Source organism: Triturus cristatus, chromosome 1_2, assembly GCF_964204655.1.
Source record: "Triturus cristatus chromosome 1_2, aTriCri1.1, whole genome shotgun sequence".
Lineage (NCBI taxonomy): Eukaryota > Metazoa > Chordata > Amphibia > Caudata > Salamandridae > Triturus > Triturus cristatus.
In genome coordinates this window covers 982,798,200-982,942,378 of record NC_140580.1, presented here as the reverse complement: position 1 = coordinate 982,942,378, position 144,179 = coordinate 982,798,200, and the positions used below count along the sequence as shown (strand labels likewise).

The window sequence follows — 144,179 nt, the reverse complement described above, 5'->3', positions numbered from 1 at the left end:
AATTAGGAATTTTCATTCTGGAGAGTCTGGAGTTTGTAAAACAGGCGTTGTTGGATGCCAACATAAAGAGCACTGCAGTAGCTGATCCTTTAGATGACTAGAGAAATTATTACCGTCTTTTGGAGCTCCAGTGGGATGAAGGGAAAGGTCTTCTTCAGAAATCTTAGCAAGAAAAAACAAGACAAAGTGACCTTGTTGATTTGGTCAGAAAATGTGAGCTTTCCATCAAAAAGAACAGCCAGGTTCTTGATGTTTTTTACTGGAGAGGGTGGTGTGTCTGGGTCTTGAGGCCACCAGGTGGCAGTCCAGACGGACGTGTTATTGCTGAATAAGAGTACCTCGGTCTTGCCAGAGTTTAAATTAAGGCAATTATTCTTCATCCATCCAACAATTTACTCCATGAAATGTATTAAACCATTTGGTAACCTCTTCGATGTCACATGAAATTAAGACTGCAATCTGAGTGTCGTCAGCGTAAGAAATCACAGAGAAACCACAAGAGTGGATCAGGTTTGCCAGACAAGTGACACAAATGGTGAAGAGTGTAGGACTTTATGAAGATCCTTGTGGGACCCCACCCAGAAGGGAGAATGGTTCAGATGCATAGTCCCCCACAGACACTACTTGTTCTTTGTAGGCCAAGATTGAACTTTAAAGGGAAAGGGCTGAGTCTCTGATACCAATGCATATCAACCAGTCAATTAGTAGTGAGTAGTTAACAGTTTCAAACACGGCCGATAAGTCCAAAAAAATCTATATTGCCTTACCCCACTTATCATGAGATCAGTATTCATGGCTTTCTCAAGGATCTTGGCTGGAAAAGGCAGGGGTGAGATTGGCCGGTAGTTTTTCACATTTTGGGGGTCAAGAGAGGTTAGTCATTCTCAGCTGGAAATAGTTTGACAAATATTCACCTCTATCTAAGCATCTGGATTAATTACAAAACTTGACAATTAATTCTGCTGTGGATGCAGCACTTTCATTTTAGCAAGAATTTCCTCAGCAGTGAGATTTGGCTGCCATGATAAGGATATTGCAGTACTTGCCCCCTGAACACCTCCAGTTACTCATGATTCTCTTTTGTTTCAAAAGTATCTAACACTTGCCATTCAGTGGCCAAATTCCTTCCTAGGCCTGTCCAAGCCTGGAACACTTCTCCATTTGATAATCGTTGGTCTCAGGAGAAAGATTTCACTTGTACATAGGTTCTACCTTTTTGCACAAAATATCAACTACTGGGGTCACATCAGCCTTTTTCATATCTTCTGAATCTTGTAACACAGTTTGAGCTTGTGCTGTCAAATTTAATTAAGTTCTCTCTATAGATCTTTTAATACCACATTAACTTCAAATCCTCTCTTGTTTTAGCACAAACCAGAGTATTCCCAGCACAAATATTTTGTCAATAGGCTGGTAATCACCCTTTCTCCTGGAATAACTGTTAATGGGGGCATCAGCCATTTTAGTGGGTGGAGGGGATTTTTATCCGATTACAAAATCACAGGGAATAAAAAAAAAAGGGGGAATTGATTCTGGTGCATAAATTCAAAGATATCTTTCTCTATTTCTAGGCAAATTTTCACACCAGCATTTTATCTTCTTTTGACAGACAAAATGCCTGGTACAGAAATCCAGGCCACTGGGGTCCATAAACGTTTTGAAACCCAACAGGAATGGTTACTCGTGTTACTGCCCACTTGCAATGAGGCCAAAAATATCTGCCAAAATTCTTTGACCCTCCTGCTCTAGAAGTCAAATGAAGCTAGGTTATGCTTCAAAGTAGGAAACAAGGAAACCGTGGAAGTCGGACGGGACAAAGAGTAGACATATATTTTAAGGAACAATGGTCCCATTCCAACAAGGTAGAAAAAATACCAAAATTGATACAATGAGAAATTGGGTTTATATACGTAGTCAATGCAAAGAATAATAATAAATGTAATTAAATTGTGTATCACAACCTAATAATAAGCAAAACGGTTAGCGAGCTAACTGTGACAGGGTAAAGGGGGAAATCAGCCGATTTCCTAAACCCAGGCAGGTGACTTAAAAGCTGACTTTTTAGTGCATGAAAATAGGCAGTAACAAAAAAAGTCAGATCGGCATCTCCTACTCAAACATATGAATAACAAATAATATAGAGTTTAGAGATGGAAGTCGACGACGTTTCGATCCCCTTGGAAATAGTGGGATCTCTTCAGGACAAATTGATAACAGAAATGCCTGGGAAGTTAGCAAGTTGTCTAGCGGAAGCGACGCGTGGTCGTGACCGGCAAGTACGTGAAGGCACGGTGACCAATTGGGGTCAGGATGGAGAAGTGCAGGTAGCCATGTTGCGAATACGTCGTAGGTCGTGCGGCCGTAGAAGAAGGCAGCGCGCGGAACGATCAGGGGAATATCAGGCGGGTCCCGACCGGGACCGGAATCCGCAAGGGGAGTGCGCTTTGAGTGCGCTATGTCCCTGAGTAATTGTACAGGGCGGTAAACACATGGCGCCGAGCACTCGAGTGAGCCGGAGGCAGAGGCTCAAAGAGGAATCGCAAGCAGGTAGAGGCTCGAAGAATGCTTTAAGGCATCCTACTAAAGTATTATGATCATAGTTTACTTACTCATTTTTCCCTCACTGGATTAGGAGTCTTGAGAACCTCGACTGATGAGCCACAGACCTTGAAGGGCCAGATCTATGTCTACCTCTGCTGTCTTTGGCCCTAGCCAAAAAGATCTTGGCTTTCTATTCTTTTATGGCTTCAGGGTGCATACTCTAACATGACTTAGAATTGTGGCCAGAACCCCCCGGGCACCACAGACAAATGGTGTGGGGGCCAGTGATCAACATTTGCCCCTCACAGTCATGACAAGGTTTAAACTCTGACTATTTGGGAGGAGAAGTCATTGCACTAGGTGTGGTAATGTTCTGATTAAAATCGAGCGTCAGAACCACGTCGAAAGACATGTAAAAAAGGGAACTGATACTTTATGGAGCTGGCACCTACCATGAGGGAAGAGTAATGGAGAAAGGTTTTCCTGACTAGTCTGGTGCCTGGGGCGGTTCAAGAGGTGAGGATTCTTCAGGTAGAAGTAACCATCAGAGTATTTTGTTTTACCCAAGAGGGTTAAAAAAAAGTATACTAATATTTGAGAGCTTGTGCAGTAGGCATATGATGCAATATATAAGCTGTTGATAAACATATTGCTGCTTCCAATATAATTAAGCCGCTATCAATTAATCTATTAATGTTGGCAAAAAGATGATGGCTGAGGGTCCAAAACTCAACAATGCCAGTTCTGTCTTTCTGCATTGGCATGACTCTCAGGTGTTGTCTCTTACATAATTTCAGGTTATTATCAGCAGAAGGGTGTGACCAAATGAATTGCTGTTGATAGCTGATAGCCAATATTTACCGGCTTTATTTAATGATATTACTGCAAAGGTAAGTAGAGACGTTCCAAGACAACACCTACTCGTATTCCACTTTTGCCACCGAAATGAGATGAGATAAGAACACCAATTATTCCCTCAGTGAAATTAAGCATGCAAGACTGTTTTTTAAATCTTTCAAATAAATATTTACCAGCTTTGACTCTCCACACTTAATCTACATATCTAAAAAGAACTATGTGTATTGACTGTGACATCAGCATATCCCATACCAAAATTCAAATAAATATTCGTTGTCCTTGAGGACTTGACAATAAATGGCATGGGCCAGATATAATACAGAAATGCAGAAAGCATTGCAGAGATCTGATCTTTACGTAGTCTTTATACAGATAGATGAGACGACAGTAGACTATTGCTGAACAACCCTGATGATATGACTCCACTAACTTCTGTAGGTCAAGATTTGAAAACTTATTATAGACTTTCATATACTTTTCAAAGTTTCCTGCTTTCCCTTTTCCTGTGCCCAAGTGTACTTTTTCCCAGCACTTGAATCCATATTTTACGTACATTCTCTCTCTTCGCAATAAATGATGCCCCAAACAACAAAATAATGTTTCTTTCGTTTTCTCTCTTGCAAATGTATTCTCACAATATTTAAATGAAAGCTTGAAAGTCAATTTGAAGGCCAGTAGGGCAATGCATCTGCATCTGGCATTTGTACACCATGAATTAAATGGGGCCCATAGTCTTCTCCTCCCTCCAGAGATTTTCAAATTGTGAACCAGAGAATTAGGGTTCCTTAAGTGTAAGTAATGTAGCTATGTTGCAGACACTGCGTAATTTGCTTGCAACCTATCTTAGAGGAAATAGAACCGGGGTGTTATGATCAAAATTTTTAGTACAAGTGACATCTCAAGCATACTGGTGTAAACTGGCTTTTAAGGGTGAAAGGCAAATATTTCGGAATCTGGTTAGTAGGGTGTGTTCACATTATCTATGGTAGATGCCTATGGCCTTTAGGAGGAAAACTAGTTTTCATGTGGGTCTGGAATTCTCTCTAGCAAATATTTTTAACATAAATAAAATAAAAAACAACCATATATTAGTCTTCTCGAGAGCAAGAAAATGCAAGATTAGAGTCACCGGAGTAATCAAACTACAGGAAAATAGCAGGACTTATACAGAATTTGAAACTCTTTTTACTTGTATTTTGTAATTCTTTGGAACTGTGCAATTTAGCGCTTGATCCAACCACAACCGCGCATTTATGGTCACTGGAATGTCACATTCTAAGAGTCTATGAGTCAGGAAGCAACACGTTTGCATCATTGCTGCCAAAGACAAACCTGCCTGACATGGAACAGGAAGGGGGTGACCAGGCTGGTCCTTCCTCATTGAGTATAAACATTTCTATTACATCCAGGGAACTTTGGAATCTCAGGAAATCTTTTGAAAGTCAAATGTTTATTTCTGGGCCTTTATTATTTGGATCAATGATTAGAAATTCTAAATGTTGTTGGCCAACTTTCTTCTTGAACATGGTGTTGAGTCACCAATATTTTTAAATTATTGTCTAAAAATGTATCCACATTTCTCATTGTGTGCCCACTTTTAGTTCTGTTCCCTATGCTTTAGTCGTGTTCTTGATTTACAGACCTCTCCCTCCATGGCACTCCTTTACAGATAGCTTGCCTAATGAAGCTGTCATACTTACCATTCGCTATTTAGGTACTTCAAGAGGGCGTGAGCATCTTAGTTGATGGCCTCGTGATTCCAGCTGCCTGTCTTTCTAACTAATCTTTAAATTTCAATTTGACAAAAATGAGACACGTTCTACCCAAAAGAAAGAGCATATGAAGGACTTCATCTGTGCATTACAACTACATTAAAGTTCACCTTCTTTTCTAGTTTCATGGGCTCACCACTGTGGAATCTATTAGCCCACCTAGTAGCTGCAGCGAATACAAAATATGGCAGAATTGTAAAGAAGCTGAAATAATTTAACCATATACTAGAGGACAGAAATAGGTTAGGGTGCTTGACAGTGCGCAAAAGAGTTACTCTTAAAGTAGCCTGTGTGGCACACAGGACCTCCATAAAGTACAGATTCGATATGGCTGTGCCCAAACTGGGGTGGTGTGGTGGGCAAAAGAATAATGGATTTAACCCAGATCTCTTGACTGGGGGAGAATGTTTGAATAATTCAGCATTCCGTCCTTCATTTGTTGCAGTTACACTTTTTGTCCTAAGTGGGACGGGTGTGCCCTGACGTGGGTCTCTTTCTCACTGTGCCACTGGATTCAAGCTAGCCTGGCTGATGAAGGGTGACATACCGTGAAACCGGTCCCAGGATGCCTATTTCCGGTCCAGGGAGGACCTGGCTTGGCAGTTTGGTCTGGACTGTTCCCAAGAGGCACAGGGTCAAGACTGATTTGCATATGGCCATGTCTGAACTGGGGTGGCGTAGTGGGCAAAAGAACAATGAATTTAACCCAGATCTCTTGACTGGGGAGAATGTTCGAATCATTCACCATTCAGTCCATCATTTAGCACAGCAGCAATTACACAAGTTATAAAAGTACATAGTAGCGGTATAAAAAGGATTGCACGATAGACACTAGTATATGTAAACAACATAGCAGCAACTACACAAGACATATAAGATGTAAATAAAAATACACAGTAACAGTATGTAAACGAAGTATACAGTAGGCAGTAGGATACGAAAACGATATGGATCTGAAGTAGTTATTGTAAGGAGTTGCGATGGTGAGAAGAGCAGAGGCACAGTTTTTCCCCGAGGTAGCAATGCTCAGATTTGAATGGAGGGTGTGGAGTAGGAGCAACAGGCCAATCAGATGGTTTGGGGGTGTTTAATTATTTATTGAGAAGCACAAGTTTAATTATTTTTTTTAAATGAAGGAAGGAGTGATTGTCATGAAAATCCTGAGACAGCCAGTTCCAGATTTCAAGGGCCTTACTGTAGATGGAGCGGGTGCGAGGTTTTTCTTTATTAAATTTGGGTAGAATCATAGCTAGACGGTTAGAGCTTCAAAGAGGTCTCTTTTGAATGGCCTTTGATTGTTTTTTTGCAAGGCAGACTAGTTTTTCCATGTAGAGAGATTTGTGGGTTATGCAGGCAGCTATGAATATACATCGTGTCTCGATTCATAGCCAGTTCTGTTTCTTGAGAGTGGGAGTGATGTGGTCAAAGCGACTTTCCCCTAACTGTAGTCTGGCCACTGCATGGAGTGTAGCTTTCTAAGGGCCTAAGTATGTTTTTTGGCTCCTGTGATCATTGCCCTACCGTATTCCAGCTTGGAGAGGACTAGGGATTGCTCCACAGTCGTTACGTCTTCGAAAGGGAACCTTTAAGCAGGTTGTTATAAGATGTATGCCTTGATCCCTGAAGTTAACGTGATATGCAAGCTTAGACGCACCCCCCCTCAAATTGTACCTCATACTTTGCAATTTCTTAGGTATAAAATCTTTGGGCTTCTTTGGGGAACAAGGAGTATTCTCTATGGGAGCTTTTCCTAATCTATCCTTTGAATCAATGCAGCAGTGCCTCTCTGTGCCTCTTGTGGGCAGTTCCATGTTCTTCTTCACTGAGTTGTGGCAAACACACCCCAAATAAATTACCGGAGTGGTTTGTGTCTCTGCATGAAATAGAAAGGTTGAAGAGCCTGACCCAGTAGATAGTGGAAAATCCTGGATGTCTGTCATGTACTCAAAGTCCAGGGTGTGTTTTTATCTCCACTTTGTGCTGTTCACTCAACTTCCTAGCTCTCCTTGTTCAATGTGTCCCCCACTACTTGCTTCTCTCTGCATGGAAGGGTGGGAGTTCAAAGCAGCATCCCTCCTAGAACCCCTGCCTCCAGTTCCAGACTTCCAGTGAACGTCCCAGTGAAAGTCTGCTCGAATGCCACACCCTCCAGTAGGGACAGAGCTCCAAAGACACCAAAACCCTCAGGAGTGGGATCCGTGTGCGTCCAAAAAAGAAGAAACATCTGATTCTCTTTTTATTGGGGGTGAGACTGCTATTTTTCACACATCTCGTGGTCCTTGAAGCTAAGAAGAGAAATGTGAGACAAAAAGCAATCCTGGCACTCAATGCAAGACAGTTCCTTACTGCCTCACCTTGTACAACTTGCATAATAAAGGAATTCCTGAAAGCTAAACATAAAGAGAATGCTCTTGCTGACTTATTTACACTTGCAAATCTATCTAGGTTAAAATACCTACCTTAAGCTCTCATGTGAAAGATAAATGTAGTTTCTACTTGATTCCAATAAACTGAAAACATATGCAATATCATTACCATTTTGGGCTTTTCATAGTCACAAAACTTTAGTTACATGCTGGAATTCTAATACATTATACACTGTATACCGTAATATTTGTATTATTCATATAGTTTCAGATCTATTCTATCACAGAGACCTTTAGTAGGACATATAACATCTGTATTCAGAGTTCAAACGCATGCTTAAAACAGCTTAATGTTACAAAAGGAATTGCTCACTGCATTGCAACATCTCAAACTCAATAAGGCTCCCGGCCCTGACGGTTTTACCGTTGAATTTTACCTTCACTTTTCTAAGTTGTTGATTCCACGATTGCATTCCCTTCTTCATACCTTTATTGCCCAAGGTGCTTCCTCGGGGACGTTTTCAGATGCTCATATTTGTTTAATACCTAAACCAGGGAAGGACGTACAATATTGCAAAAATTATAGGCCCATATCCTTAATCAATATTGACTATAAACTTTTCGCTAAAACATTGGCGGTACGACTGGATCACCTTCTCCCCGATCTTCTAGGTGAAGAGCAATCCGGGTTTGTTAAGGGCCGTCATATTACGGACAACACTAGACTTTTATTTAACATCTTGTCAAAGTCCTCCCGTTGTCAGCACTCACTTGCAGCGATTGCCCTTGATGCCGAAAAGGCGTTTGATCGGGTTGAGTGGCACTATCTTTTTCACACCCTTACTTGGTTTGGTTTTGGTCCTAGATTTATTTCTTTAGTTTCCCTGTTATACTCACACCCCAGAGCTGCAGTATTTGCAAATGGTCAAATTTCTTCTTATTTTGATTTAGGCAGAGGCGTTCGCCAGGGTTGCCCTCTTTCCCCCTTTCTCTTCAACCTTGCTTTAGAACCTTTTCTGTCCAGATTGCGTCAGAATCCCGCCATTCATGGTTTCCAGGTTGCAGACTTTCATATTAAACTCGCTGCCTATGCAGATGATATTTTACTTTTTCTTTCCAACCCCGCAGAATCTATCCCTGCTTTTTTGGACGAAGTCCAAAATTATTCCTCAATTTCTGGGTATAAGCTTAATCATGATAAATGTGAGATCCTACCCCTGACCAAATTCACATTCAAACAAGAATTTAGTGACTCTCAGTTTACTTGGTGTCCCTCTCACATTAAATATCTGGGATTATATATCACCTCCTCCATTCCAGACACTGTCTCTTTATATATGTCCAAATGCGCACAAAAAATTGCGGACCTCACTGCAAGATGGCATCCTTTATACCTATCCTGGTGGGGTCGTCTTGATACTATTATAATGATGATCTCTCCCATTATTCTCTATACGTTATCCAATATCCCAGTCTCCATCCCAACGAAGTTCTTTAAAAAGATTAACTCAATGTTATCCTCATTTTTGTGGAGCTCTAAAAAATCCAGAATGTCTCTTGCCACACTTATCCGTCCTGCTTCTGAGGATGGTGTCAACTTTCCTGACTTCCCTGCATATCAGAAGGCCTTTTTGTTACGTCAAGCTTCCCTCTGGCTGCAAGATCCCACTTCCCCTTGCCCTTTGTGGATTAAGGTTGAACGTACTCTCCTTTCTCCGTTTTCCTTTGCAGAATATCTTGCTTTTTCCCGTAAACCCTCTTCGATCCCTACTCCAATCCACAAGTACACCCTTAAGCTCTTATTATCTGCTGCCCCTGGTCCCCCTACGACTGTCGCTGATTTCCTCTCTTCCACCATTTGGCATAATAAATATCTCTTAATTGGTCGTAAGCCCTTTTACTGGAAATCTTGGAGAATCTGAGGTTTGATTTGGATCTCACAGCTCTTCTCTGGCTCCACCTTTTTCTCTTTTCCTGATCTCCGTTCTTCTTTTGGCTTACCCCTATCCTTTCTCCCCAAATATCTTTTACTTAAAGCTGCTGTCCTGGAGGTTTATAAGCAGCTCTCCGGTTCTCCTCCTTCTCCTGTTCCGCACGTCCCTATTTTTCAACTTCATTCTCTCCTGCGTGATACCTCCAGAGCGTCTCTCATCTATACATACCTTCACACACATGAGTTGCTCAGACCTAAATCCAAAGTTGAACATCAGTGGGAAATTGATCTCGGAACAGATTTGCCGATATCTCTATGGGATAAGATTTGGGCAAAACTTCGTAAAACTTCCAGAGCGGCCTCCCTGACGCAATCCTTATTTTTGATCTACAACAGATTACTTCACACTCCTTCTACACTAAACAAGCGATTTCCTAATACCCCAGACACCTGCTGGTCGTGTGGATCCCCTAATGCTACCTTACTTCACAAATATATTTCTTTGTAAGCATGTGCATGATTTTTGGTTACAGGTGTGGGCTCAAGTCAATGTTATTTTTCATACTTGTATTCCTTTTTCTCTTACTCACCTTTTCTTAGGTAGTTTATCCCCTAGCTGGGATAATATAGATATGTATGTTCGCATTGTTGATTTGTTACTGGCTGTAGCCTTTCAGCAGATTACTGTTAATTGGAAAAATGCGTCCAATATTTCTTTCAAAGCGTGGTGGTACAATGTCTGTCACAATCATAGACTTGATAATGCCTTTGTTTTTCCTGTTCAATTAGCAACTAGACGTGCAGACCTATGGCTCCCCATTACGCTATATTTAGATAATTGTGTTGCTCGATCCTATCGTCCAACGCCTGCTCAACAAGAAGTTCCTAAACCCCCATGATACCCTTTCCACATTTAAGATTTTCTGACATACTGTTTTGTTTTTATTCTTCTTACGATTAGCTGTTTTGCTGTTGATTGATGTACCTTTTATGCTTCTTTTCAAATGCCCATGATCATTGTTTTGTTGTATATTCTCTCTTACATATTGCATTTTGTTATCCCCCTTTTTCTTCCTTTCCCCCCTCTTCCTTCTCCCCTCCCCTTCTCCCTTCCCTTTCCTAGCTGATATTATGTATGACTCTCCCTTTTTCATTACCTAATAAAAATTTTCTTGAACTTAAAAAAAAAACAGCTTAATGTTCATTTAGAATTACAAACGAGCCAATTATGCAATGCCACGGTCGAGAGTTTTACTTAAGGGTGTGAGCTCGGAGATTTTTCACCTGGCGAGCGGAACCAGACAAGAATGTCCCCTCTCCTAGCTCCTATTGCATTAAGTATAGAACCCCAGTCTGCCACGATACAATCCCCCCCCATCATTAAAAGCATTATTTTTTTTAAAGAGTTTTATATAGCGCGAACTAGACCCAAAGATATCAGGTATCAGAACGCTTTACATGAGCACCAGTTTCGTTACACAAGGACACATTCATTTTCTGTTAGGCACGGGGAGATTAAGTTATTTGCCCAGAATCACAGGATGTTGAGCGTCGTTGCTGAGACTCGAACCCGGTTCCCCAGCTTCGTGGGCGACTGCTCTCTCCTATTTATGTTTGGTTCATAGAACATAACATTTCTCTATTTGCTGAGGATGTATTCTTGACGTTGACATCCCCTCAGTATTCTTTACAAACCCTACAGAAAAAGTTACACCTCTTTGAAGGTGTGGCTGGCTTCTGTATCAATCTGACTAAGTCCTTTTTTAATTACCCTGACTGATATATACATGGAGACGTTGGTAGCCCCGCTACCCCCTTCCATTGGGAGAAATAAGACATCACTTATCTGGGCATTAAACAAATCCCTAAACAGTCAGCTCTGTACCAGCCCAACTACCCTCCATTCAGACAACAGCTAAAAACTGGTCTCAAATGCTTGACCTATGTATAGGTCATATACGCAGTGCTTTAAATGAGGAAAAATAGTGCAGGTACTCATTTAAATGTGGTGAGTGGGTGGGGCTAGGGGTGGGGCTAAAGGCAAGACATGCTGATGCTTTTTGACTTCTATACTAGTTGAAAGATATACCATGAGAAATGAGTTTCTATACCCAAAACAGGTTAATTCGTTATATAAACCGAAAGCCAAACACAGTGATATTTTAACATTTCCTTGTGTTACAATATTTCTCTCGCATTTCTCTCACACAAAACACGCACAGACAAGCAGGTATACAGACAGACATAAGCAGACACTCACAAAAAAGAATCAGATGGGATTAAAGCCATTTTAGCCTCCTTACCTCCCATGGCTTTCATCATGGCCTGTCACTGGGTTGCCTCGATTCCTTGCAACATAGCGTGATGGTGAACACCCGGATTATCATGCAAATGAGCCCATGCCAATAGTTCAGCGGGGGCTCCGCACTGCAGAAGTGCCAGAGAGTCAGGCTACCACCCCTAGCAGCCAAGGCTCCTACCCTTTCATGAGTACCGATACTCTCCTCGGCAGTAGAGAAGTGCCAGAACTCAGAGTGATAAAAATAAGAAGGGCTGGGACTCAGTACCTGTGAGTACTGGCCCATTTAAAGCACTGCATATACATATCGAAAGTGCTTAATTTATTTCAAGGCCTCCCTATTGAACTAGATCTGGAGTTCCTTCCAACTTTGCCATCCTTGATCATCCACTTTATCTGCCAAAATAGGATAAACCATGTGTCTCTTAAATTGCTTAAGCTGACAAAAGATGCAGGAGAAGTAGCTCTCCCAGATTTCCATCTTTATTATAAAGCGGCCCAGCTGTAGGCTCTCTCTCAGTGGCAACCGCGGGAGTCAGACAAACACTGGCTGCACATGGATCAGGCAATAGTGGGGAGAGTTATCTGGGATGTGCTATGGAAACCAAAAGCAATACACCCACCAAATGCCTACTTGAGCACCCCACGAAAACGACTCTTAAAATATGGGATGAGGTGAATGGATTGGCTTCTTGGAACACCTTCCCGTCTCCTTATACACCAATACATTACAATCCGGCATTTCCTCCGGCTTCGCGACCGGGTCCATTTGTTGCCTGAAAAGAAGGGTTCTGTCTTAGGCTCTCAGTCCTTTTTCATAACTTGTATATTTTGACTTTTGAACATTGCCAGCACGACTTTCACTTTCCAGACTCCAAACACTTACACTATACACAATTGAAACACTGGGCATTGCACTTTCTCAAATCGAGTTTTTAAAAAACCCACATAATGCCACTGTTATAGGCAGATATTTAGACAGCATTTTTGTTAATATATGTTCTGTTTCAGTACTATTCAGAAACAACCATGGATTAAGATTGGTTCTGGGCATAAAGCTAAACTAGACATTAAAATAACTTGCCCTCAACTGTGTGAATATTGCGGAAAACTCCGCCTCTGTCAAAAGAAGTTTCAAGTCACCCAAATGTATGTACCCAGGAAGACAGAGAACCTGCTGCTGACAGTATTAATATGCCAGATTCAAAGAGAAACTATTTGTCACTATTAACTAGAGATAGGCATTCGTTTATCCTATATATTACTGGCAACAATGTCTAGGTCTGCCTTTTATATTTGATGTTCAGTTCATATTTAAGTATTATTTTCTTATTCCAATGTATGTTATTTATTTTATAATCTCGATTAAAAAAATTGTCAAACAAAACTATATATTTTAGAAGCGTTGTGCTTATATTTTAGGCTTTTGCTGTTACAGCACCACCTCAATATGTTCTGCGAAATATACATTCTACGACTTTAGGAGAATTCATCTTGGAAGCACGCTGTTGTTGCATCCGCATCCACTACCCTCAAATGCTGGATTCCTCACCCATAGCTAGATTATGAATGTCCCCATGTGAGATGATAAAACTAGTGCACCTGATGAAATCCGACTCCAAGGTGTTCCGAATTTATCAGGTGCGATAATTTTCGCATATTCCGCGTTCTGTCCCGGAAATGGTGAATACCATGAGGATTTTCGATGCTTACCACTCAGAAAGCCACAGTTTCTAGTTTTTTCACTGAATTAAATTCTAGCAGGTTTAAATAGTCAAAATTTAATGACGTTGTCGATTTTATCGCACTCTGTAATTACTGGGTGTGAAAAGCCCTGCACCACTTATAACTGTGATCACTGCGCAAACAGGTGTTTGTGGTTATATATTATTTGAAATGTTTCCCTATGCAGGTTGCCCTTTGTTACCCTGCCTTATCAAGTCTCCACCCCCGTCACATACCCACTCAGTCAGCCCTCCCTCTCCGCTTCTATGTTCAGTCCCTGCCTTTCCAATACTACCACGTTGAGTTGGCGGTTGCTGTCACCCCTGTGCATGTATGAAGTGCCACTCAATTTCTCTAAAACTTTGGAGTCTCCAAAGAGGGTGTGCTAGGGTGCTTTTTGAGGGTGAACCCATGAAAATCAACAGAGAGGAACATTTTTTTTTTGGGAATGATGAAGGTTTTTGATCCTCTTGAAGTCTACGGAAGGTAGTGTGCGTTTTTTGATGGGTTACGAGTCCAAGGAAGATCACATCTTCTAAAAGAGGCTGAGTGAAGAATCATGCCATTACCTCTCCCTTATTTGAGAAGTTTCCCTCCTTCATGTGTGATGGAGGTGATGGTGCTAACTATCATTGAGCAATTGCCTGTACAATATGTGTCAATGCAAAAGGTCTGCAGATGAATAGTACTGCTCAATACCACCTTGTATGCCTTTTTAGTCCCACCAGTCCTTAGCTAAATGAGACGAGGCCTCACCTTGAGGCAGATAAGCTCATATTCCATGCAGGGAAGAAGGCTGTCTCCCTTAGTCCACAGCTTAAGTAGACGTTTTTACCTTTCAATACTCTGGATTTTAGTGGTGGGCGCATGCATAGTCATGTTTTAAGCCATGACTTGCCTGGAAGCGATGTTGTAACCGGTGGTCCTCACTGGAGCAGGCAGGCTGGAACAATCATGTCTGCGAGCCAGCTTCTGAAATCACTCATGCAGAAAACAGGATCTTTTAAGGATAGTGAGCCCATGGTTCCAAAACTTAAGCTAGTGTTATCAGCGTGAGTATCAGATTACTAACAGTACGAAAAGTCTCCAGCACATGAAGCCCTCTCTTGTTCTCCTGTGATGCAATGAGTTACATAAACATACCTGGCAGCACATGTACTTCCTGCTTTACTTCCTTCAGAGAGTATAAATGTGCATCCTGCTGACCAGCAGTCAACAGTCCCCTAAGAGGCAGAGTCCAGAACCGAGAACCCCGAAACAGCCCCGCTCCCAAGAGATTCACCAAGGCCAACACCAAGTAAACCATAATGTTTGTGCTGTGGGTAAGCCTGGGCCTGGCCCTGACAAGCCTTCTTCAGGTTGAGGCGATGGATGTCCCAGTGGTGAAAGACTTTGAAACTGACAAGGTAAGGATACCAACACTCTGCTCATCAGCTACACATATCAAAATTTAGAAACTTGGGGGCTTATTTACAAGCCCCTTGAGCTGCCGGTGCATCACATTTTGTGACACATAGGGGGCGCATTTTGCTGCCCCATATTTACAAGGACACGAAAAGCCGCCCTGCCTGGTTTTCCTGTCCTTGTAAATACGGCCCTTTACATGCAGCACTTTGCATGAAAAGGGCGTTCTATCGGTGTTGCTGTGGGCGGTCCCCTGGAACCTGACACATTCCAAGATTTACGGAAAATCATACATCTGGGAATGCGTCTGAATGCTACGTCTCCTAAAGGGAGGCGTAGGGAGGTGCAACAAGGAAAATAGTTTTCATTCCGCCTCGTTTTTTTCCTCTTTCTATGTGTGCTGCATTCTGGTATTTCAGAAGGGGCCGCAGACGCATGCGCTGCCCTTTTTTTAATACAGATAGTGTTGGCGGACATATAGCGCCAGTGCTATCACCAGAGAGAGTTCTCTTGTTTGCATGGGAGCGTGGCCCCATGCAAATGAGGGAATCTCTTTGCCTCTGTGCCTGCGCGGTGTTATAGACGTGGGCACAGAGGCAAAGACACTGTCAGGAGGTGCACTGACAGTGTGTAATCTAAAAGGTGAAGCACTGTCAGTGCGCCCCCTGATGGCAACCCTCTGGAGGGTGGAAAGGCCTCCCACAGTCATCCCCTTGCAGACAGGTGCAGTCACTCACTGCACCCGCCTGCAAGGGGATCGGTAAATCCCCTTAACAGTGCAGGCGGGTTGCACCTGCACAGTGAAACACAGAGCAGCTGCTTCAAAGCCGCTCCGTTTTTCATTTTGATACCCTGGGGGCAGCGCAAGTTCGCAGCTGCCCGAGGGGCAGTGCATTCAATATAATTGTGTACAATTTCCCTGTTTGCACCCTGTACACCTTTTTTAAGGTGCGCTGTGGCGCAAGCAGGGTAAGTGCACCCTATACATAATATGGCCCCAGTTGAGTGGTTCTTGAAAAGGTGATTGTATATCAACATACTAGTGCACAACAGACCCTCCTCAACAAAGAATAGAGGTGGGTGTACCGTTTAAAGACACACATTGAAGGCTTAAATAATGGCATACCTTGGTTACAGGCTACACCCAGATGACTTACAACCACTAGCAGGCTATATACATTGGACATTAATGACAGATATGTGGTACTTCCAGTTCCCCCTACAGAAACAATAGGATCACCACAAATATTGCCTGCTCACATTACATGCACATGAATGCAGGCATGAATGCAGGCATGACAGATAAAGGTTTATGCACTTACAATTGCCTATAAACACACCCTAAATGGAGATTGGTTTATTTTTTCCTTGACTGCAGGCTTACTGGAATATATATTAGGTGAATCAAGTTCCCTAGACAATTTAATTTACAAATACCTGAGCAATACACATTGGCCCCTTGCAGCACGAGCCTTTATTCTAAGTGTGTGACTTCAAACATACATTTCCCAGAAGCCCGACATGTCAACATCATGACATGGATCACGGAATGTAGCACGATACTGACACACCCTGATGCTTGTCCCTGATGCGCTCTTACACGGGTACCGCGGAAGGAAAAAACATGCAGAAGGTCTGTTGTGATTGTTGTAACCACAATTACTTCTGCGTGCCGTTTGCAATCGCGGTTACTGCCGTGTGCCAGGCCCATGGCACGGGACAGTGGCTGACTGCAGCTTACCTGCACGCGACATGTCTTACGCTGCCTTATCTCCTATCCTCATTGGTTCCCCCATCATTCCACATTCTAAGGTACACCGTTTTTACCATTTTGCTAACGTTATCTTGTCAGTTGAACTGATCAGCGCTGCTGCTCAGACGTGTATGGGGCTTTTTCATTAAACTTAACTTGAACCCTGCCGTTCCTGCTTCGCTATTACAAGTGGCGACGAGGATGGGATTCGAACCCATGCGTGCAAAGCACAATGGATTAGTGTAAAATGTCTGTCAAGCCGCTAGATTACAACTATAGGGTTGAATACTGGCCGGGTGACAAGAACAAAGTTGCAGACTTTTTAAGTAGACTACACCTACCCAATGTGGAGAACAGTGAAGATCAAGAAGACATTAGGAATGTACCTTTTCTAGGTGAAGATGAGTTTGATGGCATTACCAAAACTGAATGGACAGAACACATGTTAAAAGATATTACCTTGCAAAATGTCTGCAAATACATCAACAGCCAGTGGCCTTACAAAAGACATCTTGACAAAGTCCACAGAATCTATTGGGAACTGAGAAGTGAATTAAGTTTTGAAAATGATATTCTAATCAGAATGGGAAAAGCTGTTCCTCCCGATTCGCTAAAAAAGAAAATTCTAAAACGTTGTCATGTTGGTCACCTGGGTGCATCCAAGACCAAACTAAGAGTGAGAAACAACTATTGGTGGCCTGGAGTTGACAAACAAGTTGAGATCCTTATCAGAAACTGTGTGAGTTGCAATGACTCTGACAAAAGTCTTAAGGTTTCCAGTGTCCCCCTAAATCCAATTGTATCCCCGAGCATGCCATGGGAAAGAGTTGGCCTGGACATTGCTGGGCCCATCGAAGCCATGATGGTGAAATCAAATACATTCTTGTAGCCATGGATCATTTCTCCAAAATGCCTGAAATTAAAATTGTTTTGCTTGCTGACAGTACATGTGTAATTTCATTGCTTATCAAAATTTTCTTGAGTGAAGAGCTACCAAAGAGCATTCTAAGCGACAATGGACCCCAATTCTCATCTGAAGCCTTTGAATCATTCCACAAGAGGAATTGCATAACTCGCAATACCACCTCACTCTATCATCCTGAAGGAAATGGCCCTGTTGAACGATTCAACAGGGTCATAAAAGGCAACATACAACTGTCCAGAAACAGCAATCTTAACTGGGAGAAAGAAAGTTTTAAATTCATATGGGCTTACAGAATAACACCCTGTACTAGTACCAACAGATCACCTTTTGTTCTCATGAGAAGTAGACAACCCATCAGCATGGACTTAGGATGGATGTCAACTTCTAGACAGATTGAGTGATCAACCAACACCATTAGAAGTAACATTGAAAAAGCACAGATGTGCTCTAAGCGTGGTATGACAATAAGCATGGTGTCAAGATTCACACATTCAATGTTGATGATCTGGTCAAAGTTCGTCTTGAAAAAAAAGTCAGGAAGGGTGAAAGTAGATTCACTAACCCCCTTTGCATATGAAAATTGTACAATAATTCTGTCAAACTCAGTGATGGCAAAGTATGGCATATGAACAGATTAGCTAAATGCTGCACTGAGGACAAACAATTTGGCAAGCCTGGTGGTAGCAATAACAACAAGGATTTATGAGTTGATTATGATGAACCAGTCAATGGGAACGGCAGTAACGGAATGCATGTTAGTAACAGTGACCTCCGTGTTGTTGACGTGCCGTCTTCTCCTGCACCAACTGATCACCACACACCAGATCCCAGTGATGAAGATGAATCTCACTCTGACTCTGATGTTGTTGGTGACAGTCATGGATCCACTGGAAGATTTGGCAGACGCATCAACAAACCAAAAATTTATGACGACTTTGTATGTGACTAATTTGCTGTGTTCAGCAATGTTCAGAGAGGAAGATGTGTTGTAACCACAATTACTTCTGCGTGCCATTTGCAACCGCGGTTACTGCCGCGTGCCATGCCCATGGCACGTGACAGTGGCTGACTGCAGCTTACCTGCACGCGACATGTCTTGTGCTGCCTTATCTCCTATCCCCATTGGTTCCCCATCATTCCACATTCTAATGTACACTGTTTTTACCATTATGCTAACGTTATCTTGTCAGTTGAACAGATGAGCGCTGCTGCTCAGACGGGTATGGGGCTTTTGCATTAAACTTAACTTGAACCCTACCGTTCCTGCTTCGTTATTACAGTGATTTCTAAATAAAATGGAGGGAAACACCTTTGATGAAGTAACTGCACGGGGGTAAGTTGGGCCCCACTAAAGACCCATTAGGCCTCAGTGGGCTCTTAACCCAATTCTAAATTATTGACTCATAGAGTATAACTACAAGGGTTTCCCCACGAACTCCTCCATGGGGCCCTTTCTAGTTTAGTTTAGAGAAATTGGCTGCTGATTTGGTATTACTTTTACATTCTTGATTTTCATTTTGCATGCCCAGTGTTCAGTACTGTCTCACTGCACTTTTGATGTTCATATTTTATGTTTAAATAAAGGCCCACCTAAAACTCGTAGATTCAGTGAAGGTTGTCCACTATACTAATAGGTTCTGTTTGGTTGCATGCTGGTGGACATATGAAAGTGGCAACAGAGTAGAGTTAGGAGAGTAAGTATCTTGGTCCTGATGAAAGCCAGGGACCAAGTTCTGGGGTTTTCACACAGGCTGAAACTTGTCGACCCACCAGATGCGGGGGTATCAGTTACTTCCATGAATTGTATTAATTTTAAACTATGTCTTTGGCCCACCGTGAATAAATGGGAATACATTAGGTAATGTGTCTTATTGATTTTTATGTCTACATACTAGAACCGTTTTCTAGGGACTCTTATGTCCATGTTTTGTCTCAAAGTTAGACAGGACCCCACAGAGTGATAGAGAATTCAAAACATTTGTAAGGCCTGGCCTCACACACCCCCCTGTGTGATGCTTCATCATCACCCAGCTACTTTTACCAGGGCACAATGTAGTGGTGAATGGGCTCCCTGTGGTTGAGGGCAGCGACAGCTCCTCCGCTATGGTGGAGTAGTGTTGCCCCCCCCCCCAAAACAACAGGAAAGGAAAAATAAAACAATAATTAACACTCTTTTTTTTTTTCCTTTCCTGCCGAGTGCCACGTCTTGGTGGCGGGACCTGGGAGTGACAGGCACTGAGACGAGTGGTAGGGCATTCCCATCACTGTGCATGAGAGTTTGGCCGGCCGTCTCTTTTGAGGTGTTAGGAGAGGCAACAAGGTGAAATACTTTTACACCCATAGAAGTACACCTTGAATGTACGCATATTTTCTGATTTTTAGAATTCACAAAAATATGTAGTGGTAGACTTTGAAAGCTACTCCAGTCTCAGGTGTGTGCAGGCATACTACTGGAAATCAAACACCCAAAAAGTTATGGGACGACTGCTTGCAAATAGGCTAACCCCATCCAATCCCGCAGAGTAGCATTCCAAACCAATGAGCCCTGCGTTTAAGAAGTGGCGGAGCATGGCTTTAAGCCAAGGAGGCTAACGCCATGCTCCGCCACTTCTCTAGTAAATATGCCCCTCTATGATCAAGTGTAGACCAGATGCACACACCTACTACTGGGGCAGAGGCAATCGGTATCACCATTGTAGATATTTACAGGATGTCTACAGGAGTTGCTCCTTCGACCTTTGTGTACAACTATAGGCTGGCAATCGTATGTTTCATGCATTTGTGTGAAGTTTGTGCATTCTTCTCTTATTTTTGAGGACACTCGAACCAATTGTGTTTACAGACATAAGAATAGGATCAAGGAAGGCTGATAAAAATTAAATGTAATTAGATAATTTATTGGTAATCCGATGACTCCAATTCTCCCATCCATATTTTCTCCATCCCTGCTTTTTGGATCAGCATCCTTCTATCTGGCCTCTCTAAGGGGGTTTATGAAAAAAGCTAAATCTGCATTAGAGATTGTCCTGAAGGTGAAGCCTCAGCTTATATTAGGCCTGGCATGAGGAAAAATTAATCGGACTAATGGGATTATGGGTAAGTAATCTAGGCAGTTCTGCAAACCCAGATTTGAAATCATTTAACCCTAAAACAGGATGTTTCATGAAAATGAGTACAGTGCCAGAACTTTTTTTAATCAATACAAGCATCAAACATCTGGCAGCATGAAAGGTCCAGATGACATGTGGCCTTCTCTAATTCTCTTGTAGTGCAGCGTGTTACATAAGAAATATGTTGCAGCACATGCCATTCCAGACAATAGCAAGAGGAATTAATGAGCGGCGTGCTCACCAGAAGTTACCAGTGCCCCAAAAGACAGAATGAAACTGAGAACCCAGAAGTATCCGAGACCCCACAGAGAGGACCATCATGACCATTCTCTGGGTAAGCCTTGGCCACGCCATGACAAAGCCTTCATGTGCAAGCGATGGAGGTGCCAGACTTTCAAACTGACAACGTAAGGACATCATCTCTCATCAGATATATTCACATGAAACCTTGGAAACATGGCGGGCTTGGACAAAAAGGAAGAAGAAAGCAAAGACTACTAATGAAAGGATCTTATTATATCCAATGAACCCCAACCCTAACCTGCCCATCTCTCATATTCTAGGATGGAGGCTTCATAATTTGCTTCCAATTTGCTTTGATTGTAACCACATCACTCCTTAAAAGCCATTTTTTCACAGACCAATTTCAATGACCCTTCCTCCTGGCACGTGCCACTTTCTGATTTTCGATCACAAGGAACCCACCCGCAACCCCAGTGGACATCGAACTTGGCCCGTTCCAGCTGTGCGATTACAATATATTATACTATATCAACATGTGTTATGCAGTGCAAAGCCAATCATTTTCAACTGCCCTTGATGCTGTTCAGAGTGCATAAGCCTGGTGGTTGTGAGGATAAATGCTTATTGCAACCATCACCCTCACTACGTGTGTGTGTTTGTAGCACTAATTCAGTTTTGTTGTGCGTTCTGTATTAATCCAGCTTGCTTTACTTGCTCTTACTGATTGAGATGTCGTTGGGTGTCATGTATTTTCACATTCCATGAGCTCCCAGGTCCTCCGCATGCTATCTTATGATTGAGGAATATGTGGTGGCAGTGGGTATATGGTTGAGATATGGTTTGCATGGCAGTTTCTTTGGATCCTTTGTCTGTTACTGAGACTGTGTGGTATTGAGATTGTGGTGCCTGTCTCTTCCCTCGTGGCCTCTCAGAGAGTGGTCCCATCCATTGACCTGAACCTGGCCCAAGTGATGATCACCACTGGCCAGTTTCATATGCCCTGGAAGGATCTTTCCCTCCTCTTAGTCCGCTTTACCTCTACAAGCATCAATGGTCAGACCTCCAGTCACTCTGATCTTCTAGCCCAATGAGTACGGGTTCCATCACATGTCCTACTGCTGCAGGAAACACAAGGCCTCTCAAGAGGGAGATAACGCATTCTCAGCAGATGGCATCCCAAATTGAAAACCATTAATAGTCAACGAATGTGTTTTCTGTGGATGCACAGAACATCATTCGATCAGTGCTGCCCTTCTAATGCCCAGAGATTATTGGCTTTATTTAGGCCCTGGCCCATCAAGCGGGCAGAGGTCATGAACTGCACAAGTCTAGCAGAGGGATGTCTGCTTTATTTAGAGATCCCAAGCGTCTGGCCGGTATCTCTATGCTGTCAAGGGTGCTGCCGCTTTGGCAGGCCCCCTTCAGAGAAGTGAAGTTTGTGAAACAGGCACCGTGTTTAAAGTGCCCATTGAGCAAACTTTTTGGTTCAGTGGAAACAAACTCTCAATGAGGGATTTTTTTTCTCTGAGCATAAAATTCATAAAAGATGTTTTACTGAGCATGATGACCATGCTGGCATAGAGGGCACCAGCAGGACAATGAGTGACAGTGCGTCATCCTCAATGCCACTGTGACCCAGCAGTGGCAGACGGACTATGGTTTATGAAAAACAAAAGCTCCAGAATGGATTGTCCTGTAGGGGAAGACTCTGCAGACACGAAACCTGGCATTAGGAAGGAAGAATCAGATTAATGGGATTACCAGTAAGGAATCCCTGGGCACTTCCGTGAGCTAGTATTAGAAATCATTCAACAATAAAACAAGGTATGTAAGGCTAATGAGCTCCCGGTGTCAGAACTGAATCCATCATTATCTGTACAACCATCACATCTCTGACAGCTTGAAGGGTCCACAGAGATGCGGCCTTCTGTTATTTTCCTGTTAGTGATTGTGTTACGTAAGAAACCCTTGATAGCGCATGCCCTTACAGACTACAGCGAACTGAATAAAAGAGGAACATGCTCCCCAGAAGTTACCAGTGCCCCAAAAGACAGGGCGAAACTGAGAACCCAGAAGTAACCTAGGCCCCCAAGAGACACGCAAAGGCCGACACAGAAATGGCAATCATGTCCATACTCTGGGTCAGCCTTGGCCCTAACAAGCCTTCTTCAGGTTCAGACGATGAAGGTTACATCATCTCCAACGAATCTCAGTCCTAACACGGACCGTGTCCTCAAATTTCATGATGGTGACTTCATAATTCTCTTGCTATTTGCTTCGAGTTGGACCCACATCACTCCTTACCTACCATTTTCTTATGGATCACTTGCAATGTATCTCAATCCTGGCATGTACCACTTCCTGATATTAGACCACAAGGACCCAACATTTACCCCCAAAACACTGCAAACCGCACCTGTTCCAACCATAATATTTTGATTTATTATGCCATCACACTCTACTTTACACGATGAAAAATCCAAACTTCTCACCTGCCCCTTGATGCTGTTCAGAGTGCATCAACCTAGTGGTTGTGTTAGGAACTGCATCTTGCAACCATCACCTTCATTGTGTGTGTGTGTTTGTTTGCATAACTTATTCAATTTTTTTACTTTCTCTTATTGTTTGAAATTTTGTAGGTGGTCATTTTTTTATTTACACTCCAGGTGCTCCCAGTTCCTCCACATGCTGTCTTCTGATTGAAGAATGTGTTGTGCTATTGGCTATTGCATTGAGATATGGTTTGCATGACAGTTTCTTTGGATTCTTTGGCTGTAGTCTCACTGGTATTGTGTGGTGTTGAGATAGGACTGCCTTCCGCTTCCCTTGTGCGCTGTCAGTGAGCGGTCCATTTATTGCCCTAACCCTGGCCCGGTGACCAAATTCACATGCCATGGAAGGTTCTTTCCCTCCTTCCAGTCCTGCCAGCAGCAATGGTCGGGTCTCCAGCCGGTCTGATCTTGTAGGGCACATGTGTATGGGAACCATGACATGTCCTATTGCTCTAGGAAACAGAAGAGGGAGAGATAACACATGTTCAGCTCATTGCATCCAAATGTAAATAACTAATGGTTAATAATTACTTTTTCTGTGGATGTACAACATCGTTTATCAGTGCCGCCCTTCTACTGCCCAGAGACTGCGGACCTTATTCAGCCCATGGCCCACGAGGGAGGCGGGGCTCGTGGCCTTCACGACCCTGACAGAGAACCGCCGCCATATTTAGCAATCCCCACGTGCCTGGCGGGCTCTCTCTGCTGTGAAGGGAGCTGCCGCCACGGCAGTGAAGTTTGCAAAGCCATGTTCAAAGCACCTGTTAGAAAAGCGTGTGTGTTCCGAGGAAACAAATTCCTAAAGTACAAGCGTTTCTTTCTCTAAGTAAAATATAAAAAATTCAGGAAAGTGTAAAGGCCAAGCAACATTTTTCTTGTCCCTTTCAGCCATGCCTTGCATGGCGGACACCTGCAAGAAACATGAATGACAGCAGCCCACCTTCAAAGGGGCGGGACGACCCTCACTGTAACACGGCAGCGGCGGACGGGCTGTGGAGGCTCCGCTCCCCCGATTGTAACCGAGCGGCTCACCTGACTCTGAATCGAGCAGAGAGACCACAGGCAGGGCGTTAAGTGGGAATGATGAAAAGACTGGGGGATCTCTCACAGAGGTGAGCCCGATGTCATTAAGGGCGTGGCTTAAAGACTCGTAAACTAAAAATCTATGGTTAGTATAGTGTGCCGCCTGACTGGTATGTTGTTGTTTCTATCATTGCATCCAGATATATAATCAACAAGTAACATACCTAAAACAAGACAGGACTATTGGCTTTGTCAATGTCTGTTAGTTGCATATGATAAGCAACAACTATACCTTCGTTGCATATAATATTGAAAAGGATTCAGCTCTGAAATGATGAGACTGTGAAAGAACTAAAGCGAGTCTTTGAAGGTGCCTCACAGGTGGTGGAGAGTGCTGCTGCTGCAGAGTTCATATTTTTATTTACACCCTGAGGGTGAGGGCAAAAGCGGAGAGCCCTAGAAACCCGTCTCTGAACCTGCTTTTAGAACTGCCGGTGCTGAGCACAGGCAGGACCCGGCCCACTGAAAGCCCTGACCACAGGATTGGAGAGGGGGAGTGCTGAGTTGCTGCATTCCTCGTCCTTTGTCAAGTGCTAAAAAATGAAGAACTTCTCTGTGCACTACCCTTCGTGACATGCTATGATTTGGACATTTTGGCGAGATGAGTTGTATGGTGTTATACGGAGTGATGTGGTTAAGTGATGTGTGCAGTAGCGTGGCATATAGGAGTTGTAAAGTGAGATGTACTGTGTGCCTGGTGCGGTATGATATGATTGATATGTGCGGGAGCAGTGCTGCACCTCAGTAGTGTGGAAAATCGGCCCTGTAACAAAATCGGCCGAAAACCGACCCTGATAAAGAGCTCGGCGGCACCCCCAACGGGGGGGGAAGGGGGTCTGCCGAGCACTTTGCCAGGGTCGGTTTTGGTTCCCAGTCCGGCCCTGCTTTCAGTATCCATGTTACACATTAAACACGGCGTTTGACAACTCCCTGCAGGCAATCATCGCAGGCAGTAAGTAGCAGTGGCGTTTGCTTCGCACTCCTACCGGCAGAATCCTACAAACAAAGCAAGCACCCGTGAGCAGAGTGCCCGGCCTTCAGCCATGGCCTTTGGTGAATCCCTTTGTCTTCGATGCTTTTTGGCATGAAATGTGGCTCTGCTTCGCAAAAACGTGCAGAGTGTATGCCCACAGGACATACTCAAAATCAGGGGTGCACAGCTACCAAGGTTTCAGATTGCTTATGTGTGACATTTTCATAATTTCAGAGTAATTATGAGTGACATTCAACGATTATGAGTGACACTTTCTCACGAACAGTATAATGCCACCCACACTTAGTAGAAGCATGGCACAGCCCACAGCCTAGGCTGGACACCGGTTGCCGAGCGGGACTGCAGAGAAGCAATAAATGAAACCGAGATGTCCTGCCTTCGCCAGCCTGCCCCACCCTGGCTGGCAACTAATCAAATTAATGCCCGGTTCAGATCATGATCAACTGACAAAGTCTGTCCAGGCTCTCTGCCACGTGGGACCTGAGGCCGAGTACAGTTTTTGAGAGGGGCCACTGGGGGGATCTTCTCTTTGTACAGTTCTCCCATTAGGCCCCTCTTTTACTGCAGTTTCGACTGATCCAGTTTTTGGTATGTATTTAGAAGCTTCGTTTTGTGGCTAGACATTCACATCCATTTGATACTATGGTTTGAGCAGGGGGGGTGTTTTTTACATTAATTAGGCAGGTTTGTGGTTTTGTGTTTTGGTCTTCTAATCTCTGAAGTTCATTTGGCTTACTCTGATAGCAGGATATTTAAATGTCATAATATTTTGAGAATCCGATATCTCACGTTGTACACTAGCGCCATCTCGTGGCTTTTGAAAAACAGCACTCAAGCTCAGCTTTCATGAATTTGCACAGCAAAGCGATAACCTGGAACTATCCCACTTAAGGACACGGTTCATTTGCGTGAAAAACTCAGGCATTGCGGTATTGTTGGAAATTACAGGAAATACGTTTTTCTAATGCTGGGTATGGGTGGCAAACTACGTCAACCGCTGGCAGGGCAGAGTTTTTTGGCGCGCTAACACCTAAATTGACAACACCATTAAAACAGAAAAAAGACATGCTGTGACTGACCCTTGCTGCAAGCGACACAGGAAGAATGCGCTTTCAGATTCAACGAATGAAGTAATGACCTTGTAAGTGACCCCTTGTCCTGCAGAAGCTGGCCATAAAAAAAAATCAGGCTTAACCCGTGGGCTCCAGCTGGCCTTAGACGCTCCGGCTGGCTTGGCAGTGATTTTTATTTAATGCACTTTTATATAGCGCGGACTTTACCCAAAGGTGTCAGAGCGCTTCACAGTTAAACCAATTACGTTACATGAGGAGAATATTACATATTTACGTTACAGAAACACACAAGAAAGAAGAAAAAGTAGAATAAAACAAAAGATGTCAGTCACAAATAAAATAAAAACACATTAGGAAGTTAAGACAAAACAAGCCACTGAATGGAGAACGGATTTAAGAGGGGAAAGGTGAGATTTGGGGAGACATGCAATAAGAGAATTGCAATAATCTAATCTAGAGAGAACCAGAGATTGGACCAAGGTTTGTAGGTCTTGCTCCGGAAAGAAACATTGAATCCCATTGAATCCCCCAGAGAAGGCGCAGTTGTTACTGTGCATTCTTTGCAATGGAATTGATGTGGGAGAGTAGATGGAGCCTTTTGTCAAGTATGACACCAAGAGATCTTGTGCTGTCAACAATGATAGGTTTATTGTTGAATAAATTCAGCTGATCCATCCAAGATTGAACAGGAGGAGGAGAGAGTGAGGTAGAGAAGAGGAGGAATTACGTTTTTGAGGGATTCATAATGAGTTGATGAGCTAACATCCAGTTTTCAATAGAGTTGAGAGTAGAGTTGAGGATTGAGATATCATGGGCGGAAGACACCTTAAGGTATATTTGAGTGTCGTCCACATAGAGATGGTAAAGATTTACTTAGGAGATTTCCCAATGGTTCCAAATAAAGATTGAACAAAGTAGGTGCAAGGATAGAACCTTGAGGGACGCCTTGTCCTACTGCCAATGAAGACGAAAGACTGTTCGCTATTTTGATAATTTGGGATCTGTCCGAGAGGAATGAGGTAAACCCTTTAAGCACTGTGCCTTCCAAACCCACTCTCTGTTGAAGAGTGTTAAGGAAAGTGTTATGATTAACAGTGTCAAAGGCTGCAGAAAGGTCTGGAGAAATCAGAAGACAAGACTCCCCCAAATCGAGTACACGCAGCACATCATCAATCACTTGCAGCAGGGCTGTTTCAGTGCTGCAGTTTTTAATGAAACCAGACTGGAAATTATCAAGAAGATTATTAAACTTGATATGTAGGAAAAGTTATTTTGTTACACATCTTTCTGTGATTTTGCAAGAAAAGGGAGATTAGTGATGGGGCGAAAGTTGTTGAGGTCAATCGCATCAGCGGTGGGTTTTTTAAGAAGTGGGGTAACCTGTCCTGGTTTAAGGGCAACAGGAAGGTAGCCTTGTCTAAAGAAGAGGTTAACCAGACTGGTCCAATAGGAAAGAGTGTGGGTGTAGAACTTAATGTTAAACAAATCGAGGGAGGAGAGGGCTTGAAAACATAACAATAAATTTTACTGTTATCAAGGTCCAGCATACATGCCCAAGCAATAGTGAAAACAGAAAGTATGCAGTTCCTAACGTTAACGCAAGGTGTGACAGAATAACAAGTGGGTAACACAGTGGTGACAGGGAACTATAGTGAGAAGCAGGAGTAAGGGTTACTCCTTATTTGGAAAAGAAGACCCTCACACACCCAACAAGTGGGTGTCTTGCTTCATCACCGGGTCTTTGCTCCTTATCGGGCCGGCGAGTGCAATGCCCGATCAGGCACCTAATAGGGCCTTCCTAGCGGAGATCTTTTATTCCAACGCCGGTGAGTGATGTGTGTGTGGGGTTGAAAAAACAGTATTAAGACATAGGTGAGTGTAGGTGCAAATGGGATTAAAGTGAACCAATTAAAACAGGGGCAGGTGATCCACTAATTAATTTTAATACAGTGTGGTCACCATCCTGGTTAAAAAATATATACAGTCTGCACATGTGACACCAATAGTTAAGCGAGTGTATGTGCTGACGTGATCAAGAGGTCAACATGTTTCTTGCCTTTGTATATAATAAATGGCAATTCATCAGGACCAGGGATTTAATGCGGCTACCTACACCTCTTTGGTGGTGCCCAATGTCTATAAGAGACTGAGTAGTGAGCACGCATACAGCACCCTAAAAAAGTGTGGTACCGTAGTTAAAAAGCACACCTGCGGAGAAGGAAAATAACAACAAATGCATAAACAACAAATAAAGTTAAAACAACGTAAGCATTGCGACAGCAGTTACTTGGGGACAAATGGTGGTGTCAAGCCAACCGTGGCATGCAAAGCTAATGAGCAATGTATGGAGGACTTGTAAAAGAACCAAACATAAGCATACAGGGGAGGCACAATATCCAATAACTGGTACCAGAGCCCATCAAATTATGATAGAGGAACCAACCAAAAAGAACTCACCCTCCTGGGTTGTGCTGCATACAAGGCTGGGAGGAGTACACACTAAATTATAGTGTCCTGCGCTGAGGGAAAAAAGAGAATATAGAACACTCACAGGATGTAGAGCAATTGCATCCAACATCATTGGGAGCAGTCCGTGAAGCAGAATTGCCAATGTCACCCCCGTTTGCTGCTCGCACAACACGCGGCAACAAACTCCATGGCGACCGCTTCGACACCATGAAGAGGAGCTATGATAATGAGGCTTCCAAATTGCCGGGTGTTAAGCGGGGAGAAATAGTCAAATCACTAATTAAACAAGGATGTTACCAGCATCGTGCGAGCTATAATGAATAAACACGCCAGTAATCGGGGGAACAAGAGGAAGTGGGTCTGATCATTCAATGTCTTGTGGACCAACAACACATTCATGGGGACAGCGTGGTGCGCTAATTGCAAATTGAATGTGCACGCTGAAACCATAAACCAAAGGAAGGTAAAACGGAAGCGTTGCCATCGATGTCGACGCTCACAGAGTCACTAATTCAGTACTCACGGTTCCGTTACTCAACAAACACCGTCCACCTAGTGACGCGCCAGCCGCTGTAGACTGGTGGTGTCTGAACGCGCCTTGCCTGTATAACACCCCCCACCGGCAAGGTCACGCGAGAGGCAGGTGGCGTCGGAAGGGGGGCGTACTGACGCCGAGTTAACTGGAACGCTAACAGCCAAGAACGTGCGGGGCTGCGCGTCCTGCTCGTTGTCATGGAAATATGACACAGCGCGAACGCAAACCACCGTCAATATTAGACTAAACGCGTCAGAACCGGAAAACGTGGCAAAGAGTAGGAGGCACTCGGGTTTAATAAAGGACTCCATAGGGGTCAGAGTGGCCCGCTAGGAAGTTATATAAAGCAACTGAGGAGTTCATATTTACAATGCCACACCACACACCAAGGTACTCATATTTACTGGCAATAATACAAGTATTATTTTATGAGGGTGACAGACAAAAGGATGCAGCAACTCGAAAAGAGAAAATTGGTGAGGTCAGGTCAGCATGCTCCACGGAATATCCTCATTAAGGCCCGTGGTGTCCGCAGCCAATCTCAGGACCCAACGTTGTTCAAGTCTAAAGAGGCTTCTCTTTGACATTTGAGGGTGTGATTCAAGGACAATCCATTTGAAAGAGTCTGGAGCATGACGTTCAAGGTGATAATGCGTAGTCATTTTGGTGTTGGTTTTCGCGCATCGAAAGCTACTCTTATGTTCTAACATACGAGTCTTCACTGGGCGCGTCGTCATGCCTATATAGGGAAGCCCACATGGGCATTGCATCATATAAACACAGTTCGAAGAATTACAGTTTGTGTGTTTGGAAATGTTCCATGTTAGACCATTAGGCAATGACACTTCTTTGCTGGTGAGAGTTTGGGCACACATGGAGCATGACCCACAGGGATAGTGCCCTTTGACTGGGGGAAGATTCCATAGCATTCTTTGCGAACTGTGAATAGGTTTTCTAGGTCTAGTATGGACCAGTAGATCCTTAAGGTTGCTTGTGCGCTTAAATGCAAATCTGGGGGTCTGTAGATCCAAATCGCCGGTGTTAAGAATTCCCCAGTGTTTTTTTATGATGGATTTGATCCTGTTGGAGTCCGGGGTGAAGGTAGTGACACATGTGATAGACTTATCAGGTGCCTTGATGTTAGTGTCCAACAAGCTCTCCCTGTTGTTGTTTCTGGCTCGTTTGCGAGCCTTTGCTACCACATGACGCGGATAGTCTCGTTTAAGCAGATCTTCCATGAGCGTGCCTGATTCTTTCTGGTAATCCGTCACAGAACTGCAATTTCTCCTGATGCGCAAGAATTGCCCAAATGGCAGATTTTCCCTCAATGCTTTAGGATGAAAGCTGCTAAAGAGGAGCAGGCTATTCCTGTCGGTGGGTTTGCGGTAAAGACTCGTGGTGACCTTATTGTCATTGAGGCGGATACAAAGATCCAAGAAAGGAACTTCTGAGTCAGAAATGGTATGTGAAAATCGCAAATAAGGGTTCAATGTGTTCATCCAGGTGCAGAATGCTATGCACTCGGTGTATTCTCCTTTCCAAAGGATAAGGATATCATCAATGAACCTTTTCCAGAGCAGTACATTCGCGGCGTAGGGGTTGGAGGGGTGATGTATGTCCCTCGCTTCGAAGGCCGACATGTACATACATGCTAGACTCAGCGCGAATGTACTGCCCATGGAAGTCCCCTGAATTTGATGATATAACTGGGTATTGTATTCAAAGAAATTTTGTGTGAGGGCAAGACTAGCACACTCCATAATGAATGGCACAGGAGTGTCAGATGAATGAGCGCTGTTCATCAAGGCATCCTCAATGACCTCAAGAGTCGCTTGTTGTGGTATATTTGTGTAAAGCGACTCAACGTCAAGAGTCACCAAGAGATTTATTTCTTGTGGGTTCTGAAACCCCTCAAGAAGGCGCAAAACATCGGTCGTGTCGCGAATGTAAGAGGGTGTCCTGGTCACTAAGGGTTGAATGAAATGGTCAACAAATTGTGACAGTGGTTCCAGGATGGACCCTATGCCTGACACAATGGGTCGGCCGGGCACCGGTGTAGTCCCTTTGTGTATTTTGGGGAGACAATAGAAAAAGGGGGTCACTGGTTCTTTTGCTGTCAGAAAAATGGCCTCCTTTTTCGAAATCCAACCTTCTAGTTCAGCAGTCGAGACCATAGCACAAATGGTCCTAGTCAACCTCGGGGTAGGATCGTCTTTGATAGGGACATAGTATCTAGTATTGTTAAGTTGCCTCCGACATTCAATATCATATTCATCTGAGGACCAAATAACAGTGGCTCCCCCTTTATCCGCTTGTTTGATAACGATAGATTTATCATTGGCCAAGGTTTTAATGGCCAATGACTCAATCTTGGACAAGTTGTTGAAGGGGACGCACTTGGTCTCAGTGTTCAAGTCCTTGAGGACTGCCTGTTCAAAAGTTAGTACTTCAGGAGGGACCATGCTGCGAGTCGGTGTGAAGGTCGATGGTCTATGAAGCCCTGAGTCATCATTGGTTGGCGGGGGGCTATCCTGGAAGAAAGCTTGAAGTCTCACTTTGCGGAAAAGGTTCTGAACCTCGCAAGTATCTCGAAACCTATCAATTTTGGGTGTAGGAACATAGCCCAGTCCTTTTTGGAGTACTAATTCTTCCACAGGAGTGATAACTCGGGAGGAGAGATTGAAAATCAATCTCTCATGTCCCTGGTTTGACTCCTGGTTTCTATTGTCCTGGGTGGGAGTTCCTGCCACTGGACTCTTTTTTGTTGTCGACCTCTTCTGCGCCCTCTTCCTCTGCCCCAGCCTCTGTCTAAAAAAGGTTGTTGCATACCAGATGGAAAAGGTTGTTGCATGCCAGGTGGAAAAAATGGTGGTGGGGGGCCTTGATGGTACATAGGATATTGCCGCATAGGTGGTCCCTGGTACGGGGGTATGTTAAATGCCGGGAATCTTGGTGCCTGGAATGGTCTAGCTTTTCTATTGTTGCCGTTCCAACTCCCTGTGCTAGAATCACTGTTTGTTGAGGAATTCCGTCTAGAGGGTCCTGAACCTTCATCTGACGAATACCCTGTGACTGTTGAGGTATAATCTGCTTGGAGATAGGGGTAAACCTTTTCAGCAGAAAACTTCTTGATATCTTTTTGAAGCTTGGATATCTTTTGCTTCATCAGGTACTCCCTATTCTCTGCAAGTTCAGCATTAATTTCTGCTAACTTGGTTTTGTATGTCGTGGTTTGAATGATGACCTTAATGGCACCCTCCGCTGTCTGGATCTTGATAAGCAAGGCATCCGCTATTCTCTTTGCGGTGTTAATAATGAGAATGAGCCAGTCCCTGGTGCATTTCCATGCTACCAGGGACCACTCTTTTTTGAATAGAGCATCCTCTAGGAATAACCGGGGAAAGTTATTCACGATAAGCCCGTTGGGTGCTATATTTGCTCTTAAATATTCAGTCATCATGGCCCCATGGAGTGTCACTTTAAGCCACTCGTGTTTAAGGTTGCTTAGGGACGTCCAATCTTCTCCGTGGCTCCCAGAGGCCACAGAGCCATCAGCGGACAGCAGTGAAGGTGTTCTGAGTATTGCTGCTGCTGCTTCATCATCGAAGCTTAGTCCTTGGAAGTCCTCCATAGAAGTAAAGGGGGGGGGGTGGGGCGGGTTATGTTGTATGTTACACGGAGTACATGAATTGGAACAAGTAGGAGTAAGTCAAAATTTGTGAGGGGACAGGGAGAGTTGGGGATTTGGGGGGGTATTGGGGTGCAAAGACATTGAATGATCAGACCCACTTCCTCTTGTTCCCCCGATTACTGGCGTGTTTATTCATTATAGCTCGCACGATGCTGGTAACATCCTTGTTTAATTAGTGATTTGACTATTTCTCCCCGCTTAACACGCGGCAATTTGGAAGCCTCATTATCATAGCTCCTCTTCATGGTGTCGAAGCGGTCGCCATGGAGTTTGTTGCCGCGTGTTGTGCGAGCAGCAAACGGGGGTGACATTGGCAATTCCGCTTCACGGACTGCTCCCAATGATGTTGGATGCAATTGCTCTACATCCTGTGAGTGTTCTATATTCTCTTTTTTCCCTCAGCGCAGGACACTATAATTTAGTGTGTACTCCTCCCAGCCTTGTATGCAGCACAACCCAGGAGGGTGAGTTCTTTTTGGTTGGTTCCTCTATCATAATTTGATGGGCTCTGGTACCAGTTATTGGATATTGTGCCTCCCCTGTATGCTTATGTTTGGTTCTTTTACAAGTCCTCCATACATTGCTCATTAGCTTTGCATGCCACGGTTGGCTTGACACCCCCATTTGTCCCCAAGTAACTGCTGTCACAACGCTTACGTTGTTTTAACTTTATTTGTTGTTTATGCATTTGTTGTTATTTTCCTTCTCCGCAGGTGTGCTTTTTAACTACGGTACCACACTTTTTTAGGGTGCTGTATGCGTGCTCACTACTCAGTCTCTTATAGACATTGGGCACCACCAAAGAGGTGTAGGTAGCCGCATTAAATCCCTGGTCCTGATGAATTGCCATTCATTATATACAAAGGCAAGAAACATGTTGACCTCTTGATCACGTCAGCACATACACTCGCTTAACTATTGGTGTCACATGTGCAGACTGTATATATTTTTTAACCAGGATGGTGACCACACTGTATTAAAATTAATTAGTGGATCACCTGCCCCTGTTTTAATTGGTTCACTTTAATCCCATTTGCACCTACACTCACCTATGTCTTAATACTGTTTTTTCAACCCCACACACACATCACTCACCGGCGTTGGAATAAAAGATCTCCGCTAGGAAGGCCCTATTAGGTGCCTGATCGGGCATTGCACTCGCCGGCCCGATAAGGAGCAAAGACCCGGTGATGAAGCAAGACACCCGCTTGTTGGGTGTGTGAGGGTCTTCTTTTCCAAATAAGGAGTAACCCTTACTCCTGCTTCTCACTATAGTTCCCTGTCACCACTGTGTTACCCACTTGTTATTCTGTCACACCTTGCGTTAACGTTAGGAACTGCATACTTTCTGTTTTCACTGTAGAACTTAATGACAATGTCACTAGGGATAGGGTCAAACGAATGGTTAGAGGGTTTATTTTCAAGGATGAATTTGAGGAGGGCATCTACAGAGATTACGTCAAAGTTCTGCCAAATGACTAAAAATTTGCGCTCCTCTAGGGGGTAGGATGAATGACCTAATCTACCAGTGATTTCACTTGTTCATCAAAGAATATGGTGAAATCAGCTGCATTCTTTGGAGAATCGTCCGGCTTGGTGGTTGAGGGAAAGCAGTTTGGATTTTTGATGAGGTCAAATCGTTTTTTGGGTCTGTTTTTGGCTGAGTCGAGGAGGGTTCTGAAGTGTGATGCTTTTTCATGGAAGATGTGTTTGTGGTATTTTGATCTTGCTGAACGTAAAATAGAAAGATTAGTGGTGGATGGAGGTTGTCTCCATTGTTTCTCCAGGATTCTCAGGTTCTTCCTTTCTTCATAGAGGGATTTATTGAACCATGGTGCTGACAGAATAGGCCTTTTCCTTTAGATTTGAAGTGGAGCAACATTATCAATTTAGACAGCAATGACTGAGAGGCATTGGGAGGTAAGATCGTTGACATCCAAGTTAGGGTCTAACCTCGAAAGTGATAGCATAGCAGAATCACAAAGAGTGACGAGGTCAATGTTTTCGGTGTTACGGAACCAGGTAGTAGTCCTTTTAGGTTGGCCAAGAGTTATAGAGTGTGCTAGGTGAAGAGAGAAGGGGATGAGGAAGTGATCAGACAAGTCTACTTGAATTGGGATAGCAATAGTAAGCATGTTTGCTTTAGAAATAACAAGGTCCAGAATAGAGCCATTAGAGTGTGTTGTTTGAGTGCACTGTTGGATAAGATCATTTGCGGAGAGAAAACTGGCAAGCCTGTTGGCAGCAGAATCTTCCAAAGAGCCCCAGTAAAGATTAAAGTCTCCCAGGAAAATCTGTCTGTCACTTTGAGAGTATTGGTCGCTGATGAAATCGGTGAGTTCCTCCAAAAAAGAAGAGCAGTAACCAGGCGGGTGATAAATGGCATGAAATCCAAAGGGGGAGCAGTGTTGCACTTGAAGCTCCAGAGAGGGGCATTCAAATGTACAGAAGGAACTTTTAGGAGGAGCCTTAAGTTGAAGGGAGTTTCTGAAGATGATTGCAACATCTCCCCCAACTTTGTCTATTCTGTCGTTTCTAAGGATAGAATAGTCAGTGGGTAACAGAAGATCAAAGATAGTATGAGAAGTGAAGTTGAACCAGGTCTCAGTGAGAAAGAGAATGTCAAGATTGTGGAAAATGATGGTGTCAGAAATTTCCAGTTTGTGTTTAATTGCAGATCAGCAGTTGTGGAGCAAACAGCGCAACTCTGACGAGACTGTTTTGGTGACGGGGGCATTTGGGCTTTTAGTGGTGAGAGGGATAATGTTCTTGTAAGAGGGTGCCAGGGTAGAATGAGGCTGATGATTAGTTCTGATAGAAGAGATGGTCGGAATAGTGAACAGAGTAGACTTACTGGAAGATGAAAGTGAAAGGGGGGTGGCGTTAGAAGTCTTGTTACCAGCCAGTAAGTTAGCGATGTCTGCAGAAGACAGATTGTGATTGGCTTTTTTGGGGCGTGGGAGCAAGGTACTCCTCGGGACTTTGGGGAAGTGAGTATTTGCCAAGGGGATGGGGTTGTTAAGGGAATGGGGTTGTTTGGAAAGGTGGAAATCTTAGTGCTTAAGAGTGAGATGATAGCTTCAAGCTGGGAGATGAGAAATCCTAATTTGTTTTCAAGAGAGAGTAGGGCTGAACACGGAATGTTAGGTGGCTCAATGGATATAGGAGGGAGTACAATAGGCGAGGGGGCAGGGAGAGTTGGGGATTTGGGGGGGTATTGGGGTGCAAGAATAAAAGGTGGAGATAGATGGTGGTTGAGAGAGGTTGTTGGTGCATCTGAGGTGGAAATAGAGTTATCTTTGCTGATGTTGAACGGAGGAGAAGAATTGAGATCAAATTTAGGAGACAGGTGAGGAACGAGGAGGGAGGGCGATATGCGAAGAGGGAAAAGAAGGGAGTCATGGAATGTCAGGAGGTTTGGGAAGAAGAGATGAGAAGGGGCTGGAGAGGTCCCGTAGGCTAGGAGAGGTGAATGTATGGGGGCAGGCACCAGGCAGAGTGGGAGGATTGAGATAGAGGGTAGTTGAAGAAAGAATATGGTTCTGCTAGTACCGGGGGAGAGAAAAGGAAGGGATTACCAAGGGGGGATAAAGGGTTGAGCAGCATTACTGGAGGAATGGGAGGATAAAGAGATGGAAGGGGTTTGAGAAGAGTTTAGGTTACAGGGAGAGGGTGAGAGGGGGTTGCAAAGAAGAGAATGGGGAAGGGGGAAGTATGGAAAGTTAACTGTGAGATTAGGTTGTATGAAAGGTGAATTAAATAAGGGGAGGTGGGCAGGGTTAGGGGGGAGGAGGTTACATTGGAATACCAAGAAGGTGCAGAGTGGAAAAGGAGAGTGTTAGCCAGAGGTATGGCTGATGTGTTATGGAGAAGTTCCCATTTGGAGGGGGGAAGAAAGGGAGAGGAGGGAGCAGGGGAAGGGGAAACAGCAAAACTGGCCCTGACACTGACCCGGAAATGCCCTGACATATGGTGACGTGTGCTGGCAGAGTTGACGGGAATCAAGGGAGAAGGAAGAACTGACAGCTTTTAAAAACCTTAAAAAGGATACTCGTTTAACCCCTTCAGTGCCCGCCCCTTTCCCCGCCCTGTGCCGGCCGTTGCATTAGCGGGCGGGGTCTATGACGAGCTGGACTCGTCATGGGCACAGCGCAACCGCGGCCCATGACGAGTCCAGCTCGTCATGGGCACTGAAGGGGTTAAAAGAAACTGGAAGCTAATGTTTGGCAACAAACAAGTCAAGTTTATCAAAATGCCCCAGCTTTGAATTTAAAAGGTTTTCTTCATGCAAATGGAGTTTGTACTGTGGTCTAAGCCAGATATCAGCTAATACATCCGTGTTGCTGTTTTTTCACATTGATAAGATTACCTTAAAGTTCTTGTTTTTGCACAAGACATGCTTGCAATTACTGTACAAACTCTGCAGTACATTATATTGTGTTCTGGGACTGCCAGGGAAGACTTCCAGGAAAACTTGCTACACATTAGGCTGGCTCTTTGAAAACGAGTACTAAATGTGCACTGTTATGTCTTGGCCCGACACCTGCCTGAGCCAACATTGCTTATGTGAATGAATTTATATAGCGCTTACTACCCCTCACGAGGCATCACAGTGCTTTTTAGCGAGTAGCACACTACTCCAGAACCCAAAAGAATTGGTGGTGGATTTGTATTGAGCAATATAAGTTTAGTATTAGTATAGGGAGGTACAAGTTAATTTGAGTGGAAGACATGTGAGTCTGTTAGTTAGATTTAATATTGTAATGGAGGGATAGAAGAGTGAAGAAAACCAGAAGTTTTATTTGGGAGATCATAGTAGTAAGTTGAGGTCTGGGATGAGTAAAGGAGGGTTGGAGAAGGGAAGAGCCTGTAGAAAGGGATTAGGGAGAAAGAGAATCAGACTAGAAAAATGTGGTCTGGGATGAGTCAAGGGAAAGATATTGTGAGGGGGAATTTAGTAAGGTTGTTTTGGAGATCATAGTAGTAAACAGATATTTTGGGGTTAGCCAAGAGGTGTAGAGGAGAGAGGAGTCGAAGAAGGATTATTTTGGAGATACTAGTAGAAAGGATTTGGGATGAGAGAGAGAGAGAGAGAGAGAGAGAGAGAAGATAGAGGATAAATTGGTAGAGGTGTAGGGTGATGGTAGGACAGAGTAAAGCTTTTGAGAGGGTATATATTTTCTTGTACAATAGGACTACAATATTAAACATATAGCTGCATGAGTATAATAATAAGGGAATATACGTGTAAGGAATATAATATTTTGAGATTTGTGTGCTATGTTTTTGTGGAGTAGTGAGAGGAGATGTTGATGTAGTGGTTTTTCGTGAAAGATTTGTATGTGCAGCACTGCTGGTGAGTGGTATTTGAAAGTACATGGGTGGTGATGTGTTTTGGAGTAGAGTATGTGGTGTGTAAGAGGGGATGGACAAGAGTTGTGAGTGTTTGTGTTTGATTTGATCACTGGAATAGTTAATGTGTGTGGTGGAGTGGTGTGTAAGGAGTGTATGGTTGTGTATAATTGTAAAAAGAGGAGGTGAATGTGATGGATGGTTGAGTATAGGTTTTGTCATGAGAAAGGGGATCTGTTAGGAGCAAGTACAGGATAGAGCTGGTGTTTTATGGGAACAGAGAGTGTGTGTCTGGATCAGTGGTCGAAGTGGGGGGGAACGGCAGGGCACGGCGTGCCCCTACTTCTTCAATTCCAGGGATTCCGTTCCCCTACTTTTTTATTTTGAAAATGCGTCCCGGGACGCAAAAAATCACCATAGCCTATAAATAAAACTCGGCGTTCCTGGCATTCGAGGACGGGCAGCAGAGAAGTAACAGGACTCTGTCTTTTCTTTCTTACCCAGAGAAGAAAAATACAGTGTCCACTTCTGCTCTGTCGCTTCAGTTGCCCCCCCCACCTCTTTCCTTCTTCCCTCTCTTTCTGTCTAGGAGTTCTTCTCTTACAGAAAACCGAGACTTCAAGACGGCGTTTTCACACTCTTTCCTCTCCTTCCTTTTCTTTGCTCCCCTGTGAAATGGATCCAAAAAAGAAAACAATTTTTGCTGGAAATGTCGTATTTTAATTCCAAAGTGAAGCATCTGGAATAAAAGGTTAAAAATAGGAAAAATAACTAAATAAAGTAAGACAGAGTGGTAGCAAACTGACCAGATTGATTTTATTCACACCCAAACACATTAGCGCCACTTTTACAGAGTTTGCCAGTGAAGTGCTATTTTTGTTTTCTTGACTTTGTTTTCCCTGGGCTTGCAACTAGTGCACCAGTCCTGGAGGTACTGTAAAGTGTGGATTGGAAAACACAATGTGTACTTCGGCTCTGCGTTCAGGGATGTGGTCTTTTTACCATGCTGCTTACGTTTTGTAAGGCTATAAGCAATGGACATTGAAATGGGTCCATTCAGGGCCCTGTAGTCATGTCCTTAACTTTTCAGGCAAAAGCACTCACTGATTTCTGAACAGTGAATGTAAACGCATTAAGGTAACCATGTTGTTCCTGCTTACATTTCACATGGTTTGCTAAATTTTGCATTCCCTATGAGGGTTTGCTTTTTCCAGGATGTTGTTTCTTTTTTTTGTAGGCCGCATATTGCTCTTGTCTAGTGTGTCATTTAAATTGAGCCTCATCCAGGTGTTTATAGACGGCAGCAATTGGGTTGTAGTTGAAGGCAGTGTGAGTTTTTCTCAGTGGGGCAGTATGGTGTTCAGCGGGGGAGAGGATGTGGCACTATGGGCAGAGCTACTGAATTTGTAACTGGGGAACCATGTTCAGCCTTAATAACCAGTCCAACAGACCACTCTCCTGAGGGAGCACAATCCCATGCTAGACCTTAGAAGGCTGCGCAAGACCTTAGAAGCCCTGGTGTCTTAGCACCAGCAGGTGAAACCTAGCAGTGGCAAGTGTGGGTTAACCTTCAAGGTTTATCCCTCAGAATTCATACTGAAGTTCACCTCCAGTCTTGCGGGCAGGCCTATGAAGCAGCACACTCTAGAGCAACACTGACTCTGTCACTGAGGTCACAGGACCCTTGAGAAGGGCCAGCTCTAGGGCAGTGCAACCGGTGTGACCGCACCTGGTGCTGACTTTGGGTGGAGGCATTATGTTTGCAAGTATATTAAGGTTTTAAAAGCTCTTGCTGCCTCCTTCCTGGCCTCCAGCAATTTTCGGCAACAATAAAAATGTCATGATGACTCTGGTGTTTAATGTTCTTCCTAGAGAGTGATCATTTTGTCTAGTGGAAGTTTTGATTCATGGAAAGGTAGCTCAGAGGGTTAATGTGCCTGCTGCAAAGAACAAGTACCATACAGATTGTGGGAAGTTGGCCTGGTATATGCTGTCCACTAGTTATAGTGGGCACCTTGTACCAGTCCAAACAACCCTTATTGATGATAGGTTTAAAGACAACCTTTATTGAAAGCTATCCTAGTGGTAGCGAGACCCGTACTATTTTATGGGAAAGTCGCGGTTGGAATTTTAGAAGTTAAGGACACTTAGGAGAGGACTTTGAGCAAACCCCTTTAGACGCAGGGGGTTCTAGGGCCAGCACCCACGGGAGCACCGGAGTACTCGTTACCTCATCCAGGGAAGCCGGGTGCATAGGTGTCAAATGGTGTCGGGGATCGTCGTTGATTTCAATGGCGATCTGCTGCAAAGTGCTGCTGCCGGGAAGGAGGAAAGTGTCCGGTGTGATTCAAGCCTGGATCGAAGATCAGAGAACCTGAAAGCAGAGGGGACTGAGTCTGGGTCACTTGCCAGTGACCAGGGGCACGGTAGACGAAAGCCTACCAATGTTGGGTGATTCAGGTACGAAGAGGCGAAGCTTGACTCTGCAGCCACGAGGACCAGGAGGCGTTGATGACAACCAGAAGCTGGATTTGAGCTGTCCCACGAAGAATGTCAAGTGCTGCGGTGTCGGTGCTCGTATTGAACACAACAAGCCTTGGCAACAGCAACCCACGCAGGAAGAGAAAAGATGCTTCGGTGCAGACCAGCAAGTTCCTGGGGACTCCCCAAGCAATGGAGAGACAGGGCACGTCTAGAGCAATCAGGTAAGCCTAATTACAGGTAAAGTTGCCTTCACAGGGACCCATCAGTCGATGGACTAGGGATCACGAAGAGACCTCGAGTGGAAACACAAAGGGCCAGCTCACGGAACACTTGTGGAGTGTAGACGGGCAATCTTCAGTGCCAATGCTGCGGTGGTCAGGGCTATAAGTAATCCAAAGCTCAGCTGCAGGAGTTGATGGAAAGCTGATGCTTCTGCAAAGTGAAGTGGTGTCCAGGGGTTCGATTTGCACGGTCGCCATGAGGGATATGGGCCTCAGACTTGCTGTGGGCACTGATTGACCTCTAAGACCATGGAAACCCACCTCCTGTGTTCGGAGGCTGGCGGGAGCTTTGGAGCTGCAAACCGGTCAGATGTGTCCTTGGTGCCTGCCTTGCAGGGGAGTAACTCCTTTACTCCAAGGGAGATTCTTCACTCATCTAGTTCAATGTAGATCGTTGAAGTTCCAGGATTCAGTATCAGAGTTTCGTCCAAGTGTAATCTAAAGTCCTGTAGCCAGGAAGGGGTGGGACAAACTCTAGGGACCCGCCTATGGGAGGGTCAGGAAAGAGGGGTGGCTACACCCATTTCCTTTGTCCAGTTTCACGCCAGAGCAGGGGCCGGTAGCCCCTGCAACCGGTTTGAGCTGGACTATACACAGGGACAACAAATAAGCCCCCAGTGCTGAACTTCAAAGCACTCTTGGAGTGCACCCACCCAGCCCCAATACACTAAAGTCTTTCTGGGAGGTGGTGACACCTCCCTGTGACAGGAAACCTATTGTCCAGGCCTCCCCCGCCGGAGTTTCGTCCAGCAGCAGGAGGGCAGACTCGTGTCTATGGCTGGCAGCATCCATTTTGTGATGCCAGGGCTCAGTTAGCTGGTACCGGGTATACCGGTGCTGTCATGTGTCTCCCTCTAAAAGGGTGGGATCATACTCCCACACCAGTTACTGGTGTGGGGTTATGATTCCAAAGTGTTTGACACCAAATACGACATGTTTCCGTGCAGCCATCCCAAAGTTAGCATTTACAGTTTGGTTATAATGCACTTAACAGTGTATGGTTTGGCTGCATCACAAACAACCCCAGAATAAAGGTTCTGAAGGCTGCAGAGGGGCTCTGCTCATGCATTGGCACCCTCTCACATAAAACCCAGCACCCTGCCTTCAGGATTGGTAAGGCCTGCCATAGGGGTGACTGATAGGTTTATATGTGCAGTGATATGGAGAGATATAGTGAACCTATATCTCAGTAAGGGGTGCATGCACCACCTTACCCAGGCTGCAGTAGCAGACCTGTGGTGTCATTTTTGAAGGCTTCCCAGGGGTGGCACAATACATGCTGCAGCCCCTGGTAGGCCTCTGGGGTACCAATGCCCTTTGTACATAGTATACCATATATTAGGGACTTATAAGGGTACCCCAGAATCCAATCTGGAGTGTACCTATAGTACTTGTAATCAATTTAAGGGAGAAAGCAGATAGGCTGGGGTCCTGAATAGCAGGATCCCAGCCAGACTAAGTCGAATACCAGCAAAACACCAGGAAAACAGTGCGGGCAACCATGCAGTCAGATTCCACCTTCCTACACAGATCACAAAGTGCACATAATGTAAATAGGTCAGTGGGCTACTGCTTTTGTCAGAGAGATACTTTTGTTACTTGCAGTTTATAAGTTAAAATCCTAACATACAACAGTGAACTATTAACTTTCATCTAAGAGCTGCATTCAAATTGCAAGGTATAAATTAGAGCGTTATGTTTTTCCCCCCAGTCTTTGATTATCCTAATGTTGCAAAAAGTGTTCTTTTGGACAGAAATCAATTCTGATTATTAAAGAGAACCCCCAACCATGGTATTACATTTTTAAATTCTGAGTGTGTTTCTCCAGACCAATCACTATTAAACTATACGGCCTAGTAGTACGGTTGTCATGTGACTCCTACACCTTGTAGTCCTTAGTGTTGTGTAACATTTTCTATACAGTGATTTACACACATATTGATTGTCTCTGAGTAATGTGTGTGATGTAAAGTGCTCTGACACCCTACACTGGTATGAGTGGCGCTGTAAATCAAATTAAATGCATCTGAGAGAGAGTGTGGTTATGGAGACTTGAGGGGCACTGTTAAAGGGTGGTAGTGAGGGAATCCATGGCAGAGGTTGTCATTGGGGGGCAATACCAAACATTAATGCACAGGGCACCACCAGTGCTAAGACCGGCCCTGCCCTTGAGGCCAGTCTGCCTCTCCCATAGGTAGCTCCATTGGCTTTGTTTCAGAAGTAGTAGCTGCAACTCACCAGGGATTGGCAATGCAGAATTTGCACGCACACCAAACTAAGTTCACAAACTTCACAGTCTCTCTGCTTCATTCACAAGCACTTTTAACATGTGCTGCTTGCTGTGGGGCCACTGGAATAAAATATGCAGCAAAGGAGGACAAAATTATGCCACAGTGTTGACTAAATTATGCATTTAAAAAAAGGCTGCAGCGTAATGCAGTATATTTTCTGATATTTTATTATTTTGACATGTGTACACATGCTAACAGTCTCTGGAAAGATTTTGCCTGATTAGTACCAGTGTAACATACAAATGCAGCAGTGAGAAAGGTGATCAGTCAACCTTTGCAATAAGCCATCCACTCCGCAGCAAAACAAGTCACATTTTTTATTAACTTGTGATACGTTTGAGCTATAAACAATTTATTAGTTTAAATGGTCAGATCATGCAGCAGATCTTGCATTATGAGGCAAATATGGCAGAGCCATAATTATATAGAAAACATTTGCAAACTAGGATATTTTGCTATTCATGTTTGAACTACTGTTGTGGAAAAAGGGAGTAGTGCTGAGGACAGAAACTCCATGGCTCGGAGACAAATGGCTTGGGCTTCCACATTTTATCGTATTTGGGACATTCTGTGATTAGAAGCATATCCTACTTTGTGAATGTGTTTTAATGTCAATAACTCATTATAACCTTATATAATCATGTGTATCCATTGGTTGATTAAACTGGGCAGTGAAATGCCAAACAAATACTAAAAATTTGGATATTTGTGAATTCTGGCCACACCTCTGGCTCCACCCACTGAGTCAATCCTTGGGTTAGTCCCACCCTCTGATTCTCTGCCCACAGTTCCCCTACTTTTTTTCCCCCACTTCGACCACTGGTCTGGATGCATTAAAGTTATGTATAATGTGGCTTTGTGTTGGTGATGTGTGGATGTGTTAGTAGTAAAGGACATAGTTGTGTTTTGTATGAGAATTCAGGTGCCATAGTGCTGCAGTTGGGGTAGAATTGTGTGTAGGTGTGGTTTGTGGGGTTTTGTAGTGGTTGTATAGTGGTTTGATACAAATTGAAATTTTGTGTGTGGTGCATGAGCAGAATGCCTTTGCTGATATTGTGTTTGGATGTTGGCGGATGTGGAGGGCTTAAGGTGGTAGCTCGTAAGTGAAAATTGGGCAGCATCTCTGGCCATAGTCCCGACCCGAACAGGCCCAAACAAACAACTGCCCTTGTCCTCTATGCCCACCCCAAACACGCAACTGCACTTATATTCTCCATTCACCCAAACAGACAACTGTCCTTGTACTCTCCGCCCTTAGCCTCGATGCCCAGGCTGAGACGCCCTAAGCTGTATGCTTAAAATTGCCCTATTGGCAAAAAGAACCCTAGCCCTAACACTAACAAGTCATGACCCTAACCCTAAACCTTAGGGCCAATGGGAGACCTGGCCCTATTAACCAATTACAGCCCTAGTCCTAACAGCCAATCAAAGCCAAAGCCCTAATCTATAAGTCCAATAGGAAACCCTAGCCATAGTAGCCAATCGAAAACCTAGCCCAAACAGTCTATGCAGCAACCCTACTGACAACAGGAACCACATACAACAGACCTCAGCACTTGGAGACCACACAGCATACAAAACTTAAATAACACAGGGGAGGTGATGGCTTCTCCCCCTTAGCCATATTGTATTCGCCATTCCCTAATTCACTCTACTTATCACATCATGTCTAGGAATCTTTGGGTAGCATTTCCTCTTTTGAGGGATCAGATGTGGCTTGGGTGTAATGACTGTACTGATTCTCATTTTGTCTATTCGTGGATGTTGCAATGCTGATATTAGTAGAAGAGGGGGGAAATCTGGTAACTCTGTACTGCTTGTGCCGATATCCGATTTTTGTTGTAAACAAATAAAAAGATTTTCACCAAAAAAAAACCTTAAATAACACGGCAGGTGCAGTGACTTTTCACAAGTCATTTTATTTGAGAACAAGATGTAACTATCGTTTTAGAGCATGTTGGGACTTTTATTATCATTTATAGAAAAAGGCGAGTCGCGCGGTGGGGAATGGATTCTTCAGAGGCCGAGCAGTGGTTTTTGATGGCGTTTCTCCCAACTGATTAAATGTGGCAAAATTAACATGGGGCTAGCACTGTGCTCTGACCCCTCGCTCACAATGAACAGAATAGAATTTAACACAGTACATTCATCACAGATGTATTTAGGCGTTGCAATGGAGAGACGGCCTTTAAGGGATGTGCTCGGGATATGTGCCTGTTGAAGTTGTTGCTGTCATTTCTGCTCAAAGACACACTACAGGCAATAACAAGCCTGAATAATTCACAGAACTAATGGAGGGAAAGGTAGTCAGCTTAGCTGGGAATTTGGATTTTTTAAAGCCAGTTAATGCACACAGAATGGGGGAACTGTCCTCGGCCTGTCAAATGGTGTAGATCCCCCCAAATGCCATTAAAAGGAACCATTGCCATTTCCCAAACAAATGCGTGAAATGTGCATTTGAGCCAAATGAAAGGCAGCTGTCTGCCCTATTATTTATTTAAGTGGGGCACGCGGTATTTCCACTGGAGCAGAATGCTCTAATACTCTTCCCACTTGCGGGACTCTGCTGAATGTTGCAGAGTTTTGGGGAGCTCCATGGAATTCCGTGGAGTGAAACTTCACAAGCTCCGCCGAGGCCTGCTCTAAATCCAGTACTCCTACCCCAGTATGGGCTTGGAAGGGCATACAGATGTGTGCACTGGGCCCTGGGCATATGGGATGGTTTTGGATTATGCCCTGTACCCACTACACACGCCCTGCTTAGGCCTGGGTAAGGTTATAGGGTGTAGCCAATTGGGATTTGCTTTTGGTCAAACACGGTATCTAGTACTGTCTGCTGTTTCAATGGGAAAGGCCAAAACTATGACCACTGGGGAATGACCTCAGCAGCACATGGCATTTGATTAGCATCTGTGCTCAGTGCTCCTTTGCTCGAAACCTTCTTTGGGTTGAGGCCTTGTTCACAGGGCACTGGGCCAGGGAGTGGCTTTCATCCGCCACCTATTCAGAATACTCCTGACCTGCTGAGCGTGGCTTAAAGCTGTATCCTTAGGCGAATGTCATGTTAAGAGGCAACTCCCTGGAAACTGTATACATGCTAGTGCTCCGGCCCATTTTAGTATCTGGCAATTACCTACTAGAACCCACTCTGGTCAGATGGAACTTTTTACTTGCCCAATAGCGTGGAGGGAAAAACACAATTATCAAAATTACTGTCCACAATTTGCCATAATCAAGGACTCGAGACTTAATCTCTTGGCTCTCTGGTTTTTATTATCAGCATAAAGATTTGCAGATACAAAGTCCTCAATACGAGGCACAACAAGTACATAGGCACTAACACAAATGCTACTCTACGAAGAATCCGCATACGGCTAAAAATAACTAAGAGTACAATCTCTAAAAGCATGAGGTAGAAAACCACCAAGCAAATGTCGATACTAGGGACACTGAACCATACCATCTCTGTCCCTACTCTGCACTAGATGACATCCCTACTTAGCAATCCCTTGAGACCCTCATCGAGTAAAAGGTGTCAGAGTGAAACTTCATAAGAAGTCTTCACTTAGAGAGCTTGATCTAAGTTGCCTCCTCTAGTTCTTCGCCTACCCTTCTCTGCTCTGGGCTGCTCTGATCTGCCTCCACCCTCGGGGCGCTGTCCCTAATACAGAACCCCAAATCTCAGAACACGCCCTTTGCGCCTCCTCTTCTGCGGGGTCGACTTTCAGAAATTTTCCACAGAGCGCTGTCCAGTTCCATCGTCCATCGCTTGGCCTTGAGTCCCAGACGCCATCCGCACTAGGAGTTACGATTGGCACATTCCAATACACTCCCATGTCTGGCTTTTACTACATAAGTCAATTTGTGAACAAAGAGCTTCTCTACTAACGAGCAACTGTCCTTGCACCTGGGGTGAGATCATGCAAAGCAAACATTCTTCACATCTTTTAAGTTGCAATTTACTACAGCCTAAAACCTCTACTGGAATAAATCCTTTTTGGCCTATTGCCCTTGGCTAACATAAGAAAATACCAGGCCTTTCGCCTCAACGATATATGCGAATTCTGGCCACTACTTCGGTTACACAAGCAGGTTTAAATCACAGTATTGACATTTACGTCTTTCTTTCATGTGTGGTCAAACTAAACAGTCTACAGACACGAATTCTAATCTACACGTTTTAACATCACATTGTTCAAAAAGGACTAAGCTCTATGCATTGCTTCAATATATACATAAGATGCTTGTACATAGCTAACACGTCTATTGAAATCGACATAGGTTATACAGTTCTTAATACATTGCACACAAAATACCTGAGTACACATTTGATTATATGCGGGTGCCAACTAACAGTGAATATAACGCACCCCTACGATTTTCAAACTTTTAAGCGCTACATCAGTTACCCCCTTTGATGACATCCGTCATCACACCATTACATTTCTCTTCTTTAGAACTGATTTAGACCGCGCTAGTCATAACTTTGCCATGTCGAACTCCCTCCAGTCTCTTAAGACTCTCATATTGCTGTTCCTGGAGCTTCGCCATCCTTTTCTCGTTTGCCTTAAGAGCCCTTTCAACCTTGCCTCCTTGATACCACTTCCATGCTTTCACGCATCCCCACAAACAAATCACGCAAACTACAGCAATGATAATTGGCTTCAACACTGATCCCAGAAATCCTCTTCCCAGATTCGCAAACCAAGTTCCCACTCTTCCAAATCCTAATCCAATCTTCTCCCACACATTCTCCTCTGTCAAATCCATAATCTCCTTGTGAATAGTCGTGATGTTGTCTATGTACTTCCCTATCTCCTTCGTGTTGTCTGGAATATATGTGCAGCATTCCTGAACCTTCAATAATTTACAGACTCCGCCTTCTTTGGCTAATAACACGTCTAAAGCAAGGCGATTCTGCATAACCATATTCCGTATCGACAACATCTCTCCAGCCACCAACAACAAGGATCTCGCCGTGTACATAGACAACTCATCAACCACAGTCGCCAACCTCCTGATCTTCACATCATTCAACACCACACCCATACTAGGTATCATTGCTCCATATATGTCCCCAATCACTGCACCGGCGTTCGTAGCCCTACGTTTCCTAGACTGTCGCTTCGTCTCTAACAACTCCAAGTCCTCGGTGTGATAGATCTTCGGGAATATAATAGCCAAATAGCATATGCCATACCAATTTGCAGGTAGCCTAACATAAGCATTCTTCCCACATACATAATATACTGTCGGAATTTCCTCTACTGGTCCTTGCATAAAATTCTTAGCAGAAGCTTCCACTGTGAAGGTCTGAGAACAAGTGCTATGTCCTACTGCGACCTTATCCGTATCGGATTGAGGCCGTCCAATACACAAGTTCCCTCTCTGTACCTCATCTAACGCTATTGGTCCATAACTTCCCTTGGATCTGTGAGCCCTCTCCTCGTCTGTCCAATCTACTGGACTATCTCCGGTGTGTCGTGTCTGGGTCAACTTTCTGTATCTGTCCTCTACCTGATCTATGAATTTCTTCTCTATCTCAGATAACGCACATGTCAGGTTATTCCTGTGAGCATGCGCCGTATCCAACTTCATAGTCGGTCTAAAATACTTCAGGAGTCTGTCCTCTTTCTTATTAGAATCATATTTGTTCAAATGCTTGATTGCTGGGACCTCAGGAAGTACTGTGTCAAAATTTGAAAAGAAATACTCGAACTGTCTCCTGTCATAAAATAAACTGAGCAATAAACTACAAGAAATTCCATAGGTCAATGGGAGATGATGATACTTGATACCCTCATCCACTGAAGCAGGCAACTGCATGCACACATAGCAATCCTTCACATCCATCGCATCAACATACTCATACAGCAACCTTGCATACGCGTTAAGCTTGAAATCACCCTTGGACAAATCCATGTGGAGTCTGCGATCATCCCTCATCTTCGATGTTTCCTGTTCTCTAATACTGACACCACTCTGCCCTGGGGTAATAGGTGTGGGTGCTCCCTGAACCTTCCCCTCTTGCCTGTGAGCCACCATGTATGAACTTATCACTACCGCAAATATGGTGATTATCACAACTCCTACCAATGTGCCTATTATCAATTTAGCCCTACGGTGTGGGTTTGCAGGATCTGCCATCTTCGGAATATACTCAGTGTCCAATACAGTCTCTGAAAGGGTAAGTCTCCTTCTCATTAGTGTCTCTTTCGTGAACTTAGGCAAACCTCCCTAACTTTTCTTCGTTCTATAACGGAAAAATCCCTAATTTTGTTCTTCTTCCGCTCGGATCTAGGTTATCTTCTTCTCTGCTTGCAACCTTCTCAAATCAATCTAACATAAGCGCTGGTCCCAACAGTTCCAGGACTCCCTGCAATATTTCGAGCTTAAGAATGATCAATTCTTGTGGGTCTGGCACAGTCGTGAACGTCGGGAACTCTAAATTGTCCAAGATCATACCTCGAATGACACTCAGGAATGGCGGACTCGGAATATGAATCGTCAAAATTCCTTCGATCTCCAATCCCGGAACCTTCAGCAACACTTCCACCCTCTGGAGCGGGACACTGTTGACCAATGTCATCGACCTCAACCTTCCCGTGCTCGGTAACCCTGGCATCAGTCACTTGATATGCCCACTCTGGTGAAGCGTACTTCCGACTTGGCACTCGAGTTCTCTTGGACCTTCTCACACCACCTTGAGGATTCTCCTCGTCTCCTGATTCTTCTTCTGGTTCCTCCGAAACTGGTGCAAGGTCTGAGTCCGGAGCCAACCTCAGGTCTACCCGGTTCTGTCTTGCGGGCCAAACCCTTTCTGCTTCAGTAACACCTCCGGTCTTCCCTTCGATACCCTGTGCACTGACCTCCTCTTCTTCGGCAGAACTTGATTCTGTACTACCCACTGCACCTCTTGCTCTTTCGCCGGTTTCTGGGTCAGTACTTCTTTCACGCTCTTCCCCAGTACGATTCAGTGCACCATCAGCCGCTTCAGCAACCCTTACAGCTTGACTGGCCCTCTCAGGAGGCTCTGTCGGCTCACTGGGACCTTTGTTCTCGAGAGGGGCTGTATCTTCCAAGGGTGCTGGAACTCTACGGGTATGAGAAGCATGCACCCAGTTCGGTAAACCTCCACACTTGACGGCTGTGTTCGTGACAAGGATCACTTGGAAAGGGCCGCGCCACCTAGCATCCAAACAACTCTTCCTCACGTGCTTTCGGACTAGGACCCAATCGCCTGGGTCCAAGTCGTGGCACCGGTCACTCGCAGCTGGAACCGTTGCTGTCTGCACCTGCTGAGACACAGAACGGACCACGTCAGCAAGGCCTTTACAATAGTCCAGGATCATATCATCAGTAATATTTATCAGAGCAGTAGCAGGTATTGCAGGCAAACGCATCGCTCTTCCCATGAGGATTTCATGGGGCGACAACCCAGTCCTTCTATCAGGCACACTTCGGAGGCTCATAAGGACCAAAGGTAATGCGTCAGGCCATTTCAGAGACGTAGACGAACACACTTTCGCCATCCGAGCCTTCAGAGTTCCATTCACCTGCTCCACTATCCCTGAAGCTTCCGGTCTATAGCTACAGTGTAATTTCTGATCTATATTCAAAGCAGCACAAAGCAACTTCATAACTTCGCTGTGGAAATGAATTCCTCTGTCCGATTCAAAGGACGTCGGGAACCCGTACCTTGGAATGAGTTCTCTCAATAATAGTTTCGCTACTGTGAGTGTGTCACATCTGCGTGTAGGGTATGCCTCCACCCACCTGGAAAAGACGCATACTATCACTAATATGTACCTCAACCCATTACACTTCGGCATTTCGACAAAATCCAACTGCATCCTATTGAAAGGTCCCCCTGACCTCCCTATGTGGCTCAACGTCACAGCAGTTCTTTTCCCTACATTCATCTGTTGACAAGTGACACACCTCTGGCACACAGTTTCAGCCACTGCACGAAACTTCGGGTTGTACCAAGTCTGACGAAACACTCTCATCATGGCATCCCTACCCAGATGTACAGCACCATGTATCAACCTCGCCATGGGATTCAACAAACTTTCCGGCAACACCGCTCGTCCATCATTCGAAACCCATATATCCACATCTCCCTTCTCACATCCAGCTCGTATCCAGCTGTCACGTTCCTGATCCGAGACCCCTTCCTGAAGCTGTTTCAGTTCCTCCCATGAGTCTGCCATAGCTAACATCTGACCATACACCCTCTCCTCCCTAGTTGCCTCCATGTAGGTCTCAGTGAAGTTGCATCCCTGTTCTGCACAAAATCGGGCTACTTCATCAGCATAGTTGTTTCCCAACGAAACAAAATCATTTCCCTTTGTGTGTGCAGCACATTTGACAACAGCAATTTCATCAGGACCTTGCAATGCTTTTAACAGTTTCCGTACATGTTCACCATTTCTTATAGGAGAACCTGAAGACGTCATAAACCCTCTCTGGGACCATAGCTGTCCGAAGTCATGAACCACACCAAACCCATACTGGCTGTCCGTGTAAATAGTTACACGGATCTTCTCGGCTGCCAAACAGGCACGAGTCAAGGCAATGAGCTCAGCCACCTGCGCGGAGTGTACTCCTTCTAAACAAGCGGCTTCAACCACACCCGTGATGGTGCATACAGCAAACGCTGCTCTCAATCGACCGACACTGTCTCTTAAACATGAACCGTCCACAAAGAAAATCTCATCTGACACTGGGAGTGGTTCATCGACAATGTCAGGTCTCGGTTTGGTGCATAGTTCCGTAACGTCGAGACAATCATGGTCCTCACAATCTTCATTATCATCTATAATTGGAACAGGTAACAATGTAGCAGGATTTAAAACAGCACACCTCTTCAATGTCACATTATCGGCTGCAAGGATAACTTGCTCATAACGAGTCAGCCTATTATTCGTGAGGTGCTGTGTTTTAGTCCTAGTCATCAACAATTCAACAGAGTGCGGCACATGTACAGTAAGAGGATGACCCATCACAATGCTCTCACATCTCTCGATGCTGACACCTGTTGCCGCAACGGATCTGAGACATCCGGGCAACGCAGAAGCTACTGGATCTAAAGTAGCTGAGAAATAGGCAACTGGTCTACGGACACCTCCATGATTCTGGGTTAACACTGCTAATGCGCAACCTTCTCTTTCGCAGCAGAACAATGCAAATGCCTTGTTGTAATCCGGCATTCCCAACGCAGGAGCGCTACATAAGGCTTCTCTCAGCCTCAGAAATGATTTCAAACAATCGTCGTCCCATGGTACCGGATCACTTACATCCTTTCGCGTCAGCCGCTGTAAAGGCTTAGCTTCAAAGGAAAAGTTTGGGATCCACTGGCGGCAATAACCCACCATTCCCAAAAACATTCTAACTTCCCTCTGCGTCGAGGGAACTGGCATTCTCAGAATCGCGTCAATGCGATCTGGAGACACTTTCCTTTTACCCTTTTCAATTCTGTGCCCCAAATACTGGACCTCAGGTAAACAGTATTGCAGCTTGTTGGGAGACACCTTGTGACCATTCTCTCCCAGAAAATTCAACAACGCAATGGTATCGACCCTGCAAGCGTCTTCTGTCTCTGACGCGACAAGCAGATCGTCAATGTATTGCACCAAAACAGAGTTTTTCGGCAACACAAGACCTTCAAGATTCTTCTTTAAGAGCTGATTAAAAATTGACGGGCTCTCCGTATACCCCTGTGGGATACGACACCACGTTAATATACGATTCTCTAGCCTAAATGCAAAAAGAAACCTACTCTCTTCATGTAGGGGAATCGAAAAGAATGCCTGACACAAGTCAATCACTGTGAACCATCCAGCTTCGCATGGGATCTGGAACAGTATCACAGATGGATTCGGTACCACTGGACAACATGGAACAACTATGTCGTTTATTTTCCGCAGGTCTTGCACTATCCTGAACTTCCCACTTGGTTTCTGCAATCCCATAATGGGTGAGTTACACGGACTACCCATGATCTCCACCAGTATTCCCTGCCTAATCATAGACTCGATCACAGGTTTAATCCCTGCAATTGTTTCAGGCGACAGTTTATACTGGGGTGTTCTCGGGAATTCCGCGTTCGGCTTAACCTGTATTTTTACTGGTTCCACTCCCCTGACTAAGCCGATCTCCTCTCCGCTTAGATCCCACACATCGGTCGATACAGACTCCTTCAAATCCTGTGGAAGCTCCTCCACTGTCAAAGCCGGGTACATTTCCACGCACACCCGCTGATTTGCAACCTTAAAGGTCGCGTCATCATCTCTTGTCTGTACCTCTACTCCCTTCGGGGTACAGTAGATGGTGCAATTGAGCTTACACAACAAATCTCTTCCCAACAAACAAACAGGACTAGAATCGCACACCACGAACTGATGTCGATCCCTAAAGTTTCCTATCCTGACTGGAATCGGTTCTGTCAAGGGGCTCACTAGCCTCTTGTTCGCCACTCCAACCACTTGTATGCTTTCCCCCGAAAGGGCTACCCCCGGAATTACTGCTGATCTTATAGTTGACCTGGTAGCCCCCGTATCTACCAAAAAGGTAGTAGGGTGTCCATCGAGTTCTGCTTCCACAAAGGGTCCTCTCTGATCTACCTCTAGAATGGCCCTAAGTATGCAATCATCATCCTGACCTAAACTCAACTGCGCCAGCAAATCTGCATCCCTCTCCTCTCCCACTTCGAACATGGGCATCTGCAAATAAGTCCGGGCTCCCTGCTGTATGTTCTGCATCCTGGGTGGCTGGGGAACCTGCACCTGCGAGACGCCGGTCCCCCCTTGCATCATTCTCGGTACAGTCACCGTCTGTACCTGTTCCGCCCCAGGGACCTGACCCATTCCTCCCTCCATCTGCGGCTGATTATAGGGGTTCAAGGGACACTCGCGCCTCCAATGTCCCACCTGGTGACACTGGTGACAAGCAGTCGTCTTCTTCAAGATCGCTACATCTATGCCTGTCCTAGGGTCAACGGGCCTCGGCCTTCCCTGACCCTGCATATTCTGATTCCCTGTCTGATAGTTTCCCTGTCTCCGCACCACTGGACCCCCATTCGGCGGTCCCTGAGCAGCTTGCATCTGAATGAGCAATAGGTTATCCTTCATCTTCTTGTGCTTTGACTCAATCTCATCCGTGCAGTACCTGGCGTACCGCAAGATCTCATCTACAGGCTTATTCTGCCAACAGATCAAATGCTGCTGTATCATGAGACTGACCTCGGGCTTCAAACCCAGCACGAACTTAGACACAAACTGTCCCATATCCTTCGTTTCCAGCTCATCTAGGCCACTGTACTGCTTAAAAGCCTTCAAAAGTCTCTCATAGAATTCATGTACTGTCTCCTTTGGCTCCTGCACCGTCCTATCTATCTTCACCCAATCAATGTCTTGGGGTGAAACCTTCGATTTCAACCAGGTAATTACTTTATCGTACAGCCTCATCACTACGGGCGACGGACCATTTGTAATCATGTTCCTATCAGGCTCATAGTCCGGCCAATCAACAGCAATTTTTCATGCGTTCCACAGATCCCCTGGAACCACAATATCGAATAAGGTGTTCAGGTCTATCCACAACACCTTCGAAATCTTAACAAAACGCTCTACTTGCTTGTACCACTCTGCAGGCTTCTCCCTGAGCCGGGGAAAATCATTCGTAAATGATGCCAAATCCCCCCTGCTCCATGGTACATGCACATATCCTCCACTCGCCACTTCCCTAAGGGGAAAGGTCTTCGCTAATAGCAACCCCTCTGCCGGAGTTCCTCCTTCAGTTCCCCTTGAGGTCTTTTTCTTTGACCATTTCTCTTCCCATTTATCAAGCGTCAACCATGGCCGCATAGCTAGGACCAGTTCCCTAGTATGCGACCTCAGTCCAACAACCCTCTTCTCCTCTAACTCCCGTTCAGTATAATGCATCCTATGACTTCCTTGCAACGCTCTAGTCTTGGACAAATCCACACCATATTCCTTCGCCAATCCCCTCAATTTCTCGTGTGCCATTCGTGCTTTCCGCGTCACATCTTTCGCCACGAAAAACAGGTCATCTGGATTGTAGGATACTATCCTCTCAAGAGGTAGACTTCCATATATAATTTCATCTGCCTCTGCCTTAAGCCTTACTACGTCTATCATCCCTGCCTTCAAGGCTCCTTTCAACACCTGACAACTTGCTCCACGTCCCTCATCATATTCACATTCTGGCTCCTTCTCCCTCCTCTCTTCTGGTGTTTCTATGGGAGCAGAAGGGCTCTGAAAGCCAACCGGAGTTGTCCCCGCTTGACCCATATTCCAGCTCATTTGCTTCTTTGGCGGTACCCATGACCTTAAATCTGATCTCGACTCCATCAGAGTCCTCGGCCTCACCGGTCTCTCGTCCTCTTCGCCCCTAGATGTGTCTGACACCGCTGCTAATGGTGTACTCCATTGTACAGGGCTTGGAGGTCGGGCCGTTGCCCCTTCCAACCCACTTTCCCCGCTTTCTCTCCTCGTCCTTTCTGCCACTCGTTCTGACCTCTCTCTTTCCTCTGATTCCGGACTGTATATCGACACAATCGGTCCAATGGTGACCGGTACCCTCAAGGCATCCAGTAACCTCATCTCTCTTTCAATCCTCCCGCTGGCCTCAGACTGACCCTGTGAACTCGCTGTTTCAAACGAAACCAACCCTTCCACTCGGGTCTCAGGCTGGATTGTTACCCTCCTAGTTTCTCCCCTCTCACCCCACCTGTCATCCGCTTCATCTGGATTATAAGGGGGTGGTCTCTCGTCTAGCAATCTTTGCAATACCCCATCATCGGAATCACTATCTTCCTCTTGTGCCTTCTCCTGTGCTTTCACATGGCGTATCCCCGTCGAATCTATTATTACGGGATACAGTTTCGCTTCCTCAATTGTCTGCACTCTCCATCTTTTCTCCGCTGCGTCCCACTTGGCATCCTGAAATGCCCTAATCGACTTCCTCATCCTCTCCTGACTTCTTCCCTTTTCCTTATCATGCGCTGCTCTTATCCACGCATGTAATGCTTCGAACTGTGCTGGTCTTGGCAAGGGTCTTAAGGACCCCATCACCGTCTTCAGTTGGTACAGCACTGCTAGTCTAAATGAGCCATACCTCGGGAAAGCTAGTTCCCCTTCGCCTTGTGTCATCTTGTGCCAATTCTCGATCCAAACTATAGTATGTAACCCCACATTCTGTGCCATGTAATGTGCCGGGGTATCCTCGGGAGGGGCTTCTTCTCCCCCACGAACAACCACATGCTTATCGCCTCTACACAACTCTCGCAAAGCCCTAAGGCACTTCATGATGAGCAAATTCGATCTCGCCCCCTATTTACTTCTTGTTCTCAAATCCTCCAATAACAGCGCGACTCACACCAACCGGCCTATCACAGCGCGACACTCTCTGACGTCACCTTCCTTCGCTCGCAGCAGTTCCCTTTCCCCAAACACATTTCACGCTTGCTCTCGTCCCATTCATACACTGAAATAACCGATTAAGTTATTTCTCTGGCTGTCCGTCCACAGCCTCTGACTGTTCGTCCACAGTCTCTCGACCTTGTTGACCTCGATTGGCGCCCGTCTGCCCCCGTCCGGCCAGACAGATCGCCACTGATAGGTTACTAACACTCCAATCCGCACACCACAACCCACGACCAGCGTTAAGTTGCCATACACACACGCATTCGCTCCCCCTATCTCGGTCCAGGTGATCGATGGTACCTCACGATCTCCTTTGGGTGGTCAACAAAATCTCTCTCAGGTGTCTTCTACACCACAATTCCCGGGCTGCGCGCGCTCACAGCCTGATCTCACAATCACACAACATACACACCAACTCCGCAAGACATCACACAACAAATCAACACCGCAATCTACAACATCTCATCATGTTCATACTCACTCCTGGAACTGCTGCTTTCTGCCGCGCTGCTACTCGCCGTCGATGCTCATCTGCTGCCGTCTGCTGCTCGCCATCTGATGATTCAGCATCACTTATCGTCTCTTGGGCCTCAAGGGTCACTTATCCTTATCTAATCTTCCCTCGCTATCAGAAAGAAACCATCCTCGTTTGCTACCAACTGCTCCGGCCCATTTTAGTATCTGGCAATTATCTACTAGAACCCACTCTGGTCAGATGGAACTTTTTACTTGCCCAATAGCGTGGAGGGAAAAACACAATTATCAAAATTACTGTCCACAATTTGCCATAATCAAGGACTCGAGACTTAATCTCTTGGCTCTCTGGTTTTTATTATCAGCATAAAGATTTACAGATACAAAGTCCTCAATACGAGGCACAACAAGTACATAGGCACTAACACAAATGCTACTCTACGAAGAATCCGCATACGGCTAAAAATAACTAAGAGTACAATCTCTAAAAGCATGAGGTAGAAAACCACCAAGCAAATGTCGATACTAGGGACACTGAACCATACCATCTCTGTCCCTACTCTGCACTAGATGACATCCCTACTTAGCAATCCCTTGAGACCCTCATCGAGTAAAAGGTGTCAGAGTGAAACTTCATAAGAAGTCTTCACTTAGAGAGCTTGATCTAAGTTGCCTCCTCTAGTTCTTCGCCTACCCTTCTCTGCTCTGGGCTGCTCTGATCTGCCTCCACCCTCGGGGCGCTGTCCCTAATACAGAACCCCAAATCTCAGAACACGCCCTTTGCGCCTCCTCTTCTGCGGGGTCGACTTTCAGAAATTTTCCACAGAGCGCTGTCCAGTTCCATCGTCCATCGCTTGGCCTTGAGTCCCAGACGCCATCCGCACTAGGAGTTACGATTGGCACATTCCAATACACTCCCATGTCTGGCTTTTACTACATAAGTCAATTTGTGAACAAAGAGCTTCTCTACTAACGAGCAACTGTCCTTGCACCTGGGGTGAGATCATGCAAAGCAGACATTCTTCACATCTTTTAAGTTGCAATTTACTACAGCCTAAAACCTCTACTGGAATAAATCCTTTTTGGCCTATTGCCCTTGGCTAACATAAGAAAATACCAGGCCTTTCGCCTCAACGATATATGCAAATTCTGGCCACTACTTCGGTTACACAAGCAGGTTTAAATCACAGTATTGACATTTACGTCTTTCTTTCATGTGTGGTCAAACTAAACAGTCTACAGACACGAATTCTAATCTACACGTTTTAACATCACATTGTTCAAAAAGGACTAAGCTCTATGCATTGCTTCAATATATACATAAGATGCTTGTACATAGCTAACACGTCTATTGAAATCGACATAGGTTATACAGTTCTTAATACATTGCACACAAAATACCTGAGTACACATTTGATTATATGCGGGTGCCAACTAACAGTGATTATAACGCACCCCTACGATTTTCAAACTTTTAAGCGCTACATTACTAGCAGAACCCACTGGACATGATGTGCAGCCAGGCCAAGCAGGCACCGGGAATAGACGATGCCCTTTCCCAATTCCTCCTCCAGCAATCCTCACCAGGCACGGTCTGTGCCCACACAGAGTGTGCATTGGGCAATAGGGCATGATGTTCAGCAGGGTCGGGCTGAGAACACAAATCAGCCCTGGCAATTCTAATGGACCGCCCCGTGGGGGGGGGGGGGGTGGAAAGGCCCTGAGCGAGGCTGCAAGTGTGAAGCACTGCTTCTTAACTAAACCGGCCCCCTGTACTGCTGCTTTTGTTCCCGGGGGCCCATATTGCAGCACTGCTCCTAAACCGCCCCCCACCCTTCCAGCCTCCCGGGAAACGCTCCATGCCCGCTACGGCCAGGCTGGCCCTGATGTTAAGGTCCTTCACCTACGTATATATTACATGACAGTATTCACAGAGGATTTTAAGAAAATCAATAACTTGTTTACAATCAAGAGGACATGAAGGATGACACTAAAGCAATGCCTCTTTTTTTCCTGAGCAATAAATGAAACTGCTGCTTTTACTTTTATTTTAACGGCAAGACAATATTTCTGGAAAGTTCAAAATGGTGTTAAAGCTGTAACTACACCACATTGAACAATTAATTTGCTTATTTTCTTGTTTTTATTTTTTTCCCCCGTAATCTGGATAAAGAAAACACAAGTGAGAAAAATGTGTAAATCTTCACCCTTATGTTGACACATATGTTAGAGTGCAAATGTACACATTGTTGGCATTCTGAAAGAATCCATCACTCTATGGAAGCCGAGGCAATCACAGGCTTGCAGGAGTAGTCTCGAGCCGAAGCATACCGCAGTCTTACCTTTGATATGGGTTTACTTCTGGAAGCAAAACATCTAAGACAGTCCCAGGAAAGAAGTGGGTCATGGAAAAGTTGGTGAAAACTAACAAATTCAAACATCTGTGGGCGATGATCAAATCTCCATGACGATCTGTCCCTGTTATGCACCTCCCTGTTCGGAACCAGAATAACTACCACGTCATGTTACCAATAAACAGATCATTACAAAAATTTAATTTGTTTAAGAGTAAACAAAAAATGTCCACATAAGACTCAAATGTTGAATTTGTTATACAATCAAGCCACAAGAAAGGAGTGCTAAATAGTATGCTGTGACTTTATTGGCTTTTAAATAGCAAAGAGTTTGAATTGAAATATAATTTAAATTTCATAATTTTGTATTCGTGGAAAATTTATTTTGACACAACTTTCTGTTAGAAATTAGTTTTGTTAACTTTGGCAGAAGTGGTTATGCATTAATAGCTTGCTTAGCTTTTTTCACAATAGCATTGGTCAAGTCAAGTCAAGTGATCTTTATTCGGCGGAATTTGGCCATAAAACTAATCCAGCATAATAAAAACATCCAGTTGAAACATTCGGAAATTCTAAAAGCCAAGTAAAATCGATACAATACATTCTCAATCAATCTGTTTCACATAGTATAGCAGTTTTATCACAAGATAAAACTCAAAATAAAAATCAAGCAGTAAGACATCCTGTAAACATTTCATTGGAAATGGTTTGTTTGTAACAATATGAGAGCGCAAACCACACCCAGGGGTCGAACCTTCAACAGATTTCCTACATCTCAGCACATCTTTGAGAAATGAACTGACCTTGAAACATACATTGCGGCTGTTTAGTAGCTGAAGGTGAAATAGCGCTTCTGTACATTTCTGGTTATCAAATGAATTTAGTAAGGGTTTAAGAAAGTATGGAAACAGAGGATTTAAAAATGTGCTGAAAAAGATTATGAACGTAAGGTTTGGTCTTACAAACTGTCACAACAGGAGGACCCCCAAAGACCTGCAATCTTCCCAAAAGCACAAAAGCTGCCGGACCGTTCCTGCCCTGAAGTGAAAGAGGAGAGACCTCTCCCAGTGTGTGAGAGTTGGGTTCGGGTACAGTACAGGCTCAGCAGATGTTAAAAGCCTATAGTAACCCCTCACGGGGCTCTTACTTAATTCAATATGCAACCTCCTTGTCTTGCAGGGCTCTGGAAAACAGCCCTTGGCCTTTAGTTTATCATCCCTTTTAATATTTGAGGAGGCGGTGAACAGGGCGGTCAATCCCATTGCGTAAAAAGGTTTTTGAAATAGAATCTAGCCAGGCCGTTGTCCAAACTAAGACAGTTCGCGATAATATCCCTGCAGACAAGCATCAGGGATAAGCCACACGCTAACCCACGACAGCAAAGGAGCCAAATGTATCTGATATGTACTGTAGGTTTCGCTCCGAGTGCATGATGACGTTTGAAATGGAAGGAGGGAGATAGAGTAGCCTCTGACGAATACGATTTTCCTCAGCTTGGAGGGGGGAAGCATTAAGATGTCCTCAGACCCCTGCACCATATAGGACTGCGGAAACATAGTGTTATAAATGAGTGTTATAAATGAGTGAGTGAGTGTTAATAAATATTTAAGAGAGGGGAGATGGTCCCTTTCCCGACGGCCTTTGGTAAATTAAAAACTGCTCCAGCCGCCCTACTGAGCTTAAGTCGTGAGCTGTTGAGCTGCAGTTGCCAGGAGCTCGTGGGATTGAGAATAGTCCCTAAATTGCTGAAGCTATGCTGCTGAGAGATTGCCCTTTTATTTAAAGCTTGGAAGTGTTTATTTTACCTGGCCCACCTGCCATGATGTGCAACTTCCCAAAGTTTGTTACCAGATCTAGACTGCTCATAAAGGAGACAAAACGGTCCGCAAGCGCCTGAAAAGCATCCGGGGTTCGTGCCAGTAGGAACGCATTGATGTCATACAATAGCGTGAGCAATCTTAGGGGTGTCTACAGGGGCCAAGATCAAGGAGGGACACATGTCATTTATGTAAATGATAAAAAGTAATGGGCCAAAAAGCACCTTTGACGCACTCCTTGTGAAAGGGAGAATACATTTGACATCTCACCATTCGGGCCAAAACGGACTTTTACTGCTAGGTTTTTATGTAAAGTATACAAGGTCACTAATGCCTCCTCCACCCCGAGATCCAATAATATCAACCACAGCTTGGTCCTGTTGACACAGTCGAATGCTGTGGAGAGGTCCATAAAACCAGATACAAAAATGGACAGCGCCTAAAAGTGGTATACTTGATAACTATCAGATTCAGATGTAAGCACTGCTCCACTGTGCCCAACCCAGAATGGAAGCCAAATTGAATGGCGCAGAGGATTTTGTTACCTTCTGCCCATAAGTAAGGTGATTAAAAACAACCCTGATGATTATTTTGACCGTACTATTGAGGAGGGAAATAGGGCAGTAGCATTTGGGTGACAAACGATCTCCTGTTTTGAAGATGGGTACATTCACAGATTGGGCCCATGATCCAGGAATGCTATTGCTCATAGAGTGATTGAAAACTTTGGTGGTCAGAGGTCCCCAGAGATCAATGCTGCACTTTATGAGGTCAGTCGGCATCCAGTCAGGTCCAGGGGCTTTCCGACCTGAATCTGTCGAATCGTTGCTTCCATGTCTGGCAGTGATACCGAGAGTGGGGTCAAATGGGATAATCTACTTTGCAAAAGCTCACCCAAGCTCTCTTTTTCCTCCACATAGTAGATGGCACTAAAATTTGAAACCCATTTGGTCCCCAAGATTTTACAGCTCAGGAGTGGGCTATCTGGGACGTTCCTTTTCCTAATCCTCCTAACTGTATCCCAAAACATCTTACTATTTTTTTCCTCCCAGTCCCTCTTGTGTAGATCATCCATCCTTGCCTTCAAAGTGTTTTTGTAAAGCTTCCAAGCTGCCTGAGCCTCATCCCAATCTTTAGAGCAAGCTACAAGGGTCTTCCGTAACCTGTGGTTTGCTGCCATGCAGTGCCCATCTATTAGGCTGGGAAGGTTTTGATAAAAAGTGTTTAATATTCTGGCTCAACTTTCGTAGTGAGCTAGCATATCATCCCCACTTATATCTGACAAACAATTGAGGAACAATCCAAGTTGTGTCTTCAATAATGCGGCCAGGGATTCCCCTGGTTCCTTTAAGTGCCAGATTAGCCGAAGGCCGTCGGTTGAATGTTGAGCAATAGAAATTACTTCGCTGGGGCGATTAATCCTGCTCACCGCCAAGTGGCCTGTAGCTGAAAGGGCATTATGGTCCCCCCATTCTGTCTTTCCATCCTCCCCCTTAGAAAACAATGGCAGAAAGTTCCTTCTCTAAAACATGTAATCAATGCCCGAGGCCCTACTAAATTCTCTGAAAGAGGCTATAGATAGTCCATCCCCTCTATACATATGCAGCTATATGCCTTATCAGCTCCTTGCTTCTGCTATCACAATGCCCCCAGGTGGTACCTCAAATGAAGACCCTTCAGCCTTTGAGTAGGCTGCCAGCTTCACATTGAAATCCCCGCATACAAAATTGTATGGCTGGGACATTACACCAGTCCCCAAAGACTGCATATCAGAAAGAAAATTAAACAAATGGGTAAAATGATCACACATGGAATTTGAAAAATCATTATTATAAAAATGAATTCAATAAAAAAAGATAGCATTAGTCAATTTAGCCTTAATGGGTAACAGTTATTCACATTTGTTATGTAATCTAATAGAGAATCGGAATTTACCTAGCATCGTGACGGTAAGTTCAAATTCTATTAAGGACACGGAGGCTGAGGATTATGCTTTTCTCTCTTTGCTTTATTACACATAAACCTGTATAGCAGCCAGAAAGATTTCGAAAGATTTCCAAAAGAGTCCATAACAATACAAAAAACTACAACTCCCTACAACCAGGAACACGAATACATAGTCCTTCTTCCGTTTCCATCACCTCAGGTACATAGTGTCCTGTTTGTCCCCTCACTTCCTCTTTCTTCGCATAAGTCACGCCATTCCATCACTGGTCCTGTTTTAAACCATCGTTTCCTGGAAAGACAAAACAATGTAAGTCGAGGAAAAAAAAAACAACGACTCATGAAAACGTACAATGCCGAACAATCTACAAGAATCGTGTCAAAAGAAAGGCAACCACGTCATCAATACCACAGTAAAAGGGTAAATTGATTACTTACCGCCACCCCGGTGGAGAAATCCCTGCAACGAGCGCCCCAGCCTGACCTGCTGGCGTCGGACTCTATGACAAGGTCTGGAACCGAGCCGGAAATTGCGTATCCGTTTCATGCCTCCATATGGGACAGCCACCATGAAATCTCTTCCTTTGCCTCTGCCAAAAGGGGAACCGAGTGATCGTACGACCGTCCCTTCCTCAAATGGTACGCCTTGAGCCGCTGGAGGGCTCGATAATGTAGGGGGCCCGGAAAGATCGCCTGAATCGAGGACGAAAGGAGACCCACCAGACGGGCCAGGTGCCTCAAAGAGGTGCAATGCTTGGAAATTGGTCGGGTGGACGGAGTCCACTACGAACCCGAGAAACATTACTGATTGTGAAGGTGCGAGAACCAACTTGGCCTCGTTGATGATAAAACCTAGGCTCTGTAAAAGAGTCACAGTTTGATGGAGCTGTCACGATAGTATCCGAGGAAATTGTGCCATAAGAAGAAGATCGTCCAAATATACGATCATGCGAATGCCTTGAGCTCGGAGGAACTCCACCGCGGGATGAAGCACCTTGGTGAAGCACCAAGGGGCTGAGGAAAGACCGAATGGAAGAGCGGTGAACTTGTATACCAGATCTCTCCAACAAAATTTAAGGAACCGTCGATGGGGGGGGGATGGATGGGAATCACCAGGTAGGCATCCTTCAACTCCAAGCGTACCATCCAATCTGCTGGCAACAGGACATCGCAGAGAAGATGGATTCCCTCCATCTTGAAATGATGATACATCAACCAACCGTTGAATTCTTTGAGGTTGATAACCGGCCGGCGACCCCCGTTGGCTTTGTCTACCAGAAAAATATTCCTGAGAAAGCCTCGAGGGTGCAAAGTTGATCGCCAAATGGCTCCTTTGCGGAGCAACTCGGAGACCTCCTCGTCGATCAACTGTGCCTCTGGGAAAGTAAATGTCAGCGGTCAAGACCGAGCCTCTTGTCGTGGGTTTCCGTAAAATTCTATATGGAAGCCCTGAACGGTCTGAAGAACCCATGCATCTGAGGTTATGGCCGCCCACGCACTTTGAAAGGTCGCTAGTCGACCACCGATGCGAACTTGCGCTGCTGGTAGAACAGTTACCACTGGAATTGGTTCTGCCGGAATTGGACTCGAATCCTTTGCGGCCTCTGAAACGCTGTCCACGCGTCGGGTAGAAGTTTGTGTAATTGGCGGTCGAATTATACTGTCTGCGACCAGAGCCTTGTCCCCTTGAGGAATTTTGCTGGAAACCTCGGCCGGACAAGCGGCCCCTGCCTCGACCGACCCTGCGGAAAACCCGCTGATTAAAGACTCTCTTAATGCTGGATTGAGCCTTGTCCAATGAAGTGAATGTGAAAACAAATTTGCCTAATTCTTTAATGAAAGGTTCACCGAACAGGCCCCCCTGGGCCACCGCTCCAGCTTCTGAGCGACAATGCTCGGTTCAAAGGGTGCAATTAGCGTTGCCCATAAAGATAATAGCCCGCTGGACCCAATTTGAGAGAACTTCTGGGGAAATGGGGGACCCAGACACCTTTGCTTCCTCCACCATGTCTAATATCTTCGTCATCGGTCCGATAGCGTCGAGGAGCTTGTCCTGACAGGACCTCCAGGATCATTCTATACCCTTCCTAGGGTCCTTCACATACTTAGGAAGAAATGTGGCCATTTTTGGATCCAACTCCGGTGTGGAAGCTATCTTGTCGGGCAGGGAAGGCCTCGGACACTCCGCTCGTAAACAACCCCTGGCCTCCTGCTCAAGGGGTTTGCGGAGACGACCCAAAACAAATCTTACTACTTTGTCTCCAGGAAACCAGGCTGCAGACCGGGGATGCATAATCTCGTCAGGATTAAGCATGTCCGCATCCTCCTCTGGCGGCGTGGAAGTAGAAGTAGTACAAGACGGCCGCCAAGGACGTGAGGATCCCGCCTCCTCGTCTGTGTCCCCTTGGGTGTCATCATGATCTGACCCGGGGGAAGGAATATCCATATTATCCTGAGGGACGTCCACTGGTGGAGTCGCGGGGACGGCCAACGATGTTTTAGCCAGAAGCGCAGTCTTTAGATGCGCAAAGGCATCCACGTCCACCCCCTACGGACGCTGTTTCTTGGACGGTGGAGGACCCTCTACAGGCTGCCCACCAGAAGGCACAAGGGGATCAGTGCGCGCCGCAGCCAACCTATTGCATTCCTGCACAATTCTATCAGAAAGGCGCTGCTCCATAGGACCAACAACCTCGTGGATCACCCGATAAATGGAAGAGTCCACGGCGTCAAAAAACTCCTCATCCCAGGGCATATACTCCTGGACTTCCTCCTCATAATAACCTGTCTGGCAATCCATAATGCAATAAAAGGTAAGTAACAAGGGAATATTCACTTTGATAAATGCACCGCGCAGGCAGGCGACTAGGCTAGTAGAACTACCAAATAGGGGGCAGGCCGAAGGCTGCATAGATGTGGGTGACCCTAAGGGCCACAGATAGGCTTGCCCCAACCCAAAACACGCTACTGCCCTCAGGAACCCTGACAGGGCTAACTGCCTCCCTGCGCGTTACAAGTTTAAATTATTGTCGAAATATGCATGCGCTCGCGTGTATCGCGAGTATAATCTTGAATTGGGGCAAAACAATGCGCAAAAACAACCAGCGCGATCTCGCGTGTTCACCGCGGGTAACCCCGCTATACGGACCCCCGCCAGGGCGTTCAATTAAAGATTGAAACTCGGATGAAGCAAGTACGGTCCACTACTGCTTGTTTGGGGTATTAATGTAACTATTTCAATATCAGTGGCAGCCGGTAATTCGAGTGGGAGGGCATGAAGGCCACAAATGCGCACAGATACTCACACTTATCTATCTACTACACACTCACTCACACCAATTCATTCACATGGGTGCAACATACACCCTCAATTAACAAACACATAAACATACACACACACATTCACAGCATGGACGCACACATATACATACTTTCATACTTACACACATACACACCCAACATAAAATAAAGCTTACTGGCTGCAGCTGCGATCTAGGGCGGCAGGAGGAACGCCTTTGTGGTTCCTGGAGGATTGGCACTGTCAACTCATCCCTTTTGCTGACCTTGATATGTGTCAGAGAAGGCAGCAGTCCATTACACTTCACAGAGTGGGATTGGGTCAGTGAAACTGCCGACTCTACCCCACTCCGTGACGAGGGCCACTGATGGGAAAGTCGAACCTGGGCACTTCAGGGCTTAAAACTAAAGTGCCCAGGTCTGAATCTGTCTGTGATGTCATGAGGGGGAGGACTTCCATTCAACTCCTTCCACCGGGTGCTTGTGCATTTAGAGCAGTACAGCACCTGGTTGTCTGACCTGAACATGGAGTGTCTCTCAGGCTACCCTTTGCTCATCCTGAAAGACACTGTTTGCAAGAAGGATGGGGTGCAGAGCTCCCCATCTTTAAGAACGAGCTGCTACTGTTCAATATATAATTATAATGAATTTTTTTACACAAGCTGCGGTGCCCTGTCCCACGTTGTTACTTGCCACTCTAACCCTACCGCCCCATCTCGCGTTGCTTGCCCTTCCAGTTATGCCACAAAAAAACATTGACAAAGCATTTGACTTTGTCAATTTTTTTAGCCATGTTGTACAGCAGCACGGCTGCTGTGCAGCATGGATGAAAGTAAAAAAATAAAAAGTATTATGACACATCCATGGATACATAAATAGCACATCAATTATAATAGTGAGAATGTCATGGAGGAATAGCAACAATTTCAAGTGGATCGTAATTGAGAAAATGGCCACAAGAATGATTAGAACATGAACATTCAAGATCTTTTGAGGACTGAACAACATGGCTAAAAATATATTAACTAAGCCAATAGATCTCACATAGGCAAGACCTATTGGCTTTGTTAATGCTGGTTTCTTTTCGGTTAAACACTCCATGAGATTGTCTAAGTTTTCGAGCTCTCTCTCCCTTGTGTGCTTCTCCCCCACCAAGTAACACCCCCTGCTGTGTGTTGCTGTCTTCACTGTGTGCTGCTCGCTCTCAATCTCACGTGCTTCTCCCCCAAACTCTCCATCCTGCGCTCCTTCTGCTTGCTCCCTAATCTGCTTCTCCCCCTCTCGGTGTTGCTCTGTCCTCTGTGTGCTGCTCGCTCTCCCTTCTGTGCTTCTCCCATGCTAAACTGCACTGCCTCCACCAGTGACAGCTTCTTTTTGAGGGCAGGGGAGCATCGCCCCCCACCCTATGTGAGCCATGGTAAATGTGAACAATAAAATGGCAATTAATTCATTGCCAGTTTATTTTTCACAAGGTGCGTTGCAGCTGTCAGTCAGCCTGCCTCAAATTCTTTACTCGCCCTACCACTTTCATATGTTACCGACCGTCCCGGCCCTCCACACTTTATGTTATTGTCTCCGTTGTGTGCTTCTCCCCTTGCCATCCTTGCTGCTCTCTCGCTTGTGTGCTGCTTTTCCTCTGCCCCACCCATCTGCTTCCCTCACCCGTTCCTCCTTGGCGCCTCATTGCCATGGTCCATTTTTATTTCTATTTTACTGTTTTGGGTTACAATTGTTTTTTTATTTACGGATTCTTGAGACAGCAGCCCTTTTGGATGGGTAAATTATACAAGCATTTGCAATGCAATAGGTCTCGTAAATAACAATGCCTTTTATTTATCTGTTTTGATAATTAGCACATTCATTAAAGGCATTGTCATTTACAAAGCCAATAGCTCAAACTCTTGTAAATGCAAGACCTATTTCATTTCAAAGAAGCGGCCATCATTGTCCCAGGCTGCTTAGAAAGTGGAAGTGCGCATGGCGCACTGAATGTTGCAGGAACGATATTGTGCCTGCAATAGAAGAAAATAGTGTTTACAGACTAAATAAGACATACCATGTAACAACAGAAGTAAAAAGGCCAGTCCTCATGAGAGGTTACAAATAAAGACAAGGCGGTACAAATGCGGGACTAACAAGCCTATTAACGAATCAGAAGCCAGCATTTACAAAGGACAATGACACAAGCCAATGAAAAATATGCACAGAGTGGGCGGAGCTTCAAGGCTATAGTCTAATACAGCATGCCTCGCAGAGCAACGCATGCGCTGCCCTGGCACGACCTAAAGGCTGTAGGCTGGTGCATGCGTGGTGATGCATTCCCATACAGAATGAATCGACCATCAAAAGCAGATAGGTCTTTTTTTCGCCAATGCTTTGCAGCATTGCCAAAATGCATTTTACTTCTTGCCAGTGCTGGAGAGCATCGGGAAACTGCATTGCCAAAGCCAATAGGTCCAAAAGGTGAGACCCATTGACTTTGCTACTACTATCTTTCTTATAGGCATTCTGCTCGGCAGGGGCTGGTCTAGTCAACAGGACACATTTAAATAAACATCCCGATTTTAGGCTCTGCGCTCCAGTGCTGGCGTGTACATTTATTTTAAAAAGCTGCAAGTCCTGCTGGTGCCTCGTCTGAGTCGTCTCCCCCACAGTGTATTATTTCAAAGAAAAAACACACACTGGCCAGCAGGGTCCTTACCTGCTTACTAGGTGCAAACACCATGAATTACCCTCATACCTACGAACGAAATGTGTTAATGGGTTTATTGGTGACTGCGTCCTAGTAAAGGTTTCCTCTTTTAAATATGTGTGCTAGGCTAGCAGCATGATGTCCTGTTAGCACATCCGATACACACAATGCCAAATACAAGGCACATACATTTCTTGACATTTTGGGGAGATACAATTGCAGTTAAGGGCCTATAAAAGCACTGTTTGGCTACACGGTGGTACTTGGTTACGAATGGTGACAGTGCTGGGGGTCTACGATGCAAGCTGAGAAATGCGTTGATAGTCCATTGTCCGCAGCACTGACTCTATGGGTGACATGCTCACAGTTTAGGGTAATTTGTCCTCCAAGAGGAGTCTTGTCATGCTAGCTTTGCTTTCTTCATATCCTCCGCTAATTGATTGTCTGCACTCCTCTAGTTTCTAGGAAAGTGGTACACAGTCGTGGTGGCATCAAACTGCTCTCAATTTATGAAGATGAAATCGATGTTTAAGATGCCCGTGAACTTGATCACCGCCCATGAAAACGGGGACCTGGATGTTAGCATGGGCCTCCCGGGGTAAGTGCTGTCCAAATCAATCACAGTGTCTGGACAGTGATTACTGCCTACTAGATAGAAGGGGGTTATAGGGTCGAAGGCATGGGGGCTCTTTCCAATGCATATTTCTTATATCATGATGATCGGCCTATGTGTCACCACTGCCAATAGAGCACGTCGTGGTTTCCAGATGAGCCTGAGAATTCCTGCTTTTAGCAGTAGTATTTTACCACTATCTTCAACTGATCACCACTTGTTTTCTCTTCTAGTCATTAGTCTTTAACATCCCTCTAGTGCAAAAACCAGAAGTAAAGTAATCAATCTAGCCACAGCTTTGGAGATTCTAAAGTCCCACTTTTAGACAATAAAAGTAATTTCTCTTGTGAATGAGGCAAACCTGAACTTTATCCTGGGCATCCAGAAGGTCCTGAATACAGAAACACCCCTTCGCCAGGTCGCATAGGTGGTTCACAGATTCTCTATTGAAAGATTACCTTGTTACAAGGCTGTTTGGCATATGTTGTGCAGGCCCAGTTCTGCAGACAAAGCCTTCTATTACAACCTGGAATGGAAGTACTGCCAGCTTTTTCAAGCACATTTGGCATACTTATGCTGCAACACTCTTCAGCCAGACAACACTGTGTGCTATTTCAATTGTTCACATAGTTCTTGAAGCCACCCTGTGCTGTGACAAAATACCATATTGCCAAGTTATCTGTATAAAAACTGACAATCATTTGCAGAACTAAAATACAGAATATACAATGTAGAGCTCTTATACCATGAGCGCTCGCTCTCTGGCCCTCTGGCCCGATTCTCCTCCACCGACTGATTCTTGGACTTCAAGTAGGCAATATGGAGGAGCTTCACAATGTCCAATAATGGTCCCAGGATGACTTTTGTCCAGTGTCAGCCATTCAAACCTTCTCACCCACAATTATTCATAGTCTCAATGACAGTGTTAACCTTTCATTATGTTCCAGAGCAGTTTCCGCTAGCTACGGGTTGTAACTTCCTTCACAAAAAAGATACTTTAAACAGATCTGCTACTGAGAGCTATTGGGACATCACCTCACTGCCTACCCTGGGAAAAGTGACTGGTAGAATAGTAGCGTCCTTATTACTTGGGAGAAACATGTATACAATGCCCTTGGCAACAGGCGTCCACTCAAGTCTGGGCACACAACCCTCCCCCCAATGACTGTTGAGTTCATACATCGCTGAACTAGCAAACATAGCCAGATATGAAGTGGGGCTATGAAGCATAGACCGATGTATGCACTGGGACTTATAATTATATATAAATTGTTTTGTTTTGTGATTGCATTTTGATAAGGATTGCTACCCCTGGCAAGGCATTAAAGTGCTTTGTGGCGAGTAGCAAACTACTCGTGGAACCAAAGGTTACTGATTAATTCAGTGGTTATTGTTAGTTACTGGGATTAGTCACAGAAACCATTCTATGGATTTAGCCCAGTTTGTTTGTGGGGAATACATTAATGGGAATTAGGTGTGATCATTAGTGGGGGCACGTGAGTTCATGACAATAGTTTGAGGGAGAATAGATACGCTAGAGGAGATTAAATTTTGTTAGGTTGCAGGGATATGGTTTCAAAGAAGGGAGTGTTGTGAGCTATGAAATGAGGTGTAGGCAATATGCAGGAATACAGCAGTACAGAATAAGGCAAACTTGTGATGTAGAGAAGGCTGTACTTAGAGGGAAGAGGCATGCAGTGGATGGAAGTTAAGGAGATGGTCATTTGATGTAAAGAAAGACGAGTGAAACAATCAGTAGTTTAAAGTCAAGAGCAATTTTCTTGCGGGTAATAAGGAATATAGTGGCAGGAGGTTTTTTGAGGTAGCATGCAATCTAAGTATGCAAAACCCCTTTGGACCGAGCTGGAGCTCTTATCCACCTTGATGTCTTGCTGCACCATGCGAGTGTGCGGTTAAAAGTGTGTTGTGTTTAGTTTGAGCCTATGTGGGAAGTTTTTGCTGTGTCTTGCGTGATAACCATCGAGGTGTGGTTATCTTGTTATGGAACTCAGAGCTTGTCATTGTAATGGATGAGGAAGTGTGAGAGATATGTTTTGTGGTATGCTGCCAGCAGTTATTGGCTTTACAGGCTCTTTTATTAAATTGGTAATTTTTCTTTATGCTCTTAGTCCCCATTTCCTATGTCGGTTGTGGCAGGAGGTCATCTACTTTGTGAGTTTATGGGTCTGGGTCTGGGAGAGGTGACAGTTGTGGAGAAGCAGTAAATGTGAATCAGACATCTGCCCGGATAGACTTCATTATAGTATTTTATATGATTGCCATTAAGAAATGTCAATTAAGGAGATTTGACAAGATGCAGTGTGTTATAAACATCATTTTGTCATAAAAGGATTTTGGTGTTCAGAGAAGATGACTATTTGGGAACTGCAGGGTGTGCTGTATTACAGTGCTTTGGTGATCAGCAATATGTCTGCACGATTAGCATTGAGTGCTTAGTTAGGTGGGCTGGGTTCATCTGTATCTGTGCCCCCAGTTGCCAGCAAGGTACCACAGTACCTTTGATGCATTATATGCCTATCCATTTGCAGATTCGAGACCAGGTAGTGAATTTGTATATGGTATCATATGGTGACATAGATTACAGGAAATTGAGACCAGGAGGACCATCAGAAAGAGTAGAGTTACTGTCTTCCATTTTGAGAGAAGAGATAAAAGTGGTTGATCCTGGTGCTGCTGGTGTCTCAATAGCGAACTGACTGTCTTCAGGGCCAGACTGGCCATAGCGGGCAGCGGGCATTTCCCCAGTAGGCCGCTAGGGTGGGAGCCGGTTTTGGCCTCCTGGGGGGCTGTTTTTGTTATCGGGGGTCGGCAATATCAGCCCCCTGTAACAAAATCAGCCACAACCGGCCCTCACAAACTGCTCGGCTGCAGTCCCCCTCACCCCAGGAGGGGGCCGGCTGAGCAGTTTGCCATGGCCGGTTTCTGTTCCCAGTACGGCCCTGACTGTCTTCTCCCTGTGGAACTGGAGATGAGTTGTACCAGTGATGGTGCTCTGCCTAGTTGATCTATTGATGGCCTCGAGCCATAGTGATAGACTTCTGGAGTCCAGTGGTACAGCCAGGAGTGACAGTCGCATACAGCCCAGTACATGGGCTATACCCAGGGGTGGAAGTCCCCTACAGCACAGTGCCAGCAATCCTCACCTTGTGCTGTATACGAGGAGCTGCTCCCATTGTGCTAATTGCTTAGAGCTCAATGAGAGTTTCCCCTAGTTATGATGAGTATCCTTGTGGTTTGCAGATCGAGAGGCGGAGTAGTTTCTGCCCTAGGCCCTCTCCGGGACCTAACAGTTCCAAACAGTCAGTATCATTAACCTATGGCCCCTTACCTGGATGGTCGGACTCGAAGCCCTGAAGGATTGTTTTAAAAAGGAAGGACCCCCCCCCTGCTTCCAGTGGTGGCCCTAGGAGTCACTGACTGGGCAGCTTAAAGCTAGAACCAATTTAGACTCAGTACACAAACTTACCAAGTAGAGCTCTACTGCTAGGAAGCACTACTTGGCTTGAAAGTGGCAGAGAGAAAAGGGGGCAAAGTAGATCCAAATCTGTACCAAATGCTCAGAGCCACAGTTTAAACACAATCCCATCAAATATAATTTTAGTTTGGTCAAATTAAACTACAATTGATTTCACACAGAAGCCCTAGACAACGTGATACCATTGTTCATTTGGCTTGACAAGCAAGTACAGATTTGTATACTGTACACAGATACACAGATATATGCTTAAGGTAGGGCTATAAGTGCCCTATCCATTTAAGCTAATTGGCAGGTGCTTTCCTATGCATTGAGACTAGTGAGAAGGTACACGTCCATTAGTTGTGCCTAGTAACTGAGCACCTAGTTAATTTCATGCATTTGCAGACAGAGTTTCCTCTTCATCAGAAGGGTTTCTTCAAAGTAATAAGCATGCACTTCTGCATTTTTTCTCCAGGAAAGATGGATGCATGAAGAAGGACATGTACTACCGGATGATCAGCCCAGGCCACTACACTCAAAGCAGTAAGTATCAACATTACTTCCTCTCCTGCACATGGGTTAGACGTCACCTATAACCTGGTCTTCACAAGTGAGTAAAGCAGTGAAGAAACAGTATGTTGTCTCTCTCTCCTAAGTGTGAGTTTGCTTTTGAAAAAAGTAAAACTAATGACCCCAACACCATGGGAGCTGCCTCCTATGTTGAGGAGGTATTTATTTTTAGGTCTCGCCTAGGCAGCGCGCTTGCGTTGCTCTAGTAGTGACCTTTAGAAATACGTCAGCTCTTTTCAAGCACTCGTGCTTGTGCTGGCATCCACCTTGCGGGAGCGAGCAGCGACGCGCATGGTAATTTAAAACAAAAGGACCGCGTGCCGCTGCTCGCTCCCGCAGCCAGCACAAGCACGAGTGCTTGAAAACAGCTGCTGCTTGTTTTAGGTTTCTTTCTGTTCACGCTAGTCTGCTCAAGTGATGTCTCATTAACTCCAGTATCACCACCGGATGTATTCTTGCCATGCTGCGTAACTATAAAACAGGGACACTTTAGTTCCGTGTACAGCTTGAAATCTGCATTAAATCTAATTTGTGTAGAAAGAAGTTTTTAAACTAGCACTTCTGTTTTCAGTCGATCCTCGTTCACTTTGCACACGCTTGTGTTTTCAGCTGATTCTCGTTAGTTGCTTGCAAAAAAGATCAGCTGAAAACACAAGCGCTTGCAAACTGAACAAAGATCGGCTGTAAACACAAGCGCTTGTTTAAAAACTGCTTTGTACACAAATCTGGTTTAAAGTGCCCACCAAATTGTATGCCTTGCAGACAGAATGCAAATTAGTCGGCATATTAAAACATATTTGTGAAGAAAGCAGATTTTAAACAACCGCTTGTGTTTTTAGTCGATCCTAATTTACTTTGGCAATTTTTTAGCACAAACTCGACCCGAAGGTGTCAGAGCCCTTTACACGCACCCACGGGGAGATTAAGTGATTTTCCGTGTGAGATTCCTGCCTAAAAAGGAACTTTTATTTGCTCAAATAATGTAATCTATCATAGCAAAGCAGTGCTCTGGGTTGGACTAGCTCCAGCTGCAGAGGTGCAAGCCATTCGTGATGAGATAGGATGCCTTCTGAAGCGGTGCTTCGTTTTATTTTCCAACCATACGAGGACTCTGACTTCTATGGCTGGGAGACATCCCTGCACATAAACAAAAGCCTACTCTGGTGTATGCTCACAAGGGCTTCACTAGCTGAAAACGGACTCTCATACCTGTCCGTATCAGTATTTAGAGGCATGCTTTTATCCATAGAAGCAACAAGGCAGATCTCCTTCTATACAATGACTCTGTAGATCCATTACTATTGTCAGAGATGCCGTCCCTGTTCACATTTTTCTTTGTTGTTTTCATTTCTATAGTCAGGGTCCCTGGAATTAAGCAGCAGTAGAACGCTATATTATCCTACAAGAAAAGGCAAAACATGAGGAATAATGCAACACATTTTAACAGTATTACTTTATTATGTTGTCCTTTTTACACATGACACATGTTAATACTGTCTGGGCAACAATTTCACATCACTAGTACTAGCTAGTTTAACAAACAAATACAGAAATAGGCAACTTAATACTCAGTTAACCTTTGCAAAGGGCCCTCCACTGCGTACTAACACATGTTGCCATGGTTTTATTAACTTTAGAACTGTTTGAGCTACAAACAATGTTTTTTTATATCTCGAGATTATGCAGCAGATATTATATTTTGCGGCAAATCCATAATTATGTGAAAAACTCTGCAGCCATAGAATCTTATAATTCCAGTGCCTCCTGTGAGCTGAGCTTCCTTTAGGTTCTGGCTGTGGTCAGATTGTGGAAGGATGATTATGTTGGCGCATTCATATTAGGAGCTATAGAACTGAAGCCAATGTGCCTTTTAGTGGTTTAAAATCTTGTGACTTCAAGAGCATATAATTCCATAGTTACTTGTTTTCACAGCCAGCATATTACTCTTGTCTCCCCCCCCCCATAACCTATTTCCTATTTTCTGGGTCTCCAGCGCCTCAAGGGCATATGAATAGAAATAGCGCTATGCAAATATCTGGCACTCTCTAGGTCTCTTTTCTTTTTTTGTACCTCTGGCGCTGCACTTTCTTTGTCTCCCTCAGTCCTTCCCACCATCTTTCACCTCACGGTTTTATGGTGCTCTATCTCGGCGGCGCTTTCTTTTTCTCTTCCATTCTACTTTCTCTGTCTCTTTCTTTCTCCCCCCTCGCTTCTTCTTTACCTCCTGACTATCTGTCTCTTTCTCACTCCACATTACTCTGCGAGAATCTCCTTTCTCTACATCTCTCCTGTTGCCTCTCTTTCTGTGTGGCTGACTGTCACACTTACTCTCTCACTGTCCCGTACCTGCCTTTCTGTGTCCCCCTCACCGTCTCTTCTCTGACCTGCTCTCCCTTCTCCGTCGGTTGATCTTTTTTGCTTCTCTAGGAATGTGGCCATTCTTGTTTATTATAACTTTTCAACATGCTGCACAGCAGCCACGCTGCTCTACTACATAGCTTAAAAACAAAGGCCAAGCCAAAACCTATGGCTAATCACTTATATGGCCCCAAATGCGAGACCTATTGGCTATGCCAATGCTTGTTTTATTACTGTCCCTCACCACCAGGCTTCACCTGTGAAAAAGGGTTGAGTTCCTCTACAAAGGTTATTATGGAACTCAGGGTCGATGAATCTTTGTTGCCTGCTGAGAAGTGTAGCGGGGCGAAACCAATCATTAAACAAGATCACAATTTACAAGGACTGTGACTCTGAAGAACCATAAACTCCGGAATCCAAATTAGTGGGTTATTACAAAGCCAAAAACAACTGGATATACAAGCACCTCATTACAAGGTTGTAAAAGTACATAGGGACTAATACAAATCCAAACCTACGGGCCAACTCAATGCGATGGATCATAAACAGAATAACAATCTCCAGAAGCAGAACGCAGGCAATGATTGCCCCCACGTCAAGTTCGGTCTTCATCGGACGTGGATAAAGAAAAAGCATTAGTCTGTCCCTACACTAACACTATTGTGACATCCCTACTTAGCATTTCAGGCAAGATCAGGAAAAAGGAAAAGTGTCAGCACGTGAAGACTTCTCACGCTGTATGGGTCAAGTAGCCAAAGCTGCAGACCTTGTTCTAAGATGCTCCTTCTGCCTCCTTCGATCTCCTCACCCCTTCTCTCCTATCTCCTCCCCAGGACACTATCCCTAATACAAAACACATGAACACAAAACACGGCCACAGATCACCTCACCTCGCTGGACACTCTCATAGGTTATTTTCCATGCGGTGTCGGTGCTTCCTGCTCCTGGCCCGATGTCCTTCATTTCCAAGCCTCTCTCAAGGAGAAGGAACACCGGCTCCCAATTATCAGCTCTCCCCAGCTAAATGTATAACATCCTCCTGAACCTAACTATTCTAAACAACAGACATTATTCTAACTAAAGAAGACGACTTTCTCTACCTACAACAGAAATGTGAGAACAGAACAAATCCATCATGCACATGACATTTCTCTAACCCTCACTACAGAGCCTTCATGGAAAATACATTTCAGGCCTACAGAAATCGGCCAACCTAAGGATAAAATACACAGGCCTCTCAAGTAAACACATCAGTGAACATTTCATTTAGGCCTTTCTACATCATTGCATTATAAAGCACATTAATGTACGTTAGCTGCAACCATTTCATATATAGCCCTACATGTTAAATGCAACTTCATCGGATCTATGTGCAACTTTAATGTGGTGCACGTCATGAGCATACACATTATCACATATAAGCAATTTTTGTTAGGCAGATAGCATCAAATACGATGGATCACAGTATTATTTAACATAAAATAAATCATCTCTTCTACAGAATTACGACACTTTCCCTTCCATTTTACTTCCACGTGTTATTACTAAACGCTTCTAATGATCAAACATGAATACAACATAGGAATATAAGTGGGTACAGACTATCAGTGATTATGATGCACCCCTACAATTTTCAGAACACCATCACGCTCCATCACCTGGCAGTGGCAAACAGCAAAAACCATATGCTTCCTAAATTGGGCGAATGTTATTATATGTCAACTACTGACAGAGTATGCTCCATTACTGACATACTTATAGTCCACTGACTGTAAATCAGATGAGTTGACCTTCAGATTGGGTGAAATGAAGGAGTATCCATTCTGCTAAACTCAAATCACCCCCATTTATATCCTGCACTGAGCAACATTTGTCCACTCTACTCATTTTTACTGACAAGCTTTCATGCCATATGTAAGGGTTGAGAGAAATTCGCTGGCCACCACGTGAAGCATCGTGGAGAGGACTGGATCAGTGAGTTTGTTAGACAGACACTCCCTCAAACTACAGAACACACATTCCAACTCATGCTCATTAACACTTGGAATACTCTACACACCAGACATCGCAGACCTCATCACCTATCAAAAGCTTGACACCTTCATCACAGAAACATGGTTCACACTCACATCTTCACACATCCTAAACGTCCTTCCTCCCATAGGCTACAGCATTCGTCATGTGGACCACGCACATAAGAAGGAAGGAGGCCTCATAGTAATCCATTGGTCCTCCCGGTCCTACACCCTAGGCAAACAGGTTACACCCAATGCAGTGGACCAGGTGACGTGTTATTTCCCACTCCCTGTAACTCAGACAGCCATTTTCCCTCACATCTTCAAACCTCCTGGACAGAACAAGGATTTAATTGATGAAATCTCAGATCTCTTCACCACTTGGTCCTTCCAACATGGCCACAACATCCTCTTGGGTGACTTCAACCTCACAGACAACCCAAGCAAAAAATGAACACAAGAGAAATCCTCTTCAACAACAGCATCAGATTAAAGTGGTACAGCTTGTAAAACAACCAACGCACTCAAAAGGCCACATCCTTGACTTTGTCTTCTCAGCACCACCAACAATCCAATGCAAACCACCCATACTCTGGACTGGACCAACCACTTTTCCATTTCTATATTCCTGCTTAGTGCAACTAACTGCATTCAATTGCACACCATAAATTATTTATTCAGCAAGATCACTAGGAATTACTCTTGACAAAATCCTCAATATAAAGAAGCATATTAGTGCCACTACTAAAGGAGCAAACCTCCAAATGCACATATTCAGGAAACTAAAGCCCATCCTCCCCCAAAAAGACCTCAAGTCTGCTGTGCAAGCCCTCATGATCCCCAGATTGGAATATGAAAGCGCAACCCTCTCTGGCCTGGCCAGATCCATTAAGGGCCTCCATTAACTCGGCTGCACGACTCATCCCCGGATCAAAAAGGAACAATCACATTTCTTCTGACATGAAATAATTCAACGGGCTCCACTATGAAGCAAGAATTCAACAGAATATTGCATGCATGACTTATAAAGCTTTACACTTCAATACTACAAGCTATCTCGCTAAGAAGCTTGAACCTTCGGGTGGCTCAAGATCCTCTAGAGGCTCCAGCACCTTACTGCTAAAACTACAGAAATTCTCCAGGAAAAAAACCTACAATAGAACCTTCTCTGGAATTGCCCCTCGTATTTGGAACTCTCTCCCCCTGAAATAAGAATGATCCATTCAACTACATCTTTCAGAAAGAAGTCAAACTTATGTTTATGAACACATTTCTAGAATAAATTTAATAACTTAATCTTTTTGAATAAACTTTTCTCTTGTCAGTCAGTCAGTCAAATCACTTTATTCGATTCTTATATAATAAGATTATAAAAGTACAAATATGCAAATATTCAAAAATAGAAAAGACATCCATCATAGTACAAAGTGGTGAGAGAAACAGTTAAAAACATTCATCATTGTGCAAAATATTAAAAGGACAAGTAAAAGTATCAATTTAAAACAAGGTAAAACACATAGGGGCATATGCATCAACCAAACTAATACCGATTCCTTAATAGCGAAAAATAAGGAATCGCCATTAAGGAATCGGTAATTGGCATGCATCAACAGATTCGGTGAAATTTAGCGATTCCTTAAAAATCGCTAAATTTACCGATTCCTTAATAGCGGGGCACGCAAACGGCCTCACTAGCAAATAGCGAGTTCGGTAATACCGATTTGGCTAATAGCGAGTTCGGTAATACCGAGTTAGCTATTACCGAATCGGTAATAGCGAAATCGCAAATTGCCGCGTCGCTCCGGGAACGGGCTGATGACATCACCAACCAGGAAATACTGCTGCCCCACCCACATAGCCTCGACAGAGGAGCAGACAGGAGCTGGAAAGAAGGACAGGCTGTGCAGAGTGAGGCCACACAGATTCTGCAATTCACATCAGACATCCATCATGTCGCAGGAAGTGCCATCCAGCGCAGAATCTGCACGCAAGCGCAAGAAGAAGTTTTCGGACAGGGAGCTGGAGTACCTCATCGAGGGAGTGTCCAGCAAACACGACCGCCTCTTTGGCAAGCTGTCCCTCAAGGTGCCTGAGACAGAGAAGCGGCGCATCTGGCAGCGCATCCGTGAGAGGGTCAATGCGGTTGGCGTCACTACCCGCAGCATCGACGACCTTAAAAAACGGTGGTATGACCTGCGGAAGCGCGCCAAAGAGAGGATTGCTGAGAGGCTCCGGGAGGCAAGAAGGACTGGAGGCGGAACATCCACTGCACCATCCAACACAGCCCTGGAGGACCTTGTGGAAGGGACGATAGAGCGGGAAGCCGTCGTGGGGGTGACCCAGATGGACACGTCTGGCGCAGCCACAAGTGCCCAAGGTAAGATGCATGCCTGTGCCACACCCAGCATAGCGTAAATCCATACCCATGCCCCCAGCCCAATCTCACTGTGTCTGCAGCTCTGGCACAGACTGCTCCACACATGACACTACTGCATCTTGGGAGTTGTAGTCTAGTCAGCCCAGAGTGCATGTACAGGCGTAAATCCTATGAGCATACACCACATATTTTGTACATGGCTGTAGACTGTTCATTTGTTGGACCACAGAGGGACATTAATGGGTACAACACTATGTAGGTGTAATCATCCCACTAATCATGCACTGTTTCACACACAGATGCATCACCTGGGGACTCTGACGACAGCGACCAGCTGATCATTTCTGAGACACCCGTGGAGTCAGACCAGGAGACAGCGCAGGATGCGCACGCACCGCCAACACCTGCCACCCCACCAGCACCACCTCCACCAGCGCCACAATCAACGGCACCAGCACCAGTGCCACAAGCCAAGGCACCAGCACCTGCGCCACAAGCAACGCCACCAGCAAAACAGCCTGCAGCTAGTACAGCCACAATACCGCAGAGGCACAGGCACCAAGTTGCGCCCTTGCAGGAGATGGCAACCCCCCCCCGCAATTGGCACCCACGCAGCGCACATCCACACCACCTGCTGCACCACCTGGAGGCTCAAGACACGCACGGCGTCACAGGGCCCGTCGCAGTTCCGTCTCCTCAGCAGACCAGGATGTCCCAACAACCTCTGCAATCGAGGAGAGGATGCTGCGTACACAGAACCTGCAGGGAAGACATGTGGCTAGCATCAGCTGCAATATCGTGCGCCTAGCGAGGGAGATGTGCGCCATGACTGCAGCAGTCACCGACATGGGCTCCGCGGTCAGGGACATGGGCACGGCGGTCAGGGACCAGACCACTGCGGTTGCTGATGGCAATGCTCAGCTCAGGGAGGAGGTACGTGAGCTCACCCGTGCCATCAGGGAGGGCCATGAGTCCCAGAGGAGGAGTAACCGGCAGCTAATGTTGCGTTCCGCCGCCGCTACCAAGGCCATACAACGGCACAGCAACTGCACCGCTGTGTTGGCACGCCGCACAGTCTCCCTGCAGGTGGACCTTGGGCACTTCTGCGGTGATGTGGCCAAGTCACTGGGACACATCACCACTGCTGTGGAACAACTTCAGAGCAGCACATGCAGTGCTGCAGCATTGGGAGGGGATGACACCAGTGAGGCTGCCTCCAGTGTCAGCAGCGTGTCACTGGCAGAGGCCAGCACCAGGCGCCGCAGTTCGCGTGCCTCCACGGGGACAGGCCGTGGTGAGGCTTTGGATGCACCTGAGCGTAGGCTTGGTGTACGTGGCAAGCGCCACTAGAAATTTGGACATGCTGCAGGTCCATGGTGGAGCAACCATGGCCATCCAATAATTGTGTTTGCACAGGCCTGACTTTAAGGCAACTTTTATTTACATGTATGCAATCGGAGCATGATTCACAATGCTAGTTCTGTTGCACAATCCTCAGTGCTACTGTGCATTAAACAGTTGCACCCAACACCAACTTGTAATGTCTCATTTTACCCAGGGTCAAAAATGATTTTGCATTATGTATGTCCGCCTCCTATGGCCCTCTGCTGTGTTTGGGATGTGTGCCGGTCGTCGTTGGGCGGGTGGTTGGTCAGCCTGGTGGTCGTCATCCCTGTCCACCTCCATGGGTATCCCCCTTCTGGTGGCAATGTTGTGCAGCATTGCACATACAGCAATTATTCGACAGCATGTGTCTGGTTGGTATAGCATGGCGCCGCCAGTCTTGTGGAGGATACGGAAGCGGCTCTTGAGAATCCCAAAAGTCCGCTCTATCACATTCCTCGTGCTGATGTGTGCAGCGTTGTAGCGATGTTCCTGTGGGGTTGCTGGATTTAGGTATGGGGTGAGTATGTATTCCCGCAGGGCGTAAGCACTGTCACCTAGAAGATAGAAGCATAGACTTAGCATTGGTGATGTACATACATGTGTGGTGTTGGTGTGGGGAAGCGTATTTCTACGTACCTAACAGGAGTCCCTCTCCGAATTCCCCATTGATTAGTCGCCTGTGCATTCCACTGTTGCGGAAGATGTATGAGTCGTGTGTGCTCCCTGGGAATTGTGCCACTAGGTCCGTTATGATGTTGTTGGCATCGCACACAACCTGCACGTTGATCGAGTGGTATGACTTGCGGTTCCGGAATAGGTACTCATTTGCTGACGGAGGACATATGGGGATATGCGTGCAGTCGATGCATCTATCACATGTGGAAATTGGGCCACCTGGTAGAATGCCTGTTTGGTGCGGTCCAACTGCTGTGGGGTTGTGGGGAAGCTGATGTGTGTGTGGAGCATTGTCAGCATGGCATCTAGGAATTTCTTGAAGAAGCGTGACAGTGCGCTTTGCGAAACACCTCCGGCCACCGCAATTACCCCCTGGAAACTCCCTGAGGCCAGTAGGTGCAGGCTGCATAGGACCTGAACGTGCGCAGGGATGGCATTTGTCCTGTGTGTCTGGTGCTGCAGTAATGGTTCCAGGTCTGCAATCAGGCGCATGATCATAGCGCGATTGAGGCGATACTTCTGGTACACCTCGTCCTCATTCTGGCCGAGCAAGGTTATGCGCAGTCTGAACACTCGCTCCTGGACCCTTCTCCTGCGCTGTCCTGCTGCATTGATCCGCATCCTCCTTGCAAGCACGTAGAGGGCAGCCATTTTGTGGGAGCCAACAGGGTCTCCTGGGCCACATTTAAGGGTTTAGTGATTGCCTCAATCATTTGCACATGTAGGAAGAATTTATCCTCATCTTTTTTTTTTTTTTTTGTAACTTTACCTCCAGGTTTTGATTCCCCTTATTTAGCTCTGGCAAAATAGCGATTTTTGGGATTTTCGTTATTAGCGAGTTTTGTTGCATTGGGGTGCGATTCGTTATTTGCTATTGGCAATTTCCGGGAGCTAATAGTGATTTCGGTAATTGCTAATTCGGTATATAGCGAATCGGTAAATTAGCATTTTGGGTATTAGCGATTCGGTATGTTCGAGGTTATTTATTTAGCGAATCGTTATTTGCTCGGGTTTTGGGTTGATGCATTGGGATTGGGTATTTTTCACGCAATACCGGGAGCTATTAACGAATCGGTATTTTACCGACTGGATTTTGGCTTGATGCATAAGGGTGATAATTCATAGATGAGTATTATGTAATCACCTGATCTTCCATTAAAGGAGTAAAAAAGACCCCACGGAGTACCAAACTAAGTGATCAGACAGTGATTGTAAAAAATACATTCCTGGGCAGCATTGTGTGAAAATATGATTGTGCATAATGGGCAGAATGAATCTCTTACGGTGTTCCACATAAAATTTGCAGAAGAAATACATTTGTAAATTTGATTGTGTGGACACGCATTCACATGGACAGGAAGGAAGGTCATGTATGGAAAAGATTCCCGATGGATGGGCCAACATGCAGGGTATAAAGTTCAGATGAAACCTTAAGATAAATCTATGGCGTGGATTTGTGACAGTAAATAAATATGGGGCTATACCTTCCTGGTCAATCGGACCCTTTAGATAAGATTTTACAGACATTTTTAGACACTTGGTTTTAAATCTATCAGTTGCCCTTTGTTTAAATATTAGGGTCTTTACCTCCTTTTTTGAGAAAGTAGAGCAACATGATGGTAAAGTGCTCTAGACCAAGAAAAGACAGGCTATTTTTAAAGGCCGCTGGAGTCTGACGAGTTTTAGAGGTGGGGGCTCAGCCCAGCCTCCGATGGGCTTGGGAGGGCCCGCACTTGGCCTGGGCTTGACTGCTGGCGATTTTTATGCTCGTAGAAGAGACCAGCGGTGCTCAGGAAATTAGGCACGTCTCACTCTCTTCACCCCAGGTATGCAGGCAGGCACAGTTCTGCGGGTCGTTGGCGGTTTTCTCTTGTCATATATGTATATAGACCATGTTTGACTGATAAATATGTTTGTGCCTTCATTCACTTGTAAAGCGCTCGTGTTCCTGGGAGGCTCACATTCACATTATATAAAACTTTTCAAATAAAAAATAGAATAGATGTGTCCTACACACAATTCAAGGTCAACAGAAAGAGAATATCAAACCCTAGATCCTTCAAAGATTTTTTCCATATACTTAGGGGCTTATTTATGGGCCCTTGCGTCACTTTTGAGCCGCCTGTGCGTCATTTTTTGTGACGCACCAGCAGTGTAAAAAATGAGCCATGTTGCGCCATTTTTACAAAGTGACGCATCTAGGTATATGCGTCACTTTGTAAACCCCTGCGCCACATTATACCTGCACCAGGTATAATGTATGCAGGGGGGCATTCCGGCGCAAGAAAGGGTCGTAGAAATGACGCAGTGAAATCTATGAGATTTCACTGCGCCAATTCTAGGACGCAAATGCATCAATATCTTACGCCTGCACATTTAACATGGGACTAGCCCATGTGCAAATGACCCATTGCTGGAGTTGCGGCACTTTTGTGACACACTCCAGCAATACGTCCTTTTTCCCCTACAGATACGTCAGAAAACTTGATGTAACTGTAACTCCTTGCGACATGATGCGTCATACTGTAAATATGACGCATCATTGCTATGGCAAGGAGGGCGCAATGAAATGTGACGCATCGCTGTTACAGCGATGAGTCACTTTTCATAAATGAGGCCCTTAATGCCTAAACTTCTCTCTCACCCTATCTATCCCAGATCTCACTGACATACTCAACTCCGTAAAAAAACACTGCTTATGAAGATCATGTCAGACCATCATCCTTCATCAAAGCTCTCTCTGGAGATGCTCTCTTATCCCTACTTCCCATTGTTAATGCCTTCCCAGACGCTCTTAAAAAAGGCAAAATCCTCCCAGTCCTAAAGAAAGAAACCTATGCTAGATGCTGATGACCTTGCCAACTACAGGCCCATTACTCGCCTACCATTCATCGGTAAAATAATTGAAAAAGTTGTCTATGTTCAACTCTAAGATCACATCAGTGATAACCATCTCCTGCTCAACTACCAGTCTGGCTTCAAATCATGCTGCAGTATGGCTGCTGCAATGGTACACATTATAGATGATGTCCTTCGTCATTGGTTTCCATAAGGAATAAATTAGCATTAAAGTCTCCCGGTGTACTCCACTTGCTGTCTGCATGCTCTGCTCTCAAATCCCAGCGCCTGTTTGGTAGGGAGTTAGGCATTTCTTTTTTCCTTGTTAGGCTTTAATTTGCATACACATTAAAAATGACCACCCTTTTGAGTCTGTGGTTGACTTTTTGTTGAAAATCTACTTTTACTACCAAACACAGGTCTAATCAGCAGAATACATGAAATATGGTTACACACAGAGATTGACAAGCCTCCTGATGGGTGGCCTGCTTTGCAGGGGTCAGACATGGATTTAAAGTAGTCACAGAAACCCACAAAGAGAGTATCTGTCATAGCATAGCATAGCATATTATATCATAAGTGAATATTCTGTGATCGACAGTGTGGTAAATAAATTAATTACCTTATCTGAATTTCTATAATTATTAAGAATAATAATAAATGAATCGAGGAGTCCGAGGTATTCAAGTAAAATGGGCTTTATTCAATAACTCGAGTTAAGGGAGAGCTCCTTCACCTCAGCAGGTTCGGGAGTGGTCTGAAGCTTTATTCACAGGATACAGTATTTATACAGTACATCGCAAGTCATTGGGAGGAGCCCTCCTAGTTCCTAGCAAAAAGACCTTGCAAATTAACATTGCTCAAGACACATAAGCAAAACACAGATAAGCGCGTACTTTTCAAGGAAGCAACCTGGGGGGATGTTCTCAGAGGGTGGGGGAGGCTCATGCATGTGGAAACAGGATGGATGTGGTGGGTGAGCGATAGGCGGGCTGGCGCCTGGGGGACACGAGATAAACTTGTTTTTCTCTGAAAAGAGCCGGCGGGTAGGCTATCTCTCAGAATCGGTTTGACCACAAAAATGCGTGGGTGCAACTGATTGAATACCAGGTGCAATTTTGAGGAAATACTTGAACTGGCTGACCCTGCGCGAGCTGAAGTGAATTCTAAAATGGATGCTGTGTCTAAGATGGGTGCTGTATAGAATTGATTAGAGCAGCAGAGATAGGAAAGTGTGCGAGGGGACAGAACCATGAACATGATCTTTAAATTTTTTAATTCCTCATTCCCTCCTTGTCCCCAAGCGCAATTTATTTTTCCTTTCAGGCCACTTCCATGGCCATAAGACCGTCCACATGGGCTTGCAGCATCATTTTCTCATTTTCTTTTGCTCTATTAAATGGTTTTGGGACGAGGCATGTAGCACAGAGACCGCATAAAGCGGGGCCACACTAGACACAGAGACAGCAGGACAATACTACCATCAACACGAGGCCTAGCCCTGAAAGTACCTTCCAGCCCCATGCTGATAACACACCCCATAACCATCCCATTAGTGTCCAGGAGCCGGGCTCTTGGTGTATGTCTGCAGCTATTTTGTGCAATTTGGAAATTGCCGCATAGACTGATGGAGAGTTATCAGGAATATACACACAGCAACTAGACCCGATCAATTTACATGCTCCGCCCCGGTCAGCCAATATGACATCAAGAACAAGACGATTTTGGAGAGTTACCATCCTTATGGCCGTCTGTTCCTCGGTCAAGTTTCCGAGGGCAGATATGGTCTGATTGATGACGGCCTCCATAGTCCTAGTAAGTCTACGTATCAATTTACTATTTTGTACAAGGCCTATGAAAAAGAAGAATCCCTTATTAAAATCGGTATATTGTTCCCAAGTCGTTTCAGTCTGATCAACCCCTGAGGTATCAATTGATCTTTTCCTTCGCTTGTGCTGATACAGCTGGAGATCCTTATGATAGGAAGCGGGTGCTATAAAAACTGGTGGGAGGAGAAATGCTATGTAGCATGTGCCGCCCCACCCTTGAGGTAATTGAAAATAGGCCGTGGAGCCACATACAAAATAAGTGTGTTGGGAGGCTAAGAAAGAGGACTTACCCCAATCCACAAAATCCAGTATTGTGGAGCAATCACTGTGTCCTAATTTCAGGGACCCATTATTCCTGATACACAGATGGCCTTTGGTTGGTGTTACCAATATAGAGGGAGGCCCATTATTCTTTTTGGATCTTGTGTTCAGGATCTGGAATGTTTTAGTCTTATTATCTCTTTGGTATTCTTCTCGTTCTAACGTGGACCCTCTTGCTTGCGGGTCGCCGTTATCATCAGGGTAACAGGCTTTGTTCATGACAGCATTCAAATTTCCCCATGGCCATCCGTTTTTACAAGAATTCTTTTCATCGGGGCAAACTAAAGAGACATTCGTGATCACTCTCAGGGCATCCCAAGCCTGGCATGACCCATTATAGGAGAAGGGTAAGGGGGAGAGAGGCATTCCCCCCTTATTCTGGTGGGCTGGGAGTCGGCCACAAATCCAGCAATTTGTCGTATTGCTGACCTGAAGGGTATGATGTAACATCTGTATAAAGGTATTATTCTGTAAGGCCAGCCTGTGACTCTGCTAGTGGGAGGGTAGAGTATGGTGTGTGTGTTCTTCAGTTGTGTTAACGTATCCTTGTTGGTGTGTTAATGATGTCTCAGAGGGGAAAGCAACATGCAGTATCCACCCCACACATGTCAATATGGCACATATTAAAAACAAAACCATCAAAGCCATCATGCATCTGCTATGCAACATTTTGCAATACTTTCTTTTCATTGTAACCTTTTTACTTGGCCCCTGGGCTGTCTGCCGTAATGCAGCAACCATCGTTTGACCGCTTCACCAGTCAGTTTATACCAACTGGACTTAATTGATCAAAACCTGAGCTGTTTTGGCAGACCGCAATTTTGAACGATAAGTCTGTTGGGGGTAGCGTCCAAAAGAGGAGGTAAATATTCGGTATTTGTTTTATCCTGAGCAATGTCCTCAGTGTTCCCAAAGTACTTTTTACAATGGCTGGCGTGAAGCCATCCTTTCCTCCCTTCAACCTTCACTGCCGTCCGCGTAGTCAGGAGTACCAACTTCGGCTGCTTCCACCTGGGCTCCAAGGGTGATGTTCGGTCAAAGTTCCGGACCAGGACCCAGTCCCCAGGCTGTATCGCATGCTCTTCGGGATTGGTGTGATCTGGAAAGGCAGCTGCCACCTGTGAACGACAAGAACGTAGTGCAGACATCATGGCGGCAAGATAATCTGTCAACATATTACTGTTAGTATCCGTGATAGATTTAGGCCTAGGTGTGCCCCACATGTTTGGGGGTCTCCCGAAAACTACCTCATAAGGAGATAGACCGGTCCTTGAATGTGCTACCATTCTCATGTAGAAGAGGGCTACCGGCATGGCCGTGACCCAATCTACACCCTTTTCTGCACATATTTTTGCAATTTTTGTTTTCAGTGTCTGATTAGGTCTTTCGACTAGGTCTGCAGCTTGTGGGTGCCTGACGCAGTGAAATTTCCAGGTGTGTCCTCATAATAATGACACCTGTTCCATTAGTTTGGAGGAAAAAGGTTGGCCATTGACGGAGTAAATGACTCGGGGCAATCCATACCGGGGAAAAAATTCACTAACCAATTGTCTGGCTGTTGTTTCGGCTGTATAATCGGGTACTGGATAGGCTTCTGTCCACCTAGTCAATGCACATACGACCACTAGTACATATTTATGTCCCCTACATCTATCCATCTGTATATAATCCATTTGTAGGACCTCAAAGGCGTTTTCAGAGGGGTGAAATCCACCTTGTTCTACAGACGCCCCTTTTCCTGGATTAAACTGGCAACATATCATACATGTTCTGACTTTGTGTTTAGCAGCAGCGCGTAGATGCTTGTTGTGCCATAAAGGCCGTAAGCTATCCATCATTCCTTTCTCACCTAGATGTGCTGGACTATGTGCAGTTTCTATGATTATGGGTACCATCGAATCGGGTAGGAGCCACACTGTTTTGTCTTTTGTCACCCACCCCTGTTCAGTCTCTATCCCTCCTGCTTCAGTCCATTTTTCCTTTTCTTCTGGGGTGGTGTGTGCCTGTATGTCTATGACGTCTTTGGAAGGGTCTCTTACCACCAGGACTGTGTCCTGCCCAATTTTATGGGAAATGGCTACTGTCTGGGCTGTCTGTTTGGCAGTTTGATCTGCAAGATCATTTCCTTTGGAAACATTGTCGGTAACTTTGGTGTGGGCTTTGCATTTTAGGATTGCTACTGCCGTCGGTAGGTGTATGGCGTCCAACAAATCCTGTATTAAAGGTCCATGTTGTATTTTTGCTCCATGGGAGGTCAGAAAACCTCTTTCTTTCCATAGAGTCCCGAAATTGTGAACCACTCCAAAGGCATACTGTGAGTCTGTGTAAATGTTTACTTTTCGATTTTTTGCCCACTTACATGCGTGTGTGAGGGCTATTAATTCCGCAGCTTGGGCTGAAAGGGTGTCTATTTTGTTTGTTTCTATGGCTCTGCTATCAGTTGTTATTGCATAAGCTGCCGTTAGTTCTCCTGTCCTTGTCCGCATGCATGAACCATCCACAAAAAGCGTAACATCTACATCTGACAGGGGAACATCAGTCAAATCTTGTCTAGGTTTGGTGACAATCTCTATCACTCTAATGCAGTCATGCGTATCTTCGTCATTCGTGGCATTAGGTAGTAGTGTGGCAGGATTTAGTGTGTTACACCTTCTTATCTCTATGTGTGGCTGGAACAATGTCAGCTCATATCCTGTTAATCGTGCGACCGTATGATGTTGTGTTTGTGTTCTGTTGAGTAGGAGTTCCACTGCGTGGGGTACAAATACTGTCAGGGGGTGCCCAAGGACAATGGCATCACCTTGTCTAATGGCTAAAGCTGTGGCAGCTACAGATTTTAGGCAGGCAGGTAGGGCTTGTGCGACTGGGTCTAATGTACTTGAAAAGTAGGCACAGGGTCTGTTTCTTCCTGCTTGGTCCTGCGTGAGGACTGAGAGTGCTGTAACGCCTCGTTCCGTTACAAATAGTGTGAAGGATTTGGTGTAATCTGGAGTAGCCAGGACTGGGGCCTGACAAAGTGCTTGTTTTAGTTCCTCAAAGGCCTCTGAATGCTCAATTGTCCATGGCAAAGATGCCGATAAACCGGCCTCCAAAGTGGTCAGTTGTATCAAAGGTTTGGCCAAATGGGCATACTGAGGAATCCATTGTCTACAATATGATGTTAAGCCAATGAAGGCACGTACTTCTTTCTGTGTTGTTGGACGTGGAATAGTGGCGATTAACTGTATTAGTTCCTGTGTAAGTTGTCTACCCTCCTTGGACAGCTAGTGACCTAAGTAGGCCACTTACTGTGCACAGAATTGTAACTTTGAAGGCGACACCTTGTGTCCTTTGTCCGCAAGAAATAGTAATACTTGGAGGGAAGCTCTTTCGCACTCTGTTTCTGACTGGCTTGTTATGAGGATATCGTCTACATACTGTATCAGTGTTGTGTTGACAGGCATCTGAATGCTGTCCAACTGTCTCTTCAGGGCCTGGCTATAAATACTGGGACTTTCAGAATAGTCCTGAGGAGCTCTTGTAAATCTGAAGCTTCTGCCACATAATGAGAATCCGAAAAGGTACTGACTCTCCTCATGAATAGGAACGCTAAAGAAGGCATTTTTCAGATCGATCACAGTAAAAAATGTTGCTTTAGGGTCTGTGGCTGTCAAAAGTGATGTTATATCCGGTACCACGGGATATTGTGGTACAACACATTTGTTTAATTCTCGCAGATCCACTACCAACCGGTATACAGGTTCGGCAGTCGGGTCCGTTCTTTTAAGTACAGGAAGGACAGGTGAGTTGCAAATATTAGAATCTGTCTCTACTATTACTTTGTGTTCAATCAGGTCATTTATTATTTGCAATAATGCTGCTTCAGCTTGTGGAGGTATTTTATACTGTCTTATTCGTGGCAAGACTACACCTTCCTTTAGTGTAATCTTGTGAGAAGTGATGTCCATACAGCCTACATCGGTGGAATTAGTTGCCCATAGGGCTGGCGGAATTATTTTTAGCCTAGCATCCAGTTCTTTTTTCAAAAAATGTCCCATAAAGTCTCGCAGAAATAGTCTGATGCCTTCTGGGGAGCAACATATTACGGCACCCAGTTCTTTCAGTGTTTTAATACCTAATAAATTTTCAGGACAGGTCTTTGTTAATGCTAGATCTGTTGTACGTGTATGGGACCTACTCCTATGGAAACATTGCGAGAGACCTTATTTATTACTGTTTTTCCCGAAAAACCCAAGGAAATACTATGTGAGCCGGAGAGAGGTATCCCTGGGACCTCATCATGGTTTATTGTTGTCCTACTGGCCCCTGTGTCAAGGAGGAATTTTCTGTCCTGTCCCAGAATGTGTGCTTGTACATAGGGGCCACGTTGGTCCACCGTGACAGGGATCAGGGGCAAGTCTTTCTCTCTCTCCAGGCCCTTTCATGAATACTCAGGGTATTCGGGTATCTTTCATCATTGCGTTGGTACATTTGAGTTTGTGCGGGGGCGTTAGCAGGGGGTCGGGCCTGGGCCGTAGGGGCTGGGGCCTCATTGTTTCGAGGGACATAAGGGCGGGCTTGCGTTTTTCCTGTTGCTATATTGTGTTTCAATACAGGACACTCCCTGACAAAATGGCCGAGTTTCTTGCAATAATTACATGACCCCTTGTCAGTCAATTTTGTTATTTTCCCTGTACTTGGTACAGTCGTTGTCTGTGCTACCAGGGCTTTCATTTTAGTGTCCTTGACACGCCTTTTATCTTGCTCCTCTTCCTCTTTAATCCTATTGTGGTGATATTGTAACATTTGTAACATTTCTTGAGAAGTGTTCGCTTGCCACGTACTCTCAACCTTTTGGAGCCTGTTCTTCATTGGGGGAAGGGCATTTTCAACTAACTTTGCAACAAAAAAACGTTGATACCCTTCACTGCCTGACGAGAGGCCACTATTAATGGCGAAACATTTCTGTAATCTTACAAAATAGTCTCCAGTTTCTTCTTCTGGCTTTTGTTTACATGCTGAAATTGCGTCCCAGTCTTCTTTTTTAGTTGTCAATACCTTCGGTAATACCTGCATAAGAGTATCGGGAAATGCTTGTATCAGGGGCCCTAATCCCTGTCCAGGCTGTCGGGCTTGATCTTCATTCCCCAATGCCGTCCAATCTATAGTCCTCCCCCCCTCTAAGTTCCAATCCTTTTCTATTAACTTTTCATATATTCCCTCGGGCAGGAGGACCTTAAGTAATATTTTCATGTCCGCGTAGGTATAGTTTCCTAAACTCAGGATATCCTTTATCTCTTTATGAAACCCTGCAGGATCTTTTTCATGTGGTGGTACTATTTTTTTCATTTCCAATATTTCTAACTTGGTAAGGGGGGTGTACACATGTACCCGCTCAAAAGCGCCATCAGCACGTGTCCTCAGATGCACCTCCCTTAGGGGGAATTGTCCTTTGTCATGGATATCGGTACCGGACATTTCAGTCTCAAACTGGATGTAACGTTGTCTGAAATCTAGAATTTTAGTAATAAATTCTTCGTCCCTTGTTGACCAGAGACCATCTATACAGTCACGTAATAGGTGGTGTATTTTCTTGGGTGCGGGACATGTTGTTTCGTACAGTGTTGCTAGATGTTGCAACATGAACATGCCCGCTATTCTTTGGTCAGATAGAGATAAAGAGAGAAATATCTGTCCTATTATATCAGGGTCGTAAAGTCGATGTTGGCTAATCCAATCAGTAGCCGACCGTGCTATTTCGTTTTCATGTCGGGTAAAAGGTGGGTCGTCATTGAGCCAGTGTTCTAATGACTAGACAGTGGACTGAAACATTTTCTCAGAGGTCGTATCCTGTCTGGCGGCTTTACGTTGGACAGGGGGAGGAGGGGGGGGGGGGGAATCCGGAATGGCGACGGGCCAGTCCCAGGAATGTGGTTCCGTTTTCCTCCTCTTCATCTTTCCCCTGTTATGAAACATTCTCTCATCTTTCCCTGTTCTGATGTATGGTATAGACATGACTTATTAATTGTGTTAGTATTTCATCTGGGCGTTTGTGTTGGGTAAACCTGGACTGTTCAAGTGAGTCACTTAGGTCCATCAAATAGTTGGGGACCTCGTAGTCTACTGAGTCCAATACCCTAATAAAACAGGACACTGCGAATTGCAACATAATCTGTTTTGTGGCAACATTTCTGTTCTTCATTATTGTTACCAAGGCCTGTTCATTGTCTCCAGTTCGGAGGTAATCAAAAAGCGCGGCCAATTGGGGATCGATATTTGGGATTTTCTTGAGTCCAACGAGGGCTTGTCTTAGTCGACAAGATATCGTGGCCATCCTGCCTATTCCGGGACACTCATCATTGGGACAGTCCGAAAAAGGAATGTCAATTGTATTCTCTGTCCCGTCTTTCACATCTTCTGGCGGAGGAGCGGTGGCCATTTGGCCACCCATCGGTATTGGTGGTACTTGATGTGGGACTTGTTGTTGAACCACATAAGGCGGGGGAGTTTCTATTAAGTAAGAGGACACAAAATCCTCTGGGGGAGTTATTTTTATCCTTCCCATTTTCTCCGGGACGGACAACTCCTCACTCGTCTCTAGGGGCAAGACGGGATAAATTCCATCAACAAGGGCGCTCTTTTCTCTTTCTTGTTGCTCAGTAATAACTCTCTCGCCTTCTTCTTGTAATTTCTTTTCCTTAGCCTGTTCCGACATTCTCCTACCCTTTTCAACTTTCGTTTGTTCTTTCTGATACCTCCTATGCGCTTCCTTGCGCCATAATTCAATTGCCTTCTCTTGTGTAGGCCTTACTTTCTTTTTCCACAACTGTTCTTCTACTGCCATAATACACTCCATGTCCCACGTACCTGTAGAGGGCCACCTAAGTCTGAGTTCTAGATGTTTTGTATAATCAGACCAAAGATCCAAGAACATTACCCCTTCGATACCATGTTTAGTATACATGAAGTGTCCAGGTGTATCTCTAGGTGGGATAGGAACGGCCTGTTCTAATAACTTTTTCTTGGTACCTAATCTTTGTAGTTTGGAAAATAAAGGCACTTTAAGGTGTTTTATCTAGGCCTTATAAAGATGAGAATTACGATAACAATATACTTGATATCTTTATACACTGAGGAGCCAGTGCAACTTTACCGTGTTCTGTCACAGAACCCGTCTTTATACATTCCCAGTAGTACTCACCGAGAAGCAGAACTTGAAGACCTGGGAGGGTCACATTCACATTATATAAAACTTTTCAAATAAAAAATAGAATAGATGTGTCCTACACACAATTCAAGGTCAACAGAAAGAGAATATCAAACCCTAGATCCTTCAAAGATTTTTTCCATAGACTTAGGTGCTTATTTATGGGCCCTTGCGTCACTTTTGAGCCGCCTGTGCGTCATTTTTTGTGACGCACCAGCAGTGTAAAAAATGAGCCATGTTGCGCCATTTTTACAAAGTGACGCATCTAGGTAGATGCGTCAATTTGTAAACCCCTGCGCCACATTATACCTGCACCAGGTATAATGTAAGCAGGGGGGCATTCCGGCGCAAGAAAGGGTCGTAGAAATGACGCAGTAAAATCTATGAGATTTCACTGCGCCAATTCTAGGACGCAAATGCATCAATATCTTACACCTGCCTCATGGCAGGCGTAAAACTGACGCAAGCACATTTAACATGGGACTTACCCATGTGTAAATGACCCATTGCTGGAGTTGCGGCACTTTTGTGACACATTCCAGCAATGTGTCCTTTTTCCCCTACAGATACGTGAGAAAAATTGATGTAACTGTAACTCCTTGCGACATGATGCGTCATACTGTAAATATGACACATCATTGCTATGGCAAGGAGGGCGCAATGAAATGTGACGCATCGCTGTTGCAGCGATGAGTCACTTTTCATAAATGAGGCCCTTAATGCCTAAACTTCTCTCTCACCCTATCTATCCCAGATCTCACTGACATACTCAACTCCGTAAAAAACCACAGCTTATGAAGATCATGTCAGACCATCGTCCTTCATCAAAGCTCTCTCTGGAGATGCTCTCTTACCCCTACTTCCTATTGTTAATGCCTTCCCAGACGCTCTTAAAAAAGGCAAAATCCTCACAGTCCTAAAGAAAGAAACCTATGCTAGATGCTGATGACCTTGCCAACTACAGGCCCATTACTCGCCTACCATTCATCGGTAAAATAATTGAAAAAGTTGTCTATGTTCAACTCTAAGATCACATCAGTGATAACCATCTCCTGCTCAACTACCAGTCTGGCTTCAAATCATGCTGCAGTATGGCTGCTGCAATGGTACACATTATAGATGATGTCCTTCGTCATTGGTTTCCATAAGGAATACATTAGCATTAAAGTCTCCCGGTGTACTCCACTTGCTGTCTGCATGCTCTGCTCTCAAATCCCAGCGCCTGTTTGGTAGGGAGTTAGGCATTTCTTTTTTCCTTGTTAGGCTTTAATTTGCATACACATTAAAAATGACCACCCTTTTGAGTCTGTGGTTGACTTTTTGTTGAAAATCTACTTTTACTACCAAACACAGGTCTAATCACGAGAATACATGAAATATGGTTACACACAGAGATTGACAAGCCTCCTGATGGTTGGCCTGCTTTGCAGGGGTCAGACATGGATTTAAAGTAGTCACAGAAACCCACAAAGAGAGTATCTGTCATAGCATAGCATAGCATATTATATCATAAGTGAATATTCTGTGATCGACAGGACAGCACATCAACATTCTTCTTTCTTTACAGAGCTGTACATTTGCTTTTACATGGTATTGTCTCTTCGTTTCACTAGTATTTTGCTGAACCATTATATTGTCCCCATTTCATTCTGCTGAACACAAATATATAAATGGTGCAAAATCCACATGCCGGAAGAGGATTCAGTAGGAATCACTGTTAAATTTCCATCAGATGAGCCTGTTTGACCGTGTGAGCAGATTGGTGAGTAGCAGTCTGTTGGGTTCTTTACACTGAACATTATCTGTAGAAGGTGGCGACTGTGTTATGTCATTTTGTTTTTGTAGAGTGCTTTATTACTTATAAGGGTTTCTAGGAACTTTCTGAATGACTAATTGCTAGCAGTCATTTTAGATTGGCTGGCCACATCTAAGAACAGATTCAATATAGTGGAAGTATATTGTGGAATATTATAGTCTTGGTCTTCCGTCATTCTTGTCAGTTGCCTGTGCTGCTTTCTGTTTGATGGAGACAGCATCGTAATAATTGTATTAAAGTTATATCTCTGCGGGATCAGACACTTGTTGTATTGCATCTTTCATGATGTCCAGAAACTGTGGTACAGAAGCCTGTGTGGAAGAACAGGGACATTGAAGATTACTTTCTAGCAGTAGATCAGTCATTGTTTAACACATTTGTATTGCCAATCAGTCTGACTGATTAAACGTAGTTACAGCTAGAGGGTTGATTGTCTTCTATCTAAATTACATTGTGATATGAAATATCGGACAACTGATTTCTTCGAAAAGTGGTCAAGTCATTAAAACATCATCAACAAATTGATACTCTCTTGATAGACATTAGTCAAATGAATTTTTATTGACAATCTGATTCCTTTAATACAGGACTATCAGTACAACATTAGACCCCATTGCTGTTCCTCAAAGCTGCACAAAATAGTTGTGTACACATTTAAAGTCCTTATTGAAATACTCATTACTTCAACATAAATAAATAAATGATTATTAGAAAGGGTAAATTTCCATACTCCACTGTGCCCTCTTCATATAGGATGCTAGTAAACAGGCTAAATACATTTAGGGTCATATTTATGAGGCCATTACGCTGCCGTAGCGTCTTATTTTGTAACGCTCCAGCGGGGTAAACCTTGAAACCATATCTATGAGGCCACACAAAGCCGCTTTAAATGACCTCACAGATATGGAGTAAGGCAAAGAGGCACAAATCATAGCGTTGCCTTACTCTTCACTAGGGAGGGATTTCATGAGTGTTGTGGTGCGCGCTCCCATGCAACACCCATGAATTTTGATGGTTCCCCAGATTTACAAGACCATGTAAACCTGCGGATGCACCAAAAACTTATGCCTCCCGAGGGGAGGCGTAACATTTCTCCTCGTGTATTCCCCTAGGTTATTTCCCCTTTTTTATGTGTGCTGCATTCTGTAGCTGAGGATGGAGGATGAGGGCTACTGTTTCTCCTTTGTCCAGTAGGGTGCGGATGTCGTCTGTTGCAGCGAGGATGGCGGTTTCCATACTGTGGTTTTTTCTGTAGCCGGATTCCCAATGGATGGATGTTGAGGATGTTATGCTCTTCGATGAATGTGGCAAGTTGGCTGTTGATGGCTTTCTCGATGACTTTCGCTGGGAACAGAAGCAGGGAGATGGGTCTGTAGTTTTTGAGGTAGGTGGGGTCCACCGAGGGTTTCTTCAAGAGGGGGTTGACCTCGGCGTTTTTCCAGCCGTTGGGGAATGAGGCGGTCACCAGGGCGCGGTTAATGGTGTGTCGGAGTATGGGTGCGATGGTGTCGGCAGCACTGTTGAAGATGTGGTGGGGGCAGGGGTCCGTGGGGGGCCCCGGAGTGGATTGACTTCATTGTCTTCAGTGTGTCTTCGGTGGGGAGGGCTGTCCAGTTGTCAAACGCTGGCTTCAGGGTGTCGGGGGGTGGTTGGCAGGGGTTCAGTGTGTTGGTTGACTTCGTTGAAGTTGTCGTAGATGCTCTTGATTTTGTGGTGAAAGAAGGTGCTGAGTTTGTCGCAGAGGTCTTGTGAGGGAGGAATGTCCGTCGACTCGCTGGTGGGTTGGGCGAACTCCTTGATGATGTTGAAGAGTTCTTTGCTGTTGTGTGCGTGTGTGGAGATTCTGTCTTCAATCACTTTTTTCTTGTTTTTCTGATGAGTTGGTGGTGGGCGTTGGTAGCGACTCTGAAGTTGTTGTGTGCTTCTGTGGATTTGGTGTTCCTCCAGGCCTTTTCGAGGCAGCGGCAAGTGCGTCTGGACTCTCTAAGTTCGGTGATAAACCATCTGGCTTTCTTGGCGTGTGTGTTGTTGTTTTTCTTGAAGGGGGCTATGGTGTTGGCGCTGTCGGATATCCATCTGTGCAGGGTTTGGGCTGCGGTGTTGGGGTCGTTGTTTCCCGCAATGGTTGGGGTGGAGTTGCTGAGTGAGGAGGTGAGCTGGTCGTTGGTGATTCTCATCCAGTTTCTTCGTGGGAGCAGGTGCTGATGTCTGTGGATGGTGGGTGTTCTGAAGGTGAAGTGGACGCATCGGTGGTCAGTCCACCGGAGTTCGGTGGTGTGGCTGAAGGTGATAGAGTTTCCTGTTGTGAAGAGGGGGTCAGGGGTGTGTCCTGCTGAGTGTGTTGGTTTGTTCACGATTTGGGCGGAGTCCAATGTTGTGGAGGTTGTCCAGGAGGGATGTGATGTTGGAGTCCAGTTGGTTAACGAGGTGGAAGTTGAGGTCTTCCAGCAGGGTGTAGTTGGTGGATGCGATGGCATGCGGGGAGATGATGTCCGTGATGGAGTTGGCGAATGGTCTGCGTGGTCCAGGGGGTCAGTAGATGAGGGTTCCTCAGAGGGTGGTGGAAGGGCTGGTCAGTATCCTGAAGTGAAGGTGTTCCATCAGGTCTATGGTTTTGTTGGGGAGTGTGCTTAGACGGGGGTGGATTTGTGGACGATGGCGATTCCTCCTCCTGGGTGGGTGGGGCGGTCCTTCCTGGAGATCTTGTATCCTTGGGAATGGCGATGGCGATGTCTGGCCCCGAGGTGGTGTTGGTCCAGGTTTCGGTGAAGAACGCTACGTCCGGGGGGTGGTGCTGTCAAGGAGGTGAAAAAAAGAAAAGGTTTGGACCTGCACACCGTTGTTATCAGTCGGTGCTTGAAATTAAACAAACGTAATCAAATAGTTAAGTCTTTTAGTGTGCTATCACATGTAAAGGAGTCTGAGCCCTGGCTCCTAATTTGAGTGAACCGTGTAGAAAGAGGTCGGGAATGTCCCAACCAATGTGATGCACAACAATGGACCATGGGTCTTCACTCTAATTTCATGTGCAAGTTATGCAAAAATCATAATAAGACAGTATTCATTAAACAGAAATAGCATGTATTTTACAATTTAGTTAATTCAATAAATTTCAAACAGAAAAATTAACGAATCATTTCTCAATATGCAATATATTCTGTACTCCGAATGATGTGCTGAAGAGATGATGTACAAACAAAAGATCGTCTCAAGTTTTAAACAAAGTCCCAATGCATTTCGGGTTTTAATAACCCTTCTTCAGGGGATTGTTGTCATCAAAGGAGATTTGAACTTTAGTGGAAATCCTCCACAGGAAACTACAACGAAAGAATCATGAATCAGTATTGGCTGTAAGGTATATACAGGTGTAATATTTTTAGGATTTGCACTCTAAGCGTGTAAAGGTACTGTGCTGTACAATAGCTCTAAATAAACCTGTAGTGCAACCGGAGTCTGAATGCGACAGTCCAGATGTAACTCCACTGCGGTGCTCTATAAAAGTACCACGTGTCCAGTAACGGAAGCAAAAGCAAGAGAATGATGAGTATACAGCGTGTCCAGGCCAAGATACCCAAAAGACAGAAGAAAAGGAAAACGGACCTTAAAGTAATCATGTGTAAAAAAAACGTCCAGCATTTCATGCAAGTGCCACATCAATTAGACGCTTACCCAGCTGTATTTTGAAATGTGTCCCAAATTCAAGATGCTCTGTAACAATCATAATAATAGCGTGTAAGAGGATTGGGTAAGATTAGGGGAAGCTAAACTGTAATTACAACATGCCGAAATATCCCCCTATGATCTGTGTACACACCCTCGAACTTACCAGGACGCCAACAACGTCAGAGTCCCGGTCTTCAATCAAACAGTGACCAACGCACTGAAAACCAAAAGGGAGACATTGTAAACTTCCCGTAAGGGTCAAGCTATGCCAAAATCATATCAAGGGATTACGAGTGTAGTTTAGTCGTCCATATCTCACCTCAGAAAAGTCAACAGAAGGCTCCTTTAACAACCGCCGTATCGAAAGAAAATGAAACGCGCGTTTAAGCTTCAGCGTAACCACAGCTGAAGTATAAAGCATCAGTGCGTGTTGACGTCAATGAATGAGCCAATCGGAGAGAAATAGTGGAAATCACGGAAACAACCAGTGCGTGTTGTTTTTTTAACGAAAGACTGAAATGAAACTTTATCCAGTACGGCAAACATAACATCAGAAGGTGCCAGCCAAAATAGAGGGTCATGTTGTAGACAGGTTCGTAGCGACATACTCATGTACATCAGAACAGAAAAAACACTACACTCTGGTGCATTCTAACTAATGGGGCATTTGCGATATATGGGACGAAAGCGTGTGTGATAACACTGCCATGTAAATGAGATAGATAGGTGCACTGTTTATACATGAAATGTCGTGGAGATAATGTATGAGAAAATGCTAAATGAATGGAAGAACACGCGGCGAGTGCAAATCCTGTACAATGAAAACAATTCAGTTGATGTGAAATGTTTCAATACATCATACAGGTGCAAGTAATATTTACAAAAAACATATAAGTTCGTAATGATCATTCAGGCCCCCGGGAATGATGGTTCCTAGGTATTTTATCCAAAAAGTTTCTTTTCGAGCTAGAGTAATGTGTGGATCTATACCTGGTAAGGTCTGTACTTTTTCAAGAATGGTGTACATCAGTTGTGGTATAGTATGTGTACTCTGAATCCAATGTGCCGCTAAACATGATTTTAAGTTCTTGTTGCGTATGGTGGTCTTGCGTTCTATGATGCGGGTTTTAATTTCTCTGGATGTTCTCCCTACGTATACAAGCCCGCAGGGGCATTTTATTGCGTAAATACCATTCTCCGTGTTACAATCAGATGTATGCAACAGTGTGAGCTTTTTGCCTGTATGGGAATGGACAAAGCTATCCCCTGAAATGACATTTCCGCATTGGCCACAATTGTGGCATTTCCTCATACCCTTATGGACCGATTTACTTGAACCGGGTTTCCTCTTAAGTAATTCTCTCAGATTTTTGGACCTGTTGTGTGCGAATAGTGGTGGATCAGGAAAAAGATCTTTAAAATCCACTTCTTGCGCTATGATCTCCCAGCGTTTTCTGATGATGTTTTTAATGCTTGCTGATTGTGTTGAATGTTTTGGTACAAATACTTCTCGTGTCTTGGATGCTTTCTTCACTTGAAGTAAAAGGTCCTCACGTTTTTTCTGGGTGACTATCATGTTAGCTTTCGCCAATATTTCTTCCGGGTAACCTCGTTCTTGGTATCGAAGTTTTTGCTCCTCAATTAGGGTAGTACACAAAGTGTTGTCAGAGGTGATGCGTTTAATCCTGATGAATTGTGACACTGGAAGGTGTTTTTTTAAGGAATGAGGGTGTGCACTGGTATAATGTAGTGCATTGTTTACGTCCGTAGGTTTTCTGTATACAGCTGTTTTTAGGTGCGTCTTGTTTTTCTGGAAATCAATGTCTAGAAAATGAATGATATCTGGTTGTATATCATGTGTAAATTGGATTCTAGGATTTCGAGAATTTAGTTCTTCAATGCAGTCCTCCAAGGTACTTTTGGATCCTTTCCAGATAACTAGTATGTCGTCGATGTAGCGTAAAAGAAGAATGGTGTTATCCTGCCACCTTGGGTGCTCTAGGATATGTTACTGTTCAAAATAAGCCATGAATGTGTTGGCATACGATGGTGCCCCCGGGAAGCCCATGGAAGTGCCTGTTTTTTGCAAGTAAAAGGTGTCCTTCCAGCGGAAGTAACTGTGATAGAGTGAAAAATGAAGTAATTCCAAGAGAAAGGTGCTTGTCTCTTGTGCAATGTTGGATTGTAGTGGCCTCCACTCCACGGCCTCAAGTCCTTTGTTGTGAGCAATGGATGTATATAAAGAGACTACGTCTATGGTGCATAGTAAAACATCTTCGGTGATCAAATGACGTATGGTCTCTAATTTTACAAGACAGTCAATTGTATCTTTAACATAGGTGTCCCAAGATTGTACCAATGGTTGTAAGTGGAAGTCAAGAAATTGACCAATAGGTTTGTGAATGGATCCACATCCCGCTACTATAGGTCTGAAAGGTGGCAAAGTTGCATGTTTATGTATTTTAGGCAACATATATATATGTGGTGTTTTTGGAGTTTCCACATATAGAAATTTGCGTGTGTTCTCAGAAATGATGTCTTTATCTTTGCCTGTTTGCAAAATCTTTGCTAATAGAGCAAGAAGTTCACCAATGGGATCCATGTCTAGTGGAAAGTACGTGTCCGTATCCATCACGTGGTGATCAACACTCTGCTCATAAAATTCAGTATCCAAAACGACCAGGGCTCTCCCTTTGTCTGCTGGTTGGAATGTGATTGTAGGGTCTTTTCTCAATTCGTGAAGTATTCGTGATTCATTTTTGGACAAATTTCTCTGTTTAGGTTTGTTGTATGTAAGATGTTCCAAATCCTTTTTAACCAGAAGTTCAAAACAGTCTAGGGACTTATGGGATATGGGTGACATGAATTTGCTTTTAGGCCGAAACTGTTCCATTGGTTTCTCACTTGCTGGAAATGGCGTATTAACGGAGAAGAACCATTTGAGTCTTAATTTACGCATGAACTTGAATAGAGATATTTCTGTTTCAAGGGGATTAGAACTGTAAGTGGGGACAAATGTAGTCCCCTTAGTTAATACCTTGATTTCTTCCAAATTCAATCTCCTTTTGGATATATTCATGACTAAGGAATGGGTTTCTTTGGATGTCTCTGTGGTCTGCCAGTCTCTCCTGTTTTTCTTGACTTGTCCCCTAGGGGTGCGTTGTCTGGTGTTGTGATGTTGGTATCTGGGGGGAGGTTTGAAGAATGTCCCTCCGCCAAAAAAGAAGATGGTTGGGTCACAGCTGGAATTGCCTGAACAGAAGTTTTACTCCTGATGGATTCTGTGGTAATTGGAACTGGAGGACGTTGTAAAGACATACCTGGTCTTGAACCACACTTTCCTCTGATGAAGTGGTACCTGATTTTCTGAAAAAGCGACTTTGTGCATAATTTTCTGCCCAAGAGTACACTTCATCTAATTTATAGTCGATTGTATCGCGTTTAAATTTCCGTATCTTCCGTTCGTGAACTTCTCTGGCATGGATGTCTAATCTGCCATTGATGTCTTCCAACACTTTATCCCAATCCTCTTGTTCCATGCGCTCTGATATGTCAGTCTTTAATTTGTTGATGTCCTGTGCTAGCTCCGTAAGTAAAACTGATAATTCTTCTATTATTAGAAGAATTAGGTCCAAAGAACATTTATTCAGTATGGCATACCATCTGGTCATGAAATTTTTGTGGAATTTGAAAAGCATGGGTTTCAAGGCAATCCGTAATCCGAGTGGAATGCGTTTCACTTTGTGATATTCAATGAGGGTAGTGGCGTGGAGGCGTTGATTAATTTCCTTCCTCATGGTATATTCTAACTGGCGAAGTAAATGAGTTGTGTTTCCTGTGGTTGTTCCAAATGTGCGTACTTCTTTGATTAAGGCGTAGATGTTTTCTGCTTCCTCAGTGAAATAAACCTTAGTATCAGCTTGATTGGATGTTAAATCGGCTATATCTTGAAAAGACATTGTAAGGCTAAGGGTGCTGGTCCAAAGGTGGACCCCAAGTCAAGTGAAAAAAAGAAAAGGTTTGGACCTGCACACCGTTGTTATCAGTCGGTGCTTGAAATTAAACAAACGTAATCAAATAGTTAGGTCTTTTAGTGTGCTATCACATGTAAAGGAGTTTGACATTTATTGAATTAACTAAATTGTAAAATACATGCTATTTCTGTTTAATGAATACTGTCTTATTATGATTTTTGCATAACTTGCACATGAAATTAGAGTGAAGACCCATGGTCCATTGTTGTGCATCACATTGGTTGGGACATTCCCGACCTCTTTCTACACGCTGTCAAGGAGGTCCCAGATTTCTGTGGCGTTTTTATGGAGGGATTGGACGTTGCGGAGGGTGCATTGCAAGATCTTCGGTACGGGTGTATTCTTGTGGTCGGGTTGTGCTGGGTCCGTGTTCCTAGAGGTGCTGTAGGTTTGTCGGCAGCGGTGACAGCTGAAGGGTTGTGGGTGTTGGCTGGTGAGGCTTGCATGCAGTCGTTTTTGCGGCCTGGGTTGAGTGCATGGAGTGCTGCTGGGTCGTAGCGTTGGCGGTATGGAGGTCCAGGGTTCCTGGCGCTGGTCGCTGTTGGGTCGTGGACGGGCGCAGACGGGCTTGCCTCTGGAGCGCCTCTGGCGCGGCAGCAGCCGCCATTAAGTAGGGGTCGGGGAGGGCTGGACAGCTGGGAGACAGGAGGGGACCTGAATTGGACCGGTCGTGCTGTTCGTGATGGGGAGGAGGGTCCCAGGGGGCAGCAGCGGCAGGGAAAGCGGGCAGGAAAGGAAGGAAAATGAAGAGTAAAGGAAAAAGGAAATAGAGCTGAAAGGAGCAGAAATGCAGAAAAGTGCATAAAGGAGAAGAAAAAGAGAGTGGAAAACAAGTGAAAATACGAGTGAAAAACTGAGCTGGAGAAAGGAGATAGAGGTCCACTGGACCACCAGAGATGAGGCGCAGGGAAACCTGCGGGTGGAGGAGGGCCTCGAGCACCAAACACTCAAGAGTGTAGGGGCATGCCTCACTTAATGGTGGAGCTGCGAGGGAGGGGGTGCAATTTCACTGGCAATGGGTCAGTGGTCTTGCTCGCCTGTCCCCGCAGCGGCCACCATTAAGTAGGGGTCAGGGAGGGCGAGACAGCTGGGAGGCGGGAGTGGGGAGGGGAGCTGGATTGGGTCGGTCGCGCTGGTCATGCTGGGTGGAGGGGCCGTGGGGGCAGCAGCGGCAGGGAAAGCGGGAAGGAAAGGAGGGAAAAGGAGGAGTACAGGAAAAAGGAAATAGACCAGAAAGGTGCAGAAATGCAGAAATGTGCAGAAAGGAGAAGAAAAAGAGGGTGGAAAAACGAGTGAAATAACGAGTGAAAAACGAGTGAAAAAACGAGTGAAAAATGGAGCAGGAGAAAGGAGATAGAGGTCCACTGGACCACCAGGAATGAGGCGCAGGGAAACCTGCGGGTGGAGGAGGGCCTCAAGCACCAAACACTCGAGAGTGCAGGGGCAGGCCTCACTTAATGGTGGAGCTGCGAGGGAGGGGGAACAATTTCACTGAGAATGGGTCAGTGGTCTTGCTCCATAACATACGTGAAGGTGGTCAAATCTTCTATAAATTGCCCTCAGTGAAATAATGACTTGCATGCTGCTTCAAGAGCCTGCTACACAGTGGTCACACTGCCAGACAGCCCAGATTGTTTTATTTTAATGTCACCAACTGTTACCCCAGTTTTAGAGATTCTAGCAATCATGTCTGTAAACAATGTACAGATGCATGTTAGAAAGGTTTTCTCCCAAGGGAAAGCTCCATATCATCAGGTGAGTCCACCCCACCTCCTTCTGTCACTTTCTGGTTGAGAGGGAGCATGGACCAAAAATGTTCTTCATTTCTTGAGGTCTGCCTTAGTAGTCCCTTCAAGCTTAGATCATCTTTCCATTGTGGGGATTCATTATTTCTCGTTCATGGGGGTCTGTGGTATCTTCCACACAGCTTCATCTTAGCTTGTTATGGGAATGCCCAACCTCGCATTCATGGGAAGCCCACACGGGTGGTGCATCTCATGTTGTGATCGGCCTCTACAGGTTCAAAAGGCAATTTGCTGCCATGGATCAACGCTTTCTTCCTCCAGTTGGTTCAGCTGCCCATTCATCTGCCATGGGGGAGCCCAGAAAGACTCCTAAGGTCAGCCATTGTCCTCAGGACTGCAAACATACCCTCCATTTAGCTCAGCAACAACAATGGTTCTGGTGCCACTGATCGTGTCCAACCTCCACTCCACCAGGGCGGCATGCATCTGCTTTCAACTACAGGCAACAGGATAATCTTTATGCCAGTCATTCACAGTTTCTAGGTCACCACCAACACATGGAGAGGACTGCTTCTGTTGCTGGCAGAGCAGACCCAAAGAGAGTGACACATCAAACCATCAGGCTTTCAGCCGCACCCGCTACCACAAGGACTGCTTCAATTCGCTTGCAGTCATTATCAGTAGTCAAAGCTGGCAGGTGAGTAGCAAAATAGCCAGAAATTGCCAGAATACCCTAGACCATGTGGCCAGCCACTCATCATGTATTAATTTTCCTATATATTTTTATATTCCTATGCTCATCTGAACAGGGTACAGGTTTCAATAAAGAATAAGGTAGCAACAATAAAACTCCTGAGAAAAAAAATAATTTCTTCTGCATATTTGCATTTTTAGAACTCTAGCTATCTTTTCTAAATGTTGTTGCAACTTCTGATGTCTCATTTCCAGCTGTTGCACAGACTGAAGTCCGGATTGTGGAGACAGACTATACGCATACCGCCATTGAGTACTCACGCAAGGTCTCCGAATTAGAAGTGATCAGCGTCATGGGGAAACTGTATGGTAAGCAGGATGATGGGCAACTCCAGACAGCCAGTCGGAAGACTCTTCCAACAGTTCGAAAGCTCCATAGGGCCACTAAACAGGTGTTTTGTCATAGTTTAGTTAACTTACAATCTCCTTCAAGACAGTCTTTCCCTGGAGGTCAATCCATTACAAATGGTTTAAAATAGATTCAGTTAGTGCCTAGGGCCTTATATGGGAAACAGCCTTTACTACGCAGCCAGAACTACGCAGTACCATTACAACACGGGCAATACAACAAACGCGTTGTTACCACACATTCCATTACCAAGCAAGTCGTTACAATGACTTGCATTAGGGAACGTGTTTTTGGATCCAACACCTTCCCTTCTGTTGCACCGGCTGGAGTTGGAATAGTAATATATACTATTCCAAAGTTCAGCGCTTACCTAAGGCAAGTTGTTGTAACAACTTGCGTGGCAATGGAATGCGTGGTAAAAATGCATTTGTTGTTTTGCCCGCATTGTAGTGGCATGTGTTGTAAAAGCATGCGTGATTGTGTCATACATCCCCTTAGATAGTGTTTTGCAAATGGGAAACTCGTCCTTTATTTATTTATGTATATATTTATTTATGAGCATAGCAAGTAACATTTCAAACACAAATGTTGTACAGAAGACCAGGTGGACATCGGGTACATAGGACAATCGATCGTTAGTGTGGGGTCCCAGTTACATAAACCAGTGAAAGTAAAACAGACAATGTAAACAATAAGCTGTTGATGGAGAGTAAGAACAGACAAAAGAGATATTGTTCAGCAGAGTGTATATCATCCCTACAGCAAATAATGTACAGCGCATTTATACTGGGAGACCCTTCCATAGAAAGTGCATTCGTCTCCATGGCCTTCCAGTTTCAAGAGATGTGTTTTAGTTTAAATTTAAATTCCTTCAGTGCTGGCTCTAATGTTCGGTGGGAGAATATTAGAGAGTTATGGTCCAAGAAGGTGAAAGGATCTGCATCTGGCTGGGACACAGGGTGGTTCTGGTGCAGTAAAGAGGTGCTGATTGGCTGATCTTTACTAGTGTGTGAGGGGAGATACATTAGTAGAGAGTCTGAAAGGTAACCTGGAGCTGACCCATGTACAGTTCTGGAGACCAGAGTCAAGAACTTCTAGGGTGCTTTGTTGTTCGACCAGAGAAAGAGCTTCTAGTGGGCTCTGTTGTAAGACCAGAGTCAGGAGCTTCTAGAGGGCTCTGTTGCTAGACCAGAGTCAGGAGCTTCTAGGCAGCTCTATTGTTAGACCAGAGTCAGGAGCTTCTAGGGGGCTCTGTTGTTAGACCAGAGTCAGGAGCTTCTAGGCAGCTCTATTGTTAGACCAGAGTCAGGAGCTTCTAGGCAGCTCTATTGTTAGACCAGAGTCAGGAGCTTCTAGGGGGCTCTGTTGTTAGACCAGAGTCAGGAGCTTCTATGGCGCTCTGTTGTTAGACCAGAGTCAGGGGGCTCTGTTGTTAACCCAGAGTCAGTAGCTTCTAGGGGGCTCTGTTGTTAGCTGACAGCTAGCTCCATGTTGGTATGATGAAGTGGGTGAGTTTCTTGGAAGGATGGAAAGCGCTTTAGTGGTTAAGTTCAGAACAGTTTCAAGAGGAGCCAAGGCATAGTGAGACAGTTAACTAGCATAATGATGAAATAGTCCAGTTTGCTAATAAACAGAGAGCTGATCAGTGCATTGGGAGCGCAGAAAGGGATAAGAGGAAGGATTCTGTGTATATTCACCATCAGATATCTAGCTGCAGTGGTGTTTGAGGCGATGAAGCAGCCCATTGGCACAGAGGAGTGGAGGAGTACTCTTGGCTTCTGTCCAAAGAGGAAAAGAGAGTCTTTTGCAGGGAGCGGATGGAGCTAGCAGCGTGGGGAGATCTGGCAGAGGAGGAGAAGTACTGAACCAATGTTTTAGCAGAATTCTTCAGGCAGAGTTCATGCTCCTTTCTGTTTCCCTTTCCACTGATTGCTAAAAACCAAGGTTCTGTAGTCTCGGTTCCACCTCACGCCTCTACATTCCACCAATATACAGCGCCTCTCTGTATCGTCCAGGTTCTCCATCCCTGTTTTCTCCCTTTGTTTCAGATTTTCCATCATTCTCTTTCTCCTTTCCTAGTTTTTTGTTTCTCTGGGTCACAGTCTGATGATGAAAAGTAAGTGCCAGATCCCAGAAATGAGTGCAGATCCGCCCACCGGCAACCACCACCTCAAACTAAGCACTGACCAATACAATATAGTACGCAAAGCCCTGAAAGTTCAACAGCACTAGCCTGCACCAGACTCAAATGCATCATACAACTATTCAGAAAAGGTGAATTTAAAATTACAACACCCTCACATGCACATCACATGAGAGCTATTACCTGGCTAGTGATGCTATCTAGAAAACAATATGCATAAGCCGGGCCGTTCTGTCTCTGTACCCCAAAATGTACCCCTTTATTTCTCTGCCCCGTGGTATACTTCTAGATCTCTTTGACATAAGCTAAGGCACTATGTCCCACAGTTCCATGATACACTCCCGATCTCAATCTGACACTTAGTCACAACAATAACCCCACTGCCACTGCGTCCAATAACAGGCCCATCTCTCTCAGTTTCACAATAGACCCCTCTCTCTCAGTCCCATCTTGTTTGGCTGTCGGTCCCAACGTCAATTCAACCTACTATTTGCCTCTTTCGCCTCTTTATTGTTTTCCTACTTTGCTGTGTCTCTCTTCTCACTCAGTCACTTTGCCTATCTTATCCATCGCACAAGTGTGTTTTAGTACCCCATTATGTGCGCCCCTTTCAAATTTCTTGTCCCTTTCTTTCTCTGATTGTACTGCTTGCACCTGATGTTGGGTTCTTCTCCTGATCTCTGACTACAGCTAGAGAAGCTGATGTGCACCCTGGAGTCTTTACTCGCTTCAAGATGCTGATGGCAGGAATTGGACTCACAGAGGAAAACATGGTGGTTCTGCCTCACGATGGTAAATACAACACCCTTCAATCAGTAATATTAACCTGTTATGGTATAATAACTTGTTTTGTAAATAGGTCTTCAGACCATTATTTTCCTGTTTTTAATCTCTTTAAAAATGTACTTTCTAACCAAATTGTGTTACTACCCTATTTAAAGATGCCCAATTTAAGGGCCTCATAATGACAGGTGCTTCACAGGGGATTGTTTGGGGTGTGACACCGCCAAATAAATACATCCTTGGACTGGTAGTCGAGTCGGGGGCCCTGAGTCGGGCCTACCAGGTCTATGCTGATTTTTCTAGACATTTTCATTTTACTAAGAGGTTTCAATCAGCTCATATGTTTAGTTGTGTTATATTGTGCAGAATTGTAGAGTGCACTATCCCCCAGGAGGGTATCCTGGTGCTGAGCAGATGAGTGTCTAGCTAAATATAGAGCCTAGTGGGACTACTTGTTGTGTGATGTGAATGCGGTGTGGGAGGTTGAGAGTCATTCTGGCTGCAGAATTCTGAATGGTCTGCAGCCTTCTTGTGAGTTATTTGTTGATCCCAGCTTAGAAGGTGTTCCCATAGTCCAGTTTACAAGTGACCAGGGTTTATGTGACAGTTTTCCTGGTGCTGATTTGGAGCCATTTGAAAAACCTTCCTCTGCAGCTTCAATGTATGGAAGTATGAGGCGGTGATGGCGTTGACTTGCTTGGTCATCTCGAGTTTGCTGTTGATGACGATCCCGAGGTTCTCAGTCTGGGTGGTGGGGCTCGGGGTCAGTCCTAGCTATGTTCGCCATCAAGCGGACTCCCATGGTGAAGGGCTGTTCATGAAGATCACAATTTTAGTCTTGTCGGTGTTCAGCTTTAGAAACTTGGTGTTCATCCAGTGGGCGATTTCAGGCATGCAGGCACTGAACTTGATCCATGTACTAGACATCTTATCTCTGAGGCAAAGAATGAGTTGTGTATCGTCTGTGTAGGAGAGGACATTGAGGTTGTGAGAGCGGATGATGCTGGCCAGAAGGATCATGTATGCATTGAAGGCGGTCGGGTTCAGAGGGGATCCTTGCGAAACTCTGCAGATGAGGTGGTGGGTGTCCGTGGTGTACTGTGCCAGGATGACTGAATGGGTCCTTCCAGTCAGGAAGGAGGAGATTCATCAGAGCGTGTGTTCTTAGATTTCGATGTTGTGTAGGCATTAGGTGAGGATATGGTGGGAAACCGTATCAAATGCTGTGGAGAGGTCCAGGAGGATGAGGGTCGCTGTGTCTCCTCTGTCCAGAGTCATGTAGACGACCGGTTTACCAAAAATGTCACAAATCTGCACCCATAGTAGTACTCCTTGAATGGATGAAAATGTATTACTTTTTAGAATTCACAAACATTGGCAGAAGTAGGCTTGGAAAGCTTCACCCATCTCAGGCTTCCAGGCATACTGCTGAAAGGTGATGGGACAAATGCATGCAAATAGTCTAACCAGGAGCAATACCTTGGTAATGTCTGCCAAATTCACTGTGCACTCTAGACAGAGGGCTTGATTTAGGATTTAGCAGATGAATGAGAGGCAGACAGGGTGGCATAGGACTTTAATGCTTCTACTCCGTCAGCCAAATACAGAAATGGCCGGAACACCCACAGACATTTCTATTTATCGAAAGGAACTGCTGTCACGATGGCTCCTGTCAATGTAAGAAAAGTATAATGGACGACTCCATCAAATATAACAGTTGGCCATCAAGCTTTTGCTAAGTTTATTTATTTTTTAAAGTAGGAGTTTGTTTTGAAAAATTGAAATAACTAATGACCCCCCCCCCACACACACACAATAGGTGTGGGACAGGGGTTTGCAGATCCGAGGCTCTCATGTGGCAGCTCGGGGAGTTTCACGCGGGTCATTTGGATGCCCACCATGGCATTGTCAGGCAGGGGACTCTGGGGAGACAGGTGAGATGGCTCAGCTGGTCATTGGCCCTGATGCAGAGGGGCGAGAGCAGGCAGCAGATCACAGAGGTATAAAGCCGTTTTGTCTGCTAGCCCAAAATTACTGAAAACCATTCTCTTTCTCTGCCGGTCATGCTCAAATCTCTCATACTTTCCCAATCACCTTAATAAACAAGCACTGCCATAGAAAACACAACTCAGCGGTGAAAACTATTGACTTTGCCATCTTTTTAAGTCGAGCATTCGAGACCTATTGTAACTTCTCTTGTGGGGTTAAAGCCATCCCCCTGCTGCCCATTTGTTTGTTTCAGTGTCCTTTAAAAATCCTCTCTTACAACTGGTCAATCCTTCTCTTTGTCCCTCTTGTTTATGTTTATGTTCCTCCCACACAGCAGTGACTAAGTACTATATTATTACGCTTTAGTTGTTTATTTGTAGTTTCGAGAGTTTTATTTTTCTACTTTCCTGTTCTTGTTAGCGTTTGTCTGTGTTCAGCTCGGCGCCTGTAGCTGCTTGCATTTTAATGGAGCTTTTCTCCCTCTCATGTGGCTGCATGCCCGTGCCACTCCCCCTCTTTTTGACTTGTAAGCACTATTTTCTTTAATGAGTTTCTCTGAAGCAGCGCTGGAGAAGCTCAGGAGAGAAACCAGACAGACAGGCAGAGTGTCAGAGGCCACCAAGAGACAATTCAAGCTTGCATAGAGAGCTTTATAAAAGGTCTATATTCAACCAAAAATGCTAATTCCATGACCCCTAGACTAGGAATACCCCGGAACGCAGACACACATGTCTTACTCAAAACAACAGTGCTACAAGTAGCCTTAAGTAGCACAAGCAATCACTTTAAAACACAAATTATATAACTAGCCTGCTCTAAGTACACACACCGGGTTTTTGCAATCAGTTATCGTGCTTTAGAAGCGCGTGACCTTTGTCTTACATCTTTACTACAGGTGCATTAACCATCTAAGTTAGCCATAACCTCTTCTGGTCGCTCACTAATAAACATTTTAGCATGAATTACAGTGCACAATATTTCCACAGTTACAAACTGTTGGCAGGATTCCTTTACACCGAGGTGGGACACTTTGCTAACCATCTTTTTATAAACATAACTAAGAAACCAGTGAAAGTAAAACAGAGCGGAAGGTGTGTATTGAGATTACTAACCTCAGACAGAGCTTCTAACCTTTTTAAATGTACATTTCCGATCTTTTTCCTAGCAGATTTTAATCGTTCTTTTCTTGTGTGTAAAATGCGCGAGAGAAGAAAAAAAACCTTAAATTGTTTTTCTTCTTTTCATAAAATAAGGCATTAAAAGAGGAGGCTGTGGCTTTAAGTGAGACAGAGATAATTACGGCTGTCCGAGGCCCCCGCAGGGGGCCATCGAAACGGGCAGCCCTCTAGTACCATCTGGGCACCCCACACCCCCTTAGGGGCAGGGACTCAGGGAGGAGTCCCCCCAGCCTTGTTGCGGCACGCAAGGCGAGCGTCACTTCCGGGGCACGAGGACAGGGGGAGGGGTATATAGGCCTCCCCCACCATCTTGTCATCCTCTTTAGTGCGCAGAACAAGCTGTCTTGGCTTGGTCTTCGTTGCGGTCTCGCCGATGCGTTTTGTCCTGCTCGGATAGCGTGGTGACTGGAACGAGCGTCAGTGATTACATGCGGTGAGTCTGGCCCCTGGGGCAGTATTGTTTGCCTCGTGGTGGAGCTGGTTGCTACTGATTGCCTTCGGGCATGCATTCTTGCGGGGCGGCCCCGATCTGAATGTGTGATGGACGGTGGGTGGCACGAAGACAGACACTCACTGTGTCTGTCGAGGGTTGCGGACGGCGTGCAATGGGATTCACGGCTCTGGCATTTGCATCGGGGAGGCATTGCAGAGGTGCTGTTCAGTTGGAATCATGCCCAGGCATGTGATCACTGGTGGGGTGAGTGCTGGAAGCTGGTCATTGCAGTGTTGACTGAGCGAGCGTAGTGCAGTCGCACACGTATCTGCACCCCCCTTGTTGGGTCCAAGCACGGAGGCATGTTTTGTTGATTTTGGGGCCCAAGAGACCTTCTGAGTTCTAGGGCATCAGCGGGGCACCCGTGGGGGCAGTCGCGGCGCGGTGGGCCAGATCCCTGTTTGTGGAGCTTGCAGATGGCACAGTGACGGCAGGGAACAGGCATGGCCTTGGGTGTCTGTTTTGTGTGGTTGCAGGGCGTTCTGGTTGCACTGTCATTGATCCACAGCCGCCGCCACGTTCTGGGTCTGTCGCTTGTGACACTGTGCGGTGGCAACTCGACCTTTGCTTTCGCAGTCAAAAAGAGATTGTGAGCAGCTTTTAGGAAAGAGTCTCTTCTCTTCACAGGTGTCGGATTCTATTCCTTTATTGACATTAAAAAATGTTGAGAAATTTGCAAATGTGTATTCCGTTTGTGCAGATGCTTCTACTTAAGTGCAACCAACTGCTTAAAAAATGTTGAAGTGTGGGCTCACGAAAGAATTTAGTCATGAAAACGAAGATTGTTCATGCTGTCTAACGCACGCTTTCCATTTTTCTGCTAACGGATTTGGTGTTGATTAGTCTCCAAAGCAGTTGGCATTGTGGTATTTTTAATCATTCAGACACTGTAGGGTGAACGATTTATAAATAGCAAATCGCTGCGGCTATTGGCAGACTTTGAGATTTTCTGCCTGAGAACCGTGCATGGGAATTTCATGAATGGCCTAAACGAGTTACTAGCCTCCTGTGGTTGGGGGCTGGGAAAGAGACGTTTGCATTGTGGAAATGTTGATCATTGTCTTGGTGTCGCAGCAGGGGACTGGAGCCGGTTAGAGGTGCAGTGGTTGTCTGTTTGGGCACCACATGCTTCGTGAGAGCGCGGGGTTTTGGGCGTTCACGGGGCCTTCGTTAGCTAAGGTTTTGTTAATTTCAGCGAACTGGTCATCTAGCATAGAACCGCATTGCCATTCGTAACTGCTTTGGACAATGCAGGAAACATTTCCAAACAAGGAACGTGACATATTTAAGCTATTTTGATGTATGTGTCATTTTATTTGTGGAATAGCGATCGAGGTAATTTTCCACTTTCTACCTAATGTCCGTGTGTTGCGGTCCATTTGCAAGGGCTCCACGGGGGAACGTGTTGGAGTCAAAGTGTGTATATGTCCGTGGCAGAGGCCACCCTGTTGTGGGGATTCTATGCCCGAGGCGATCAAGCCGCTAAGTCCTCTTCGCACGCTGAGTGTCAGTGTGTGCGGGCTGTGTTTCAGGGTGGCCAGGGCGTTGTGGTTGTTTGTTTTCCCCACTCCTTTTATGTCTTTACTTTTAAACTAAATGGTAATAGATGTCCAGCGCTGAAAGGGGAGATTATTGTGCCCAGTAGTCACACCTGTATAGCGTCAAACCGCCGTAGAAATGTAAGCTGAGCGCATTATGTAGCTGGTCGCCCTGCCAGGCACAGCTGAGAGTTTACCAATCGAATTGGCTTGAACTGTGCTCCAGGGCCTCGCATGTCATTGTACAAACTCTTGTTGATGGGCAGCACCACTCGACAGCATCTCTCTCTGAAAGGTGTGGGGCAGGGGTTTGCAGATCCGAGGCTCTTGTGTGGCAGCTCGGGGCGCTTCACGCGGGTCATTTGGATGCCCACCTTGGCATTGTCAGGCAGGGGACTCTGGGGAGATGGGTGAGATGGCTCAGCTGGTCATTGGCCCAGCTGCAGAGGGGTGAGAGGAGGCAGCAGATCACAGAGGTGTATGCAGGCAGTGGCCAGCAGACATGCTTCTTGGTGGCAGGCCAATCGTTGTCTTTGCCGTGAACCACTACTGGTACCGGAAATGGTGGTATCTAGTCCCACACTACCAACAGAGTAATGGGATGATGTACTGCTGGGCACTATAGGACACAGTGTCAAATACATGTATGAAATGTAGTTGTACACGTGGGCACAGACTCATACTTGCAGAGGTGTCCAGGAGGCCAACATTTTCATCATGTTGGAGGGGAAAGGCCCTCTAACGTTTTTGGACATACACGGTTAACATTGTGACTGGTATTCAGGGATGAGCCTGTTCGCCAGCACTCCCTGCTTTTGCAGGTGAGGAAGTTGATATCCTCACCGGTTAACTTTTTCTGCCCAAGATCAGAGTGTGGGGAGCCAGATTTAGAACCAGTGCCTTCTGGTGAGGACGATGGGAGCTGGCCGCTTCTCTGCTGTCGGCGAGCTGTGGATCTTTCGGCGCTCACATGCTCAGTCGAGATGTCTTGTTTGGTCATGGTGGGGCCAGACCAAGGGAGGATTTTGTATGGAGTGGGAGATGACGGTTGTGGTTCGTTTATGTACTGTTTTGTTTTTGGATGTCACATTTCAGCTGTTCTGTGTGGCACTTTGTGGCTGCTCGCGGGCCGGCCAGGGAGCGTCCACTCTGGAGACCCTGTTCCCTCCCTCCCAAGAAACTCAAACACCCACCACCGGAAGCAGAGCAGCCTCTTATCTGCTATGATGTGGGCTCATTAGTACAGTACAAACACGTTAATCTTTGTGGCACTCGAAGGAGGTCAGATCTTCCACAGTCCTGGGCTTTTTGAGTACAGATCATTGTAAACCTGGCACGTTCACCAAATTGCTACAGTTGTGCCAGGACCACTACTACCAGAATTTGGCGTGGGGACGAGTTAAGGGTGGGATTTCATGGGCCCGCCCATGATCGGCATCAGCGTGCTTGCTCCTCAAATTGGGTTAGCAAGGTGTTTGTCCCTGATGAAAGCGTTGTTAACTGTGCCCACTACACTATCCCTCTCCCAGTTTGCGAGCAGGGGCTTAATTTAAAAGCAGTAAGTTTCTCAAGAGTAATTCACACTAGGGTGTCTAGTCTGCTCTTCTATGTATGTATGGAGCTTGGAATGCATTGCAGTTCCCCTGTGGTGAACCCCCTCGATGATTGTCATTGGTACCTTGTAGATTGTGTAATAATTAGCGGGGCCTACTGCCACGTAGATCTATCTGTGCCTGTAATGTGGCGTAAGTCAGGGTATAACGTGACGGGTGCTCATGTAAGGCGCCTCAATACCTTCTGCTTGAGTATGTGCTAGATAGAACTGTGAAGAGACAACCAATGGCACTTTGCATTTATTTGATTAAAAAGTGAACATTAAGCAAGCAGTTTGAGCACCAGTAGGTTTGGGGTAAGCCCGTCCATTTCCGGCGTAGGGGCTGTGACTCCTGATGTGACTTTTGGGTCCATAGTCCTGCTTGCTGTAGGTGGAATAATGCGTGTTGATTACATAACTGGGTGGGATGACTGAGGAGGCAGAACTATGCAACACACTATGCTAAGCAACGTTCCTGGTGAATTGGTTTGATCCAACGCCGAAGTGAATTCTAGTGCAGGGCCAGAATAATTAGGCGACTGCAGCACGATAAAGGCCTTTTAAAGGCACTGGTGAAAAATGGTGCATGCTAAGTAGTCCTCAAGGCCCACCTCTTGCAAGGATGGCAAGCAGGGGTCACACGGGGGAACGAGCTATTAGCTGCCAGTCTTTTGAGCAAATAACCAGCATGAAAGTTTGAGGGAGGCTGCTGAGTTGCCCTAGCATTGTTTGACTCGTTTCGGGGCCAGTGATGGTTAGTTTTCAGGGTAAGGTTCGAATTCTTAGTTGCGTTTGGATACTTTGACAGGTTGCCCTTACTCATGCAACACGGCAAGAAAATTGTAATTTTGTGGAGTGTTGTACTAGGTTGTAACTTACAAGTAACTCATCATAGATCTTACAGTCCCTTCATTGTAGAAAATAAGAATTTCCAACATTCTTTAAGGAAGCCAGAGTTGTTGCTTAGTCAAATTATGCAGCTATTAACCATGGATAAGGCATTGGCCCGGGCTGGCGATACGTCCAATGTGGCGGGTTGATTAAATAGATGGACACTAGGACAAAAGATACGGAACCATGCGGCACGCAAAGCCAAACCATAGTTCACCTGCATTTCAGATGTTTGGCAACCATAGATAGACACATCTCTAATTTCAATTATAGAAGGCTGATTAATCAGCAGCAGTTGCGTCGATAAACAGTTTAGTTCGATACACTCTTCGTGTGGTGAGCATGGAGATGTGTTAGTGCAGTTGGTGGAGGACAAATAGGGAAAAGAGGTGTGTAGCTTCAATGCGAGTGTTAGGTGGTCAAGGGGTGGTGTTGACTTTTTCAATATCAGAAGAGTAACTAAGGACATCAAAGTCCCCCCTGTATCCTCCGGCAAAGCCCAACTATGGGGCATATCTACAAGGTGGCAATATAAAATTATCGCCGCTTTTGCGCCCGTTTTCGGCCGAAAAGCGACGATAATTTTATCGCTATATCAGCAAGGTCATGCTAGCGCGTGAAAACTTGCCTTAGCGCCTGAATTCCTATGCCCATCTTTGCATCTCTAATGAGATGCAAAGTGGGCGTTCCTCCCCAGGATAACGGGAGAAATGTCGCTAAGCGACATTTCTCCTATTATCAAGCCTCACGCAAAGCTGCATAGCGACAAGAAAAGTAGCGATAACCTCTGTTATCGCTACTTTCCTTACGCCTGCTTTGAAACTGACTTAGCCATGATATCCTATGTAGGTGGATATCATGGCTAAGTATGTGAGGCCCTATCAGCAAGCTATCGCCAAACTTTGTGGGATTATCGCTGGGTTTCCAGCGATAATCTCACGTTTGGCAGTTAGCGCTAGGATTTTTATCGCTTTTGAGATAAGCGTTGCTAATAGCACGCTATCTCAGCGATAAAAATCCACGCTAGCCGGCGATAATTATCCCAGCGCTAAGTGCGCTTAGCGATAATTATCACCGGTTGTTGCTGATATGCCCCTTAATCCGTTAAAAGCTCTGGATGTATTTTGAGGCCCTCTTATATATGATAAGGGAGATAAAGTTCTGATGGCTTAGGGAGCGGCGAATGCTTGGTCTGATCACATTGGCCGGTGATTTATGTGTGGCTTCGGTGGCTTTACTAACTAGAGTGAGGTAGTGGATAGGGTTGCAAGCATTGCGCTCAGAGATGGATCCTTCGACATCATTATTACTCTTAAATTCGGTCAGTGTAGAGGCCAGGGAATGGCAGCATGCCCCCATGTGCTGGGGATGGTTTGTTGGTGGCAGCGTTGCAGATGTTTGTCGCAAGCTTGCACATGCTGTTTCCGCAGAGTTTGGGGCAGGTTAGTATCCCCAGCATGTCTCCGCGGGGATGATGTGTCTTTAGGGTCATTATGAACAAGTAAAGCTATATCGATTGGTACAGCTGGTCATAGGATTGCTAGGCTAGAATCCAAGGGTTGTAGAACAAGTGTTCCTTGTTCTGAGCCTGGTATATGCAGGCATGAGTAAAAATGGTAGCCGCCAGTTTATACTTACGTCACTCGAAATTCAAGACAATAGGCATTGCTTTCAGAGTGAACTAGGCCCCATACAGGGCTGAGAGGAAACATTCACCTGGGCTAACTGGGACTCTGCAAACCAGTATGATTCGGGTCGGATTGGCACATTTGATAATGGTGCGGGATAATTATTGTTTTATTCTTGGAATCTGGGATCTTATGCCCAGGTTCTGTCTTTCTTTGCCACCGGTTACCAGCCCAATGGTGGGAACGTATAATTTTACACTCTCTTTGGGCAATTACAACGCAATGAGAGGTGCGGTGAAAGGTTGTTGAGACTGCATTGTGCAATTGGCTACAAGGGCCATTGAAGAGGAAGATCTGCTGGCACCATATAGAAACAGGTACCATGTACACTGGTGGGCATTCTAGCTTTTGAAAGAAAATTGAGACAACCCAGTAGAGTTTCAATGCAAGGCCTCATTTGGTTGGGCAATTCAATTTGTAAAGCATTACACCAGTCAGCCCTGGGAATTAGGCAGGCATACCTATTCAAGAAAGGGTGGGTATTTTCACAGAATGTTCCCCTCTGGTTCCCACAGACTTGTCTGCCCCCTGGGTTATCATTCTATGGGTTAGAACCTGAGACTGGAAGGGGAATCTTCTGCGACCAGTGTCCCAAATACGTTGATAGTCAACGCTGGGGTAGATGTACCATGAAGGGCATGATTATAACTTGGGTTGTCCCTAAGTTTTGGGGTCAAACTAGGTTGGAGAATTAAGCCTCCAGTCCGTAGGAAGCATCCAGCATTCCTTCAATTCAAGTAAGGGCAGTTAGCGATAGATAAGTATTGTTCCCCGGCGGCACGCGCGCTTCACAAAAACACAGAGCTGCAACCAGAAGGGTGCCAAGTGGCAAAAACCAGTAAATAGGTTTAAGATGTGTGTCTCTGGCCTTACAGCTATGTGAAGCCAGTCTCATTTAGAGGTACGCCCAGGTGAAAATTGGGTACTTCTTAAGGTTCTCATGACCAATGCGGTTTGTGGTATCTCCCAGCGGATCCGCTGAAAGTGTACTGCAGCTAACATGAAACTGGGAATCTGGGATTCCAACACTTTTGTGAGTTTAAGCATTCAGGGTCAGAGATGGTTAGCAGGTACTGGCAGCGGTGATCCAACGGCAGTTAAGCAATCGAGTTGCACTGTGTAAGTTGTCACTGCATGAAAGGGTGAGGGGTCGCCAACAGCAGGCCTATATGGTCAAACCAGATTGCACACCAATAAGGTGTTCACCAGGGTTAGCACTCTAAGGGGTCTGCAATCGTCTGGTCAACGGGGTGAAGCAAGTGCACTCCAGAACCAAGGGTAGGTGACCTGTTGCTGCAGTTAAGCTCAAAAGCCCCGCACGGTCATCTATATTAGCCATGCTTGGGGTGGACGCGGTCAGCCAACATAATGTGCTGCCGTCTCAATAAATGGGGTAACAAGGTGTCAATCACAATGGGCTACTATGTAAGGACAACCCTTCTCGCGCAATAGCCAATGTAGGCAGGCGGGTTATGGGAGTGGTCACCCAACAAGTGGGCTACAGTCCCATAGATGTGGGACACAGGTGTTCAGGCACACACCGTGCTAGAAGGACGGCAGCTAGGTAAAAGCAGCAAATAGATGGGGCATTGTGAGCAAGGGTGTCTGAAACCGTCCCGCCCAGAGTTGGCACGGGGCTGAGTCATGTGACGCAGTGGAACTTTCTCGCATGGTGTGAATAGTTCTTGGCACAACTTCACAGGCCAAAAGGGCCTTTTGTTTCATCAGACACTAGCTGATCCAGGCTAACGTCAGGGGCTATTGGGATATAGATGGGGTCATCTATAACCAGTAGGGACGGTCCTCTTTCATCTAGATTTGCAGGAGGCTCTAGACAGGAGAGGTTGTGGGTAAGACTATAGCGGTTTGGTGGGGGGCCCTGGCGGCTACAGTGGCCACCTCCAGAGCTGTGGTGGAGTTACAGGGCGATTTGGAAGCAAAGGGGTTCAGAAGGGTACCGCTGCGCGGCACTATAGGGGGTGCCAGAGCCAAAGCCCAGGAGCCTCATGGGAGGTTCCTGGAAAACCGTGTTAGCGCCCTGTTAGTCCTTTGGGCGGTTGTGGGCCTGAATAACCGGGGGTTTGCTATGCTACGCTTCACCCTGAAAGGGGCGCGAGTAATAAGGGACCATGTGTCACATGATCTGGGAAGAGGATCACCAGAAGTGACAGCACAGATGGGGTTCACCCCAGTGCTGCTTGGCTCATCAGGCGGGCAGGCAGCCCAGATGGTTGCCTGCCCTTGGATCGCCCAAAAGATAACCCACCATATTACATAACGGTATATGTAATAAACGTGCAGCAATTTTACCCAAACAAGAAATGTGTTGTGTGTTTATTTATCAGCATGCATGTTACATTGGAGGGGTGGGGAAGGTTGCCAATGGTGGTACTATGCCTCTCAGCAGCCAGCCAGATAAACAGCTGACCAGGCTAGCGCTAGCAGCAGGCAGACTGCGTATTGTCAGCTCTCCCCTCCTGAAGAGCGCAGGGACATACTTGGGAAGGGGTGGAAGGCTTTTAAAGCACAACTTAAAACTGATCTAATTCCAAAGAGCATCAGAATGCCAGGCCAAAGAAGGTCCCCCGCGGCAAAATTAGCCTTTCCAAGGCGGTTTCCTGAAAGTTGCTTAAGAGATAAACACGTAAGAAAACACAACTCAGTTTTAGGCAAAACAGGCATTTATTTACTTGTGTGATTCCTGTCGATTTCTGAACACCCAGGGCTTCACACATTCGATTTTCGTGCGTAAAAAGAAATATTTACTTCATGCATTGTTTTCTTTGTACCCCTCTAAAATAATCAAACTCGGGTCATGCTCTGGGCGGACAAAGAGCTGGATTTAGACCCCTTATTAAGACAGAAAAAAAGGGTCATTTCCCCTTTCAAAAATTACAATAAAATGTTTTGGCCCCAGAAACACAAAAGTTTACTGTGCATCATCTCCTGCCAGCTACTGCAGAGTTCCCAGGTGTATCCACACTTTGTCGAGGGGCTGCTGTGCGATGTTATTCCACAACTTTCAAACGAATGGAGACTGGACTCTGTACAGCTGTGTTTACTGACGGGCTCCTCTAAAGCCAGATGTGGTCGGCAATCCTTTTCACTTGATTGACCCAATGGATTTCAAAACGTGAATATGTAATTATTTTCCTTTGTACTTTTTTTTTTGTAAATAAATCTATCTATACCAGACTGATGTCTACTTAACGTGGTCCACACTATAGAAAACCTCAAATCATTAAAGAGAATATATTTGTCATTTTCCTACCAACGCCTTTTTCAACTAGAAAAATTTAATATAATAGATTTGATAGGATATCTGAAGCCGCCATAGGTTTGTGCCGATGTCTTACTTGCTGTTTATTACCTAAATCATAAATCTGCTTTCTGATAGATAAACAGAACGTGAGAGCTGAAGCAGACTAATCTTTCCTGCCAGCTCGGTGTTCTGCATACACTCCATGATGTTTTCATAAGCTGTTGTTCAGTACCCCTACTGTTGCACCACACAGAGGGGCGTATTCTCAAGAACGTGTGATAACCATTGCAAAAGTTACTTAACGCAACCTACAACATCACAGTCGATCGCAGGAATTTTACGCTGTGTTAACCAGGCATTCACAACACGGCGTAACTATGCGATAGTCACCAGATAACGCAGCAACTGACAGCGATAAAATCAACGCCATGCCACAAAAATGCAAAACACGAAGGCAAAAAAAGCTGCAATGAGGCCAATCGCGATACAAAAATCAGTGAAAGCCAGCTACAGGCCTGCAATTCACACGCGTCAGGCGGGAATAATCACCATAAAAGTAGAAAAAAACTGACAAACAAATGCCAAACAACAGCCAAGCACAATGGATGTTGCCTGAGCAAGTACGGAGGAGAACCAGAACCCCACAAGCCCCCCGGAGGACCTGCCTGGGACCTCGGGGTCAGGGAAGGGCAAGGAGAAGAATAGTAGAAAAAAGCGCTTCAGTCCACAGGAGAACAGGATCCTGATAACGGAAGTGGTCGAACACCATCAACAACTGTTCGTCACCTCCACTGTGTCATTGGCGACAAATAATGGACTATGGCAGGCCATCGTGGACAAGGTGAATGCAGTCGAAGTGCTGAAGAGGACAATGGACAAGGACAAGAGGTGCTGGAATGACGTCAAGCGCAAAACCAAGCTGAAACTCTCAAACAATCAGAAGGCAGCAATGCAGACTGGAGATGGCAGTCCTGCGTCACAGGAAGAGCTGGACGACATGGAGGAAATGGTGTCCACAGTCATCAGTGGGGAGACGGTGGCAGGAGTTGGGGGACCAGACACTGCTCAACAGGACCGGACACAACAGCAAGAGGGTGAGTAACGACCAGGGACTGGGTGACGGGGGAGATGGGCACAATGGCACACATGCACAAGTAAGTAGAGCACACCTGCGGACAAATCATGCCCCAGACCCCAACTCCCACATAGAGAACTATGTACCCAAGTATGCAACATCTCAGCACTGTATGAGTACAGAAGTCAGAGGCACAACGCATGTAAGGGATAAGGGGCAGCCAAATCAGAGCTGCAGGGGCGACTCCCCCAAAATGCGGCACACACATACATCACATGCACAGGACATCAACATTGACGACGAAGTGGCACAAACTGCAACACGTTCACCACAGAACAGAGGACACAACTGGTGCCAACTCGGTGTAGACACTGGCCAATCACAAGTGGCATTGCAGGGAAATCTGAGTTGATAATGTACAAGTACAAACACACAGCCGTGATGTTGTCGGAATGTCCACTGTCCTGCAGCAAATGGGCAGCCCTTCCGAAACAGCCACAATGTACACAGTCATGCAGTCTGTATGTAAACATGTACAATGCGATAACACACATGTGAACACATTGCAGAGGGACAATAACCACCTCCTGCAGAGCAGTCCAACCTCTCTTCTCTGATGACGAAGAGGACCACAACACCCTTGACTCCGACGCTCTCCGAGAGTTCATTGACAGTCTATGCAACACATCTCCAGGAGCAAGGCAGCCCAGCTGCAACAAGGAGAACCCACCCCCTGCACAGACCATGCTGCAGGCAGCACCCTCCACCACGGCTGCCTCCCAGGACCCCCACGAAGAACACATGGCCTTCCAACGCCGTGTGTTGGGATGCCAGGAGCAGCTGGCTGAACAGGTGCAGGTGGGCTTCGACCGCATGGCAGACAAACTAGATGCCATACGTGGGTGTCTAAGTCCCATTAGGGACTACTCACAGTCCCTAATGGACACCCACAGTCTGCTCCATGCTCTCCAACAAACCATGGCTGACATCGCTAGAGTCCTGACTGTGAGACAAGAACGACTGTCTAGTCAGAGTGGCTCCAGCGAGCTCACCCGGGAGTTGGGATCCATGCGGAGGCTCATGGAGAACATGGAGCGGGCCAATGCGGAAAGAGCGGCTGCCACAGCTGCACACCGGCGAGAGGTAACTGGGTTCCACAATGACCTCAAAACGATCCTCATGGCATTGCTGCCACAAGACCTGGCGCAGATGCATGCTGCTGCCACCACTACATCCACATCTCTGCTCCCTGAAGTGTCAGTGCCACACAGTGCGACAGACATTCCGCCTCCGGCCTCTGAGGTGTCACTGCCACACAGTGCTGGAGAGAGGCCAGCACCACCCACATGTGTGGCACATGAGACAGCAGAGGACGAAGATGTGGATGAATCTGCCCTCGTGGTCAGAAGGAAGCGGAAGCATTCATCTCCGCCTCATGGCCGGTTTCAGCTTGGTTCTGCCCTCTGCATCATCACCTTCCACTGTCCCCCGATACACTCTGCAACACTCACATTGGACCTCACAATGGACTGCCATATTCTATTTGATCGCCAATGACACAGCTATCAGACTGCGGACTGAACTCTTCTACTTCCTTTGTACCTGTCATTCCCTGAATGACTCTGGCTGGCCCTCCACGGGCAAACATTTGAAAGTGGGGTTTGCATGGCCCTGTACTGCTCCAGATGCAACACTCCACTGAATGTGCATTAAACATTCCGAATCACACAGATGTGTCATCTCTATGGTCTTTCAAGTGTGGTAGTATGGATGAATGTGGGGTCGGTGATTTCCTCTTACGTCCATGTGGCTCATGTTGTTGGACTTGGGTCACAGGGTGACACATTGCCGATTGTCGTCCGGGTGGCGCCGATGCAACAACAGCGACACACGCAGTTGTTACTCCCTTGTCCAGCCCCGTACAGAACCATGCACAGTGCCCCGGGGTGATTGTTCAAACCCTTATGCTGTACTGGCATACGCCAGGCCAGCCCACTATGCCTACGCTCCGGGGGGGGGACAACGCCACATGTGTCGGGACTCCCCTGTAGTGATCTGATGCTCTCAGGTCTAGTTGTCAGCATGCCACGGCCCCTCCCTCATGTCTGGTTTACACCCACACCACACCATCCAGCACACACATCACGGCACATGTGACCCTGCCAATAAAACAGGCCGGGTGCACAACGCCATTTCCAACCTCCGTGTGGTGTGCATGTAGGCATGGGGGCCCAAGGGCCTGCGACATCACATTCCGCAGGCCCGGAGGGGACATGATGGCGTCCGCACCACGATACCCAATCATAGAGGGTCCATGACTGTGTGGGCACAGACTTGGTGGCACCGGATACACTGTGGCCAGCACAGGCACTACACCACGGGACGGTGACTTTCAGTGCACTGAGGTAGGGGCACCTTAAGTGCTGAGCGGGTGTGCAGCCTGCGATGATGCCCCGTCCCGGCGATCTGGAAAGCTCAGGTTTTGTGTGCCCTGCTGGACCGCAGTGTAGACCTGAGTCAGCGGGCAGCGCGGGCCTACCGCCACGTGGCATCGCCTTCTGGATCACAGAGTTAGTGGTACGTATGAGGCTGAGCAGGTGTGCAGCCTGCGATGATGCCAGGTGGTATGTCCTCTGCCATGGAGTAATCAAGACCCAGCATCAAATGTGAGAGCTGGTGGCCTGCTGAGCGGGGCTGCATGATGTGGAGAGTGCCATGCCTGCGGGCCGGATGTATGTCGTTACAACGCACACTTTTACAACGCATGCACTTACAACGCATTTTTTACAACGCAAAATCCATTACAACGCACTACACTTACAACGCATGACACTACAACGCATTTTTAAAAACTACCTTTACAACGCATACCATTACAACGCATAATAGTAAATTGCATTTAAGGTAAGTATTAGATAGTATAGGGGTAAAAATTATTTTTCTAACTCCAGGGGGTGCAACAGTAGGGTAAGTGTTGGATAGTATAGGGGTAAAAATTACTATTCTAACTCCAGGGGGTGCAACAGTAGGGTAAGTGTTGGATAGTATAGGGGTAAAAATTGCTATTCTAACTCCAGGGGGTGCAACAGTAGGGTAAGTGTTGGATAGTATAGGGGTAAAAATTACTATTCTAACTCCAGGGGGTGCAACAGTAGAGTAAGTGTTGGATAGTATAGGGGTAAAAATTGCTATTCTAACTCCAGGGGGTGCAACAGTAGGGTAAGTGTTGGATAGTATAGGGGTAAAAATTACTATTCTAACTCCAGGGGGTGCAACAGTAGAGTAAGTGTTGGATAGTATAGGGGTAAAAATTACTATTCTAACTCCAGGGGGTGCAACAGTAGGGTAAGTGTTGGATAGTATAGGGGTAAAAATTACTATTCTAACTCCAGGGGGTGCAACAGTAGGGTAAGTGTTGGATAGTATAGGGGTAAAAATTACTATTCTAACTCCAGGGGGTGCAACAGTAGGGTAAGTGTTGGATAGTATAGGGGTAAAAATTACTATTCTAACTCCAGGGGGTGCAACAGTAGGGTAAGTGTTGGATAGTATAGGGGTAAAAATTACTATTCTAACTCCAGGGGGTGCAACAGTAGGGTAAGTGTTGGATAGTATAGGGGTAAAAATTACTATTCTAACTCCAGGGGGTGCAACAGTAGGGTAAGTGTTGGATAGTGTAGTGTAATATTATGCGTTGTAATGGTAGGCGTTGTAATGGAATGCGTTGTAAAGGTAGTTTTTAAAAATGCGTTGTAGTGTCATGCGTTGTAAGTGTAGTGCGTTGTAATGGATTTTGCGTTGTAAAAAATGCGTTGTAAGTGTAGTGCGTTGTAAAAGTTGCGTTGTAAAGGTTGTTCCCCCTGCGGGCCCCAGGCTTGTAGCTTGCAGCGGCACGTGGTGGGCCCTCTTTTCTACACGCTGGTGGTGGAAGGTGAGCAGTGAGGCCTGCGTGCGCAGGGGCGGGCATTCACTGCTGGGCGGCGGGAGGGGCTGGGTTGTAGCTGCCTGGGTGCGCAGGGGCGTACAGGCGATGGTGTCTTGTGCAATTGTATTATTATTATTTAAATTTGTAGTGCGCACAGCTACTCCAGGCAGTGTCCCGGAGCGAGCCAAAGAAAGGGTTGAATGTAAAAGACACCTAAAAGAGGAGGGTTTTGAGCTTTTTCTTAAAAGTGACAAGATCTTGAATGCTACGTAAGGCCAGCGGGAGAGCGTTCCAAGCAAGAGCAGCTTTCCAAACAGCAGAACTGCCGCCAAGCCTTTGTTGGTTAAAGCGGACTGTCTGCACAAACAGTTGTGAAGAAGAGCGCAGTTGTCTCCCTGGGACATAGAAGGAGAATCTCCTCTGGAGATATTTAGGCCCCCGGCCATAAAGAGCACTGTGGGCAATCGTCAGAATTTTAAATTTTACTCGAGCCTCCACGGCAGCCAATGCAGAGAGCGCAGATGTACGCGCACACTACTCCTGGACTCTGTTTCAGATGACGGGTCTGTCTCAGATGTGGGATCTGGTGAACTGCACTACATACCAGCACCTTGTTGGAGACACACCGGTGGAAGCAGTGACCAGTGTAGCCTGGGTGCGCAGTGTAGGGCACTCTCTCTCCCTGTCCCTCTCCTTTTCTCTATCTCTCTCTCCCCCTCTCTGTCCGTCTATCTCTCTCTCTCCCCTCTCTGTCCGTCTATCTCTCTCTCTCTCCCTCTCTGTCCGTCTATCTCTCTCTTTCTCTCTCTCTCCTTCGCTCTCTCTCTGTCCCTTGATGTGTGCAGGACATACCTTCTCATCATGATTTTTGTCTTGCAGGCTGTGATCTACGGATTCTCCCGAGGGGAGCCGCCATGTGTCTTCATTTCTGTTCTGTGTTTATTTTAATAAATTATCATTTGTTGCTTCGAAGGTGAATATGTGATGCTCATTTTTGTGACATGCATGGCACCAGATGTGATTGTTCGACATCATGCGGGTTATTTGGTACTTTATTCAGTGTTGTTGATGTGGCATGTCTTTGGCCGGGGGTTGGGGGTCCATAGGGGGCGTCCTGGTGGTGGTGGCGGTGGGTGTTGTGGCCCTCTTGGGTGTCCGGCACGCATGTTCAGTGGCTCCATGGCACCTGTTGTTCTTCAGCTGAGGCTCTGAGCTGGGCTCTCTTTACTGGTGCAGGTTGTAGTCTTTGCACCAGGTCGGAGCAGGTGTTAGCTTCCTGGTGCTAACGTGCCTTATCACCTGGTTTTTGATCTTATCGCAGATCAGGCTGGTCGTTGAGAATGTTGTGGAGTGGTGTTGTTGCGGCTTTTTGCTCAGGAACGCCTACTCTGCATCTCATTAGCGATAGTTGCCGGGGTCATCTGTGACGATGTTTTTTGCGGATGCTTTCGCGGGAAAACTGGTGATATCGGCTGTTAACACCAGCTTGTGAATGGGGCGATAAATTTATCTCAACTTTGGCTGCACTAAAGTGCCGTTAACTCGGCGATAGCTCCTTGAGAATATGGCCCAGAATGTTATAGTGCTGTTGACTTTAAACAAGGAACTTCTCTTTTTGTCTAAATGTTGAAAAGCCTTGTTTTTGTTGCAGCTCGTTCTCTTCGTTCTCTTCGCTCCCCTCTGCCGTAGTTGTATCAAGTAATGATGGTGATGTATGTTTATTTAATTGTTCTGGCTGCCAACGTGTTGCACTTTATCCTTTTCAGAGGGTTTAAGACACTGTAAGCAGACGGAATTTCAGAAAAGAAATGTCATAGACCAGCACAGCACTACCACCTCAGCATCACTCGGTGCCAGCACAGCACCACTTTTACGTCACAGCATCAGCACAGCGCCACCTCAGCATCAGTCAGCGTCACTCATCACCACTACAGCAGCACCACCGCAGCACCACTTGAGCTTCACTCAGCAGCACCTGAGCAATACCATAACCACAGCACCACCCCAGATTCACTCAGCCCCAGCGCAGCACCACCTCAGTATCACTTAGCTCCAGGAGAGCACCACTTTAGCACCACAACAGCAGCACCGCAACACCAGTGCATAAGTGAAGCACTACCTCAGCACCATGTCAGCATCAGCACAGCACCACTTCAGCACCAGGCAGCGTCATTCAGCACCACTTCAGCAGCACCACTGCAGCGCCACCTGAGCTTCCCTCAGCAGGACCTAAGCACTACCACAACCAAGCACAACACCACCTCAACATTATTCAGCCCCAGCGCAGCACCACCTCAGCACCAGTGCAGCAGCACCTGACTACCAACACAGCACTACCTCAGCATCCGTGCAGCACCAACACCTCAGCACCAACACAGCATCACTCACCACCATCTCAGCACCAGCATCTCCTCAGCATCCCTCACCACCACCACCTCACCATCACTTGGCACCACCTGAGCACCATCACAGCATTACCAAAGCACCACCAAAGCATCACTCAGCACCACCTCAGCATCACTGAACAACACCACCTCAGCACCGACACAGCACCAGTGCAGCACCACCTCACTACCAGTACACCGCCACCTCCGCTTTCAGTACAGCACCACCACCGCAAAAGCGCAGCATTACCAACTCAGCATCAGCATAGCACCACCACAGCATCACTCGGCTCCACCACAGCATCACTCAGCACCAGCGCAGAATCTCCTCAGCATCACTCAACACCACCACAACACCACCTCTGCATCAGTTCACCACCACTAGCAAAGCACCAATTCAGCAACCGCCCAGCCTTGTCACAGCATCTGCGCAGCAACACCTCAGCACCAATTCAGCATTAGCACAACACAACACCTACTCGGCATCACTAAGCACCGCCTCTGCATCCCTGAGCACCGCCTCTGCACAAGCGCACGACCACCACCTCAGCACCATGTCAGTATAACTCAGCATCACCTCAGCACCAGGACAGGTCAACTAGAAGACATTGTATATATATGATAATTCTTTTTTTTAAAGGGTCGTTCATTCGTACATAATGTTTACTTGCTTATATAAGGTTACAAAAATGCTTATAAAACTTTTTTTTAATAACTTATCTACATGCTGCACAGCAGCCACATTGCTCTACAACATAGCTTAAACACATTAACAAAGCCAATAGCTCTAGCAAAACACTTATAAGGTCCCCAAATCGAGACCTATCGGCTATGCCAATGCTTGTTTTGCTTAGATAGCAGTGGTGAATGTGTGCATTGCAGATGAAGCTACATCCATATAAGGCCACAATCTTTGTATGTGTTTTGTAATGTTTTAAAAAATGTTGCTCAAAGAAGGCTGCTGTGATGCATGTGCAATCACTATGACCATCTCTGAATGCATTTTGGTTCATTTGAATAAATCCTGTTAAAAAATGGCCTCGTGCATGCGGCCAGCGAGGAAAGATGTGTAAACCATTTTAAGAAGGCCCCTTGCAGCGAGTAGCAATACATTTCAATTCAACGTAAAGTAAGCAAAGAGGCTGGAGGTTAAAAGAATGCTGGATAGGTGTCAAGAGAGAACATGGGGAGTGAGGCAGGCGGCTAAAAAGAGAGGGCGTGGTGAAAAATACTCAATCTCATGTAAGCAAGGTTCAGCATGAGTAGTGGAAGGATACACCATCCAGTGAAAACATACACAAGGGTGGGATAAACCGAAGAATAGGGAGGAAAGCCATTGGATGAGGGAAGCAAGATAGACAACAAGACTGTCCAGTCATGAGCAAGAAGCTGACCCAAATCCTACTATTAATATGAAATTTATTTGAAACAGTAGATCTTGACAAAAGACAGCTAAAGCTGGCTTTGCTTGATACCTAAAAATGACCAAGACCCACTTGCTATAGTTTTCTAAAGCAACCACCCACCTGCATAATGTTTTATCTGTTTTTTATTCCACTATCAATTCTGTATATTAAGTTCTACTATCTGACTACTAGACACTCTACTTGGATGTAAGTGCTCAATTGATTTCATTATTGAAAAAGCTGCCCCAGGACAGCAGGGTTCTAGTAAAGTGGCACTTTAGTTAATGTGGATTCAACTGAATTTAAACAATATTACATACGTTGAGGGCGTTCCAGTATTGTATACATGTCTTTAAGCTCAAATACGTTTTTCCAGTGAGTTGGATTCAAAAGGCCACTCTAGACGAGATAAAGAAACGATCATATTTAAATGTCTCCTTCTGGCACCCTCTATAGATATTTTCTAGTGCTCTAACTCTCAGCAGAGATGCCTGTCATTTTTAGGCCATCTCTTTCAGGTGCACATCCAGAACTCGACCACGTTTCACGATGACAATTTATTAATGTGGACTGTTTTTAAATTAAACTTCATTGTGGATCGCGACACTCGTGATATGAATGTCGTAAATAACATCACATTATCCCTGTCAGTCACATGCACAAAACATTGTAGATAGCACTAGCGCACTAATTATTCACCGTATCACCTGTTCCCTGCACCGTCGCTTTAATACCCTAGCACCTTGGTCAGGCTTTGGAATTATCAAAAGTTTACCTTGATTTCAGATAATAATCATTTTTTGAAATGATAAATTAATACATTAATTACATAAAGATACCTTATTTGTAAGAAGGGTTCCTTAATGTACTATGGACGTGGAAGTCAAGGGCCACGCTTCCCCACAAGAACCGGTTGTGTTGCTAATTACGTTTCACGCTGCGTCAGCAGCAGCTAAAGGTGCTCCCCTGGACACTGTATACCCTGCTCCTTGGGCTCTGTTTCCTTGCAGAATAGCACTCCCTACATGTTGCCTACAGTCCCCCCACCTTCTATACTTTACATTTTGAGCTCATGACCCTGGGGCACCTTCTATGCTTCAAATTCTGCACAGAAGAGAAAGAATAGTGCCTTCTTCACCGCAAATCTACTCACAGGCGAGATACATAGATGACACGTTTCTTAGGGTCATGTGTGACTAGCTCGGCCAATGGCGGTTTTTCTGAGAAATCTGGGACTGGTAGTCTTATTTAACCAAGTATAAAGCAGGGACTACAAGTACCAGAATCATAAAATATAACACGGGACATGATTAACTAGTCACAAATGGACCTGGGGAAATTGGCAGGCATGCAGAGATGTTTTAAGGCATGGGGGCAATTGCCCAGGGCCCCCATCTTCCAAGGGGTCTTGTGAAAAAGTGACTTTCTCTCTTTTTCACCTTTTTCCCTTTCCTGACACCTCTCCATCTTCTCAGCCTTTCTCTACCTCTGACTCTGTCTTTCTCTTCCCAACGTCATTTCAAGTATTTTTGAGCCTGAGTAAAACATATTTTAATTGCTTTTGGGTGACCCTTTTAATGAACGTTTAGCATATGATTAAGTATTTTTTGACATCGTGTAGTCTTGATTTAGCAGAAAACCGGTACTAAAATTCAAAGTCTTTCCAGACAGAAGACCTCTAAATATGCCTTGCCCAGGGAACCAAAATCCTTAAGATGGCTCTGTCACAGACGCAAGGGAGTATCTTAAAACCTTACTTTCTGCACACAGGCTCTCAGCGGAACACCTTATCTAGCACACATTCAGCAAGCATCCCCCTGGCATGCATGTTCTCTATATATTCTGCATACATGTTGCTCATGTACTCTGTCAAAGATTTTATAAACATTTAACCAGAGGCACTAGCCGGTGCTTAATTTGAGCCGGTGAGTTCCGGTGCTCAGCACCTGCACTTAATTGTCAACACTGGCACTTATGACCGTCTGCCACATGGTGGCACTGTCTGGCAGATTTAGAAATGAGCACAATAGTCATTTATTAATTCATTAAACATGACTGATCCTGCCACTCAAGCCATTCTTCTAGTGTTGGGTGCCTGGAATAGTCTGAACTATCACACTTGTAGGAGTGTGATGGGTAGTAGTTGTGTTTTGTTACTGTCATTGGAAGCGCTGACAGGGGCAGTGGGTGGTGCAAGCGGCAGTGGCCTCCTGACGAGAGCCCTGGCACTAATGTTTTCCAAATTGAGCACTGACTAGCTCGCATTCTTCCCTCTGGCTCCAAAGGCAGCAGGTCTCAAGGGCACCTTCTCTCTAGTGTATTCTGGGCATGTGTTCCCTCAGTATTTTGCACACGTTTCAGTAGCACCTGCTGTGCACAGGTACAAACTAGCATAATTTAGACCACTGGGGCACCAGCTCGTAAGCTCAGGGCGTAAGAGCTCTCCCCTTATTACTTAGGCACACCCGTGGCACATACACTGCTCCAGGTACTAAACATGCTTCCACAACAGCTGCTGTACAGTACAGCCCCACATTCTGTACCCAGGCCCCAGGACACCATGGTCTTCTTCATGGAAATGTTCTCATTTGGTAAATATTTGTTCATGAGAGGACGGTAGACGGTTACCTGGAATTAACATTTTTAACCCTATTCCTCTATCTTTTCCCTTTCAGTGGAATGTGTACCTGGAACCTTTTAGGTGAGTTCATGTTTGATGTCTGTTCACTTATTTACATCACAGAGCACCAAATAAATGAAGTGTAGAGCTCAGGAAATTGAAAACAAAACCTACATGATGAAGTGGGAACACAGACCTCTTTCTGCAGGAATATGACTCTTTACAGTGCGAGTCATTGCATCGTGTGCCTTTACAACACAGTTGTTACAATGACCGGGTTGGTACAACGCAGTACCATTACAGTGGAAGCCGTTTCAGCGACTTGTTCTAGATGGCGAGCTAAACTTACGAATAGTATAATTTACTATTCCAACTCCAGTGTGTGCAACAGTAGGGAAGGTGTTGGAAAAGTAAATCATACTATTCGTTAGACTAGAGCGCCATCTAGAACAAGTCGTTGTAACGACTTGCGTTGTAATGGCACTGCATTGTAACAATGCAGTCGTCGCGGTCATTGTAACGACCACGTTGCGAAGTTATCGCGGTGTAATGTCCGCGTTGTAAAGGTTGTTTCCCATTCTGCAGATGAACATCTTATCAAGAATGAAGCTGTCAGCATTAGGCACAGAGCAGCTAGTTATAAGATTAGAAAGGAAGCACAGTGGTCATAAGCAACAGAAAAATATGACATTTGTCTTTAAAAAGCACATATAGGCAAAACACGTGTCTGCTGTTTTATGTTTCAGGGAAAGTCTCGATGCTGAAATTAAATAAATCCAATGTTATAAAAGAGAACAGGTATGCTAACTCACTACTTTACACTGCGCCCCTAAAGTGGTCCTCTCGACCAGACATTAATCTCAAAAACTTGCTTTACCCATTAGGAATCAGACATAGATGTTACAGGAATAACTGGCTTGAATAGGCAGAATAGACATTTGGTAGGCACAAATGACATGATTAAACAGAACTGGAACAGTTATAAATTAATGGATTAGGTAGGTAGAGCTGGCAATCATAGGCAGAAGCGAAAGGCAATGCAAAACTAGAGTGAGAGGACAGAAATAATATGGCATGGCAGAACTGGCAGGACAAGGCAGAAATTAGGCAGAAATGGCACTTAGAAAAAGAACGGATTTGGTACACGAAATTGCCATGATCACGCAAGACTAGAATATAGGCTGCTGTTGAATGTGAGGTATAACATACATGTAATTATGCTTTTGCTGCATTTGCCACTTAATCCATCATCTGCTGCAAACCTGCAGATTTTAACAAGAAACGCTTCGCGAAGGTTGACTGATCACCTTTCAGTTGCCTATTGCTGTATTTGGGTGTTAATGGGGTATTAATGAGGTGAAATCTTTATCAATACAGTTTTAACATGTACAAATGACAAAATAATGAAGTAATACTTTCAAATGCTGTAAAACATTCTGCTGCGTTAGGCCGCATAATTTGCCTTTTTTGCCACATAATTTAGTCAACCCTGCCACATACATTGGTCCTCACCTGCCAGATAATTTCAGTGACCGCTCCCACCCATAGCATAATGAAATACAGTAAACCGAGTCCAGTATTGGGATGATTAAAGACTTGCTGGAGTAGACTGGCACACATCGAATAATGAGATGCTTCGAAATCACAGCTCTGTTCTTCCAACCCAGTCCTAGCTTTTGTACCCCAAGCTAGTACAAGCAGAGCAGTACATCTCACTTGCTGTTAAGTCCTAGCTCCACAGTACATCCCTGGACCTTAATCGGATCTAAAGTATCCCAAACTAATTCACCGCCTGCAGTACACCCCCTGCATCCTAATTTGCACCTGCAGCATCCCATGGTAATAGATTCACCCTAAATCCAGTGAACCTCAAAAATGACCTAGAGCCTTCAATGATGCGCCAGTACTAGCTTCACAGTACATCCCATGAACCTCAAACCCCACCTCAACACCACTGACTATTCTATTACCGGCTCCAAAGTACATCAACAGAATCTTAATTCAGATCCGGAGCATGCGATGCTGCCGCGGTGCTAGGTTCACAGTCCATCCAATGCATCGTAATCCGAACCAGCGGTATCCCAGGTTATGCAATGACTAGGTCCAAAATACATTGCCTGGACCTGGGATCTTCAACATCTTATGCAACTCCCACGCTAGCTCCGCGGTACCCCTCCTGCATCTTAACCCTGACCTATGCGATTCCAGTACGAGCTCCACAGGATACCCATCGCCTCAGTCCTGATCTTCAGCACCCGATTTTATTCTAGCAAGAGCCTAATGTTACATCAATACACCTCAGTTCTGGCACGAAGACTTCTGCTATTCCAATCCAGCTCCACAGGGTGCCCACGCACCTCAATGCAGGCTTGCAGCATCCCATGCTACGTCCACGCTAGCTCCACAGTACACCTGACCCCACGCACCTCAATGAGGACTTGCATCATCCCATGCTACTTCAGCGCTAGCACCACAGTACACACAATACACCTCAATCGTGACCTGCAGCATCCCATGCTACTCTTTAACTAGCTCCACAGTACGCCCCATGCAGCTCAATCGTGACCTGCAGCATCCCATGCTACTCAATTACTAGCTCCACAGTAAACCCCATGCACCTCGATTGTGGCCGGCAGCATCCCATGTTAGTCTTTTACCAGATCTACAGTAAACCCCAGACAGCTCAATCGTGATCTGCAGCATCCCATGCTACTCTATCACTAGCTCCACAGTACACCCCATGCACCTCAATCGTGGCCTGCAGCATCCCATGCTACTCCATTACTAGCTCCACAGTACACACAATACACCTCAATCGTGACCTGCAGCATCCCATGCTACTCCATTACTAGCTCCACAGTATGCCCCATGCACCTCAATTCTGACCTGCAGCATCCCATGCTACTCTATTACTAGCTCCACAGTACACCCCATGCACCTCAATCGTGGCCTGCAGCATCCCATGCTACTCCATTACTAGCTCCACAGTACACCCCATGCACCTCAATCGTGACCTGCAGCATCCCATGCTAGTCCTTTACTAGCTCCACAGTACACACCATGCAGCTCAATCGTGGCCTGCAGCATCCCATGCTACTCTATTACTAGCTCCACAGTACATCCCATGCACCTCAATCATGACCTGCAGCATCCCATGCTACATTATTACTGGCTCCACAGTACACACAATACACCTCAATCGTGACCTGCAGCATCCCATGCTACTCTATTATTAGCTCCACAGTACGCCCAATGCAGCTCAATTGTGACCTGCAGCATCCCATGCTACTCTATTATTAGCCACACAGTATACGCCATGCACCTCAATCGTGGCCTGCAGCATCCCATGCTACTCCATTACTAGCTCCACAGTACGCCCAATGCAGCTCAATTGTGACCTGGAGCATCCCATGCTACTCTATTATTAGCCACACAGTATACGCCATGCACCTCAATCGGGGCCTGCAGCATCCCATGCTACTCCATTACTAGCTCCACAGTACGCCTCATGCAGCTCAATCGTGGCCTGCAGCATCCCATGCTACTCCATTACTAGCTCCACAGTACACCCCATGCAGCTCAATCGGGGCTGCAGCATCCCATGCTACTCCATTACTAGCTCCACAGTACGCCCCATGCAGCTCAATCGTGGTCTGCAGCATCCCATGCTACTCCATTACTGGCTCCACAGTACGCCCCATGCAGCTCAATCGTGGCCTGCAGCATCCCATGCTACTCCCTTACTAGCTCCACAGTACACCCCATGCACCTCAATCGTGACCTGCAGCATCCCATGCTACTCCATTACTAGCTCCACAGTACGCCCAATGCAGCTCAATCGTGACCTGCACCATCCCATGCTACTCCATTACTAGCTCCACAGTACGCCCAATGCAGCTCAATCGTGACCTGCAGCATCCCCTGCTACTCCATTACTAGCTCCACAGTACACGCCATGCACCTCAATCGTGACCTGCAGCATCCCATGCTACTCCATTACTAGCTCCACAGTACGCCCAATGCAGCTCAATCGTGACCTGCAGCATCCCATGCTACTCCATTACTAGCTCCACAGTACACCCCATGCACCTCCATCCTGCCGTACAGCATCACATGCTACTCAATTACTAGCTCAAAAGAGCACTCCGTACACCTCAATCCTGACCTGCTACTCCCATTTGTAGCACCCATTGCTATGCCCTGTACTTATATTTGCCAGCTACCCTCAGCCTCTGCTGCAGTTCCACTGCAGTTATAAGGCCCACACATTTTAATAGCAAGTGCACCTCAGTAATAATAATTACTCAGTTAGAGCATCTGGGACCATAAATGTACCGGCTGATGAACTTCAGTACTAGGCCTCTCTCGACTTCTCCAGAACTCGGTGCAACGCAGTTATAGACTGGCATGAGGTGTGGGCAGGTTCAGGCCAGGAGCATCCTTGTACAACATTATCCACCTCAACATGTTTCTCTTGCAGGGTGCCCAGAAGAAAAAGGACCTCTGCTTCTGCTGATAACGGTGGACCAACATGGCTGCCAGAGCGACAACCCTAACAACACAGCAAACATTTACTCCCCCAGACAACCTTCTCTGGTTGGTCAATTTATTCCAGCCTCTCAACTTCTGATGATCACTGCCCGGAGGTGGCGAGACACTGGAGCCCCCTTTGCTGCTTTGAGATGATACTTCTCCTCTGTACCCACAATAAATGCTTTCAAATCAAATCTGCTTCTCCGAGTCTGCTTCAGCGAAAGAGTTGAATTTGCTTCAGTACCAAGTGACACTTTACAAAACACACTGAACCAGGATGCTTAGGCACAGAGACCTTTTAAGACATGGGCAAAGTGGGCTCTGGCCCAGGACCCCAGCCTTTGAGGGTGCCCCCTGATAGAGCCAGCTCTGTTCTGCAGAGTCTCCTTCTAATGACCTTGAATAGTTCTTAAACAGTACTGTGTTAAATACTGTTTTCCTTTAATTTATTTTTTAAGGTGATATGTGAGAGTTTAGTACAGACATTTGCAGAGTAATGTTGTTTTTATGTAACATTCATATAAAAGGTTTATTTTATATCAAAAAGGACCTCACATATGAGAAATGGGAGGGTGTCACACAGATTATTTGCAGTAATATTAGTGAGCAGCTGCTGTGCTACAATATGGAAAGCACATGCCATTATCCCTGAATATTAGATGTAAACACATTTAGTATCTGGTCAAGTGTGCCTGTGCACTGTAAGTTACCTGGCCAAAGAGGGCATGAAAGAGCTGAAATCGGATCTCAATTTCAAAGCTGTTCCGAACAGGGGCCCCCAAAATAGGGTTGGCCCAGGGCCCCCAAAATCCTTAAGATGTCCCTGCATAGGCAGCAAGGATTTCAGTTAATTTTACACTGACAAAACTGCATTTTGCACCAGTTGGTGTTAGGTCCCAAAAGACATTTGGGCACTAGAACTTAGGAACCTGAAAAAGATGGCATTCGGGACAGTGGAAAATATGCACTGTTGTTCCAAAGACTACATTTCCCAGAGTCACATGCACAGCCCCAGCCAGTAGAGCACCAGCACAATCAGGCACTCCTCCAGGGCAATAATGGCAAACCTAGGGGCCTATTTATGAGGCAGTTTGGATTTCTCTTGCATGATGCTGCATGGTGCAAGAGCAAACCGGTAAGACAGATTCTCTAAATCATGCAAAGCCACTTTGCGTGGCTCTGAGTGAATATAGAATTTCGGGAGTAATGCAGCACAGATCGATGTGTTCCATTACTCTGCCCTGGGAAAGCGTTCCATGGGCATTGCGTGGGTGTTTCCATGCAACTCCCATGGATTTTGACGCATTCCCAGATTTATAAAAACTAGTAAACCTAGGGATGCATCAAAGCCTTACACCTTCCTACGGAGATGTAGCAAGGTAAAATATCTCAATTTCTCATTGTTTCTTCCTCAACCTATGTGTGCTGCATTCTGCAGCACACATAGAAAGCGAAATATGCCTCCCCGGATTGTTTTGTGCAGGAAGGTACACCTTGTTGCACAAAAACAATCCTGCATGCAATGCAGGCACTCTTGCACCATGGTGCAAGGGTGCCTGCGTTAGCACTAGGCAGCCCATTGTGCACCAGCGCATGAGAAAGGACAAGATTCCTGCCCTTTCACTGTCACGCAGTGCAGTGCAGCAAGGTGACTTGATGCACTGAACTATGTCACAAAGCTCATAAATGACGCCCCTAGAATTTCAACTCCACCTGTAGAGAGTTCCTTTGTCAAGCAACAGTGGTTGTTGTGACTGTTCACTTTTTGCTATTGTTCCCCCCTCGGCTTGTTCATTCCTTCACCTTTGTTGTTTTCTCCCTTATGTGGTGTCCCTCGATACTCTGGCTCCCTCACCCTTTGTTGGTGATTCAAGCTTTTTCTCCTCTTTCCAGTGTATCTCCATTTCTGGGCCTCTTCTCTCCCAGTGCAGCATGTGTTTCCATCTTCGGCTTCTGTGTGGGGCCTACTGGATGCAAAGGACTACTTACAGCATCCCCGAAGACTGCACCTTGATATCGTTATATCCAATGTTTATTCCATGTTGTTGTCCCTTTAGCAATTGTGTGTGTTCTGTCACCCTTAGGTGGAGAACTTGATATTCTCAACTTGTCCCAGAGACTTGGGCCTCAACATCCACACTCTCGAATCACTGAGTTCATGAAAATCAGTGCGAATGCCAGCACACAGTTATATACTTTATGCACTCTGGCTCCCTGAATTCATATATAAACACATATTTACCGTAACAAATGATCGCAGTCAATTGTATTTCTGCTCAGATACAAGGGACCCCCATTCAGCATTCAAAGACCGGTTGGACAACAACGCACACAACTGCAAGGAACTCTTCAACATCGTGAAAGAGCTTTCCAACCCCAGCGCAGGAAACAACGACATCACCCCATCGCAAGACCTCTGCAACTCCCTCGCTTCATACTTCCACAACAAGATCGCGGACATACATAACAGCTTCAACAACCAACCAACGCACACCATGACCGAACAACCACCCCCCACCACCACCCTCCACGCCTGGACCCCGATCAGCACCGAAGACACCATCCGCACGATGAACTCCATCCACTCCGGATCACCGACCGACCCCTGCCCTCACCACGTCTTCAACAAGGCCGACGCTGTCATCGCACCCCACCTGCGAGACATCATCAACACTTCCTTCGACACCACCATCTTCCCTGAGAGCTGGAAGCACGCCGAACTCAGCGCCCTACTAAAGAAACCTACAGCGGACCCCACCGACCTCAAGAATTACCGCCCCATCTCGCTCCTCCCGTTTCCAGCCAAAGTCATCGAGAAGACCGTCAACAAGCAGATGGCCGCCTTCCTCGAGACAAACGGATCCCTCGACCCCTCACAGTCCGGCTTCCGAGCCAATCACAGCACCGAGACCGCCCTCATCGCCGCCACCGATGACATCCGAGCCCTGATGGACAATGGAGAAACAGCGGCCCTCATCCTCCTAGACCTCTCTGCGGCATTCGACACGGTCTGCCACCGCACCCTAGTACGGCGCCTCAGCAACATCGGAATCCAGGACAAGGCGCTGGACTGGATCATCTCCTTCCTCGACGGAAGAACACAGAGAGTCCGCCTACCACCGTACAAGTCAGAGGCCTCCGAAGTCACCTGCGGCGTCCCTCAAGGATCATCTCTGAGCCCCACCCTCTTCAACGTCTACATGAGCCCCCTCGCGGCCATCGTACGCAAACACAACCTCAGCATAATCTCCTACGCCGACGACACCCAACTGATCCTCTCCCTGACCAACGACCCCGCCGCCGCCAGATCCAACCTGCACGAAGGGATGAAAGAGGTAGCCGAGTGGATGACGACCAGCCGCCTGAAACTGAACTCGGACAAGACGGAGGTCCTCATCCTGGGCTCCTCACCCTCCGCCTGGGACGACTCCTGGTGGCCTCCCGCCCTGGGCACCGCACCCAAACCGACAGACCATGCACGCAACCTGGGCTTCCTCCTGGACTCCTCCCTCTCCATGACCAGGCAAGTCAACAACGTCTCCTCGGCGTGCTTCAACATCCTACGCATGCTACGGAAGATCTTCTGGTGGATCCCCACCGAGACCAGGAAGACCGTCACCCAGGCCCTCTACACCAGCCGACTGGACTACGGCAACGCCCTCTACGCCGGTACCACCGCCAAGCTCCAGAAGAGACTCCAGCGGATCCAGAACGCCTCAGCCAGACTCATCCTCGACATCCCACGAACCAGCCACATCTCCGGACATCTGAGAGACCTTCACTGGCTCCCCGTCAACAAAAGAATCACCTTCCGCCTCCTCACCCACGCACACAAAGCCCTACACGACCAAGGCCCGAGCTAACTCAACAGCCGAGTCAACTTCCACGCTCCCAAACGCCACCTCCGATCAGCCAACCACGCCCTCGCCGCCGTCCCCCGCATCCGAAGAGCGACTACAGGAGGAAGGTCCTTCTCCTACCTGGCCGCCAAGACCTGGAACTCCCTCCCGACCGACCTGCGCCTGACCCAAGACCACCTCTCCTTCAGGAAGAAGCTGAAGACCTGGCTGTTCGAGCAGTAGCGGCACCCCCCCTCCCCCCCCCCCCAGCGCCTTGAGACCCTACGGGTATGTAGCGCGCTTTACAAGTGTCACTGATTGATTGATTGATTCACAAACTTAGATGCACATGTACATTTTACTCTCAAGATGATGGACGGAATGTTGCACATTGGCAAAGCATTCACCCCCAGTCACAGATCTGGGTTTAATCCATCGTTATTTTGCTCACCACGCCACCCCAGTTCAGACATGACCATATGCAAATCAGTCTTGAACTGGAGCCTCATGGGAACAGTCCAGCTCGAACTGCCAAGTCATGTCTTCCCTGGACCGGAATCAAGCATCCTAGGACCGGTTTCGGGGATTCAACCCTCTTCAGCCAGGATAGCTTGAATCCAGTGGCGTAGTGAGCATGGGACCCACGTCTGGGCATACCCTTCCCACATAGGGCGAACAGCAAAACACACAAGATGATGGACGGAATGTTGCACATTGGCAAAACATTCACCCCCAGTCACAGATCTGGGTTTAATCCATCGTTATTTTGCTCACCACGCCACCCCAGTTCAGACATGACCATATGCAAATCTGTCTTGACCCGGTGCCTCATGGGAACAGTCCAGCCAGAACTGCCAAGTCATGTCTTCCCTGGACCGGAATCAAGCATCCTAGGACCGGTTTCGGGGTTTCACCCCTCTTCAGCCAGGATAGCTTGACTCCAGTGGCGTAGTGAGCACGGGACCCACGTCTGGGCATACCCTTTCCACATAGGGCGAACAGCAAAACACACAAGATGATGGACGGAATGTTGCACATTGGCAAAACATTCACCCCCAGTCACAGATCTGGG

The 144,179-nt window shown here is 45.6% G+C and overlaps 1 protein-coding gene and 1 long non-coding RNA gene across 2 annotated transcripts; both read left to right on the top strand.

The window, feature by feature from the left end:
- The first annotated feature begins 24,518 nt into the window (after positions 1-24,518).
- On the top strand, positions 24,519-111,375 carry LOC146868510 (lipocalin-15-like). Its single transcript, XM_085624128.1, has 6 exons — positions 24,519-24,593; positions 70,219-70,358; positions 74,327-74,394; positions 107,613-107,726; positions 110,600-110,701; positions 111,251-111,375. The coding sequence occupies exons 2-6, from the start codon at positions 70,270-70,272 to the stop codon at positions 111,373-111,375; spliced, it is 498 nt and encodes a 165-aa protein (XP_085480254.1). The 5' UTR covers positions 24,519-24,593; positions 70,219-70,269.
- Positions 111,376-114,133: 2,758 nt separating this feature from the next.
- LOC146868509 (uncharacterized) lies at positions 114,134-139,462 on the top strand. The gene is made up of 3 exons (XR_014962959.1): positions 114,134-114,292; positions 134,791-134,816; positions 139,216-139,462. It is a non-coding gene; the product is annotated as an uncharacterized LOC146868509 (long non-coding RNA).
- Positions 139,463-144,179: the final 4,717 nt, after the last annotated feature.

Coding starts and splice junctions, on each gene's coding strand:
- LOC146868510 (XM_085624128.1), top strand. CDS start 70,270: ATGAAGATGAAATCGATGTTTAAGATGCCCGTGAACTTGATCACCGCC. Junction 74,395..107,612: donor AGGCCACTACACTCAAAGCA/GTAAGTATCAAC, acceptor TCTCATTTCCAG/CTGTTGCACAGACTGAAGTC. Junction 107,727..110,599: donor CGTCATGGGGAAACTGTATG/GTAAGCAGGATG, acceptor CTCTGACTACAG/CTAGAGAAGCTGATGTGCAC.